General features: G+C 40.5%; 1 protein-coding gene across 1 annotated transcript; it reads right to left on the reverse strand.

The window, feature by feature from the left end:
- Nucleotides 1-53,816: 53,816 nt before the first annotated feature.
- On the reverse strand, nucleotides 53,817-107,336 carry LOC136873910 (general odorant-binding protein 19d). Its single transcript, XM_067147240.2, has 6 exons — nucleotides 107,241-107,336; nucleotides 102,731-102,815; nucleotides 91,824-91,876; nucleotides 78,070-78,226; nucleotides 69,622-69,698; nucleotides 53,817-54,237 (listed from the first exon to the last, which is right to left on the reverse strand). The coding sequence occupies exons 1-5, from the start codon at nucleotides 107,286-107,288 to the stop codon at nucleotides 69,622-69,624; spliced, it is 420 nt and encodes a 139-aa protein (XP_067003341.2). The 5' UTR covers nucleotides 107,289-107,336; the 3' UTR covers nucleotides 53,817-54,237.
- Nucleotides 107,337-144,179: the final 36,843 nt, after the last annotated feature.

The following is a 144,179-nucleotide window of genomic DNA, read 5'->3' on the forward strand; positions in this document are numbered from 1 at the left end:
CATCTTTTGAATGCCCTAAAGAGTGTCTTAGGATTGCGGCGGATACCCCCGCACCTGTTCCTTTTCTTAAGATTGAGTTAAATAACGAGCCTATAACAGCTCTCTTAGATTCAGGCAGTGTTTGTTCCATTATTTCGGCTGATTGGTATTCTAAATTGAAATCTGTTTGTAAACTCCCTGACTATGACTCATCTCCTGTTAAATATGTTTCGGCTAATTCATCTCCATTAGAAATTCTAGGTTCCTTACATGTCAAAATTCGGGTTTTTAAATTTACATGGAAGATCAAATTGTTTGTGGCCAAGCGTTTGTCTTGCCCCATCATATTGGGAGCGGACTTCATTTCTCACACTGGTCTTGTGCTCGATCTCCAGAGTAGGTCGTGCACATTCAAATTTGCGTCCAATTGTAGAATTCCCTTGTTAAAGTGTAATTCTGTATCATGTTCATCTATTTCGCCTACCCAGGATGAGATGTTGTTAGACCTTAGACATCTACCTGAGGAGCAGGCTGATAGTATTCGGAAACTGTGTCAGTCGTTTCCCGAGGTGTTCTCTGATACTCTTGGTGTTACTGACCTTATTGAATACAAAATTGAGGTCACGGATTCGATTCCTGTCCGTTTTCCACCGTATAGGCTATCTCCACCTAAAATGAAGGCTCTGAAAGAAATCATCGATCAGATGTTGAAGGATGGTATTATTAGGCCCTCTAAGTCAGCGTATTCTTCGCCTATTTTTCTAGTCCCGAAACCCCAAGGAGGCTTCAGGCCTGTCATTGATTACAGGGCTCTCAATCGGAAGGTGGTGTTGCAATCTGTGCCCCTTCCCGACCTTCATTCTTGTTTTTCATGGTTTCGTAAGGCCAAGTTCTTCACGATCTTGGATTTGAATCAGGCCTACAACCAAATTCCCCTTGCCGAAGAGTCTAAACATCTTACAGCGTTTGCCACGGACTGGAATTTATATGAATACAACCGCGTGCCTTTCATGCTCCCCACGGGGGCAGCTGTGCTCACTAGGCTACTAGATAGGGTCTTTCCCGACATCAAATTTGAGTACTTATATCACTACTTGGATGATGTCGTCGTATTTTCCGAAACCTTTGAAGAACATCTAGATCATTTGCGAGAAGTTCTCAATCGGCTTCGTAAGGCTGGGTTAACTGTTAAGTTGTCCAAGGTTGCCTTTGCTAAGCCCTCTATGTCATTCCTAGGGCATATTGTGTCACCTGATGGTGTAGCAGTCGATCATTCTAGAACACAGACCATCCGTGATTTTAAACCTCCCAAGGACATTAAAGGTATCGCCAGGTTCATTGGCATGGTGAATTTCTTCAGGAAGTTCATTCCTAATTTTGCTAATAGAGCGGCGCCCTTAAACCTTCTCCGTAGGAAAGGCATCAAATTCGAGTGGGGACCGTCTCAACAAGCCGCTTTTGAAGACCTTAAATTAGCTCTCTGTAATGCCCCTGTACTTGCTATGCCTGATTTCTCGAAGAAATTCATCGTCCAAACCGACGCGTCGTCGTCGGCGGTAGCTGCAGTCCTTCTTCAAGAGACTGAACTAGGGAGGCGACCCATCGCCTATGCGTCTAGGACATTGTCGGCTCAAGAAGCCAAGTACTCCATATATGAGCTTGAAGGTTTGGCAGTTTTATTTGCCTTAGAAAAGTTCCGTCTCTATCTGGAACATGTCAAATTCGACTTGGAGACAGATAATCAAGCCTTAAGCTGGGTCTTAGGTAGGCCGCGTCGTACTGGTCGTATAGCCCGTTGGGCCATCCGTATTTCTGCCTTCCAATTCGATGTACGACATATCAGAGGTACTGAAAATGTTGTTGCTGATGGACTCAGCCGTATGTTTCATAACGACGTAGAGACCCACGAACCGGTCGACAGTTCATCACCTTCTGAGTCCATACTATCTGGTGTTAATGCCATCTTAACAGATGCTCCCATGCTTTTTAGGGATATTGAGAAATACCAACGTGAAGATCCTACGCTGGCTCCGATAATGGAAACCCTTCCTTCTGGGGAACATGTCGTCCCTTATGTTCTGAGGAATGGTGTTTTATGTTGCCCATCGAGGCATGATAAGATGATGAAGGTTGTCGTGCCAGCGGTTCTTGTGCCTATGATCTTCAAGTATTATCATGAGACCCCATTAGGAGGGCATCTTGGAATCTTTAAAACCCGTTAAAAAATTCGTGAAATGTTCATTTGGAAAGGTATGGACGGTGAAATCCGTGAACTTGTAAAAGCTTGTAAATCTTGTTTGCTTAGTAAACCCACCATGTCCACCAAGGTAGGCCTTTTGTCTTCGCATCAAGCGTCGCGCCCCATGGAACGCCTGTATATCGATTATGTAGGACCCTTCCCCCAGTCAAAGGGTAATGCTAACAAGTTCATCTTTGTGTGCGTAGATGGCTTTACTAGATTTTCTTGGTTATTTCCGACTAAGCTGGCTACCGCTCAGTCCACCATTACTTGCCTAAATTCTATTTTTGCTTCTTTTGGTCCGTGCCAATACATTGTATCTGATAATGCTAAAGCTTTTACATCAAATCTGTTTCGTAAATTCTGTTTTGACTTGTCCATCTCTCATGTAACTACATCTGCTTATTACCCTCAACCATCTCTGGCTGAACGGGTTAACCGTAATCTCAGGTCCGCACTTATTGCCTATCATCATGAAGATCATTCTAGGTGGGACACGTCCCTGCATTGGTTAGCTTTTGCTTTGAATTCGGCGGTTCATGAATCACACAAATTTACTCCAGCTTCTTTGATGTTTAAGTTCGTTCCCAACACGCCGCTCTCTAACCTCTGGTCTCTGAATGACATTCTGCCCGAGACAATAGATCCGGACAACATTAAAGATCTTTGGAAGAAGGCTAAAGCCAATCTTAAAGTGTCTCATGAAAAGGTTAGGGAAAGGTATGATCGTGGACGGAGACCCACCACTTTGAAGGTAGGTGACCAGGTTATGGTCAAAAATTTTGTTCCCGCGGGCAAGCTTGCCCCCAGATTTCATGGGCCTTGTATCATTCTCGATTTTCTTACGCCGGTTACCTTATTGCTAAGTAATCCAGCCACCGAGAGGATATTTAGAGTTCACCTGTCCCAGGTGAAACCGGTGTAATTTCTGTGTTAACTTGCTTCATATTATTTTGAAAGGATATGAAGGTTATATTTTTTTGAGTTTCACTTTTAAGGCATTCTGCCCCTTCTGTAATATTTTGGTTTTAGATGTAAGCCTTGTGTAAAACCTGCCCCGACCCGTTAAACTGCCATCCTGTTCTTGCCACGGCCATTACCACGCTCCCGTCTCCTGCTCCACCTTACACTGTGGCTTCATAATAGTAAATGCCATGGATATCTACACGCCGCTGGCCCCTCAACCTCTCCACAAGCCTGTACCCTCAAAGAAGATGATAGTCCAACACAATTCTGCCGCCTAGCTTTAATGTTTCAGCGTCCCCGCAGCCGCGCAGCGCTGTGCAGCGACTGGGGAGGGGGATGGGCCCCCTCCTCTCCAGCGAGGACGACATGTGCACGGCGAGCCGGAGCTCTCCTCCCGGCCAAGGCTGATGTGCGGCGCACGACCTGCTACATGCCCGCAGCCTGTATCTGTTCACCGCGGGCGCGGCGTACTTCAACACCTCTGCTCCCCTCATAGTGCGGGCGAGCGGTATCTCAGGGTACTTGAGGGGTCCGAGCGGCCTCCGTTGGACGCAAGCTGCAACGGCAGGTCTGGCCATCCGACTCAATCTACATCAACTACATGGACAGTCACCATAAGCAATAACTACACTTGGGAATTCAACAACAATATTTGGTGGACATTGCAAAATTTTTCTTCACCTTTAAGTATTAAAAGTTTATCTTCAGAAATTCAAATTCTACAAACATAAAGACTTTCATTCACCTGCAACAACAACATTTTGAAACTGAATTAAGAAATCTTGTAAATGCTTCTGCTATCTATCTTCGTATCAACATCATTACTTGGACTTTGTTTCAAACTGATTTCATGTGTCACCCCTGGAGGAACTTTTGGGGGGGGAGGTCTGTACCGGGCGGTACACCTCTACACCGTTTATTTAAAAGTTGCGCCAGTTGAAACTCCTCTTCTGGAGGAAGGTTGAACTTTATCTATTCTATTAATTCTCTACTTTCTCAGAAGATGTCACCACGTGGAAAATTTTGAGTTTTTGAACTGTGTCACTTTTGATGTGTTTTTGTTTCGCTTGAAGTAAGAAGTGTGAACTTTCTCTTCTAGAGGACACTACTGAAGATCAACAATAGTGCAACCTAGTGCGGAGTCAAAGAACTATTTTGTTGAAGAAATTTTTATTTCAAATGTTTGTTCTTTGCTAAATTTCTTTCTGTTATTGTTTAAGTTGGCTGTATACCCCTCTCTTTCCTCTTGTTTTGCATGTAGCCAATCCCGAATTTCTTAAATTAATTTCTATCCAATCAGATGTATCTTCCCCCCAACTTGAATCGATTGCGGGGTCCTATCCAATAAAAACATTGTGGGCGGGTGTTTTCATTCCCCTAACGCCTAGAAACTTCCGCGAGAGTATATAAACTGCTGATTTTAGGGTCTCCGGGCCACTTCTGTTCCATCTTTCAGTGTATTAAGTACATAGCAGGAGGCGGGAAGCGCCTCTTTCTTCTTCAGCCGTTCAACACCAGGTAATGGCCTATTAATAACTTCTTTTCTTGCTAGGTCGGCAGTTTAACACTCGCGGCGGGTTCGAAGCATTTCCATCATATAACCTTTTCCTAAAATGTAATTACTCTTTTCATCTTTTTCTTGTAAAGCTACATATTGGGATAGAGAGTGCTAACCCTCTCGAGCTCCCACTCACATTTGTTTTGAGGTGAACTTATTTTCTCAAACTATTCTTCGTTTATGTAATGTAAAGTGTTCTTCTCTAAGTCACCTCTGTAGTATGGGATTAGCCCTTGCGTTAGCGGCCCAGAGCCAGATTAGGTTTTAAAAACAAAGTGTATTAGGAGTGCAAGATCGCCTCCTCTCAAATTGTTATTTTAGAGGTCATGTAATCAACCTTCTTTTCATGTAATAGACCTCCGTAGGTTGGGTATTTTACCACTGTGAATACGTCCTTAGAGGACAGCTTGAAGGTAGAGTTTGGTGTGGCCTTGTGATAGGCTTACAATTTTGAGAGCGGATCGCTCTTTGAAATTTGTTTCTGTATGCCTCGTGCAGGCTTTATGTGTAATGTTTGGAGCCAGTGCTCCTGGGCATGAATGGGGTTTTCTGCCCCTTGGCTAAATTTTTTTTTTTTTGGAGTAAGGCGGGGCTGATTGCCCAAGAGTTATGAAGTAAGGGCACTGAGCCCGAATCCAGTAATATTGTACCTACTTTTTTGCTACTCTGTACCTGTTATGATTGTTATCTCTTGTTTTTGAAAAGAAAATATAACCTAGTTAAATTTTAAATTAATTTTACATTGCACGTTAATTTCGTAGCTTGAAACCCATTCACACCCGCACCTTCTTTCACCTCTACCTACCACGGATATCTCCGTAACAATAATAATAATAATAATAATAATAATAATAATAATAATAATATGATTTTGGTTGCTTATTCCTCGTGGATTGAGGAATGAGGAGATGTAGTCTCAGAACTAATTAAATTGATTCGATCATTGTAAAAACTAGATATATTCCAAAATGATTTTTAGTAATAAAAATCTGCTTTAAGAAGTATGAAATAACTGTAGAAAATATTGACTAATTGTGAATAATAATATTAATGATAGTAATAATTGATACGGGGTTTTCGTGGGTCACAGGAGTGTAAGAAGAGTGAGGGGTGAATGTGTGGACAAGGAATTAACTAGGGCATAATTTAACACAACAAATTTTGAAATTTTAATTCTTTCCTTTTTTCTATGAATTTAAAATTGATAAATAGAAAACCCGAAAAAATAACAACAGTATAATGAGCTCGTCAGCTCCAACAATAACAATGACTTAAGGTGCAAAAATCAGGTATAAAATATGAGAGAATTAGAAATGCTAATTTACAAAGAAAAGAGCTCGATTGCTCTTGGCATGTACGAGATTTGCAAGAGCACGATTTGCTCATATCCTTTACACTACAGGGGAGTCCGCGCTCCATATTCCAGCCCCGCAGAGACATCAGTTCTTAATATAGCACTTACAATCTATCGGCTGTCCGTAATTAAAGTATATACCATACACATCGTTACCCTCATGTGGGCTCGTTTATTGCTCAACAGTTTTTAATACAGAGGCAATGAGTGCCCATACAGAATGGCCTTAATATAAAAGGAAAAGGTTGAACATGACTGACCATAAATAAAAGGCTAGGAGTCGAAACTGTTGCGCTCCTTCTGGGAAATATTTAAAAACCTCAGTAGGCTTATGACCCAATGATGCAGAGGCTAAACTTATTCTACCCCAGAGTGACTAAATGAGAAACCGAAAGCATGTTAAAAAATTTAGAGTTTTAGAAATTTTAGTCACCCCGTACCAAGTTGAATGGGAATCAACAGAGGGTTCTCACTCTTTGTTCCCTTACATTACGTATTTCCCAGTAGGGAATAGAACACAGTCCTCAGGCTGGCCGAAAATTCTAAATTTAAACCACCATATTTAGAAATTTATATGAAATAAAAGAGGTTGAAATTTCCCCTCGAGCTATCTATCTGGAGGAGCTATCACATGTTTATGAAAATTCTACCATTACCTTGCTTTCCTGGGCCTTCCGAACGCTAACCACGGCGCCTTCCTCCGTTAGGACACGCAGCTCTCAATTAACTGTAGCAAAGAAAACAATACGGCCCTCAAGCGCTCAGATTTTATAGTATTTTAGGAGAAGATTCCAGAACTCTCTACTGATAGGCTGGATTCCTGAACATACCCGCAATTTAAATTGGCTAGAGAAAATATTTACAAAATTCTGATAGGTTGATTCCTACTGAAGGAGGAACCAGCAGAATTGTTGACAACTTTGATACGTGAACAAAACAATCTTCCAAACCTAAGGTTTGGCAACTGTAAAAATAAAGTTTCCTTTAAGGTTTAATTATCGCTGATCCCGCCAGAGAGGACATTTAAAACGATGATAGGGACATCTAACGCTAGAAAAACAAACTATCTTGTACTACATCAGTTCAAGTTAGTTTACTTAGATGGCGTTATAGAAGGCGCGCAGTTTAACTGGCCGAAGAAGGTGTACCCCGGTACATATCTCCACCCCCTAAGATTTTACAACGGTATGAACAGCTTTGAAATCGTGAAACTTGCGATACATAAATGTTGAATAAAACATATATAAGTTCGGGTATATCTTGATAGAGACACTATTCTTGTATTTTTTTTGTTTGTTTTTTGTTTGTTTGTTTGTTTGTTTGTTTGTTTGTTTGATTATTTGTTGAAATAAAGGAGTCTCGATAGTGTTTCCGAAGTAGCCCTACTCCGGGCTGTCACGCTTAGGGTTGACGGCAAGAGCGGCCGCCACTCCTGATGTCAGGATGGAGTCACCTGGACCCCCAAGGTACCCTCAGATACCATCCTCCCGAAATATTAAGGACTTTACCCATGGTGATGGCAGCCAAGGACCAAATAGCACGGCCCAGTCCAAGTATACAGTGGGAGGTTGAGACCAGCCTTTCAGCATCTCCCAATGATGACAGTCCCAAAGGAGACAGTTTAGATGGAGTCTAGGCTGGAACGAGGCGGGCCCATACCACACCCCAGCATCTATCCCGGTATAACTGAATAGAATTTAATGAACATCGTTATATAAAATAGAGAAGTCATTCCCTATAGTCTAAGCTATAATTAATTTTACTAACGCTGAGTGAAATGGTAGTTTAGGGGAAGGCCTAACATTTGATTCTCGAATAACTATGTTATAAATGGTCCTATAGATATATACTACAAAACAAAAGTTATACAAAATACCATTTTCGACCATTTGTATCGTGTATACCGGCTATGGTAACAGAGCTATTATTGAATTTAAACTTTTGTAGCTTACTCCACAACAACGCCGAGCATCGCTAACATGGATATAATCACTGTCGAAAGAAACACATGCAACATACTCAACGATAAGGTCATTTTATTCACAAGCGATGTGACAGGTAGTTCATCATTGCAGGAGTATATGATTACAAATTCAGACCAAATGAAACATACATGTCACAATAAACGGTGTCCTGACAGTCGCAACAATACACAGTATCCCCCCCCCCCCTCTGGCGTCAATGCAGGCGTGTATTCGCACATGCAAACGATCATAAAGGTGTCAAATGGCATCCTGTGATACATTGTCCCAAGCATTTTTCACATTTTGATGCAATTCGGCAATGGTTCTTGCAGGCTCTTCATCGCTTCATCGTGTCCCATGCGTGTTCAATTGGCGAGAGATCCGGTGATCTTCCTGGCCAGGACAGTTGTTGTACACCACGCAGAGAACTTTGCTTCGCAGCAGTTGTATGTGGACGTGCATTGTACTGCTGAAAAAGCACATCACTTTCCTGTCGAAGAAATGGCAGTAACACGGGGACAAAAACCTGTGCAAATTAGTGGGCACTGGTTACGTTACCCTGCAGAAACACCATCTGTGACCGCGAGTTGTAAGTGATGGCCCCCACACCATGTAGCCTGGGGTGGGACCTGGGTGTCGTGGGCGAATGCACTCTGGAACAGGCTGTTCGCCAGGTCTACGCCGTACACGTGTACGTCTATCACTTGTATACAGACAGAACCTACTCTCGTTACTCAAGACAACAGAGCAGCATTTCCCACTCCAGTCGACACTTTTACGACACCAGAGTAGCTGTGCTTGGCGGTGTCGTGATGTCAGTGGTAGTCTGACCAGAGGCACGCGTGATCATAATCCTGCTGCAAGCAGACGGTTTCCAATGGTCCTTGGTGACACAGCAGGTGCAACATGTGACCGGATTTCCTTCCTGGATGATGTTCGTTCGGTCACAGCTGCTCGCACAATGCGTCTATCGTGACGTGCGTCTGTACTACGCGGACGTCCAAAGCATGGTCTACGGGTGTGGAAATGTTCCGCAGACCACTGCTGAAAACAGCGACACACCACCGTTGCATTGTGCCCAACATGTGCAGCAATCCGTCGGTACGTCCATCCAGCTTCCCACTGGCTCACAATGCGACCCTGTTCAAGTTGTTACAATTGTTCAACAGGAGCACGCACTCGTCGGTGGGGTATGATTTTACCCTAGAATGAATGTTGCAAACACTGTAGACCTCTAACCTCAGCACAATTACTGTCTGCAGAGTCAAAACAGAGTGCGCACGAACAAGCCTCCTGAGCGCCACATGATCGACGATGTTCGTGACAAATGAATCACTAATAAAACAACCACTCAGCATGCACATTATTATACACTGGTGACACTGAACACAGTCCTTGAGGATGATGAATGTTTTCTTTTTCCCGGCAGTGTAGTTTACTCAGGTTAACTGGCGATGATGCTGGGTTTTGTCGTGATTGTCTTATGGTAATAAACAGCATGTCATCAGCCCTTATCGACAAGGAAAACTGTGAAGAAGGCTGACTATCAAAATTAGAAAAAAATCGTTAAAGAACGATCGCTTGAAGAATAAAACAAGAAGGTGCCATGAAAGGAGAAAGGACTCCCTTTACATTGGATACCCTAATATCAGAAAGTCGGAAGAGAAGTAAATGTGAAGGCCTACAATATCAAAAGCCAATAACATTACATTTATTATTGTTTGTTGTGACGTGCTTTATCACTTCTGCTGCCGCCCGTCTCCGATAGATGGCATAATTGCTGCGTGCCGCATGAGCTAAGTTACTTACCCCAATAGAACAGCCTGTCTGAATACTGGCGGGAACTATTTGGGAAATTAAATAAATGTACTTTTTAGTATGCTATTCCTCATACATGTTCTGGTAACTAGTCGTACGTGACACACTGGTTCATCCTAGTATTCCAGCTATTTGATCTCTGCTATGAGACGCTGATAGGAATGGGTAGTGTGCATACTTAACGGAAAACGGCAGAGCAGTGTCTACACTGCCCACCGCTTTCTGTGGTCGGGTCATTCCAGCTCCAGAACTAGGCACTTTTAGAACGCCTTCGTAGCGCAGTTCCTGAAATGTTAGGAACTGTACCGTTTTCCATTTCATTTAGTGTTAGATTATTTCATTTCATATGACACATTTCTTTTAACAGCGACATTCCAGTCGGTTAATACTGTACTATCACAAGAATAATGACGTCATTGTAATGACATATGTCGAGTTCAACTTAATATACATGTCTGTTACACCATCACGTGAAAATGGATGGGTGAATTTTAATTAAACTTGATATTTCGGTTTACGATAAGGTCAAGTAGAATCTTATCTATAAGTTGTTTAAAAATCTCCCTCTTACGATTGGTTTTACACGAAAATACCTCCTGGAAACTCTTAATTAGAACTTTTGTTCTATACCTATACCTATACCACCAAGGTAAATACACTGACGGAAAAACAAAATTCGAGAGGCGTGTTTGCGTATCTGAAAGATGACGCCTATACAAATCTGTGCGCTAGTCGACGAAGAGTGCTGATAATAGTGCCATTGTGACCTTGCAAAGCAAGTTTGCTTTAAACACGCACTGTCTACTTCGTGAGCGTTAGTCATCATCCGGAGTTTACGTTGTGAGGTCACGTGCCTTTAAGGAGACGAAGAAGGCAGTATAATCAGCTTACTGAGTTTGGACGACGCCGTGTAATAAGGCTACGAAAAGATGGATGTTATTTCCGAGATAGTGTAGAAAAATTTGGCCCGGATGTATCCACAGTGTATCCACAATGGTCACGGATAGGCACTGTCTCAAAGAGACCGGTGTCCAGCCATGCACGGGCCACTACGGAGAGGGAAGACCGCCGTATTCGCCGCATGGCTGTGGTGGATCGTACTGCCATCAGACCTTGAGTTGGCACCAGAGTTACACAGCGAACTATAAGAGATCGATTACTTGAGGGACAGTTCTGAGCCCGAGGTCCTGTAGCGTTCATGCCAACTAACTCCGATTTACTACCACTTGCGACTTCAGCGGTGTTGAACTAGAGCTCATTGGAGGATGGAGTGGAGATCGGTTGTGTTCTCAGATGAGAGCCAGTTCTGTTTTAGTGCCAGTGGTGGTCGTAGTTTGGTAAGGTGAGCACTTGGAACCAAGGTGCCTGCGGCGTCGACACACAGCATCTACACCAGAATTTATGGCCTGGGGAGCTATTTCCTTTGACAGCAGGAGCACTCCCGTCGTTATTCAAAGAACCTTGACAGCGGATTTGTATGTCAGGCTAGTGTTTGAGCCGTTTATGCTACCATTCATTCGCGGTATTCAAGGGGTGTTTCCAACACTATAACGCTCGCCCTCATATTGCTGCTGTCACCAACGTGCTCTACAGAGTGTCGGCCAGTTGCTTTGGACTGCGAGATCACCAGACCTTTAACCCGATGAGAACGTATGGGATATTATGGGACGACAAATCCAGCGTCATCCACTAGCAGCATTAACCGTTGCTAATTTGACTGGCCAAGTGCAACAGGCGTGGAACTCCATCCCACAAAATGACAAACGGCACCCTTACGATATGCTTGCATTCAAAATCGTGACGACTACAGCTGTTATTAATGCACCACCATGTCACATGGCTACTTGTGACCTGGAAACGTTAATAAAATAAATATATTGCCTACACAATTGAGTGCAAGAATGCAAAAGGGACCTAATCCACACAGACATGGAGCTGAAATATTTTGAGTTTTGCGTTTGTCTTTATTGCATGGAATTGAGCACATTAACAGTCACAATTTTGGTTCATAAACAACTATTTACAGTCCAAAAATATAGGAAAATTGAAATAGTCCTCTAATATCCATTATCTATCTGGAAAATGTTAGCTCCAAATCGCCAAATCTGAAAAATTAAATTTTAAAAATCTTTTATTTTAACAACAGTCGAATTTTCATTAATTAGGGCCTACTTGTTTTGAAATGCAGTTGGGTTCAGATTTACTTCAACGCGAATTTCTTGTTACTTTTAAGGTTTACTAATAGCGACTCGGGTTTAAAACACACCGACGCTAGTCAGCCCATGATGTCAACACTAAAACATGTGACAGTAAGCACGTGTGCTATTGGCTACCACTAGCTGACGTAATGTTACCGCGTCGCTCAGCTCCCTCTCGCACTGCAAGATTGCTATTTCATATACAAAGCAGAATGTCTGTCTGTCTGTCTGTCTGTCTGTCTGTCTGTCTGTCTGTCTGTCTGTCTGTCTGTCTGTCTGTCTGTCTGTCTGTCTGTCTGTCTGTCTGTCTGTCTGTCTGTCCTTTTTAATTTATTTGTTTATTTATTTATATATTTATTTACAGGCCTTCGCCCATTAGAATGCTCAAATTCATACAACCAAGCAAGAACCGAATATTATTCATAATGGTATTAATAATTAGAATTGAATGGTAAACAAAATGGCAATGTGTGTCTGTACCAAATCCCTACCGTTCCACCAATCTGAACCAAATTTGGTATACTTACCTTTTAGGACCCTGAGAGTAACCCCAGATACAAGAAATGTTTATATCCCTCTCCATCCCCTAGATTTAGGCCCTTTGGCACATTAACATAGGCTATATAGGCGAAATATTCAATTTGTCGTACAAAGACAAAACAAAGCTGATTTTAAGCCTCAGGACGCGTAGAACAAAACTCGGTCAGGCCCTTTGGGCCCCTAAAACCATGTGTTAAGGGCCTAAAACCAGCCGTTTCGGAGATATTGGCATCACACTACCCCGCTCTAGGAACTGGATGAAGAAATGACCAGCAGTAACCATGGCAACGTCGGCTCACGGATTCTACAGTAGAATACAGGCCTGGTGTTCGAAGTAGGCTTGGCCAACGAGAAATTCTGCTACATATGTGACTGTCTCGATAAAACACTGTGGGGGGCGTGGTCGTGAGGGGGTGTCACATACAAAAATAATCGAAAATAGTGTTTCGGGTTCACTGAGATGAACAGTGACACTCCGCATGTCGTTTAAGTCCAAGTTTAGTCCCCATCTGCATTGGGGTGAGAAGGGATGAAAAAAGTCCAAAACGGCCCAGTTTATGGATTTATGTGTGTGCACCCCTCCGAGCGGGAGTCGAAAGGGGATGAAGTATAAAAGTAATAGGAAACGACCAATATTAGAATCCATAGTTTTTAGCATCGCTGAGATGAATGTTGGCACTCCAGATATCGTTAAGACCAAGTTCACCCGCATCGGCACGGGGTTGAGAAGGGGTGAAAAAGAAAGTATCCACAATAACCGAGATTATGGATGAATGTATTGAAACATATCATATTGCCCCAGGGACTTTTATTTGCATATTGCGCAACACTGTGGAGGCGTTAAATTTGAAAGACTTTGTTTGCAAGGTGGCAAGCAAACGGCTTTGTGCTGGGCCGCGCCCTGGAAGAGCGGCCGGAAGCAGGTTTGAATCGGCCTGTGGTTTGAAAGTTTGAACGAGGCCGTGGGAGTGTCGCAGCGTCACCTAGCGTGCGGCGAGTTTGAAAAGAGCCAATCGCGAGCTGTGAAAGCGAGTCATAAAGAATTGCGCGGGGTTGCTAACTTCGATCATCACAGTGCCGACCTATTAGAAATTAGGGTGAAATCTGATAAATAACCCCTCTCCACGGTTTCGATACGCCTGATGAGTAGTAAATGAATTTAGACTTCTTTATCTGTTCATTCATCGGCTAACTTCTATATATATATTTGTGTGGCTAGGTTATAACGGTTGTGGGCTTTGTCCTGAGAAAGCGGTTGAAACCTCGCGCTATAGCCAACAGGGCCACCCCCTCTTTTCGGAACGACGCGGGTGGGTCCATAAAACCAACAGTGGCTTGGGGAAGCGGGTCTGTCTTTCGTGAGGTGTCCGTGGTACAGAAGGTAGTCTCCACGCCAGTCGAGATCGCCATTTTCTTTGTCCGAAATCAAAGTGCTACAGTGACGTTATTTCTTCATGAATGATATATGAATATTATACACATAGAAGCGTGCCCAGACTACAGTAAAACGTATCACCCTGGTGTGAGTTACATTTAATAACTACGGGAGTCATAAGTCCGTATATGTGTATTTACCGCTACGCGTGTGACGCTTCGCTCTTACATCAAGTGCGGTAGGTACCACGTATGTGTGAACGCAGTAAATAAAAGGGACGATAGCTGTGCATACCGGGAAGATTGTCGTGAACTAATTAGCTGTATTACACGCCAACGTTTCGGGTCGGTTTCGCGATCGCGGAGAAAACGTGTTCGATCGTATCGCAATTGCTCTTGCATACGGACGGATCCGGGGCGCATTCCATGAGACTACGACTCTGATCAAGGAATTAATCTTTGTCCAATTATGTGTGCTAAGCAATATCTCCTTAAATAGTGTGCGCGTATGCAATTGAGCAAGTGTAGTGCTAACCTGTTTTCCATTCATTGTAGGAGTGTTATCTGCAAGGACAATCATGGAAGCTACATGTGTAATTCATATCTTTTGTAACGCCATCAAAGAGGATATGATGGCCGAGTAATCTCCTGACGCTGCAGTTGTGCAGATGGTGTGATTGCCGAAGACAACAAAGCTAAGTGGATATGTCAGATTTTTAAGCATGTGGGTAACATTTGAAGTCAATTCAGTTTCATCCAGTTTTTAGGGTAATATTAACGGTCAATGTCAATTTGCTAACGATGAGTAATTTTACTGTCAATAAATCAGTGGGAGATCCAGGGCGGCATGCTAGTGCCCTTATTTGTTGTAGTGATTCATGGTTAGTTTAGTTATGGGAAAAAGGGTTGTAAATAGGTAAAGTTAGGAGTGTGTGTGCATGCATTGTTTTTAATCCTTTCAGAGCATTCCTAGGTGTGTGTGTTAAGTGTTAGGAAGGTGGATAGTTTCATCATTGACGAGGCCAGGCCGCCTTCTCTTTGTGGAATAATTATCAGTAAAGACCAGTGTAGGCCTCTTATATTTGATCTGTGCGCGATTTCAGATATATGTTCGCTGCCACAGGAACGCCACGACGTCTTCGTTGGGTAGTTAGGTTCTTCTAATGAGCAGAGACGACAGTAGATCGGGGTGGAGATTATTGCGAGGGTTGAGAGGCTGAGATCGCCTGATATATGACGCGGAAGTCAGATATGGGTTTGAATGCCTGTAAACATGGCAAGGAAGGAATGTTGGCAGGGCAAGCTGCTTTAAACAAGGATGGGCTTGGATATGCCCGCAGAGTAAAGAGTCAGAGTCGAGAATCGAACTCCCGAGCCGCTGAGACGGAAGGCCATGTGTGACGTCTTCCTTAAGAGCGATTTTGCGGCATATGTATTGAAAGGTGAAGAAGAGATGTTTCTGTTGTCATAGAAGATTTTATAAACGGGAGAAATAATTAGTTTACGTAATAAAGCAGCCGTATTTAAGAGTATTTAAGAGAGAAACCTTCTTTTGTTGTGTGAGCAAGTCTGGCTGGGATAGCCGTGAAGGAAGCAATTACCTGCACCCCGCCAAGTGTAAGCTGCACCCCGTTTGCCTGGAGTCCTTTGCGAGGCAGCATGAATCACGTCCAGCTGGGTTCCGCTCCCATGAAAAGTGAAACTTTCCGCTAGTCCAAGGGGAATGTCCTGATCGCCCTGGCGGACAGGGGCGTGCCACTAATGACCTGGTGATGAGGAAGTGCTCTGACTGCATGTACATATTTTCTTTATATTGTAATTATGCTGTTATTTTACAGGAGTTGTGTTTGTATGCTTATATACCTTGTATCGAAGTGCCTTGTCGTATCTGTTGTCAGTGTGTTGTGTCTTGACGAATTAATCTTTGTCTCTTAAATTTAGCCCGGAGCTAATTTTCTCTGGTGGTATGCAGCTTCAGGCTGGTTGTTTGCGACAGATCGGATCTGTCAGTAGAATCTGTGTAGTATATAAGTTAGGATCCCTGGATTTTCCCTTATCAGGATTAATGATTTTGTATATGTAAATAGTTGGATTATGGAATGAAACTGACGTGATTTTCTCTTGTCAAAGCATAGCTTGTGGACGGTCGTAATCGAAATTCCCCTCGGGGAAATCGGCATATTCACTTGGCGGCGTTGTCGAGAATTAAAGATGTAATTCAGGCCAAAATTTAAGATTTTGTTCTTTTATAAATTATTTGTTCGGTATTTGGACCGATATTTTTTTTAGTAATGTAACATGTAGTTGTTCTTAATGTGCACGGCACATTATACTTTTATTATGACAGTTTGCGTCATGTTTTATTGTATTTTGTGGAATTTCGATAGAATGAATATTAATCATGTGCTCTAGTGAATAAATCCATTTTACCCCTTTATCTGTCTCTTATTCACAACAAATGCAACTGTTTCCCATTCATATACACCATTGGTGATTATTTTTATAGAAGTTAGATTTAATTCTCGCCCACAGACCGAACGTAACCACGAAGCTCTAACCGACTGAGTCTGGCATTGTGATATCGATGGATGGGAACGGTTCAGTATGTTCCAGCATAGCTTTCAAACAAACAAACCAAAAGTGACTCTGGGGGCAGGACTCCCCTAACTCTGTGACCCTGTGGATGCCGTTTAACTCATACTTCAGGCCCAGTCGGAGTGGAGGTTGAGAAGGGGTGAGAAAAGAATGTCCAAAATGACCGAGGTTATGGATGTATGTGTTACATTCCAGCATAGCTCTCAACTAAAACGGGTGCACACATGACTTACTATACTGTCTGAACCAAAATTACGTGGAGAAAGACACCCCTAGCACCTCTGGTGAAGCGGATGATACTAAAAAATAATCGAAAACGACGAATATTACTGACGAATCCATAGTTTTGGGGGTCGCTTAGATGAATACTGACACTTCGGTTACCCATAAAACTCGGTACGGACATGAGTTACTATCTCGAAAAGATACTGTAGGGATAAACCAACCCTGGGGGAAGTGTGACATGTAAAATAATCGAAAACAGCCTATATCAGTGTCGAATCCATAGTTTCCGGGGTCACTGAGATGACTAGTGACACTCCGGATGTCGATTTAGTCCAAGTTCAGCACCCATCGGCATGGTGATTCAGAAGGGGTGATAAGGAAAATATCCCAATTCGCCGAGATTAATGTTGTTTACACAGTTATCAGTGTCGCTAGGCTGATTGGTGACAGTCCCTGTGACAGTGTACATCATATTTATAATGCGACGCGTAAATATATTACGTTATAACTAATTTTTATTATTGTTTGAAAGGATCAACTACTTCCCAGGCAATCTGGGCTACCTCAAGGAAATACTTGAAGGCAAAACAAAATAGTTTCAAGCTAAAACGTAAAATTATACACATAACAATATTTCAATTTAAAGATTTACAAAAGAGTTCATAAAATATCAACCAACGTCGCAATTAAGAAAACTTAAAAGAACCACTTGAAATAAGTAATACAAATCTAAAAGTAAAAGGTGTGAAAGAGAAAATTACTTAAATTGTAGATGTACGTGTGTACAATATCCTCCAGAATAGCTCTCAACCAAACTTCGTACAAATACCAATTACTAACTCGAAAAGGTACTGGAGGAGTAAAACACCTTCTAGCTAACCTAAGGGAGGGAATGACGTACAAGAATAATCGAAAACGACCAACATTGGCGTCGAATCCATAGTTTCCGCGGTCGCTGAGTTGCATTGGGTCACTTTGGATGCCGTATAAGTATCAGTTCATCTGCGTAGGCATTGCGAAAAGTGGTGATAAAGAAAATGTCCAAACTTACCGATATTATTTTGATTAGAGAAAGAAAATAATCTATAAGACGTGAAATTATACACAACAATAACTTCTAAACTACAAAATAGTTCTTAATCAGTCAATATAATAACGAAATCTACAAAAATTCTCTTCACGCATAATTAACCGGTAATAAAACACCTAAATGAAACAATAAAATGCCCGGGCAGCGCCGGGTAATATAGCTAGTTATTCGTATATTCAGGAATACTAAGTATATAATAGAAATATCCAAACATGTTTAGTCTAAATTGCATTTCTCTAAGCTAATATCTTCCTTATGTTGTGATGTCATTCTTCACCAGTATATCAGTGACAGTCGTGTGAAAATTGAAGTCCAAAAACTAACTCTCTAGACTGTAAAGGGAATTGCAATGGAGATCGTTTGGGCAACATTTTAAAGGTTTGGTACATCTGTTGGAGTATTTTTTGAAAATTAACTGGATAGTTGGCTTCCTTTTATACCGGAAGGAAGAGATCAAACCAAGATCAGCAATAATGCAAACGATAATATGAAACTGCAAAGGACCACTGATATCAAGGAAGCGAGTACGTCACGACGAGCCGCTGATACATGCCCACTTGTGTGCATCAGAACCTCGGGAACAGTATAATATCTGGCACACTTATTCAAACTACCTTATTATATGCTGTTACCAATACATAATCAAGCCTCTCTGTTATTTGATAAATTTGTCACTATCCACTGGTAAATTTCCAGACAAATTCAAGGTAACCAAAGTTGTTCCGATACATAAAAAGGGTAGTGAAGAAGATGCTGGTAACTATAGGCCTGTCTGCCTCCCCCTCTGTATTTTCCAAAATATTGGAAAGAATTATGTACGATAGACTGTTATCATTCTTAGAGAAGCATAATATATTAGCTGGTTGCCAGAATGGCTTTCGTAAAAATAGATCAACTACCACAGCATTCATTAACTTTATTGAACGGATATATGACACACTAGATGGAAAGGGTGAATGTTTAGGTATTTTCTTGGACTTAACAAAAGCTTTAGATATAATTGACCACAGCTTGCTTTTAGAAAAGTTATACATGTATGGAGTTCGGGGAATGGCCTATGACTGGTTCAAATCATTTTTAGGGGATAGAAGACAGATTGTTGAAATATCATATACCGGTACTGATTTGAGCAAAAATGTAATTAAGAATGTGTATTCCTGTGCCAGAAGCATAGATCATGGTGTTCCACAGGGGTCAGTTTTAGGACCATTATTATTTTTAGTATTTATTAATGATATCGTCCAAATTGTCGATGATATTCAAGGAGTGCAATTAACTTTGTTTGCAGATGATATTGCTGTTTTTGTAGCTGATGAAAGTCCTGAAGGGTTAGAATTGAAGGCAGGCAATATAGTGAGTAATATCCTGAGCTGGCGTGAAGGTAATAAATTAATTTTAAGTAAACAGAAAACTTCTGTGATTAGATTTCACCATAAGATTAATTTAAATATGGAAATTAGTCCAATATCATTTGGAGAGACCATAATTGAGTACTCATCATCAACAAAGTTTCTTGGCTTGTGGATGGATGAATCATTAACCTGGGAAAAACATACAGAGTTTATAGGGAAAAAGCTTAGTAGAATTTATTTCATGATAATATCTTTGAAAAATAGTTTTAATTTAAAGGCTTGCCAAATTATGTATTTTGCTTATGTCCATCCCATACTAACCTATGGAATCATTTACTGGGGGAATTCACAATATAGCAAAGTCATCTTTAAGTTACAAAAGAAAATAATTAGAGGAATGGCCGGTGTCGGCAGGAGGACAAGCTGCAAGAAATACTTTAAACTTTATTTTATTTTACCATTGCCTAGCCTTTATATCTTCCATACACTTGTATATATGAAGGAGAATGCAAACAGCTACACCATAAACTCTGATGTACTGAACCCATAATTCCACGATGAGAAAATTATTATTTTTATTTTTTGCATTTTTCGACTTGCATTCGTTTAATAGTAAGAGACGCGGTCCCATGTGTATTGAAATGTCAGAGTTGGTTTGAAATTGTTAGTTCGCCTGATATGCTAGGGGATACGTAGTACGATCCATTCTGACGCCCGACAATAGATTTAGGACGTCACATGTTATCCTTGGAGTTACTGATGATGAGATGTCCTAGTTCACGCCCGACGATAGAATTTGGAAGGTATCATGTACATAGAGATTAGTGTTAGGATGTACAGATTTTAAGTGAGCCCGACGATAGGTCTGGGATGTCAGCTGTACATACTCAAGTCTCAGATTAGATGTTTCTTTTGTTTTCGCGAAGTGACTTGGGCGAAGGTAGCCTCTACAGTAAAATATGAAATATGAAGAGGGTTAGATCGACAATAATGAGGCCAACTAGTGCGTAGCTCCAACAGCTGAAGGGTGTTCCTTGAGATAACGGGGCCGCTATCGGTGAATGAGGGTTGCCCAAATATTGGATATCGACCTGATGGAGATTAAATATTTTTTCTGTAGTTCTCCATGCGTGTTGAGTTTTAATGACTTCGATATGTTACTTTATTTTACGGACTTAATTGTTTTGTCGTTCTGACGTCCGTTTCGTTTTGATAGTGTGCATATTGACACTCAGTGTATTAGTGTGAGACTTGAGTTGCGAATGCGGTTTCGATTCGTCAGCCAGTAATATTATTTTATTTTCAATCTTTGTCGTACTTTCATTTTATTCGTAGTTGAATTCGATTAAGTAATCATTTATAGGTAGTGTGTTGGGACAGACAATAAGTAGATGGATCTGTAAAGGTAGGCATTGTTTTTTTTAAGGAAAGAATTCCTTAAAGTTGTAATATTTTTTCAATGTGGACTGGTAATTTCATTAAGCGTAACATAACCATTTCTAACCTGAAAATCGGTTTGGTAATAATACTTTTCAAGTGATTTACCACTTTTTAATTAACTTCAGTGTTTGGCATTTCTTCTAAATGCGTGATGAATAAGTGTTTCCTGCATTTCGCAGTTTTGTTCCTTTAGAACGACGTAATGTAAGATCCTCGCGGATCATGTTGTTGTTGGTTCCTTCCGAACAGCTGTTTGGGTGATGCACATTTAGCATCGGGATTACCTTATCACTTAAGGGTGTCATGAATGACAAATACATGGTGGAATTTTGTTTCAATTGTGAATGATGCTGTTAACTTGTAGTGAACACCATGCTTTCCCATAATATTTCGCAACCTATCCAAAGCAACTGATAGTCAATTTGGTTCGATTAAGGGTCCATTCGGCGGGTGTTCCGTATCCGTAAAGGGTATTCGACTGGTGGATAACCTTAATTGAGAGGAAATCAGGCGTTCTACTTCTTGAAAGTCAGATTTTCCACTGATCGTATGGAATAATTCTCAGTTCTCGTTTGGAGTAATAGGTGCCCGATTTTCAGGTCTTTCCTTTTTCAGTTTTTCAGTTTCGCTGTCCACTAATGTACTAATTTCTCCGAAGCAACTCTTCGATATTGTGAGAAATCAATCAACGCTATGCAATGTGACTGCGTTGGAAACATTCAATAATAAATAATTTATAATTTTTTTCTCTCAAGGATTTATATTAAAATAACAATGTTGTCGTGTCATTTCGATTTTAATAAAAGTTAGTAAGCACATATTTGCTCCTCATTTCAAGTAGGTAGGCTCTCTTCTGAACCCCATCGTTTGGTTAAGATCGTGACCGAATTTATTCCCGCAACGACCCATGATTTAAGAGTTCTATATTGTTCTACTGTAGCAGCCGTGGCCGAACAACGATGGAATGGTAAGTTCAAGGGTTCAGTACATAGATATAATACTAGAAATAGACACAGTCTGCACATAGAACCACACAAAACTAAGCTATATGAATCAAGTTTGAGTTATGCAGGAGTACATTTATTTAATAAATTACCAGACTACATTAAGCAGATAAAACCATGTTCAAAATTTAAGAAAGAATTATTCAAATTTTCTTCTAACCATTGTTTTTATTCTATTGAAGAATACTTAGCTCTTGAAAATTAACTTATGTATCACTTTTTTTTTTTAAATCTGTGCCTCTTTACCACATTGTATATTTCTCTTTATTTATCTTGGCATGTATATTACTGTTTTATCCTTTGTTACTCTAAATATGATTATTGACGTGTCCCATATCACTGTATGATCAGTTGGACGAAATAAAATACAATACAATACAATACAATACAATACAATACAATACAATACAATACCTTTGCCCCCAGGAATTAACCTAGTACTCATTTTTGGTGTAGGCTGAGTGAACTTCAGGGCCATATGCACCTCCGAAAGTAGAAATTTCATTTCTTAAGTTTTTCGGCTTCCTCACGAGGAGTCGAACCCACGTCCTTCCGTATCCCTACTCGAAAATACCATAGATCAAAATGATCGAATATTTAATACTAGTTGTGCAATTGAGTAAAATTATATGTTTGTTCTGAAGAGAATAAAATCTTGGGGATTTAAAATCCTCCACGTTAGTTTTTTAGGTAACTTACTTTTAGGTTACAAGCCCCCAACCCCCTTGCTCTCAAAGTAAGGTCTAGCGACGTTATTGATGGCAGTACGAAATTGAGACTTATAGAGATGTATTGTGGAGGCGATCAAGGTTCCCGGCGAATTGTAGCGCAGAGGAAGGCGGGCTGGGTAGTTCAGACGGGTGAGGCGCTGGCCTTCTGACCCCAAATTGGCAGGTTCGATCCTGGTTCAGTCCGATTATATTTGAAGCTGTTGAAATACGTCTCCGAAAACCGTGAAAGTAGTTAGTGGGACGTAAAGCAAATATCATTCTTACTTCTTTCTTTCTTTCTTTCTGAATCCTTTTATCCTCCAGGGTTGGTTTTTCCATCGGACTCAGCGAGGGATCCCACCTCTACCGCCTCAAGGGCAGTGTCCTGGAGCATGAGACTTTGGGTCGGGGATACAGCTGAGGAGGAGGACCTGTACCTCACCCAGGCGGCTTCATCTGCTATGCTGAACAGGGGCCTTGTTGGATAGGGACGGAAAGATTGGAAGGGATAAGACAAAGAAGAGGGAAGGAGGCGGCCGTGGCCTTAAATTAGGTACCATCCCGGCATTTGCCTGGAGGAGAAGTGGGAAACTACGGGAAACCACTTCGAGGATGGCTGAGATGGGAATCGAACCCACCTCTACTCAGTTGACGTCCCGAAGCTGAGTAGACCTAGTTCCAGCCCTCGTACGACTTTTTAAATTTCGTGGCAGAGTCGGGAATCGAACGCGAGCCTCCGGGTGGCAGCTAATCACACTAACCACTACACCACAGAGATGGACATCATTATTATTTTGTATCTATATATTTTAAAAAATTATGAAAACTAAAGTCAGTCAGTCCGGCCATTCTATCCGGTCGATTTCCTTCATTCTTTTTTTTTTATTTACTGAAAGGTATTGATGCACAGATTTGTCATCATGTACTATAAATCACTTAACTTCTACCTTCCTCAAATTATTTGATTTTTTAATGTTTTGTCTCTTTTAAGCAATCATATCTTTGTTTCTAATTCAGGTACGGAGTTAGTTTTGGCCGAAGAACACTCTCAGTGGATCAAGCTCTTTCATTTCAGCTCTTAACTATTCAAATTGGTTGATTCTGAGGAAAGTTATGAGTGCACATTCAATTTGACGTCTTATTTCGACATTTTTTCTCACTGAAGCAATCATATCTTTCGTTTTAATTGAGGTACGCAGTTCGTTTTGGTCTAAAAACACATAGTGGATCAAGTGCTTTACTTGAGGTAATAACTATTTAAATTGGTAGATTCTGAGAAAAGTTATGAGTGCATTTGTCTCCATGATGAAGATCTTTGAAGGACTTTTTAACAGTTCGGTGCGTAGTGTTGTTCCAAGGAACGTTTAATTCAATTTCTTTGTGTGATGTGTTTTCAAGTGTTTTGTTGACATAATATTACATTCTATTACCACAGCAGATCATGTGCTTTATTTCATTAACTCGAAACTTTGCAAATACATCCGTGAGGATAGTAACGAACAAAACCCTACTTTGTACATTGCGGGCGGAGCCAGCGGGAAACTGCTAGTTATTATTAGTAAGAAGAAGAGGATAATTTCTTTTATCTGAAAAATTAAGCTTCAGTAACTTCAACGTCTTTACCTCACTTTCGCAGACCTGAAATTCCCTATCGAGGTCACACAAAGGAGGGGGAAAACAATTATGGCGTACAAAAAGTAAAAGTTGCAAAATCGTACTAAATCGGAGGAATAGAAAGTTTTCGAGGCGTGAAATCTGCGATTGGCCGAAATGGTTAAGATGTTTAGAAAAGCTGAATTAAGCCAAGATAAAATCTGTGCCAATAGTTTCTAGCAGCTGTGTGTTTCATTCTGACCCTGAAAACAGTACTTATAGCCATTCAACTTCTGCAAGGAGTTCGATGTTCTACTGTTGTGGTGACGAATCAAGGCAGGTTCTCAGCCAACCATCTGCGAGCATAGCCTAATTACATGATAAAAACAGTAGTATGGAAATTACCTCTCGTCCTCATCTTGCTGGCTCTCGCTAATCACTGCAACGTTCACACATAAAAAGAGCAAAAGGACTAGAACCGTAATTACTGCAAGGGGTACACAAAGTTCGATTGCTTCCTGAACACAGCTTTCTCTGTGAAACTAGTATGTCTGCAGAAAGTAGGCAAATATTCCTGTCTTCCTTTCTTTATTTATTTAGCTCACCTTCTTGGCCTCCAAGCACGTATTGAGTATATCGTTTCGAAAGTCGTTGGTTCGATTTTGCTGTCTATGCCAGATATTTAAAACAAGTTTGTCTGGTGTACTCAATATTGTGAGGTCAATGGATGAAGTGGATTGAAATCCGAATGGTCGATCATCCTCGGAGTGGTTTCCCCACTTCAGCTCTAGGAGAACGCCACTATCGTACCAAATTCAAGGCACACCCTGATTCCAATTCGAATTCTTTAGATCTTACGGGCACCTGACTGTAAGGAGGTTTGAAGATTTTTTTATCTTATAGCGGTTCGACAACATGAAAATATTTTTATATGTTTACTTTTATTTCGGAGGGGATTTAAACCCTCATAACCTACCCCTGAGTACCATATACTAGCAGTATACTAAAAGATCGTGTATGGAACGGAATGGTGGAATGAAGATTAATTCTGAAAAATATTCTAATATGCTGATATCGGCAGTTCTGTCAGTATTATTGTTGTGTAAGTCCTTGCAGCAGTATTTTGTTCAGTATGACGGCATTTATGGCGCAAGGCAAGAGCGCTGTTTGGCCATGTCTGGCCTATACCAAACATAGCTACCAGACAAATTCCCGGGGCAAGGCTGGCCGGGTATAAGCGGATCCTACTGAGCCAATATTATTGACAGTACGTATCAGTATCATATGAACTCGACACTGTCAGCATTTAAGTTCATTGCTTAAATGTTTCTTCATTGTGGAGACCGACAGCCTCGATGTCTGCTCCTAAAACAACCGCTATAATTGTTTATTGCGTATTCTTTAAAACGGATTAATATCAATAATAATGTTATTAGCTTTACGTCCCACTATCTACTTTTACGGTTTTCGGAGACGCTGAGGTGCCGGAATTTAGTTCCGAAGGAGTTCTTTTACGTGCCAATAAATCTACTTATCAAATGTAAGGCTTTTCAGGCGTTTGCTCTATTAACCAGCGTTTCGTCTTAGATCTGACACTAGACTCTTCAGAGTGGGATGTGTTAGATCCTACCCACTGACGCTGGGTGTATGCAGGTGAACTTATCAGAATCCTATATAAGAGGCACAGTCTGATAACTGCATACGGGAGATAAATCTCCACAATGGAATTATTGCCCGCCTAGCAATTCCGAATGGAAAATTTTAAATTCCCATGGAGGGAATTCGATATTTTTCACCAATAGAGCATATCAAAAACATATCAGATGTAAGGCTTTTCAGGCGTTTGCTCTATTAACCAGCGTTTCGTCTTAGGTCTGACACTAGACTCTTCAGAGTGGGATGTGTCAGACCTTACCCACTGACGCTGGGTGTATGCAGGTGAACTTATCAGAAGCCTGTATGAGAGGCACAGTCTGATAACTGCATACGGGAGATAAATCTCCACAAAGCAGTTACCCGCATCGTCAAAAAAGGAAAGGTGCGGTATCCAACTGATGAGCCCATGCCGCACTCTGGGTGAAACACTGGTAATTTTTGACGATTGAGTTACCTGAATTTTAATTTTAGCTATCTCAATCGGAAAGCATATTTTGGTCATGCTAGCCCAGGAGGGCAATATAGCAAGTGGAGATGCAATTCTCCCCTAGTACGTCGGCACTGCATTGTGCTTATCACATGTATGGCTTGCAGTGGTGTCACATCTCGTAGCCGTCCCCGGCCTGCCCCACCTCCCCAACCACCTAGTCCATATCTTCGATCTTATCCACCCCCACCTCCACCCGGTTATTTTTCACCATCACCACCTTCCTTTGACATCATTCGACTTCTCCTCACTTCTCTTGTTAACTTCTCCTCCTTCTATCATAGCTTTGCACTTCACCTATTTCCCTCCCACCTTGTCTAAACCTTCGCTACATAGCATCGCTGTCCTGTCTATTCATGTCTTGTATCCAATCTCAATCAAACCCAGTATAACTACCCCACTTCGCCACCTCCACTCTTTAACTACCTCACCTACTCCCATCTCCTTCCTCTAATACCCCTCCTCAACCCCGTCATCTCTCCTGGCCAGAGAGAGGGCGACACCCTCTAGGTGGCCCGCCCCACCCCTTCAGGGTGGGGAATGAAAGCATTGAAGCAAGCAAGCAGTGGTGTCGCTCCAGGATCTCAAATCTGGGTAAACCTCAAGTGAACTCCAAAACTCGTCGCAGAAGACACTCCTGTTATTTTTGATCGGCCGGGTGGCTACACATCTTTACTTTCCGCTCGCGCCGAGCCAACAAAGCATATAGGCCGACTCCTCGTTGGATGTCAGCCTCCCTACCACCAACCACCATGACGACCACCACCACGACCATCACCACTACCTTTACGACCGCTGCTCATACCTTATCCTCGCTTTCCATCACAACTGTTACGTCGTCCCATTTATCGCCGCTTCTATCCACCTCCCTCCCCGCGCTACCTCCTGTTGATCCACCTCGAATATTACGTATTCCTCCCCGTTACTTCACCCGCCCTTCTACGCTGTCTACATCTGCCTTGCCGACCACGACATCACCACCACCACCATTGTCCGTCGTAACAGCAGCAGCCGCTCATCAATTCCATCACCGTCAGACACATCAGCCACAAACGAAGTCTTCAGTTGCGTCGTCCGCGGCGTAAGCCCACTCATCCCGGCAACCGACATTCAAGACCAACTTCGCCTTCAAGCCATACCCGTGAAGAGGGCGTTCCGTATCTACAACTCCACCGGTCCGACGTATTTAATCAGACTTCAGCTTCGCAGCGCAGCAGCCGTCGCCCACCTGCTCTCCAGCGGAGCACTTCTCTACGGCCGTCGTCATCCCGTCGAACCCTCTCGCTCACCTCCCCGCCCTAGATATCACCACGCCACATCTCGTCGCCATACCCGGCCTGATCATCCTCCCTTCCAACGCTCTATCTATGTCCGTCCAACTCCTTCTTCTGCTAATATCTCCATCCCACCACCACCACCACCGACCCTTGAACATCTCCGACACCTCATAACTGTCCTCTATCACATCGCTTCAACACTTCACCACCTTACACTTCCACGAAACTTCCTTCTCGGCACTCCTGTATAAATCTCCATCCGTATTGCCATTCATACAAATTTTCACGCCGTTTTTCCCTCTTCTTCATTTGAAACATCTCACTGTTCTCTCCACATCTCCCGGCCCGAGAGATCGCGACACGATCTAGGGGGCCCGCCCCGCCCTTCGGGCGGGGAATGAAAGCTTTCCAGCAGCAGCAGCAGCAGTGGTGTCGCTACCGGCGTGCTAGCCAGCCAGTGTCTTGGAAAGGTGCGGTATCCAACTGATGAGCCCATGCCGCACTCTGGGCGAAACACTGGTGATTTTTGACGATTGAGTTTCCTGAATTTTAATTTTAGCTACTTCATAGTTTAAGCGCCATTCGTATAATTTCTTCCACTTACGGTACGTTACTTTTAATAGATTAGATCGAATAAATTACGTTCTCTACGTGTGTGGCATGTAGAGAAAACACGAAGAATATATATATTTCAAATAAGGGTTTTTTACTAAAGTGTACACAGTTTGGGGCGGTTAGCAGAATTACCTTCCCTGTGTAGCACAATCCAGCGCGTGTATATTAGGCCTACTTTAATTTTCTTGAAGGAACTGGCCAAGCGGCCAAACACGATAAACGGTATCCTGCCTGACTGCGTGGCTCAGACGACAGAGCGCTGGCTTTCTGAGTCCTAGTTGGCATATTTGGTATTTGAAAGTGCTCAGATACGTCAGTAGATTTACCGGCCCGTAAGGGAACTCCGGCGGGACAACTCTCCATCACTTCAGCTTTCTCCGAAAACCGTACTTAGTAGTTGATAGTTCGAAAAAAAAACCAATAGCACTATTTATTATTACATTGTATCCTACACATGCATTTCCCCAGCATTTTTAAAATAAATATAAAGTGAACAACGATGATACAAGGCGCTTGCTCTCCACCGCCACACCTACAATATTTAGAATTTCGTAGTCACCTCAACCCCTCTGCCAACGATACGGAGTAATATGGGGACTTTCAGTCCTACATCACCACTACTACTGAGCGATAGGCTACGTGGTTCGTGGCATATAGCTCTTAGCTTGCATTCGGGATATAGTAAATTCGAATCCCACTGCCGACAGCTCTGATGGCTGGTTTTCCGTGGTTCCCATTTTAACTTCAGGCAAATACGGGGGCTGCTGTGCCTTAATGAATGCCACTGTCACTTCCTTCGCAGTTCCAGACTTGTTCTATCCCATCGTAGCGATAAAACATGTCTGAGCGGGTGCAATATAAGGCAAATAAAAAAATCCGTGTTACCATAATCTTCTTCCAAAAATGTCGAAGTGAATTATTCAGGAAAGTTAACTTTTGTGATTTAAGATCATTAACATAAGAAGGAATGTTTTTTCAACAATGATTTCAAATTGTTTATCCTACAAATTCTAATTCTGATTTTAATTTTATTATTATTATTATTATTATTATTATTATTATTATTATTATTATTATTATTATTATTATTATTATTATTATTGTACCGGGCGGTACACCTCCACGCCGCTAATTCAAAAGGTGCGCCAGTTGAAACTCCTCTGCTGGAGGAAGTCTGAACTTTATTGACGGTATTAATTTTCTACCTTCTCAGAAGATGTCACTACCTGTAAATTTTGGAGTTTTAGAACTGTGTCATTTTTGATGTGTTTTTGTTTTGCTTGAAGTAAGAAGTGTGAACTTTCTCTTCTAGAGGACACTACTGAAGAACTACAATAGTGCACCCTAGTGCGAAGAAAAAGAACTGTTCCTTGGAGAAAATTTTATTTCAAAAGTTTGTTCTTTGTTAAATTTCTTTCAGTCATTGGTTAAGTTGGCAATATTCCCCCTTTCTTTCCCCTTGTTTTAAATCTAGCCAATCCCGAATTTCTGAAATTAATTTTCCACCAATAATGTGTTTCTTCTTCATCTTGTGTAGGGGTTTCTCTTTATTCTCCAATAAAGTGATTGTGGGCGGGTGTTCTCATTCCCCTAACGCCTAGAACCTTCCGCGAGAGTATATAAACTGCTGATTTTAGGGTCTCTGCGCCACTTCTGGTCCATCTTTCAGTGTTTAAAGTACATAGCAGGGGGCGGGAAGCGCCTCTTTCTCCGGCAGCGGTCAACTACCAGGTAATGGCCGATTAATTACTTCTCTCTTGCTTGCTCAGCAGTTTAACTCTCGGGGCGGGTCCGAAGTTTTTCCATCATGTAACCTTCCTTAAATGTATCTATTCTATCTTTAAAAGGCATATTGGGATAGAGAGTGCTTAACCCTCTCGAGCTCCCAATCATATTGTTTTGAGGTGAACTTACTTCTCACAACCGATTCTTCCTTGACGTAATGTAAATTGTTTCTTGTTAAGTCACCTCTTTAGTATGGGATTAGCCCTTGTATTAACGGCCTAGAGCCAGATTAGGTTTTAAAAACAAGTGTATTAGGAGTGCAGTTCGCCTCCTCTCAAATTGTTAGTTTAGAGGTCATGTAATTACCCCTTTTCATTTAATAGACCTCAGTAGGTTGGGTATTTTACCCCTGTGTCTATGTCCAGTGAGGACAACTTGAAGGTGGAGTTTGGTGTGGCCTTTGAGAGGCTTAAAGTTGAGAGCAAGGGGCTCTTTTTTGAAAATTGAGTGTTGTATGCCTCGTGGAGGCTTTTCAGTGTAATTTGGAGCAAGGGCTCCTAGGCATGAATGGGGTTTTCTGCCCCTCTGTTGAAACTTGTGTTTGGGGTAAAACTGAGCTGATTGCCCAAGCATTGTGAAGTCAGGGCGCGAAGCCCAAATCCTGTAAATATTGTAACTACCCTTTGGACTTGCTATTTTGTACCTGCCATGCTTGTTATTTCTTTGTTTTTGAAAAGAAAATATAACCTTGTTAAATTTTACATTTAACTTTAATTCAGTAGTTGGAGACCTATTCACACCCGCACCTTCTTTCACCTCTACATACCACGGAAATCTCCGTAACAATTATTATCGTGGTTTAGTGGATCGGCAGAGGTGAAAAAAGGTGCCGGGGTGAATGGGTCTAACTACAAGGCCGAGATATAAATTAAAATTGCGTTAAAGGTTATATTTTCGAAAATAGCAAAACTTAACAATTTTCACATAGAATTTCAAAATTTAACAAATAACAACTAGTCAACAAATAACCGACAATCAGGTACAAGACCAGGAAAGCCAAGATTTAGAGACAAGTTAACAATGTAGGCTTCAGCAACAATTTTTACAATTACTGAGCTCCCAGCTCACAACCACATATTTACCAAAGGGCAGAAATCCCCTCCATACATGGAGCACTTACTCCCAACTTTGAATATCAAGCCTCTCTGAGGCACTTTTACCACAAATAAAAGAGCTGACCCGCTCTCAATTTTCTGAGCCTATCAAAGGCCACAACAGACTTTAGCATTAATTGCCCTCAAGGCACAACTTACAAGGAAACGGGGGTATCTTGTACCCAACCTACTGGGCCTTAACAGAAAAGAATAGGTTAAGTAAATGGCCCGCAACACAAAGTAGAATGGAGGCGGGTACTTGTACTCCTACATGAAACCTTTTAAAACCTAAGAGGCACTAGGCCGATGAAACAGGGGCTATTCCCAATCTATGGAGGTGACTCGTATAAGAACATTTTAAGACATTACAGAAAGGAAGAAAACCAGTTACAAAACGTAGCCACCTCGAACTAATATGAAGGGGAGCTCAAGAGGGTAAAGCACTCTCTATCCCCGAATTGCAGTTACAGATTTTAATGAAGTTTTTTTACATCAAACGGCAAAGAAAAATTACATGTCGGAAAGATAGTTTACATTGCAAAGGGGATTCGGACCTTTCCCGGGGGTTAAACTGCTGAGCTAGCAAGAAATAAAGATGTTAAATGGCCATTACCTTATTGAAGAGCTGCTGCCTGATGAAAGAGGCGCTTCCCGCCTCCTGGCACATGTCCATACACTAGGTTAGAAGTTGATGAAGTGGCCCATAGACAAGAAAATCAGCAGTTTTTATACCCTCGGGGAAGATTCGAGACCTTTCATGAATAATTAAGACACACCCACAGGCGTTTATTGGCTACAGTACACAGTTACAGACAAAATCGAAGAAGAAAGACACGATTGGTCAAAAATTAATTACATAAATAATTGATTGGCTAACTTCAAAACTGGCGGAAAGAAAAGATTAATATTGCCAACCCACAAATGAAAGAACGAAATTTAGTAATAATAAAACTTATGAGTACAAAATATCTTCAAGAAAGTTCCCTCACTTTCCACCAGGGTGCATGATCATAGTTCTTTTAGTAGAGACATCTATGAGACAATGTCCAAACTTCTTGATCAATGGAAGACAAAATAAGTTGAAATCCGCACAGTACTGACAACTTCGTAATCACAAAATTTACGGTAGTGACATCTTCTGAGAAACTTATGAGTTGATCCAGTTTTTAAAGTTCAGAGTTTCTCCTGTAGAGGAGGATTTATGGGCGCAAAATTTAAAACTGCGGCGTAGGGGTGTACCGCCCGGTACTATTGTTATTATTATTATTATTATTATTATTATTATTATTATTATTATTATTATTAAGGGATACTTTATTACACCATTGTTCACTTCAAACATTGCACTGCACGGCTCTAGATTACTTATTTTTCGTGAATTATTATTAGTTTTACGTCATATTAACTACTTTTTCGTATAAGTTGAGGTGCCGGAATGTTGTCTCGCAGTTCTTTTACGTGCCAGTAAATCTACTGACACGAGGCTGAGGGATTTGAGCACCTTCAAATACCATCGTACTGAGTCAGGATCGAACCTGCCAAGTTGCTTAGTGTCCGGCTCTTGAGCTGAATGATCAGCGTGCTGGCTTTTAGTTCAGAGGTCCCCGGATTTGTCCGCGATGAAGATTTTAACCGGGTAGTCGACAGGTAATTCCTCCGAATCGAGGACTGGACAACCTTCTTCATCTACACACAACGAAACATACTACAAACCACCACAGAAACACGCAACAGTAAATACATCACTCCGCCTAGGGATGGCGTTGTCAGTAAGGGCATCCGTTCGTAAAATTAGGCTAAATCCATGCAAAATGCCAAAACAAGGTAACTGGGAAGATACCAGGATGTATTATTATTATTATTATTACTAAAGTTATATGAATTATTTCTCGTTGTTATAATACTTTATTCCAGGTTTTCTGTTCTATATTTTGATTCCCTGTAAGTAGGTATAAATTTGTTTAATGGCAATGCATTGTGATTTGTTTTGTAATTAGGCCTACTGGAAATGCGCTAATTCTCTTTCTGTATACAATATGTAAGTATGTAGCCTGTATCTTGTATTTTTAATGTCCTTTTAAACAGACATTATGCATCTTTGAGTGCTTCCCTAATAAAGAAAACTGTGAAACGGCATTTATTCCCGCAGCCTCTGTACTTACTCAATCACACGCCCATTCGATTTGATCACTTACAATATGGCGGACGTGGCTTTCAAGTAGATTCAAATATGGCGGTCTAATAGCCACTCTATAGTCCTCTTTCTAGCTCGTTGGAATAACACATTAACGTCCTGTTAATTGTGCGTTCTGTGGTGAAATGTATTATTGAATGAATTTCAATGCGCCATTATGATGAATGTACTGTGTATAAAACAAGTGCGCGGAGATATTATCAAGAAAAAATGGTACCACGAAACGTTTAAAATTGTGGCGATAGACAGCTGTTTATTGGTTTAAATAACTGATATATTGGATCGGTCATTGGAGCCATGAGGATATGAGTCAATTTAATTCGGCTGGTAGCCAAATTAAACAAACTATACATATATAAAATCAGAGTTTTGTCTGTACATTGCTCAAAATTTAAAAAGGGTGGTATTTCTGTATCGGTCGTGTCCATAGTAACAAGGAAATGGACTTTTTAATTTTCCGTAATTTCAGTCTCTCTCTGTGTGTGTGTGTGTGTGTGTGTGTGTGTGTGTGTGTGTGTGTGTGTGTGTGTGTGTGTTGTTACGTGCCAGTCCCGTGGTAGCTCCTTTCGGTACTTCCAGAGAGGCGCTGGCGACTCAGACGACCTGGAATCTCCCAACCGGCTTGTAGGATGGGCCGGCCTTTCCGTGTACCGTTCTCGACAGCCGGCTTACCTGTGAGTTCCTCGGTGATCCAACGGGAATTTTCTGCCTCTAGTGACATCGTGAAATTTCTGGATCAAATCACGCGAGCTATAAAAAGGGAGGCTAGCCGCAGACTATCAGTCAGTGTTAGAGTCAAGTGTTGGACTCGGAGTCAGAGTTGGACTCCGTGGGAAAGTCAGTATGACACTCAGTGAGTTGGGGTTCGGTGGCTGGGCTGAGGGTGACAGAGGTGTTAGCTGTCGCCAGTGTCCCACCGAGGTCTGAACGAGGAGCTGTTGTTGTGGTGTCAGAGAGACCAGTGAGTGTGTAACTGGAGACGATAGAACGTAAGTGTGTAGTGTGTGTTCGTGTAATTCTGTGGACTGAGGATCGCCGTGAGCCAGCGAGGAAGCTCGCTATCATGAGTGTGAGGATAAATGGACCTGCGTTAATGTTCGCTGTTGTGAGTATCGTCCTGCTGTTGAATACTGTTGAGCTGTTTAGTTGTTCACTGCATGGGACTGTGTGAAGTACTGGACTGTATGTGGAGTCGAACCAACGAACAGTTGTCGTGTGATGTATAGCCAGTGTTCAAATCCAGCTGTCTACGCACAGCGGCTGTAGGAGGTGACTGGACTTTGGGAAAGTGAAAGTAAGGATTAGCGTCCCAGGTAAATAAACGGGCTGGACCCTTGCCGAGCCATAAGGTAGAGAGATTTAAATTAGACTGGTAATTATTGTGACCATTCATAACTGGTTAGAATTGTTGTGTTTAAATATGTGTGTGCGCATTTATTAGGCCATCCTGAAGTAAATTAGAGTAATGAAACAGGTGGAGTTTTATTCGTAACAGTATGTATTCAACCCTATACCCTTCCAGCCTTTGAAATTTGGCACCGGCAAAAATGAATCCCAGGGTCGCTAAACGGGTCATACCCACAGAGATGTTTTCGAATCATATAGCTAACCTTAAATTATTCAGCAGGAAGGATAAGAGAGAAGATAAATTAAATAAAAATATCTGAATGAGAACCTTTGGTACAAACATAAATTTATTAAAATAAAAAAATAAACTTTGGCAAAGAAAAAATCCCTACACAAATAAAAGAATTCGGCTAACATTTCACTGTACATGGATACGTTACTCATAACCTGCGGTCAACTATAACCATATTATAGTTTAATTGATATGTAAAATTTGTTTAATTCACTCAATTATTCACTCCAAGCCACTAACTAGTGCCTTTATCGATTGGAATTCGTCGGCCTAAGTATCCAATCAATTTACTTCCATCATCAATTATTACTGTACCGGCTGGTACACCTCTAAGCCGCACATTTGAATTTTCCGCCTTAAAGTAGGCTACTCCTCTACTGGAGAAACACTGAACCTAAAACTGGACCTACTTAAACCTTTCCTCTGAAGATGTCACTGTGTAAATTTCGACGTGTTTTTGTTTACTATTTATCAAGAAGTTTGGACATTCTCTCATAGATGTCTCTACTAAAAAACTATGATCATGCACCCTGGTGCGAAGTGAGGGAATCTTCTTGAAGATACTTTGTACTCATACGTTTTCTTATTACTAAATTTCGTTCTTTCATTTGTGGGTTGGCAATGTTAATCTTTTCTTTCCGCCAGTTTTGAAGTTAGCCAATCAATTATTTCAGCCAACCCCGAATGTCTTCTTCGATTTTGTGTGTAACTGTGTACTGTAACCAATAAAAGCCTGTGGGTGTGTCTTAATTATTCATGAAAGATCTCGAATCTTCCCCGAGAGTATAAAAGCTCCTGATATTCTTGTCTCTCGGCAACATCATCAACATTTAACTTAGTGTATGGACGTGTAGCAGGAGGCGGGAAGCGCCTCTTTCTTCAGGCAGCAGTTCTTCAGTAAGGTAATGGCCGCTTAACATCTTTATTTCTTGCTAGCTCAGCAGTTTAACCCGCGGGGAAGGTCCGAAAACCTTTACCATGTAACCAATCTCTATAAACATGTAAATTTCTTCCAGGTTACGTAAAATCTTCATATATCTTTAACTGTAAATCGGAGATAGAGAGTGCTTTACCCTCTCGAGCTTCCCTTCATTTTGATTTGAGGTGACTACGTTTTCGTAACCGATTTTCTACTCTTCCTTAGCTGCCTCTGTGGATCAGCGGTAGAGTGTCGGCCTCCGGATCCCAAGATAGCGGGTTCAAACCCGGCAGAGGTGGTCGGATTTTTGAAGGGCGGAATAAAGTCCATTCGACACTCCATGTCGTACGATGTCGGCATGTAAAATATCTCTGGTGACACATTGGTGTTTACCCGACAAAATTCATTAAATCTCAGCCATAGACGCCCAAGAGAGTTTCGGTTTACTCGGTCTGCCATCTAGTGGTGGCCTAGAGTAAAACGGAACGTCAAAATTGACGAGCAGACAGCCAGATGGCGTCAAATTGAAATGTCTGCACACGGTAGCTGAGGCCATACGATTATTATTATTATTATTATTAATATTATTATTATTATCACCGTTTTTGTGGTAGGTAGAGGTGAAAGAAGGTGCGGGGGTGAACGGGTCTCCGGCTACGAAATTAAAGTTAATTTAAAACCTAACAAGGTTATATTTTCTTTGTAAAATCAAGAAAACACAAGAATGGCAGGTACAGAGTAGCAAAACCACTATTCGAGAATGTACAATTACAGAGTTACAGGATTTGGGCTCCGAGAGCCAGACACACAATACTTGAGCAATTAGCCCAATTTTACAATATACAGAAGTCAACAAAGGGGCAGAAGACCCCAATCATGCCCAGGAGCACTTGCTCCCAATTACACCGTAAAGCCTCCTCGAGGCGCGCAGAAAACACAATTTTATTTGGAAAGAGCAGCCTTCTCTTAAGTACGAGCCTATCCAAGGCCACACCAAACTCCACCTTCAGGTTGTCCTCTAAGGACTTAAACATAGGGGTAAAATACCCAACCTACTGAGACCTATAGAGTAAAGAAACATGAAATTTACGTGGTCTCAAAAATACCAACTTGAGAGGAGGCGGACTTGCACTCCTAATACACTTTACATAAAACCTACTTGGCACTAGGCCGTTACTGCAAGGGCTAGTCCCATACTAAAGAGGTGACTTAAGAAAGAAACAATTTACATTAAGTTAAGGAAGAAACGGTAGAGAAAAATAAGTTCACCTCAAAACAATATGAGTGGGAAATCGAGAGGGTTAAGCACTCTCTATCCCAATTTTGAGTTTAAAACGATAGAATAGAACAAAGTGTCTTTACATTTTATAGGAAAGTTACATGGCGAAAGGCTTCGGACCCGCCCCAAGAGTTAAACTGCTGAGCTAGCAAGAAAAGAAATTATTAAAAGGCCATTACCTTGTTGTTGAGCTGCTGCCCGAAGAAAGAGGCGCTTCCCGCCCCCTGCTATGTACTTAACACACTGAAAGATGTTACTGAAGTGGCCCGGAGACCCGAAAATCAGCAGTTTATATACCCTCGCGGAAAGTTCGAGGCGTTTCATGAATGAAAACACCCTCTCACAAGAATTTTATTGGCTAGGGTTAAGCAGCATATCAAATTTGAAGAAGATACACATTATTGGTCATAAATTAATTAAAGAAATTCGGGATTGGCTAAATACAAAACAAGGGGAAAGAAAGGGGTATACAGCCAACTTAAACAATAACAGAAAGAAATTTAACAAAGAACAAACTTTTGAAATAAAAATTTCTCCAAAAAACAGTTCTTTCTCTTCGCACTAGGGTGCACCATTGTAGTTCTTCAGTAGTGTCCTCTAGAAGAGAATGTTCACACTTCTTACTACAGAAAAAAAACAAAAATACGTCGAAAACGACCCAGTTCAGAAACTTCAAAATTTCCAGGTAGTGGCATCTTCTGAGAAACTTGAAAATTAATACAGTAGATAAAGTTCAGACTTCCTCCAGCAGAGAAGTTTCAACTGGCGCAAATTTTAAATTAGCGGCGTGGAGTACCGCCCGGTACAGACCTCCCCCCCCAAAAAAAAAGTTCCTCCAAGGGGTAACACAGAAGAACATAAACTTTGTTTGAAAACAAGGTCCAAGTTATGATGTTGATATGGAGATTAATTGCAGAAGCATTATAAAATTTACTAAATTTGGTTTGATCCAGTTGCAAAATTCTTGTAGTAACTGTTGAAGTAATGTCTTTATGTTTGTAGAAGTTGAATTCAGAAGGAAAATTTTGGGTTTTTAAGGTTGATGAAAAATTTACTAAGTCCACCAGATATTGCAGGAAATCCAAACAAAGGTAGTAATGTTGAACTGGAATGTCCATATAGCTGGATATGTACTTTAAACGTTGATCAGTTTGACGGCCAGACCAGCCGCCGCTGCTTGAGTTCAGAGGAGGCCGCCTGGACCCCTCAAGTACCCTGAGATACCGCTCGCCCGCACTATGAGAGGAGTAGTGGAGCTGAAGCACGCCGCGCCCGCGGCGAACATGCAGGTCGCGGGCCAGTTACAGTTGTGCGCCGCACATCAGCCTTGGCCGGGAGAAGGGCTCCGGCTCGCCGTGCACAGGTCGACCTCGCTGGAGTAGAGGGGGCCCTTCCTCTATCCCAGTAGTGGCACGGCGCCGCGCGGCTGCGGGGGCACTGAAACATAAAAGCTCGGCGGCAGAATTTTGGTGGACTATCATCTTCTTTGAGGGCACAGGCTTGTGGAGAGGTTGAGGGGCCAGCGGCGTGCAAATATTATTTTCTTATACAAGCCACTGTGTGTAGTGGAGCAGGAGACGGGAGCGTGGTAATGGCCGTGGCAACGACAGGATGGCAGTTTAACGCTTCGGGGAAGGTTTTACAAAAATGCTTACATATAAAACAAAATATAATAGAAGGGGCAGAAGGCCTTAAAAGTGAAAACCTTCAAAAAATATATATATATAACCTTCGTATTCCTTTCAAATTATATGAAGCAAGTTAGCACAAAATTTACACCGGTTTCACCTGGGACAGGTGAACCCTAAATATCCTCTCGGTGGCTGGATTACTTAATAACAACGTAACCGGCGTAAGGAAATCGAGAATTATGCACGGCCCATGAAATCTGGGGGCAAGCTTGCCCGCGGGAACAAAATTCTTGACCATCACCTGGTCGCCTACCTTCAAATGGGTGGGTCTCCGTCCACGATCATATCTTTCCCTAACCTTTTCATGAGACACCTTAAGATTGGCTTTAGCCTTCTTCCAAAGATCTTTAATGTTGTCCGGGTCTATTGTCTCCGGTAGAATGTCACTCAGAGACCAGAGGTTAGAGAGCGGCGTGTTGGGAACAAACTTGAACATCCAAGATGCTGGAGTAAATTTATGTGATTCATGAACCGCCGAATTCAAAGCAAAAGCTAACCAATGCAGGGACGTGTCCCACCTGGAATGATCTTCATGATGATAGGCAATAAGCGCGGACCTGAGATTACGATTAACCCGTTCAGCCAGAGATGGTTGAGGGTAATAAGCAGAAGTCGTCACATGAGAAATGGACAAGTCAAAACAGAATTTACGAAAAAGATTTGATGTGAAAGCCTTAGCATTATCAGACACAATATATTGACACGGACCAAAAGAAGCAAAGATAGAATTTAGGCAAGTGATGGTGGACTGAGCGGTGGCCAGCTTAGTCGGAAATAACCAGGAAAATCTTGTAAAACCATCTACACATACAAAGATGAACTTGTTGGCATTCCCCTTCGACTGGGGGAAGGGTCCTACATAATCAATATACAGACGTTCCATAGGGCGCGACGCTTGGTGAGAAGACAACAGGCTTACCTTGGTGGACATGGTGGGTTTACTAAGCAAGCAGGATTTACAAGCTTTTACTAGTTCACGGATTTTACCGTCCATACCCTTCCAGATGAACCTTTCATGAATTTTTCACGAGTTTTAAAGATTCCAAGATGCCCCCCTAATGGGGTATCATGATAGTACTTGAAGATCATAGGTACAAGAACAGCTGGAACGACTACCTTCATCATCTTATCATGCCTCGAAGGGCAACATAGAACACCATTCCTCAGTACATAAGGGACAACATGTTCCCCAGAAGAAAGGGTTTCCATTATCGGAGCCAGCGTCTGACCTTCACGTTGGTATTTCTCGATATCCCTAAAGAGCATGGGAGCATCTGTTAAAATGGCATTAACATCAAATAGTATGGACTCGGGAGGTGATGAACTGTCGACCGGTTCATGTGTCTCAACATCGTTGGAAAACATACGGCTGAGTCCATCAGCAACGACATTTTCGGTACCTCTGATATGCCTGACATCGAATTGGAAGGCAGAAATACGGATGGCCCAGCGGGCTATACGACCAGTACGACGCGGCCTACCTAAGACCCAACTTAAGGCTTGATTATCTGTCTCCAGGTCGAATTTGACATGTTCCAGATAGAGACGGAACTTTTCTAAGGTAAATAAGACTGCCAAACCTTCGAGCTCATAGATGGAATATTTGGCTTCTTGAGCCGACAAGGTCCTAGATGCATAGGCGATGGGTCGCCTCCCTAGTTCAGTCCCTTGAAGAAGGACTGCAGCTACCGCCGACGACGACGCATCGGTTTGGACGATGAATTTCTTTGAGAAATCAGGCATAGCAAGGACAGGGGCATTACAGAGAGCTAATTTAAGATCTTCAAAAGCGGCTTGTTGAGAAGGTCCCCACTCGAATTTGATGCCTTTCCTACGAAGAAGGTTCAAGGGCGCCGCTCTATTAGCGAAGTTAGGAATAAACTTCCTGAAGAAATTCACTATACCAATGAACCTGGCGATACCTTTGATGTCCTTAGGGGGTTTAAAATCACGGATGGCCTGTGTTCTAGAATGATCAACTGCAACACCATCAGGTGAGACAATATGCCCTAGGAATGACATGGAGGGCTTAGCAAAGGCAACCTTGGACAACTTAACAGTTACCCCAGCTTTACGAAGGCGATTGAGAACTTCTCGCAGATGATCTAGATGTTCTTCAAAGGTCTCCGAAAATACGACGACATAATCCAGGTAGTGATACAAGTACTCAAATTTGATATCGGAGAAGACCCTATCTAGCAGCCTAGTGAGTACAGCTGCTCCCGTAGGGAGCCCGAAAGGCACGCGGTTGTATTCATACAAATTCCAATCCGTGGCGAACGCTGTAAGATGTTTAGACTCTTCTGCAAGGGGAATTTGATTATAGGCCTGATTCAAATCCAAGATGGTGAAGAACTTGGCCTTACGGAACCATGAAAAACAAGAATGAAGGTCGGGAAGGGGCACAGATTGTAACACCACCTTCCGATTGAGAGCCCTATAATCAATGACAGGCCTGAAGCCCCCTTGGGGTTTCGAGACTAGGAAAATAGGTGAAGAATACGCCGATTTAGAGGGCCTAATAATACCATCCTTCAACATCTGATCGATGATTTCTTTCAGAGCCTTCATTTTCGGAGGAGATAGCCTATAAGGTGGAAAACGGACCGGAATCGAATCCGTGACCTCAATTTTGTATTCGATAAGGTCAGTAACACCAAGAGTATCAGAGAACACCTCTGGAAACGACTGACACAACTTCCGAATACTATCAGCCTGCTCCTCAGGTAGATGTCTAAGGTCTAACAACATCTCATCCTGGGTAGGCGAAATAGATGAACATGATGCAGAATTACATTTTAACAAGGGGATTTTACAATTGGAAGCAAATTTGAATGTGCACGACTTACTCTGAAGATCGAGCACAAGACCAGTGTGAGAAATGAAGTCAGCTCCCAATATGATGGGGCAAGACAAGTGCTTAGCCACAAACAATTTGATTTTCTATGTAAATTTAAAAATACGAATTTTGACCTGTAAGGAACCTAGAATTTCTAATGGGGATGAATTAGCCGAAACATATTGGATCGCAGACAAACAATAGTCAGGAAGCTTACAAACAGATTTCAATTTTGAATACCATTCAGCCGAAATAATCGAACACACACTGCCTGAATCTAATAGAGCTGTTACAGGTTCATTATTTAACTCAATCTTAAGAAAAGGAACAGGTGCGGGGGTATCCGCCGCAATCCTAAGACACTCTTTGGGGCATTCAAAAGATGAACTTGAGGACTGAATTTCCCTTGAATTTTCGACCTGTTTACCAGGGGCTGAGCCTCGGGAAGATGGATTAGTCGACTCAGCCGAAGCCACTAGTCACTTTTGATTGTTGTTGGAAGTTGCACCAGAAGTTGAGCAGGAGGGGGTGCTATTCGAATTTGGGCAATACTTGGCGATATGTGAGAAAGCCCCACATTTAAAACAGCCTTGAGATGACCCTGCTCCATTCCTTGTCCCACTAGACTTGATTGATGGGCACTTGTTCCGAAGATGGTCAGGCGACCCGCATGCATAACACTTACGGGGTGTGACTGGTCGGCGAGGTGGAGGCCGAGGATTACTAAAAGAAGGAGGGGGTTCTTTCGCGACACGCAAGGAATCGGCGTATCTAACTCCTTCCGCTGAGACGGCCAATGCTTCAAGTTCAGAGAAAGTTTGCGGGCACGCCGCGAAACACAAATATGACCTATAGGATGGTGAGATGCCTTCCACAATAGCTTGTACAATCTGATCCTCGGGGAAGTGAAGAGCAAACACCCTAGTATAGAACTTAATATCTTGGATGAAATCTGCCAAGTTTTCATCCAAGCGCTGTACACGATAATAGTACTTCTGAATCAGAGATGAACTCGCGCGAGCAGGAATAAAATTTGCAAGGAGGTGTGCATGAAAATCTTCAATAGATGACTGTTCAGCTATGGCTCTTACTATTTTGTCAGAGAGAATACCAATTGCATAGGGATAGATGATTTGCAAAATTTGACATGGAGAAAGAGAAAAAACAAGGGCGTGATCCTGAAATTCAACTAAAAAACCTTAAGAAAGAAATAACTTCACTGGTGGTATTAACAGAAAATTTAGAGATACCTCTGAGCAACATTGATAATGGATGAGGCAAGCTGCTGAACCCAGGTGACATAGTAGGTAAAGGTTTCAGTGACAAAGAAGTTAATTCAGAACGTACATTATTCAACGATGTACGGCGTTCAGACTCGTTGTCCAATGGGGCAGAGATAGTTTGAGCTCCAACGGTTTTCCTATTGACTTCTCCCTTAGGAGGCTCTTCCTCGCTACCTACATTCACCGTAGCGGGTTGATCAGTTTTGGGAGGAACTTCCCCAGTTAACAATTGAGTGACCTTACTAGATAATTCAGAAATATTTTCAAGCACCTTACTAGCTTCCTTCCTCTGAACGTCATTCAACTTCAGAGACAATAGATCGTTAACTCTATTTGAAAAATGAAATAGCCTGGCTTGCACACGCTTAATTTGATTAGGAGAAGGATCATTTTCTTCAAAAAATAAACTACAGATGCTAGCTCAGTAGTATTATCAGTGATCGTGGAAAGAGAGTCGTCAATTTCTTTCTCTCCCAAAGTGGGGATGGAAATGGGCAAATCAAGGGACTCTCTAAGCTTGTTTGTGTCTACCGCAACCGTGCCTCCGATTGCACATTTCTAATGGTCAATTCATAGATCAACTCCTCCTTGCGCAAATAGTTAAGATGGAGACCATCGCGAGGGCCGGGCATGATGACAGAACAATTTTGAACAAGGAAAAGGTAAAAATTCCAGCAAGTGAGAAAATAGTTAGAGTTGGAATCAAAGCAATATTTAACCGTAAAAAGGGGCTAAATTGAGACCCATTCAACCACGCTCTGCTACCACTTGTTACCGTTTTTTGTGGTAGGTAGAGGTGAAAGAAGGTGCGGGGGTGAACGGGTCTCCGGCTACGAAATTAAAGTTAATTTAAAACCTAACAAGGTTATATTTTCTTTGTAAAATCAAGAAAACACAAGAATGGCAGGTACAGAGTAGCAAAACCACTATTCGAGAATGTACAATTACAGAGTTACAGGATTTGGGCTCCGAGAGCCAGACACACAATACTTGAGCAATTAGCCCAATTTTACAATATACAGAAGTCAACAAAGGGGCAGAAGACCCCAATCATGCCCAGGAGCACTTGCTCCCAATTACACCGTAAAGCCTCCTCGAGGCGCGCAGAAAACACAATTTTATTTGGAAAGAGCAGCCTTCTCTTAAGTACGAGCCTATCCAAGGCCACACCAAACTCCACCTTCAGGTTGTCCTCTAAGGGCTTAAACATAGGGGTAAAATACCCAACCTACTGAGACCTATAGAGTAAAGAAACATGAAATTTACGTGGTCTCAAAAATACCAACTTGAGAGGAGGCGGACTTGCACTCCTAATACACTTTACATAAAACCTACTTGGCACTAGGCCGTTACTGCAAGGGCTAGTCCCATACTAAAGAGGTGACTTAAGAAAGAAACAATTTACATTAAGTTAAGGAAGAAACGGTAGAGAAAAATAAGTTCACCTCAAAACAATATGAGTGGGAAATCGAGAGGGTTAAGCACTCTCTATCCCAATTTTGAGTTTAAAACGATAGAATAGAACAAAGTGTCTTTACATTTTATAGGAAAGTTACATGGCGAAAGGCTTCGGACCCGCCCCGAGAGTTAAACTGCTGAGCTAGCAAGAAAAGAAATTATTAAAAGGCCATTACCTTGTTGTTGAGCTGCTGCCCGAAGAAAGAGGCGCTTCCCGCCCCCTGCTATGTACTTAACACACTGAAAGATGTTACTGAAGTGGCCCGGAGACCCGAAAATCAGCAGTTTATATACCCTCGCGGAAAGTTCGAGGCGTTTCATGAATGAAAACACCCTCCCACAAGAATTTTATTGGCTAGGGTTAAGCAGCATATCAAATTTGAAGAAGATACACATTATTGGTCATAAATTAATTAAAGAAATTCGGGATTGGCTAAACAAAACAAGGGGAAAGAAAGGGGTATACAGCCAACTTAAACAATATCAGAAAGAAATTTAACAAAGAACAAACTTTTGAAATAAAAATTTCTCCAAAAAACAGTTCTTTCTCTTCGCACTAGGGTGCACCATTGTAGTTCTTCAGTAGTGTCCTCTAGAAGAGAATGTTCACACTTCTTACTACAGAAAAAAAAACAAAAATACGTCGAAAACGACCCAGTTCAGAAACTTCAAAATTTCCAGGTAGTGGCATCTTCTGAGAAACTTGAAAATGAATACAGTAGATAAAGTTCAGACTTCCTCCAGCAGAGGAGTTTCAACTGGCGCAAATTTTAATTTAGCGGCGTGGAGGTGTACCGCCCGGTACAATTATTATTATTATTATTATTATTACTCTTCCTTAATGTGTTAAATGTATTCCCTCCATAGTTTGGGAATAGCCCCGGTTTCATCGGCCTAGTGCCTCTTAGGTTTTACGAAGTTTCATGTAGGTGTGCAAATTCACGCCTCCATTCAGTTTTGCATTTTGGGCCATTTACTTAACCTAGTAGGCTGGGTACAAGATACCCCCGTTTCATGTTGAGTAAGTTATGCCTTGATGGCAATTTAGGGTAAAGCCTGGTATTGCCATTAATAGGCTTGGAAAACTGAGAGCGGGTCAGCTCTTTTTTTTTAGTATTGGAAATGTGCCTGTAGGAAGCTTGACATTGCTAGATGGGAGCAAGTGCTCCATATTATTAGGGGATTTCTGCCCTGTGGTAAATATGTGTTTGTGAGCTGAGAGCTCAGAAATTGTAAAACTTGAGGCTTGAAGCCCAGATTGTTAAACTGTCTCTAAATCTTGGCTTTTCTTGGTCTTGTACCTGATTGTCGGTTATTTGTTGACTTGTTGTTATTTGTTAAACTTTGAAATTCTATGTGAAAATTGTTAAGTTTTGCTATTTTCGAAAATATAACCTTTAATGAAATTTTAATTCATATCTCGGCTTTGTAGTTAGACCCATCCACTCCGGCACCTTCTTTCACCTCTGCTGTTCCACAGAGCCCTCCGTAACAATTACCATGAAAAAACAATCTTGTTACTGAACTCCAAATTCATCCAACTACATCTCACTTAACTGAACTCTTCTTACATCTCATTATCATATACCGACATTAATTTAATCAATTTGTTTATATTATACATCTCGGCTTTTATTATATTTAATTATCACCATATTTCAAAAAAGAATATAGTTGACGATTATTACATTAATTATCTTCACCTGAGTGATCTTTGACATACAAAAATTCGAAATACATTCCTCTATACATGAACTCTTTACTCAGTATCCACTCTCCCTTCTATCCATGAATAATTGAAAAATATAAAGTACTTTCTGAATATAGATTATCGAACTTGACACTGAATCATTAAATCATTATACTCTCAAAATTATTAAATTGTTAAATTAAAAAATATTATTAAAATGATTAAATCATTACAAAAAGTTCAATCATTAAATCATGAAGCTGTTAGATAATATTAAATCATTCGAAATGTTACATCTGCTAAAAATATTAAATGTTAAAATTATTAACTCATTACATTTATTAAATCATTCTTTTATATCGGCTTCCTCCTCTCATCTGTATACACTTAATACGGAACGCGACCGGATCGATAACTACTCCTGATGTAAATAAATTTAACATTTTAATTACCACTACGATATTACTTCACATACACATAATCAGCTGTTTCACTAATACATAAATGCACATGACCTTGTAGCGAAGGGACCTAAACTAATTTGAATTTTATTTATTTATTTATTTATTTATTTATTTATTTATTTATTTATTTATTTATTTATTTATTTATTTATTTATTTATTTATTTATTTATTTATTTATTTCACACGCACCGCAATCTTTCTGTCAACACAGGCTAATATCTCTCCGGTCTAATTAACTCCATATGTTCTTCTCAAAAATCATCTTTCATATAACTGAGATCCCCTGAGGCTATAATATCTATTATTCATGAGCATACAACGCTTTCAATACAAAATATTCATCTCACACTTCACTTGTCTACTGGTGCAATTCTTACCAGAATTCGTCATAACATATCGAGAAACGCTTTACTTCATTTGCCGGCACTATATTCAAATATTTCGTTCCATAATATCACCGGATCGTTACCTGCTACTAGCGTTCGTATGTTAAAGGTCTTACATCCAAGCTAATCTCAACTAAATCACAAAAATGAATTATATGACAGAATATCTATTCCCTCACAGCACATTTTCATTTATTGGTCAAATGCATGTTACTTATTGATGAAACGGACTCTAAATATCCACTGTAATGTGCATGACTGGTCACTGGTTCATATATTCATGATATAAATGAACTCTTTCTCGACGATCAAAAGTTATCCATGAAGCATGCCACAAACAATCACTAGCCTATCCCAATGACTATAAACACATACTGAATGCCATCTATTTTAATTAACATACTTACACACACGAATATCATGTTAGGAGATCACGCGTTAGAGAAGATCATATCTCATCACACGTTTCTTATTGTTATAGAAGATCATCTCTCAAGACACGTTTCTTATCCTACACACATTCACTCCCCAGGGCATCAGTATTGAAATTTGCTCCCTATATCTAGCTAACTCTTCCTACATTGAAAAATAAAAAGTAAAAATCATTTCATGCAAGAAAAAATATTTACAAGTTTAACTACAGCTTATCATGCATATGTGAAAATAATATGAATCGGGAGGTACTTATCGATTCTGGCGTTGTTCCATGGTCAGCCGTACAGAATTTTTGACCCTCAGGTTGACCCCATTATTTGATTCACACCATCATAACAGTAGCGTTAACGTGTGCATAAATGCCTTCCTCAACATCCATTTTCTTCACTCTTGTTTGGTACAACATTGCACACGACATCACTCGCATTTTTACACTAAAATACACACAGAAAAATATTCATGAATTATACACAAGTACACATTACACTCTTGTCACAATTTAGTAAATACTCCGTCTCTGCAAACCTCGCGATTTCCGACACGTGAAACTGCAAAACGTCCCGCTACTTCATACTATTTCGGTCCTTTCTGCTTAACGAACAGGTTTATAACGCGAGACTATATATCTCAAAATTATTGGTTATTTATACTCCAAATTCTCTAATAAAAATAAATCCAGCGGATTCAGTTATGCGTTCTCAATATAGTATGTATTAGGCTGAGAAATGCTCAAATTCCCGTTCCACGGTGAACACCACACATCACCATCCGAGTCGTTCCGAACCAAAAAGCAGTGTGAGCCTCCTGGACAGCACGTGGGTTCCTATCGTGCGCTTGCCTCGTAGCGTCAAACTTACGGAATCCCCTGATCAGTTGCACAACATCCTGCCTTTAATATCCACATTTACGAATTACAATAATTTACTAGGATATATCGTCTTAATTTTCTGACTACGTAGAAGTCTAAATCTTCTTCTATGCAATCTCCCCGCGGACGTTTGCCAAAATTGGAAGGCTTTCATGTTGGCGTCCATATTTTTTTCCTACTCAGCCTCGAGCGCGCTGTGCTTTGATTCGCTGTTCAGAAGTCCTACCAACTTAATTTTGAATAGCTCTGTCGCGCTTTTTCTCTCTCTAGCGTGGAAGATTCCATTGCTTCTCTGTTGTGCAATCAAATGACCATGACACGTGTACTATCTGACCACTGACTTGAGCAAGCGGGATTGCAACATATATCCGGCTTCTCGTGTAACACCACTTCATTATTCCCGTAACTTTCTACCATTTTTAATATTCTAGGCCAACGATATGTCCCATTTGGGTTCATCATGTATGTATGTATGTATGTACTCGTATGTACACGCATCACGAGAAAACGGCTGAAAAGAATTTAATGAAAATCGGTATGCAAAGTCGGAGAATAAGTCGCTACAACCTAGGCTATAAATAATTGTATTCATGCTGAGAGAAATGGCAGTTTAGGGGAAGACCTAAAATATAGTTCTTAGATATTTCGGTTGTATTATTAGCGATCCTATCTATGAAAATCAGAATAAAAAGTCGATGAATAAGTCGCTACACTCTAGGCCAGGGATGGTGAACCTATGCCACGCGTGTCACTAGGTAACACGCGAACATGATTTCGGTGGCACGCCACATGAAATTTTTACATACATTGTTTACTACAGACTATACATATCTCGTGCATCGTATAGTCATAGTGTTCTACGTGTAACAAATAAATATAGAAAATCTGGCCCTCAGTCAGTCAGGCAGTGAGTGAAATTTGACTTGCCCTACACTGCATGGTGGGACGATTTAGGCACATAATACATATTTCACAGTAACTATAGTTACGCAAGATAAAGTGAACCTTTATGGTTGATGGGACGAAGGATTGTGACATCTGTGTATGTAAGCAAGCATTTTTGTATATTTCATAAGGTTGGAAGCACAAGCGGAAGCAAACATTTGAAAGTCCTCCAGAGCAGGAGGTTCATTATTCACGCTAAAATCACACGCAAGAATAGCACGTATTTGTATTCTTGTGCAAATAAGAAAAATCATACTGTTACTAGTAAGTCTTCTGCTCATACTCAAATACACTAAAAAGCATTTTGATATTTGGTATAGATTTATTTTAGAAAAATAAATATGTGACTAATTCGTCCCAGTATGCAGTCTGATCATGTGGTGGTATGATCACCTCATACATGGAATGACATATGCTGCTTACCTACTTTATTGCAATTTTTGTGTGTAAATGTCAACGAATATATTAATTCCATTTTGAATAATATTTTAGGTGAGAAACATGATAGAAAATGTAATTCTTGAGAGAGGAGATATTGCAGGCACGTGCATTGTCGGATGAAATTCCGGGAAGTTTTAGCCCTTTCACTCTGTCAAGTGGGGTTGTCAATCAACCCAAAGTGAGGACGGCCAAGTTTTGAAGTAGAAGGAGACCTCGTAAAGAAGAGGAAGAAGTCCTCAGCAGCAGTTTACCCTCCACAACCAGTCGGTCAAGGTCGTTTGGAATACTGGCCAATTCACATAGACACTCGACAATGGTGCAAATTTCTCCCGTGCAAGGGGAAAACCCTTATATTTTGCGAAAAGTTGATGTAGCATTGTGCATTACAAACAAAAAGAACTGTTTCAAGGACTTTCATCTCAAGTGAGCAACCTGAAAATGGGAAGTGAACCTTCAAAACAAATATGTCGACAGTGCATGGTGGGACTAATTAGGCACATGTTAGTTTTCATGCAACAAATCTCTCAAAATCATTTTAAGAATTTTTAAACTATTTTTCCCTTAATGTGGAATATATTATACATGTCTAGAATTAAAATAAAGAGAAAATAAAAAGTCATGCAGTGTAGGGATATAGAAAATCTGGCCCTCAGTCAGTCAGGCAGTGAGTGAATTTTGACTTGTGTGGTAGCCAGTAGCGGGTAAGTATTCTTTGTTCATAACTGTTTATTGAATGTCGTTTGTATACGGACCTCACAAACATGTTTTCGGTGCCGAAAGAAAACAGAAACTTAACAATGGTAGTGAACGGATTCTTCAAGAGTAGTGGACAAGGGAATTCGGAGTGATAGAAATAAGTATTAAAGCTTTGTGTTCCCTGTGTTCGAAAACAGTTGTACCCCGCACGTTTAACGTAAACAGCCATTTTGAGACGAATCATTGAAATGTTCGTTACATGCCAAATGAAGAAAGAAAGGAGCTCGTTTTACAAAAAAATCGAACAATACGCAAAACAAACTAGTTGTTTTGTATCATTTTTCAGGCCAAGGAATAATATTAATGCGGCTGTTTCTATCTTCTGACGGTGATTTCGTGAAAAAGACTTTCTTATTGACGTCCGACACATTATTTGAAAAATTTCCTAGCAAACTACAGATAATTAACAGAATTAAAACAAATATCAGCCAGCAGAAATACTGTCAAGCATAGAATAATAAGGATGGGTGAAGATATTTCGGAGCGATTTAAAGCTGATTCGGATGTCTCCCAGATGAATTCAGTATGCCTTGATGAAGGCATGTATGAGACCTAACCACAAGGATAGCTGTTTTTGTCCGATTTCCTTGTCGAAGTGTGGTGAGGAAGGAATTACTTACAGGGAAATATATAACGAACGAAGTGAAGCAAGAACTTGTATTAAAAATGTGGTTTGACTTAAAGAATATTGTATCTGGGATAACTGATACTGCCCCAAGTATGGTGGGTATTCATAATATGTTTACGAAATTTCTTAAAGAAAAATTTAAACACCCTATTTTACAGTTTCATGGTATGTTACACCAGGAAACCCTTTGTGCGAAAGAGGCATGCAGTCATGTGAAGGACTTCTCTCGAGGTAACCAAAATTGTGAACTTCATACCTGCACGTGCTCTAAATAATCGCCAGTCCTCGAAAATTTACACGAAGTCTAATCTCACTATGGCGTACATGAACAATAACGTTCGCTTGCTGAGTCTCGGTCAAGTAGTTTAGAGGCTTGTCGAGCTCTTGGACGAAATTCAGTTCTTCAAGATAGAAAAGCATGACGAATTCCCAGAATACACGGACCCTATTTGGCTGTGTGTTTGAATATTCATCCCTGATTTTACAGCAGTATACAGTGATATAAATAAGGAGCTGCAAGGAAAGGGGCACACTGCAGATAGATTGTTTGAGATCATAAAATCATTCTGGCGAACACATTTTTTATTTTGAAACAAAGACATTTAAGAACTTTCCTTCATTTAAAGTACAAATTGAATTAATATCAAATTTTTTAGATCAATTAACTTTTGAAGACACAAAAAGTATTTGTAAGAGGTATGTGGACGTTTCACAAAATTCAAAACAAATAATTTCCCAATTTTGACATTTGGAGAAAACATTGCGTATTTGTGTGGTTTCCCTTCCGATATCCTGATGTCTATTCGGCTTCTGAACTCCTTTCTATTGTTGATCACATTTGCTGTAAGTCTCATTTCGTCTGCATCTCTCTTGACCTGTTCATGAGTGACATTAAGGTAATTTTTATTGACCATTTAGAGATGGAGGTGCTTGTATTTCAAGAAAGCAGTACATGGGTGAACAAATTTGCACAACTTGGTGAAGCACTGGTGAAAATCGAATGTGCTGTGGATGGTGAATACTCTCTTCAGAAGCCAGAGAACTTATAGTCGAACAGTGGAACAGCCTCCCACAAGAGTTTACGGCCATGAAGAAATTTGCTACAGCGCTACTTACTATGTTTGGGTCATCGTATGCCTGCGAGCAGCTATTTTCTACAATGAACTTAGTGAAGTCAATAGTTACGAACAGTCTTGTTTCAGACCTAAGTATTTCTTGTAAATTGCTGAAGACAACATGTTACGAACCTAATATAAATGACATGGCTACTAAGATTCAGCAACAAGTTTCACGCTAAATGTGAGAACGATATTTAACTTAAAGTCCACTGGCAATATTAGTGTCTTTTATTGTAATATCTAATTATATTTATTGACGAATTATGTTACAATGGGAGCTTATTATTCTTAGAAATTGCGTATTAAAATGTATTTTTGATAAATTTTCAAAATACGACCGCGGAGCATGCAATCAGATGTATTTACAAGATATGATAAATAAATAAATAAATAAATAAATAAATAATACATTAATAACATATTAATAACATATTATGGAGCATAATTAGGAAAGGAAGTGGGGGTGGGGTTAGTCAGTCGTTAAAGGGAAATAACAAGTGGCACGGTAAACAGCTGAGAATAATAAACCAGACTTAAAGTGGCACACTAGTTGGAAAAGGTTCGCCACCCCTGCCCTAGGCCATAAATAATTTTAATCACGCTGAGTGAAATGGTAGTTAAGGGGAAGGCCTAATGATCATAGAGATATTCATGAATTAGTATTTTTGTTACTAAGTCCATATCAGCGCCGAGTCACGAGAAAATTGGTAAACAGAATGTAATGAAAATCGGTATGTAATGTCGGAGAATAAGGAACTACAGTCTACGCTATAAATTATTTTATAACACGCCCTAATATCACAGAGTCGAAAGAAAACTAAGTGTGAAGGACTACAATATAGAAAGCTCACAACTAAGCGCCCCTAACCACACGGCCGGCTCGGCCGCTTGTTACGAGTGTAACAGTCTGCCTGAATATTGGCGGGAAGTAGCTGGGGAGTTATATAACTTTCTTCTTTGCATGTCATTCCTCTGGTTTATACATTTTCTGATACTACTGATACATAACACACTGGTTCATCATAGCATTCGAGCTATTCATTCCTTACTCTGAGTCACTGAATGGAATGAGCAGTGTGCATATTTAATGGAATAATGACAGAAGAGTGTTCACTGTTGTCTGGAGCCTGGTCATCCAGCTCTGGAACTTTGGACTGTTAGATAGGTACCGTAGTACTGTTCGTTAAAAGTGAGAACATGTGTGGTTTTTCATTTGATAGAGTATTTTATGAAAAGTGAAAACCTACAACGTGTTTTCCAGTCTTTCACCGGATCGGTGATGTAATGAATGAACCATATACATAGGCTATTATTACAATGAGGTCGCCACTCGCAAAGTGATTTGTTAATAACTGGTAAATGTTATGAAAACATAATGGGGAGTGTTGCTGGAATGAAATATGACAGGGGAAAACGGAGTACCCGGAGAAAAACTTGTTCCGCCTCCGCTTTGTCCAGCACAAATCTCACATAGAGTGACCGAGATTTGAACCACGGTATCCAGTGGTGTTAGGCCCACCCGCTACCGTCTAAGCCATGGAGGCTCTTTTTATGTGATAATATTGCTTTTAATTATTGCATTCCTACTGACGTTTTTGTAATGGCCTATATTTATTTCAGTTAGGGAAACCACAAAAACAGTCTTTCTGAGAATCTCGTAGCGAAGCACGGGTACATCAGCTAGTATAATATAAACGCACTCTTTAATCGGTAGAAAGATACTGGCTCTTGGAGCAGTTAAAAAAAAGCACGCTTCATTTGGTTAAGCAGGCAATAGATGGTCAGTAACATGAGCAACCAGCTTCACGAGTCAGAATTGCCGATGAAATACAGGATAGTAGGGACACTATAGGAAACAAATGTAAGAATTTTAGGATCAACAATAAGATAATATTATTTATTTTCATACGATATACTATATTGTACAAAAAGGTAAATAATTTGGCCAGGATATTCAACTTTTCAATCAACAGAACAAGTTATCTCAAATATGCAGAAGTATTATATACTCCGCATTTCCTCTTTCTTTTAATAATGTGAAGACTGCGTGCATTACATTACATATCAGAGTATATAGCTCAGTTTATTTCTGAAGAACTTCCAACGCTCAAAGAGAGTAAGCCTTTTATCATGAATATTACAACGTTATTATTGTTGCCATCGTTTCCTGCTGCATAGCACGGTGTTATCGGTCAGTAGAGAGAGAGAGAGCTATTTCTTGAAACTTACTCCTTCCTTGCAGCAGTATCGTATCGGAGTATGTAATGCATTTAATTTGTTGAATCCCATCTGAAACAGAGAGACTAAGTTAGAGTATTTAAATAGTAGGTAATCAATCCTTCCTCAGGAAGTTGTCCTAACAGTTGTAATGTTTATTTGGGAGTTAAGTACAGTATGATCCTACGTACTTAACTGACTGAAGCATATAATAACTTGGGGTTTCCAGTCGGCCAAAATCTGATATATATTTCAATTTAATTGGGCCTGTGGCATATTTAAACAATATACTATCGTAGTCAATAAATTCGTGGACTGATGCCTAGATTGTAGTCAGTCATGCAACATGGTATACACTTATACAGCTTTACATCGAAACTGAATTTTGTCGCCTGTTGAAAACATTGCTGAAAGTTATTGAGAGGAAGGTCATGTACGGCTGCTCTTGGCGGAATGACATCTTCTCCCGTGCAGTTTTACTTTCAAACAGGGAAAGAGAAATCACACTGTGCTAGATCAGATGAGAATAGAGGGTGAGGCAAAACTGTGATTATGCCAGTTTGACATTACAATTTAGTGGCCATTTGCTTTAAGTCGCACCGACACAGATAGGTTTTATGGCGACGATGAGATAGGAAAGGCCTAGGAAGTGGAGGGTAGCGGCCGTGGCCTTAATTAAGGTACAGCCCCGGCATTTGCCCGGTGTGAAAATGGGAAACCACGGAAAACCATCTTCAGGGCTGCTGACGGGGCTCGAGCCCACTATCTCCCGTTTACTGGATACTGGCCGCACTTAAGCGACTGCAGCTATCGAGCTCGGTTACAATTTAGTATACACCGTAGCTGCACACAGCAATCTCAAACTTTGTCTACAAATTTTTTTTAAAAAAAGGACTACTTTATCTCAGGATCAACTCAATGGATTTGTTTCAGACTTTAAGGGTATGTTTATAAACATTCTCTGCTTACTTTAACGCGGGAATTTTAAAGCATAATTATTACTGAAATTGTATAACAAAAAGTATTAAAATATTATACATAAAATAATGATCATGAAAGAAAAATAATATTTTCATAGTGAAGAAATATATAGCAAAAATACCTGCCCTAAATTATGCAGTGTTGTCTGCCTATAAAGAGCTTCACATCATCTCTCAAAATAATCGTCTGATGGAAACATTGCTGGAAGTTTTGAGCGGGAAGATCATATGCGTCTGTTCATGTGGCAGTGATGATCTCTTTGGTGGTAGCTTTGCTGTATGTACCAAGAGTTTGTTTCCTTGTTTGCAGTAAGTAGTAGTGAAGTATCAATAGGCAATAGTCCCCAGCTTCAAATACTTTCAGAACAAACTTTGTAAGTACTGTTTTAATCTCGTCGAGGTAGGGCTTTACGGAACCCCTAACATCACTTGTAGAAAATTGTCCAACTTGAAATTTGCAGATGTCATAAAATCATTCAGAGCTTGGGTTTGTGTTGAGCGACCTGTATGAGTATGGTAAAAACGAATTTAGTTACGGATGAAAGAATGAAACACCATGCTAGTGACGAACAGTCTTTAAGAGCTGACAAAAGTGAACAGAAAAACAACTGAACGCATTAAGAATAAATCAATATGTGATAGGGGACAGACGATGTCCTTTCGGGACGAGGCTCGATAAGGAGATCAGGAGGAGAACATCGATTGTTCTTAAGAAATTCCGGTCACTTTGCTTCATTCTTAAGAATTATTATCCACTTACTATCAAGAGGTAAGCAACGAATTCTTGTGTTCTACAAGTTATTACATACAATTCAGATGGTCTGAAAGTAAAAACAGGCAAGAAGAAAAGTTCAACCGACGTCTAGCCTGTCGGTGAAGGATGGGCAGAAACTTACTGGGAGATGATCTTAGGGGCCATTCCATAACACTCTCACGATGTATAGGATTGGACTAAAGAATGAACAAAAAAAGAGAATGAACAAAAGCAGGTGCAGTGGAAGCAATGGCGCTCGACTGGACAGAAAAGATCAAAGGCAGTAACGGAGTGGTATCCGAAAGATCGACGTCGGACTTAAAAACAACTACACGAATATCTAAAAGAAACTATGAATCAGCCTACGATAATAGCGGTATTTGGGAGAGACGATGTCCTTTCGGATCAACACCATTGTTCAAGGTACAATGGGGAAAGAACAGGTTCCAGTACTGGATACATATCTAATTCTCCAACTAAAGCATAGTCTCTCGTGTCACAGCAAAGAGTGCAATGCGTTGTTGAATAATATAGGACATCAAAACAAGGGCCTGGAATTTCTTATGATTCAGATAATGAAATACATGTTTCGAAATATTCAAGATGTAATCAAACCTAAAGGCGAATGTTCTGATCAAAATCTGTATTTTGTTTAAAAATTGTTCGAAGTAACGATATTAAATAAGGCTTATATTTTTGTGAATTGTAGAAAAATGTAACTAGTGGCAAAAAACCTTTAAAGAACCAAAAACCTTTAAGTGCATAATTCATTGGCATCTCACTGTACTACTACTTATAGTAAACAAGCAAGGAAACAAGCCCATGGCTCGTACAGTCCATTAAGGGTTTGGCACGTCAAGACGACTGCTGCCCCGCCAGATGGCCAGCAGATATTCGATTGCCATGTCGTGAGCGTAATGACATCCTCAATTGCATTGTTTGGCTTTTGTGACCGGGACCACTGTCACTTACATGAGACAGCTCCTCAGTTGGTCTCACGAAGCTGATGAATCTTGGCCAAACCCTAATCCAGGGCTAGAGTCGAACCTGGGGCCTCCGCGTAAGAGGCAGAAATACAACATCTATTAAGGCTAAAAAGTGTTCATTTTTCTATCATTGAACGTATTGATATTTAGTAGCTTAAGAGATATCTTCCTTTTACCAAAACTGGATATAGCGGTTTGGCCACTTAGAACCACGGTTAAACACTTTTCAAACTTTCTGGGTTTCCAGTGGAGAACGTGATTCTTTGCTCTTAAGACAACTTTGCACCATTTTTGCTTTTAATTCTTTCTAGAAAATGGATTATCCTGTGTACCAGGTCCTCAACTTTTTCTTTCTCGAACCAGCATCTCAGTGGCACCATGCAGATCCTCCTTTACTACCGTTTAGTACAGTACATTTCCAAGTCATGGGAAGATGAAGAATGTTCTGTTGTTAGATGTTCGATGGAGATGACCGTTATAATATGAGACGACGTTTCTTCGAACAAAAGAAGAACTTTTCAAATTTAGGACATTTGACCTCAAACGATATTCGCCCTCTAAATTTTGACGAAGGCCGAGGATCTTTCTGACGGAATTTCCTCTTTTACTTAGTTCTTCTTTATTTTACTAGGTGAGTGGGTACCAATCTCTAGGCGTATACATGACTTCAAGGCGTATTAGTGTGGTTTAGTATAACACAATTAACACAGTTATAATCACATTGTTTCCTCATTGCGTGAACGCGTGATCGTTGATCCTGAAGGAAGAGTCTACGATCTGTCTACTTATCCTTCCTCCTAGTGCATAGGTGTTTTCAAGACCATCCAACCCCTGGTCAAAATCTACAACATGGAGGTCTTCATTATAGAGACGAACCCAAGACTCCACGTCATCGAAGTCGCCGTGATGAGTGTTTAAGTCCATATGGATGTGCCCATCCCGAAGAACAATGATCACAATCGATAAGTACATTTCAAAAATTCTTATGTTTGAAAGTCGTTATTTCCCACCTGTAAACACGTGAAGTTTGCACGTTAATTAGGTAAAATGTAAATGATTATCGCAAGCGATTTCAAAGGGATTATACTTTCTTAGTTTAATATTGTAGGGATTTCTTTACTGGTGTGGAAACTAGCATTTTGTTTACCCCCTCGGGAATATTAATGCATGATAAATATAAGATCTTAGTATTGATTTTTTGTGTGTGGAGTATTATAATGAATGGGAGTAATATTCATTTTAAAAAATTCAATTTTTATCATGGGATGAGTCGTTATGTATCATCAGAAGGTTCTTAGACTACTTTATACTTCACACGTAAGACAGGGTATTTTAGAAGCTAAGGGCACAACACCGGGTGCAAATATGATTTTTAGATCGCGAATATAATATGTACATTTTTAAAATGTCCCGAAGAATAGATTCTTTTGCAAATATGTGTGTGTTTGGAATGTCGAAGTGAGAACTGCAACCTCATTAAGATGTACACATAACAGAGGAAAATCACAAACAACAAAATGAAAACAAAACACAATTACTTACCGTGAGGGCAGTAGCACAAAATACGAAGCGTGGAGGACAAAGGCATGAAGAAAAAAGGCCAGGATCTTTACATTAATGTTTGACAGGTTACCGGGTCAATATTATTAGCTACTAAATCAGAAGCAAGATTAAATTCAAATAAAGAAATTTTACTTAATAAATTAAATATGAAAATTTAAAAAATGTATAAGTACAGTTAAATATATATTTTCTTTTAAAAAATCAAAACGCAATTCAAACTAAAAGGAGAAACACTTTTTATAATGAATTTTAAATTAAGATAAAATGAAGCTGATATCAACATAGGCTTCCTCAAATAATCAAATATTAAAAACACAAAACAGATATTAAATTCAATTGTCACCAACGTTTACTTAACGTATAGAAAGATTGAAATATTTAAAAAACGGAAAACCTTGGTTGCAACCATAATATTTGAACGATAAATTCTAGATAATTACTACACGGAAATTCATTGAAAAACTAGTTGGATGATAATCAGTATGCGGGCCCGCGACTATTAATACTGCTTAAAATTGAAATTTGCTACACTACCAAAACAAATAATAAGTCACACACACGGACACAAGTACAAGGAAATTAGTGGCTCCAACCGCAAATAAAATTTACACAAATTAACCAAACAGGATTAAGTAATAATAAAATAATAGTGGAAAGCAATCCCAACTAAATGAATTATATCGAGGGAAAAATATAATTAACGTTCCCACTTAATAACAGGACACAGAAGCACACAACAGAAGCAACCATTTACCGACGCCAAGCCATCATCCTATAATAGCCATCAAAACCCCAAAATTTAAAACGTGTCCATCAGATAAGATTAGACGAGAAGACCCATTCGTAATAATAACAAAGGCAAGGAACCCCAAACAATGAGTAGTATGTGACAAGAAAAAGTTAAGAGATTAACAAATATTAAGTTAAATATCGACCAGCAAATTTCAATTTTTCATAGACTTGACGTTATTAGAAATAATAATACTGTAATTATTATTTATCCAGTAGATGATAGTACGCAATTACATTAGCTTTTGTTAAACAGTTAGCCTACAGCTTAGATAATTTAGAATGAAGGGGCTTTGAATTACGGTAGGATACGTAAATGAGGTGACATTAAAGTCCCGAACAATGCAAATAACGATCACATCCAATTCATTAGCCGTGAAGGTAATAGCAACACAGTTAGAAGGCAAATACGAACAACGAAAAATTAGGGAGGAAAATCAACACAAAATAAAATAACAGAATAATAATAATAATAATAATAATAATAATAATAATAATAATCCCAAAGAATGAGTAGGCAAACAAGGTACGAACAACAACACAGTAAGTTTAAACAACTCACACAAAATACAACCTTATAGACGCATAACTAGCGATTCCAAAGTCCCACATAATTTAGTTACATGCCTTTTTGTTTTTGTTCTTTGTTTTTCTACGGATTCAGTCCAAAGCCGATACAAGATTTTGAATACAAAGGTTTATACGGTGCCGAAAGGGTGCGTTTATGATGTTGGTCAAATCCACGATAAAATCACTCACTTTTAATCCATGGCCGTACGAGATCACTTGAATTACTAATAATTTCCAGTACTTACTTGGAGAGAGGTACCCAATACTAAGACTTACAACACATTTAGAACTTGCCATGCCGGTAAACGGTTAACACACACACACACGAAGTTTTCTTACAGAAATGAAATAATTAGGTTTGAATACGCTGAGAAGTATTCAAAAGAGTAAGGGGCATAGCCCTAACATCCTCGGACTCATCCACCAGAGTCACACTCCATTACTAACGCTCTCTCTCTACGCCAAAATGTCTTCTTACCAGCTCTACCTAACACACCCATGTTGATCAGAGGAACTCAACACTGTCCTCTCTCACTCACACAACGCGAAAGTCAGCAGCTCCCAGCATTAAAAGTTCGCACCACGCAAAGGCACAGCACTCGGTCAATAATCGAGCGAATCAGATTAATCCAGCAAATACGTAATGATAGGAGATATAGTTTTTGAATTAAATGTGCATGGTAAATTCAACAATTAGACGACAGTTCCAGACAATGGGCGATAATGTTAGATAACGTCTCGATACATAAGTAGACATGCCAAATAAATAAATAAATACTCATAGATGTTTTCCTGTTACAGTTCCATTATGCCAGATAAATATTTGTTGAATTTTTACGTTATAAGAACGATGGTCAGATAATATTTCACCATTTGATAGTTTGAAGCGAAATGAAAATGTGAATGTTCAGAGATAATTTATGTAAAGTGTGAGGGATTATGCCACACTAATGACAATGAAATGAGGTTTAATAAAACCATATGGAAATAAAGTATGTTAAAGTTGTACTCTAAGAGGCTGCATTAAGCCGAATTTAATGTCGAGGCTGCTGAGGGAAGAGAGATATCCTTCCTTAAGAGAGTTGAAAAGGGGCAGTATGGATTAACCTTATGTTTAGTGAAAGTGCCAGCTGAATACGCCTCGAAGATTTACGGTCGTGTGTCTGAGGGGAACGATCGCACCGCAAGGCTTTACAAATCTTGGGACGTTGACTGACTGTTTATTTCTGGTAAAATACGACATAACACTCACGCACAAAATAATAAATTATCACCGTTGTAATAGAGTTAACATATTAGGTATGTTTAGTCATCAGCCCGAAGGCTGGTTGGATCCTCAACAGATCCGCCATCAGCTGTCATAGATGGCCTAGGCATCACTGAAGAGGCGTACTAGGGATATGAGGAGTGAGGTAGTTTCCCGTTGCTTTCCTCACCGAGCCAGAAGTTGCTATTCCATATCATTCTGCCAAGCCCACTGAAATGCATACACCAATCGACCCTATGAGCGATAGTTTCACACCATTCATAGCAGGGACTGGCTGCATAAGGAATGGCATTACTAGCATCACTCATACCTCAGTCACTTTCATATTGTCAAAGCCAAGTATACGACAGAGACAGATCAATGAAAGTAACAAAATTACTCTAGCCTATACCAGAAGACATAGCGCACTGTAAACACTAGGTCTTGCCAGCAAAGGCAGGGAGATGGAAGAATTTCTCCCAACCTTTCTTTTCTTTATTTAATCAGATTTAGGAATTTAAGCATGCACCCAATCATAATAAGACTATAGGTTCGACCCCATACGAGGGCAACGAACACCGTCACCGTCATATTGATGATGGAGGGACCACACCTTCAATATAGCTGTTTATATATCAAAAGTATTATGTGTGTTTATTTTTCAGATAAGTGTGTTATTGTACGTGATATCATGATATTGCTGTCAATGTGTTGTCCATAGGCACAGCGTTGTCTTTGTATTGTCTTATTTTATGGCATTATTCATATCCCGGCGTAATATGCTCGTGTGATTATTTATATCATTGTAAATAATATTCGAATAAGGTTAATTAGTAGGAATTATAATATGACTTTCAAATATTATGGGATGTGCTTATCATAATTAAAGCATTGCTTCAACCACGTGGTCATATAATTACATGATCACAGATGATCATGATACAACGAACTTTAACTCATGAATACGAAGTCATGATAATTACACAACGTGTAATTACAAATGTGCCTTTTATTGTGTATAATTAATTAATCAGTTAATCAATGAATGCTTTTAACAATGTGTGTGAACAGTTCAAATGATTATGAGGGGAATGCCTCTCAAGTATTATGGGATTATATGGTGCAGAATGCAAATTCTGAAAAGACAGATGAACGTTAATTTCACCGATTTAAATCCATCATATATTTGATTAATGTTAAATTTCATGGCACATTCTATATTGGTATTTTATGTGTGTGCTCTTTTCTCAGTTCAATAAAATTTATATTTGTAAAAGCTTAGGACATAATTCTTCTAATTTAGTAGTGACGTTGTATTCCTCTTACATTTGAAACCCCTACTTATAAATATTTCACATAATGCCCATTGATAAGGACGTTCCATCGGCCCATTTGCTCTAAAGTCTAGTCGCATTTACTATGAAGTAGGGGTGGTGGGACTTCGACACTAGGGTTGTTCTTCGAAGATCTTATATGTACATTCGATTCAGCTAATGCAATTACATGTTATTATTATTATTATTATTATTATTATTATTATTATTATTGTACCGGGCGGTACACCTCTACTCTGTTTATTTAAAAGTTGCGCCAGTTGAAACTCCTCTTCTGGAGGAAGGTTGAACTTTATCTATTCTATTAATTCTCTACTTTCTCAGAAGATGTCACCACGTGGAAAATTTTGAGTTTTTGAACTGTGTCACTTTTGATGTGTTTTTGTTTCGCTTGAAGTAAGAAGTGTGAACTTTCTCTTCTAGAGGACACTACTGAAGAATTACAATAGTGCAACCTAGTGCGAAATCAAAGAACTATTTTGTTGGAGAAATTTTTATTTCAAAAGTTTGTTTCTTGTTAAATTTCTTTCTGTTATTGTTTAAGTTGGCTGTATACCCCTCTTTTTCCCCTAGTTTGGATCTAGCCAATCCCGAATTTCTTTAATTAATTTTCCACCAATAATGTGTTTCTTTTTCCTCTATGTAGGGGTTTCTTTTCCCGAACCAATAAAGATTTTGTGGGAGGGTGTTTTCTTTCCCCTAACGCCTAGAATCTTCCGCGAGAGGATATAAACTGCTGATTTTGGGGTCTCCGGGCCACTTCTGTTCCATCTTTCAGTGTATTAAGTACATAGCAGGAGGCGGGAAGCGCCTCTTTCCTCGGCAGCGATCTACTACCAGGTAATGGCCTATTAATATCTTCTTTTCTTGCTAGGTCGGCAGTTTAACTCTCGCGGCGGGTTCGAAGCGTTTTCCATCATGTAACCTTTTCCTAAAATGTAACTACTCTTTTCTTCTTTTTCTTGTAAAGTTACATATTGGGATAGAGAGTGCTAACCCTCTCGAGCTCCCACTCACATTTGTTTTGAGGTGAACTTATTTTCTCAAACTTTTCTTCGTTTATGTAATGTAAAGTGTTCTTCTCTAAGTCACCTCTGTAGTATGGGATTAGCCCTTGCGTTAGTGGCCCAGAGCCAGATTAGGTTTTAAAAGCAAAGTGTATTAGGAGTGCAAGTTCGCCTCCTCTCAAGTTGTATTTTAGAGGTCATGTATTAATCTTTTCTCACCTAATAGACCTCAGTAGGTTGGGTATTTTACCCCTGTGTATATGTCCTTTGAGGACAACTTGAAAGTTGAGTTTGGTGTAGCTTGGAAGAGGCTTAACTTTAAGAGCGAGTGGCTCTTTTCTAAAACTGAGAGTTGTATGCCTCGAGGAGGCTTTGCTGTGTAATTTGGAGCAAGGGCTCCAGGGTTTGAGTGGGGTCTTCTGCCCCTTTTGTTGAAATTGGTATATCGTAAAGTTGAGCTAGTTGCTCAAGAATTGTGTTTTCAGGGCTCGAAGCCCAAATTCTTTAATCCCTGTAATTGTACATTTCAAATTGTATTTCGGCTACTAAGTACCTGTTCTATTTGTTGTTACCTAATTTTGAAAAGAAAATATAACCTTGTTAAATTTTAAAATTTAATTTCTCTTTAGTAGCTTGAGACCTATTCACCACCCAGCACCTTCTTTCATGCTTAACTACCGCTAAAACACGGTAACAAGTGGTAGCAGAGCGTGGTTGAATGGGTCTCAATTTAGCCCCTTTTGACGGCTAAACATTGCTTTGATTCGAACTCTAACAATTTTCTCAGTTGCTGGAATTTTTTGAGTTTTTCAAAATTGTTCTGTCATCATGCCCGGCCCTCGCGATGTTCTCCTCCTTAACTACTTGCGCAAAGAGGAGTTGATATATGAGTTAACTATCAGAAACGTTCAATCTGGAGGCACGGTTGCAATAGACACTAACAAGCTTAGAGAGTCCCTTGATTTGCCCATTTCCATCCCCAATTTGGGAGAGAAAGAAATTGACGACTCTCTTTCCACGATTGTCGAGAATATTACTGGGCTAGCATCGGTAGTCAGCTTTTTTGATGAAAACGATCCATCTCCTAATCAAATTAAGCGTGTGCAAGGCAGGCTGTATCACTTTGCAAATAGAGTTAATGATCTATTGTCTCTAAAGGTGAATGACGTTCAGAGGAAGCAAGCTAATACGCTCCTTGAAACTATTTCTGAATTGTCTAATAAGGTCACTCAATTGCTAACCGGCGAAGCTCCTCCCAAAACTGATCAACCCGCCACGGTGAATGTAGGTAACGAGGAAGAGCCTCCTCAGGGAGAAGTCAATAGGATAACCGTTGCTGCTCAAACTATCTCTGCCCCATCGAACAACGAATCTGAACGCCGTGCGTCATTGAGTAACATCCGCTCTGAATTAACTTCCTTGCCCTTGAAACCTTTAACGACTATGTCACCTGGGTTCAGCAGCTTGCCTCATCCATTGGCAATGTTGCTTAGAGGTATCTCTAAGTTTTCCGTCAACACCACCAGTGACGTAATTTCATTTTTAAGATTTCTAGTGGAATTTCAGGATCATGCCCTTGTGTTTTCTCTTTCCCCATGTCAAATTTTGCAAATTATCTATCCTTATGCTATTGGTGTTCTATCTGACAAAATAGTTAGAGCCATTGCCGAGCAATCTTCTATTGAGGATTTCCACGCCCATTTGCTAGCTAACTTCATCCCGGCTAGGGCCAGGTCCTCCCTTATTCAGAAATACTATTATCGGGTACAGCGCTTGGATGAAAACCTGGCAGACTTCATCCAAGATATTAAGTTTTATACTAGGGTGTTTGCTCTCCACTTCCCTGAGGATCAGATCGTGCAAGCTATTGTTGAAGGGATTTCACCACCCTACAGGTCATATTTGTGTTTCGCGGCGTGCCCGCAAACCTTCTCTGAACTGGAAGCATTAGCCGTCTCTGCGGAAGGAGTTAGGTATGCCGATTCCTTGCGTGTGGCGAAAGAACCCCCGCCTTCCTTTAGTAACACTCGGCCTCCACCTCGCCGACCAGTCAATCCCCGTAAATGTTATGCTTGTGGGTCGCCTGACCATCTGCGGAATAAGTGTCCTCTGATCAAGTCAAGTGGGACAAGGAATGAAGTAGGGTCATCACAAGGCTGTTTTAAGTGTGGGGCCTTCTCACATATCGCCAAGAATTGCCCAAACTCAAATAGCACCCCCTCCTGCTCCTCTCTACACAGTGGCGTAATGAATGCCATGAATATCTGCACGCCGCTGGCCCCTCACTCTCTCTACAAGCCTGTACCCTCAAAGAAAATAATTGTCCAACACAATTCTGCCGCCTAGCTTTAATGTTTCAGCGCCCCCGCAGCCGCGCAGCGCCGTGCAGCGACTGGGGAGGGGGATGGGCCCCCTCCTCTCCAGCGAGGACGACATGTGCACGGCGAGCCGGAGCTCACCTCCCGGCCAAGGCTGATGTGCGGCGCACGACCTGCTACATGCCCGCAGCCTGTATCTGTTCACCGCGGGCGCGGCGTACTTCAACACCTCTGCTCCCCTCATAGTGCGGGCGAGCGGTATCTCAGGGTACTTGAGGGGTCCGAGCGGCCTCCGTTGGACGCAAGCTGCAACGGCCGGTCTGGCCATCCGACTCAATCTACATCAACTACATGGACAGTCACCATAAGCAATAATTACATTTGGGAATTTAACAACAATATTTGGCGGACATTGCAAAATTTTTCTTCACCTTTAAGTAGTAAAAGTTTATCTTCAGAAATACAAATTCTACAAACATAAAAACTTTACTGCACCGGCAACAACAAAATTTTGAAATTGCAACCAACCAAATTACTAAAATCTTATAAATGCTTCCGCAATTAATCTTAATATCAACATCAAAACTTGGACCTTATTTTGGAAACAAAGCTTATGTTCTTCTGTGTTACCCCTTGGAGGAACTTTTGGGGGGGGAGGTCTGTACCGGGCGGTACACCTCTACTCTGTTTATTTAAAAGTTGCGCCAGTTGAAACTCCTCTTCTGGAGGAAGGTTGAACTTTATCTATTCTACTAATTCTCTACTTTCTCAGAAGATGTCACCACGTGGAAAATTTTGAGTTTTTGAACTGTGTCACTTTTGATGTGTTTTTGTTTCGCTTGAAGTAAGAAGTGTGAACTTTCTCTTCTAGAGGACACTACTGAAGAATTACAATAGTGCAACCTAGTGCGAAATCAAAGAACTATTTTGTTGGAGAAATTTTTATTTCAAAAGTTTGTTTCTTGTTAAATTTCTTTCTGTTATTGTTTAAGTTGGCTGTATACCCCTCTTTTTCCCCTAGTTTGGATCTAGCCAATCCCGAATTTCTTTAATTAATTTTCCACCAATAATGTGTTTCTTTTTCCTCTATGTAGGGGTTTCTTTTCCCGAACCAATAAAGATTTTGTGGGAGGGTGTTTTCTTTCCCCTAACGCCTAGAATCTTCCGCGAGAGGATATAAACTGCTGATTTTGGGGTCTCCGGGCCACTTCTGTTCCATCTTTCAGTGTATTAAGTACATAGCAGGAGGCGGGAAGCGCCTCTTTCCTCGGCAGCGATCTACTACCAGGTAATGGCCTATTAATATCTTCTTTTCTTGCTAGGTCGGCAGTTTAACTCTCGCGGCGGGTTCGAAGCGTTTTCCATCATGTAACCTTTTCCTAAAATGTAACTACTCTTTTCTTCTTTTTCTTGTAAAGTTACATATTGGGATAGAGAGTGCTAACCCTCTCGAGCTCCCACTCACATTTGTTTTGAGGTGAACTTATTTTCTCAAACTTTTCTTCGTTTATGTAATGTAAAGTGTTCTTCTCTAAGTCACCTCTGTAGTATGGGATTAGCCCTTGCGTTAGTGGCCCAGAGCCAGATTAGGTTTTAAAAGCAAAGTGTATTAGGAGTGCAAGTTCGCCTCCTCTCAAGTTGTATTTTAGAGGTCATGTATTAATCTTTTCTCACCTAATAGACCTCAGTAGGTTGGGTATTTTACCCCTGTGTATATGTCCTTTGAGGACAACTTGAAAGTTGAGTTTGGTGTAGCTTGGAAGAGGCTTAACTTTAAGAGCGAGTGGCTCTTTTCTAAAACTGAGAGTTGTATGCCTCGAGGAGGCTTTGCTGTGTAATTTGGAGCAAGGGCTCCAGGGTTTGAGTGGGGTCTTCTGCCCCTTTTGTTGAAATTGGTATATCGTAAAGTTGAGCTAGTTGCTCAAGAATTGTGTTTTCAGGGCTCGAAGCCCAAATTCTTTAATCCCTGTAATTGTACATTTCAAATTGTATTTCGGCTACTAAGTACCTGTTCTATTTGTTGTTACCTAATTTTGAAAAGAAAATATAACCTTGTTAAATTTTAAAATTTAATTTCTCTTTAGTAGCTTGAGACCTATTCACCACCCAGCACCTTCTTTCATGCTTAACTACCGCTAAAACACGGTAACAATTATTATTATTATTATTATTATTATTATTATTATTATTATTATTATTATTATTATTATTATTATTATTATTATTATTATTATTATTATTATTATGCACTGAAGTCCTGGACAGGTGCAGAATGTATGTATGTATGTATGTATGTATGTATGTATGTATGTATGTATGTATGTATGTATGTATGTATGTATGTATGTATGTATGTATGTATGTATGTATGTATGTATGTATGTTGTTGCATTATTACTCAATTCGGACATTATAGATTATCTGTCCTTTATATCTGGGTATGCCTTTGCTGGCAAGATGTAGTGTTTACAGTGCACTTTGTCTTCTGGTATGGGCTAGAATAAAATTTCTACTTTCATTGACCTGTCTCAGTCTTATACTTGGCTTTGACAATATGAAAGGTATGAGTGACGCTAGTAATACCATTCCTTATGCAGCCAGTCCCTGCTATGAATGGTGTGAAAATGTCGCTCATAGGGTTGGTTGGTGCATGCATTTAAGTGGGCTTGGCAGACTAATGTACAATAGCAACTTCTGGCTCAGTGAGAAAAGCAACGGGAAACTACCTCACTCCTTATTTCCCTAGTACGCCTCTTCAGTGACACCTAGGCCATCTATGACAGCTAATGGTGAACCTGTTGAGGATCCAACCAGCCTTCGGGCTGAATACCCAACATACATATATCTGGGTGTGCAGAATCTGCTCCACAACTGTGTTGTATGATGTCTGCATCAATTCGCGAAATTGTAATTACTTATTGGACCAAGAATTGGATTTGAAAATGCATTGTACTAGAATTTTATGGAGTGGTGTTAGGGAAGGTCACCATACTCAGGAGAACGGGTATCGACGCCGATATGCATGCCTTGTAAGCACACCAGTTCCCTTTCAGGGCAATTTATCCACTCCGTTGTTGAAGTAAGTAATTTTTAGAGTATATCATGCCACAATAATTGAATTTTCATCGGTAACACATATGAACGAAAAACAATAAACTATGAATGAACATAATTATTTATTTTTTACAATTTGATTTTCGTCACACCGACACAGATACGTCTCACAGCGACGATGGAGTACGAAAGGGTTAAGAGGGGGAAGTAAGCGACCGCGGCCTAAATGAAAGTACAGCCCTAGGTGTGGAAATAGGAAACCACGGAAAACCAGCTTAGGGGCAGCCAACAGTGCGTTTTGAACCCACTATCTCTCGAATTCAAGCTGATAGCCATAATCCGTCATCCGTCCTGTGAACGGGGGCATACAGTGCATTTATTGTGTAGAATATAGGATGTCTGTAGGGCTGGTTACCATGGGTCATCTTGCTGAGTCTGATATTGCTGTTACTTACTTACAGTAAGCTACTTACTTTTATCTTTTCTATCCGACCTCCATCTCTGACGGTATGGTTTGCGGGGCCTTAAGAGTTTTTCAGTTTCGTGTCCTTCGTAGCTCTCCCCATCAATTTGTCGATACTTTCATTCTCGGAATGGTCGAACCTGCTGCTATTTTTTACGATAGTTTTAAAGGTATTGTTTTTATGTTTTACCTCTCTTTAAAGCAATAATCACCGTCGCCAGTCAGCCACACATGACATTCATACACATTCCGAAAATACTTTTATATATGAAAAGTATTTGTATTTAATATTTCAATTAAAATGCATGAAAGATGCCTGATTTGTTTTTTAAAATTCACTCTGCCTAGGAGAAAGTTTCAGAACCATGTACACTAACATCTACAAAACTTACTTATTGTTGTGTCCTGAAGCACTCTTGAATGGTCTGAGCGAAAAGGCACGGGTCCATTTGGTCCACAACAGCTTGACCTGAGGGAAAGAGGAATATTACAATATTATCACTGAGTGAATATCTATGCCTAGAGATGAGTCTGAAAACAGCATGAAATACATCCCAATTCACTTCATTCCAAATAACGTAGAAAATGAAGAAAAGTAATGGATTTGCAAAAAAATAAGAAAACATGAAATTATTATTATTATTATTATTATTATTATTATTATTATTATTATTATTATTATTATTATTATTGTTATTATTATTATCATTATTATTATTATTAGATGCATAGTAGCCAGATATCATTGTCCTCGGCTTTTTACCAAGCAGGCCGCGGTACGAATTAGGGCTGAAGATGGGACCTGAGTATTTGTGCACCCAGGTATCCGGGTACAGGTTATATTCGAAAATTCGGATACCCGTTTACCCGTTACACCCAGCATCAGTAGAACTGAGTAGTTCAGTTGCGTGTTTTTCTGGCGGTGCGTCAGATTCCCTTTCCCCTTCCCTCCTCCCTTCGAGATTGGATACTACTTAGACACTCTCCAATGGTAGAGCACGACAAGGTAAAATATATTTGGAATATCCAGTATCGTCTGCTCGTTCAGAGAAAATGTTCTCGACTGCAAGGATTATAGTCATTGACAATGAAACGTTAATTTAATAATTTTTCACATAGAAACGGAATTTTTTTTAAAGGCCCAAATTGAGGGTCCCATTTTTGTTATTTGAAAAATATTTGTATTCCATTTAAAATAAATTTGGATTCTTTTCAGTCTGTTCACAATAATCAACTCAACATTTTGACAAATTCGTCTACCGCTTGGAATGCTTTCTTAAGTATTAGCCCCGTTATATTTTATTTTAATTTATAGAAAAAGACAACGTATGCTCGTCAGGTTTAAGTGAACGACTAAACAATTAATATAATTGTACCGGCAGGTACACCTCAACGCCGTGCAATCAAAATTAGCGCATAAATTAACTCCTCCATCGAACTAAAACGGAAACTACTACAACAGGAACTTAGAACTGTAATCAGAAGATGTCTCCATTGAAATATTAAGTAATTTTGTTATTGTGCATTTTCCTAAACTGACTGAATTTCTGCTTGTTTTGTTTTGATATACATCAAGAAGTTTGAATATTTTTCCACAGATGACACTACCAAAAAGCTATGATCATGCACCCTGGTGCAAGGTGTATAAACTTATAACTTAAAGAAGTTTTGTATTCCTAGGTTTTCCACAACTGATGTATGTTCATTGATTTTTGGGTTGGCAACCCTCCCTTTGTCTTTCCGCCAGTTTTGAATCTGGCCAATCAAAAATTTCTGTAATTAATTTTTCAACCTATCACAGGCTTCTTGTTCGATTCTGAGTGTAACTTTGAGATTAACTAATTAACTTGAGAGGGTGTGGCCGCTTTTGTCTTGAATGATCTCGAACCTTCCTGGGGGTTTATAAACTGCGGCTTTTCACGTTTCTTGGCCAACTGAACGTCGTCTACCTGAGTGTGTGTGTTTAAGCAGGAGGCGGGCGGCCTCTTTCATCGGCAGCAGAACATCTATAAGGTAATGGCCACATAAGCTACATCTTTCTTGTTGTAGCTACCTCCGTAGCTTAATCCGAGGGAAAAGGTCCGAATCTTTAGTTATGTAACCTACTTTTCTAAAATGTAACTTTCTTCCGGCTAATGTAAAAATTCATAGAGCTTTAACTGTAAACCGGGGATAGAGAGTGAAGTACCCTTTCGAGCTCCCCTTCATCTTGGTTTGAGATGACTACGTTTTGTAACTGTTTTTCTTCCTTTCCGTAATCCATTAATTGAACCTTTATTCGTGTCACCTGAGTAGCTTGGGATTAGCCCCTGTATCTCTGGGCCAAGAGCCCCGTTAGGATTTTATTCTTCATTATCTGGGAGTGCAGTGTACGCCTCCTTTCAGTTTGTGTTTCGGGCCGTTTACTTAACCTGTTATTTTTCGCAAAGGCCCACAGGTTGGGTACGAGATACCCCTGTTTCAATTTGTAAGTTGGGCCATGGAAGGCCAGGGAGTGTTAGAATAGTATGTAATGTTGCCTTAAGCGGGCGGTTAAAATTGGATGAATGTTGGAGAGCCTGTTAGATCTTTTTTCCAAGTTTTGATTATTGTAAAGAGTGCCTCTGGTAGGCCAGATATTGTATTTAGGGAGCAAGTGCTCTTGATTTAGGGGATTTCTGCCCCTGACTTAATGGTTCCTAATTTTTAACTTAAGTGGTGTAAACTGGATTCGGTATCTCTGGAATTGTAAAACTGCGGGCTTGAGCCCATAATTTGTAAAGTTCACTAACCTTGAATTTTCCTAGTCTTGTTTTAAGATTGCTTTTGTACCTGACATATTGTTATTTGTTGAGTTGTTGTCTTTTTGAAGATATATAACCTTCCGTTCAAGTTTTAAATTAATTTTAATAATAGTAATGCTATTTGCTTTACGTCCCACTAACTACTCTTTTACGGTTTTCGGAGATGCCGAGGTGCGAGAATTTAGTCCCTCAGGAGTTCTTTTACGTGCCAGTAAATCTAGACACGATGCTGACATGTTAGAGCACCTTCAAATACCACCGGACTGAGCCAGGATCGAACCTGCCAAGTTGGGGTCAGATGGCCAGCGCCTCAACCGTCTGAGTCACTCAGCCCGGCTAAATTAATTTTAATATTGTAGTTAGACCCATTCACCCCGGCACCTTCTTTAACCTCTTTCTGCTCCACGGGAACCCCGTAATAATAATAATAATAATAATAATAATAATAATAATAATAATAATAATAATTGTACCGGGCGGTACACCTCTACACCGTTTATTTAAAAGTTGCGCCAGTTGAAACTCCTCTTCTGGAGGAAGGTTGAACTTTATCTACTCTATTAATTCTCTACTTTCTCAGAAGATGTCACCACGTGGAAAATTTTGAGTTTTTGAACTGTGTCACTTTTGATGTGTTTTTGTTTCGCTTGAAGTAAGAAGTGTGAACTTTCTCTTCTAGAGGACACTACTGAAGATCAACAATAGCGCACCCTAGTGCGGAGTCAAAGAACTATTTTGTTGGAGAAATTTTTATTTCAAAAGTTTGTTTCTTGTTAAATTTCTTTCTGTTATTGTTTAAGTTGGCTGTATACCCCTCTTTTTCCCCTTGTTTTAGATTTATCCAATCCCGAATTTCTTTTAGTAATTTCTGACCAATCTGGTGTATCTTCCCCCAACTTGTATCTGTTGCGGGGTCCTATCCAATAAAAACATTGTGGGCGGGTGTTTTCATTCCCCTAACGCCTAGAAACTTCCGCGAGAGTATATAAACTGCTGATTTTAGGGTCTCCGGGCCACTTCTGTTCCATCTTTCTGTGTATTAAGTACATAGCAGGAGGCGGGAAGCGCCTCTTTCCTCGGCGGCGGTCAACAATAAGGTAATGGCCGATTAATAAATTCTTTCTTTTCTTGCTCAGCAGTTTAACTTTCGGGGCGGGTTCTAAGCGTTCAACCATGTAACCTTTTCCTAAAATGTAAAAACAACTGGTATCTATTCTATTTTAAAACGACATATCGGGATAGAGAGTGCTTAACCCTCTCGAGCTCCCACTCACATCGTCTTGAGGTGAACTTATTCTCTCAACCAATTTTTCCGTAATGTAATGTAAATTGCTATTAAGTCACCTCTGTAGTAGGGGATTAGCCCTTGTAATAACGGCCTAGTGCCAAAGTAGGTTTTAAAATCAAAGTGTATTAGGAGTGCAAGTTCGCCTCCTCTCAAACTGTTTTAGAGGTCATTCAATTAACCTGCTTTTCATTTAATAGACCTCAGTAGATTGGGTATTTTACCCCTGTGTTTATGTCCGTTGAGGACAACTTGAAGGTGGAGTTTGGTGTGGCCTAGGAGAGGCTTAAATTAAAGAGCGTGTGGCTCTTTTGGAAACGGAGTGTTGTATGCCTCGAGGAGGCTTTACTGTGTAATTTGGAGCAAGTGCTCCAGGGTTTGATTGGGGTCTTCTGCCCCTTTGTTAAAATTTGTATATCGGAAAGTTGGGCTAGTTGCTCAAAAATTGTGAACTCAGGGCTCGAAGCCCAAACTCTGTAATCCCTGTAATTGTACATTTCAAATTGTGTTTCGGCTACTAAGTACCTGTTCTTTGTTATTACTTAATATTGAAAAGGAAATATAACCTTGTTAACTTTTACATTAACTTTGATTCCGTAGTTTGAGACCCATTCACGCCCGCACCTTCTTACACCTCTACCTACCACCAAAACTCGGTAACAATAATAATAATAATAATAATAATAATAATAATAATAATGTAGCGTGGAGGTGAGTAGCAGGTAAACAGAATAGAATACTCCCATCCGCTAGTTCCGGATCGCCTGAAACTGTGGAGAGAGAATCGTTTATTGCAATTCATTAATTACGATACATGCATTACATTATCCTCTTACAATAATTTGACTATTACTACACTAAATTTTATTTATTTTCCCGACCGAGCTGAGTGGCTCGGACGGTTGAGGCGCTGGCCTTCTGACGCCAACGTGGCAGGTTCGATCCTGGCTCAGTCCGGTGGTATTTGAAGGTGCTCTAACATGTCAGTCTCGTGTCGGTAGATTTACTGGCACGTAAAACGAACTCTTGCAAGACTAGATTCCGGCAGCTTGGCGTCTCCGAAAACCGTTAAAGTAGTTAGTGGGATGTAAAGGAAAAAACATTGTAATTATTTATTTTGTGCTAGATGTCAACAATGTTATGTAGTCTAGGACAACGTGTATCTCCCCCTTCCTAAGCTTATTTATTGCTTATTTTTGTGCCACAAGTCTTAAGTTGATAAGGTTATCCTACAGTTACAACATACTTTATGACTGAATTGAATGAGAGAATGACTCCATGAATTGGCGAATGGTAAATTGCACGGTTGAATTGTAGTCATGAATGAATGAATAACACTCTTTTCACCTGGTCTCGGATAGCCACTAACTGGGGAGAGAGTATTGATTGATTGATTGATTGATTGATTGATTGATTGATTGATTGATTGATTGATTGATTGATTGATTGATTGATTGATTGATTGATTGATTGATTGATTGATTGATTGAACGACTTGATGAACAGAATTTAGCAGGTAAATAAATACGCAACTGATAGTGTTCACTCTATCTTAACTATCTCTAATGGCTATATAATTACCAAACCAAACCAAACCCCATGGCACTACAGCCCTTGAAGGGCCTTGGCCTACCAAGCGACCGCTGCTCAGCCCGAAGGCCTGCAGATTACGAGGTGTCGTGTGGTCAGCACGACGAATCCTCTCGGTCGTTATTCTTGGCTTTCGAGACCGGGGTCGCTATCTCACCGTCAGATAGCTCCTCAATTCTAATCACGTAGGCTGCGTGGACCTCGAACCAGTCCTCAGGTCCAGGTAAAAATCCCTGGCCGGGAATCGAACCCGGGGCCTCCGGGTAAGAGGCAGGCACGCTACCCCTACACCACGGGGCCGGCACCTATATAATTACAAAGGCACATAATTACTCTAGTTAGTACTATCTCCCTGTATTCTCAAAGTTGCACATTAAAATGGCTGACGTCACAATATTTTGAATAATGAACTTATCTAGAAGACTCAAAAAATAGTCATAACTAAAATGCAATTATTTCAGCTTATTAATGTCGGGGGAGGAACTAATACCTGTTCTTGGGAGATTTTCCCATATCTAGTGATTGGAGGATGGTTGTTAAATCCTGATTTTGTACCTTCCATATACTTTGTCTTTTCATATGAAATTTGCAGACCAGCTCTTGTCGCTATTTCATGAAGTTTTTCTGGCAAGAGAGCCCTTTTTCATAGAATATTTTAGATACTAGAAGTTGTTGCCATTTACAATACATTCAAAGCAGCGCATTGCTTCAGGAGCTACGGGAAAAGAAGAAATTAATTCTTTAGAATTCTACACCACAGAGGCTATGCCATCCAATGACTGGAAATGCGCGAATTGCATACAAAACATAACACTACAAACACAAGAGAAACACGAAAAAGGGAATACATCCCTTCACACAGGGTTGGTGTCAGGAAAAGCTCGGCCTCTATAAGTCTTTAGAGAGCCCTAGTTCGGGTGATGACGAAACAGCACGCTAGATTTTAAGAGTAGTAGTATTCATTTAGCTGCATTAGTTTCTATCGATAGCATAACTATTATTTTAAAGATACTATTATTCGTCGCCGAAAACCTATCTGATTTAGTATGACATGAAATCACTCCCAAAGAAAGAAAACTTTCTGGCTTTGTGAGGAAAGCAATTGTAAATTACCTTACCCCTCAACTTATCTACCACGTTTCATTATAGAGCCAGAATCGATATTTTTGGGTTTCCTTATAACCACTCTTCGAAGCTGCTATTTTTGGATCCGACCAGCTTCCGTACAGATAATGTAACATAGAGTGAGAAATTACTGTATTCAAATTGTAGGTGAGTTAATCCTCTTATGTGCTGATAGAGTGTATCCCTTATTCCTCTTGCAACTGATCACTCCTCGTCTTCACGACCGCATTAATACACCTATGAAATCATATCAGAACAATCAGAACAGTGCTGATTGGCGAAAAGTGCGTCTTGCTTGATTTATTGGTACGCTGAAGAACTCGCTGTTAAGGTTAAACTCTGATGCTCGTGTCGCATAAGAAGTATAATAAAAGGGTTTTTTTTTTCTATTTAAAAATTTACTTTACATTGCACCGATACAGATAAGTCTTTCGGCGACGATAGGGTAGGAAAGGCCTATGAGTGGGAAAGAAGAGTCCGTAGCCTTAATTAGGTACAGCCCCAACCTTTCCCTGGTGGGAAAAGGATAAAATTTTATCTATTGGATGGGGAAATAAGCTCATTCCGAAGAACCATGAATATTCGCCTGATGAAGCTGCCGAGGCAAAGAGTTGCCGGAATTACTACAAAGAAGGGTAAAACAGCAGTCAGCTCTTCATCCCGTTGCGCCATGATTTCTTTCTAACACATAATCCACGTCTTGTCACCAGTCATCAACCGTTTGAACAAAGGATCATGTTGATTGCGTCTCAATAGAAAATCGTAAATAGACTCGCACTGAACCAAATTCTGTTCCCTCAATTCATGTGGTACCTAAACATAGCAGCACCATGGTCGATACCTGTAGTCGCTTAAGTGTGGCCAGTATCCAGTATTCAGGAGATAGTGGGTTCGAACCCCACTGTCGGCAGCCCTGAAGATGGTTTTCCGTGGTTTCCCATTTTCACACTAGGCAAATGCTGCGGCTTTACCTTAATTAAGGCCACGGACGTTTTCTTCCCTCTCCTAGCCCTTTTCTATCCCATCGTCTCCATAACACCTGTCTGTGTGGGTGTGACGTAAAGCAACTTGTAAAATATATATATCGCAGAGAAGATCGTTACTAAGCATATTCAGATGGTTCCTTATACTGCGGGATGATATACTCAGTTCTTGTGCTAATCCTTCGTTGTTATCCTAGGATTGTTTTCATCTAACTCCTGCAGACTGTCCATGTCAGTACTGATGGGTCAGCTAGTAAGGGATATGTCTTAATATTTCTCGACCGAAACCTTGAAATCCATTTCCAGCATGTCCGATCAATCACAGCATTTTCGCCATGAAGAGCACAAATCTTTCTTTAGATTTGTACAGCGGTTTTGCTCTTGCGATCATAAAATATAATAATGTGCTTAAAATGCTCCTTTAAACGTTCCATGTTGACAAATAGTAAACTAACCAGAGTTCAATAGATGCTTGCGATACCACAGTTATAATAAAATAATGGCGTATGGCCTCCGGAGAGGCCTGGTGCGGGTCTTTTTCTCGTAGACGGCCTATTAGGCGACCTGCATGTCTGTGAAGATGAGGGCCCTACTTAGGATGATTTCTAATGCTGAATACGCCACACACACCCAGCCCCCAAGCCATTGGAATTAACAATTAAGGTTAAAATCCTCGGCCCCTCCAGGAATCGAATCCGAGACCCTCTCAACCGAAGGCCAGTACGCTGACATTTCAGCCAACTAGTCGGACACCACAGTTATAAACCGAATGAACATCTGATTATATTGTTGTACCCTTGGTTGTGGTGATTTCGGCAACTTCTCGGCCTCAGCGGTATAGCGGGTGTATAGCTTTGTCAGGCGAATATTCGCTGTTGAGCGAAAAGAACTTATTTCCCCACCCAATATATTATATTCTTCTTCCTAGCAGTAATAGTAGTAGTAATAGTAGTAGTAGTGTCAAGGTGTATTATGATATATGAAATATCCCAACATTTACTCCCTCATTCACAGTATAATGGTTGTTCACTCAGATGAATGTGCCTTGAGGTATACTGAATAGAAGATGCAAACCTGCATCTGTACACTGCTTGACGTTTTCCTCAGCGTGTTCCAGCTTCGCAGGATTCTCAGCGTGGACCTCTTTGTATATGGCTACCAGATCCTCCTGGCTAGCTAGCACCAGCTTGTCCATCAAACTCAGGTGATGGTACACACAGTATTGAAGACACTGAAAACAATAGGAATCGTCAGTTAAGTATAACTCTATACTTATATTTCTTGTTCATTTCATGTAAATTTGTCAGTAATTACAGCATTCTAAAATACAAGAATGACTTATTGATGTTTGTGTACCTAATTTTGAAAATATTTGCATTATTCCAATACACCAGAATGGCACAATTTGTTTGTATATTGTACCTAATTTTGACAATGCTTACAGCATCCAAACATATGAGAATAACAAATATCTCTCTGTATACGAATATATTCAAATATGACACAAAATTATGTTTGCATACGGAAATCGTATATATATATATATACTGTATATTTAAAACGCCATGGTTCACTCAATGACATAAATGTTTACCCACTTCCGCATGAGCTAGGAACATGAAATTTGGCAGTTGGATAGCTATTAGCCTGGAATCTACAGAAAAAGTCCAAAAAGTTCAAATTTGTACTTTTTATCCCCTCCTCCCAAACAAAATTGCGGACGCCATGTTGTAGTGCCCTAGAAAATTAAACTTTCGCGTATAACCGATGGAGAAATTGCACGAAGTTCAAATATTCAATATTTTACCCCCTAAGAATATCGAAATATTAAGCCGAATTTAATGACAGTGCATACTTCCGTTTCGAGCTATTTTGTGGCTAAACAGTAATTTCTATCAAGAAACCGACTGCGCTTTCATGTGTTAAATGAAGAGACCTCGTATCTCGACCCCTTCTACTTTAGACTGAGCTTCATTTTCCCGGTTTTGGTCAATTTTGTTCATTTTCCACATATTATTTTTTCTGATTCACACACTCATAAGGCAGGTAGATGCACTAAATTCAGCAGGCTCCTTGGCACGATCATTGCCCATATTTAGACGCACTTTCATTATTCTAGCTGCCTTGAATATATGGGAAAAGGGAAGGAATATGCGGAAACAAAACTCAAATTTCAGTCTTATTTATGATTCTTAAGTAATCTATGGTGAAGCCGATGGAGATACGGCAAAATCTGAAATAAGAAAAATTGTAGATCGTTTCATCGTCGATACGCCTGCCAAGTTTCAAGACTGTAGCTGTCTTATAAGTTGGCAAAATAACTTTTCAGCTTGTGAAAAGCGGACGAAATTTGACGTGTATCGAAACGTTCACTTCTCTATGGTATAAATAGCCGAGATTCAACAAAATACCTTAAGACAAAAATGTAGTCGACTGAAAGATTCGTCTGATGGTGCAATCCGTTTCTCGATACGACGTACCGTTTGGCCGCAATAAATTTCCACATTCCCCGGCTCTATCTTATCCCTATTATACAAAGCCAGAAGGCTCACTCATTCACACACTGACATTAAGTTTAACCACTTCCAGATGAGTTAGGAATTTGAAATTCGGCAGTCTGATAGCTATTAGGCTGTAACCCAAGGTACAATTTACAAAAAGTTCAATGTTTTCGTATTTAGCCCCCCCTCCAAACAAAATGGCGGACTCAAATTTCGGGTGTGCTAGAAAACTGAAATTTTGCAAAATTGTAGTTGTTACACTGTAACCAACGGAGAAATTATAAAATGTTCCAATGTTAAACATTTTACCTCACAAAAATACCGAAATGTTCAGGCAATTTTCATGCCGGTGCAGACCTTCTTTTCAAGATATTTTGTGCCTAAACTGTAATTCCTATCAAGAAACGGATAGCACTTTTGGTCCCTGGAATGAAGAGATCTACAATTTTGCCCCTATGACTTTTTGTAGTATCTCGAGTCCTTCTAAATTAGATCGAACTTAATTTTCCGACTTTAGCAAACTAAATGATGGACGATACCTTCCAGTCTGCCAGAAAATTAAAATTTGGCACATTTATAGCTCTTGACCTGGAACCGATGGAGAAATTCCAAAAAGTTCCTATGTTAGAATTTTTACATCCAAAAATTATCGAAAATTGGTTCGACTTTCATGACGGTGCAGACCATCGTTTCGAGGTTTTTGTTTTGGTTAAACGGTAAGTCGTAACGCCAAATGGACAAGACATTCGGAACCCATCATGAATAAATCTACAACTTCGGTTCCGTGACTTTTAGTTGTATCTTGATCCCTTATGCGTTAGATAGAGCTGCATTTTCAGATTTTACGTCCACTTTGTACATTTTCCATAATTAATTTTACTTTTTTGCACACCTACAAGACCGATAGAATCATGAAATTGGGCAGACTCATTGGAACGTCCACGGGTCATATGTGAGAAAAATGCATGATTCCTAGCACCGCGCAAGAATGGAAACACGAAAGGAATATGTGGATACTGTACTCCTAATCTAAGATTCTAAACCAATCCACGGTGCACCCGATGCAGATACGACAAAACATCAAAGAATGAAAATTTAGAACGTTTCAACCACGATGCACCTACTAAGATTCAAGACTATAGTTGCCCATTAGGTTAGGAAAATAATTTCTCATCTTGTAAGAATCGTACGTAATTAACACCAGGTCGAAACCTTTACCTCTATCTTTGCTATAAATCGTGAATAAACTGTTTGAGAAAATATTATACGACCAAACATATACGCGAATAAATGGACCGTCTGGTGGCGCCATCCTTTTTTCGTAACGAGGTACCGGTTCGTCACAGTAATTTTCCAAACGACAACTTCTAATGTAGAGGAATTGGGGGTTTGGGGGCGGAGCGAATGCGAACATATATATATAAATATGTATGTTTGGTATGTTTGTATGTATATACGTAAATGACACATCTCCTAAATTTCTTGAGCAATATCAACCAAACGTTGTACACTTATAACTTACTATCTGGAGACGAGCGCTGTGAGATAAGCTATCCCTAGCACCTTTAGGAGAGGGGGTCATGGGGGTTTGTATAAAATTAATAGAAGATACTGTCTAATACATAAGATGGCGGCACAATCTGCCAGACGAGCTAGAAATGTGAAATTTCGCAAAATTATAGCTTTAAGCCTGTAACTGATGGAAAAAATACGAGATGTTTAATTTTTTTCTTTTTACCTCCGAAAGATATCGAAATCGAAATATAGAAGCAATCTTAATGACGTTTCAGACCTTACCTTCTAGATATTTGGTGACTAAACGGTAAGTTGTATCACAAAATAGATGGCACAGTCGTGTTCAATTTGGAGTGATCTACAACTTTGGTCCTGTGACATTTTGTCGTATCTCTATCCCTTATACGGTAACTTTAGCTCTAATTCCGGATTGTACTTATATTTTGTACTTTTTACACGAATAATTGATGGTTTGAATCACTTATAGGGGTGATATGATCATCAAATTCTACACGAACATTGGTCCACCCAGTAGCTATATGTGAGCCAAATTTTATATTTGTAGCTGTCAGATAAGTATCCGAAAAGTAATGCGCTGTGAGAAAACCTTACCCATATTTCACCCTATTCAGCGTTTCTAACTCAATCTTACCCATAAATAGATCATATACGAGAAAATATCATAGGACCAGCCATTTAGACCGCTAAATGTGGCGACTTACGTATAATCCTGTTCAAGATATGATGTACCGTTTGCAGCAGCTAATTTTTTGTTCTGCTAGTTGCTTTACGTCACACAGACACAGATAGGTCTTATGGCGACGATGGGACAGGAAATGCTAAGGAATGGGAAGAAAGCGTCCGTGGCCTTAATTAAGTACAGCCCCAGCATTTGCCTGGTGTGAAAATGGGAAACCACAGAAAACCATCTTTAGGGCTGCCGACGGTGGGGTTCGAACCCACTATCTCCCGGATGGGAGCTCACAGCGTCTATAAGAAGGGAAGGGCATCTGTCCGTAAGACTGGGCCTAAGATGGTGGCGGTGAAGTTAGGCCCTTCCAAAAATGGTGTATGTGAGGAGAGAAGGTTATCTGGCCGTAAAACTAGGCCCAAGATAGTGACTGTAGTGAGGCCCCTCCTAGATATCGTCTGTGAGGAGAGAAGGGCGTCTGACCGTAAAACTGAGCCCAAGATGGCGACTGTGTAGTTAAGCCCTCCAAAATGGCGACGAGAAGGGCATCTGTCCGTAAAACTGAACGCTGTCTAGTTAGGCCCCTCCAAAATGGCGACGAAAAAGGCATCTGTCCGTAAAACTGGGCCCTGTATAGTTAGGCCCCTCCAATATGGCGGCGAGAAGGGTATCCGACCGCAAAACTGGGCCCTGTGTAGTTAAACCCCTCCAAAATGGCGACGGGAAAAGCATCTGACCGTATAACATCGCCCTGTGTAGTTAGGCCTCTCCAAGATGGCGTCGGGAAGGGCATGTGGCCATAAAACTAGGTTAGGCTATATGTGCCCCCTCTGGTGGGAGGATCAAAATGGCGACGGGAATAGCATCTGACCTAAAACTGGACCAAAGGTGGCGACGTTGTAGTTAGGCCCCTCCAAAATGGCGCCGGGAAGGGCATCTGACCGTAAAATTAGGCTCTCTGTAATTAGGCCCATTCGTGAGGTTATGCATGCTCTCTTATGCGAATCTCTATTGCACTACTACACAAGATGGCGTCAGCAAAATCCGCGAATCCCCATTGTCCTACTACTCAAGATGGCGTCGAGAAGGGCAACTGACCGTAAAAATGAGGTTAAGCTTGCTCTCTAAAGCGAATCTTCATTGCTTTACTACTCAAAATAGCGTCTGGAAGTGCATCTGGCCGTAAAAGTGAGGTTAGGCCCCTCCAAGATGGCGACTGTTGGCGCCGGGAAGGGCATCTGACCGTAAAAGTGAGGTTAGGCCCCTCCAAGGTGGCGGCTGTGAGGTTAGGCTTGCTCTCTCATGAAAAATCTGCGTCAGGAAGGGCATCTGGCCGCAACAGTGAGGTTAGGCCCCTCCAAGATAGTGTCTGAGAGGTTAGGCTTGCTCTCTTATGCAAAATTTGCGAATGGACATTGCACTACTACTCAACTAGGGGTCAATGACCTTGGGTCAGAACCCGCATATGTACACTACTAGGGGCCAATGACCTCTAGGAAAATGTTGATTCAGCACCCATTGTTTTAGAATCCCCCTTGCTACACTACCATAGATCACTATCAGCATTGCAATGTTTCGCGAGTATTATATTGTTCCTTGGCGATAGTTATATCCTACAAAATTAAATGGTGAAAAAAAAAAACTATCTGGAGATTCACTAGGTGCATCCCGGTCACACGGTCCAATCCCGTATACGAGACTAATTTTACGCCATGTTCAATTTGGGGTTAAGTGAGGATAGTTGTATTGTGACGTTAGAGATAAAATTTTCCAATCGTCGCAAGACGAACTGAAGTGAAAGCTTTTGCAAAGTACAGTTTCATTAATCAAGAATGAAATCGGAAGTTCGTAGGCAATTAAATACTGCCCTAGTTCTAGCCATAAATGATGCCATCGAAGTTCCACCAATAACTTGAGGAGTAGAGGGAGGTGAAAGCTTCCACTATTCAAAACTTTGAGCTAAGTGGGATAGAGTGGTTAGTTCTGTGCCCAACTGCTTTTCACGTCAGGTACTCACTTTTGGTGCAGGCTTATATGCCTCTCCGGAAGTCGAAAACTCAGGTATATTTTTCTCGACTACCTAATGAGGAATGGAACTCGTGTCTTTCCGAGTGAATCGAGCACCTTTCTTTATTTAAAATTTGTTTTACGTCGCACCGACACAGACAGGCCTTTTGGCGACGATGGTATAGGAAAAGGCTAGGAGTAGGAAGGAATCATTCTTGGCCATGAATAAGGTCCAGACCCAGCATTTGCCTGGTTTGAAAATGGGAAACCACGTAAAACCATCTGTATGGGTTGCCGACCTACGTAAATGAAACCGTGCAGCCAATCGCTCGGTCATGCTGCTACCTCGTGGGAGAGACAGTCCCTTAACAGCTTGTCTTCCCATGTTCAGAGTACAATGCGCCAACATTCTCCCTCATTATTAAGTCTAGAACTGTTATTTTCAAGGTTGTCTTAGATAGAGCACTGTACATCAGATCAAATTTAGATTCTAAATCCTTAGTACACACAACTAAAAGTTGTGCTAGCATTTAATCAAAATGCAGACCCTGCTCATACAATATATCAGGACTAATTCCTGCTTAACAAGCGAAATCTAAAACACTTCTGTCCAACACATCATTAGTTTTGAAGACCTTCTGATCAGTCTTGACATCGTTAACATGTTGAAATTACTCACATTTGCTGAACAACAACAAGAGGACGCCAACAAGCTATCCCTCCACGATATCCAGTAGAACGGTTGAACCAATATGGTTCAGTAGTTCGGCGACTTACGGGGACTATAACCTTTCCGAGTGGTGGTATAATCGTCTACAAATTGTTGTGCGACGCCGTCATCTAACTGTAAGTCCTTAGCCTATTAGTTCCTAAGAAAATTACGTAAGGAATACGCAAACACTAAAACAATACTAAACCAACTACAACTTCGTCAAACAGTAAGGAAATTGCGATACTGCTATCAAGAAAATATGGAATCCCACAGTTTATACATTGCTTCACAAATCACAACAATATAGAGTGTGTAAGAGCCATTGGACATAATATAACATCTTATTGAATTTGGAACAAGCGTGTTTGCAAATTTTTTACTCGGGAATCCATATTTATTGGGGACATCAGTTTTATGAACTGTGTTTGCTGATCAGAAATATCCGGTCGATATTAAAATAGTCGTGCAATAACTAGAACTACTTCCCCACCAGGCGAAACATTTAGTTTATATCACCTAAACCTCAGTCAGTACATCTACGTTGAACTGAAGAAGATAGTAGTTTTTAAAACCTGCAGTATTTTGAGGAAAGTGATGAATAATGATTTGAAGGATCCATAACGGGAGAAAATCAGAGGACCTATAATATTTCTCTCGGCTTAGATATTAATCCCGCCTCATGTAACTAAACACCAAGGAAACATGAGAATACCTGGTTAGTAATAATAATAATAATCATCATCATCATCATCTACATACATAAAATCGTAAGATTCACGTGCCTGTACATTCATTATATGAGCAAGATTTCCTTTCAATTATTTGTTTCATACATGATACTGATCATCTAAAGGACTTTTACCTTTGATGTCGGCCTGTCTAATCATCTATCTGTGTCCCTAAGACTGGAAAAATGCTGGACATATTTGAACCAAACTACATATGTGGAATCTACTCATGGAGGATTGTCTCATCGCGTGCATGTGACGTCAAGGTCATCAAATGCAGTTAGGATTTATAAGAAGATTATTCGCAAATATCTTCGTTAATGTCTATCAAAAGAATGTATTTATAATAAAAGTTTTAAAATATATTATTTCCATTAGTTTATCCCTTATATATATATATCGCCGGCCCCGTGGTGTAAGGGTGGCGTGCCTGCCTCTTACCCGGAGGCCCCGGGTTCGATTCCCGGCCAGGTCGGGGATTTTTATCTGGACCTGAGGGCTGGTTCGAGGTCCACTCAGCCTACGTGATTAGAATTGAGGAGCTATCTGACGGTGAGATAGCGGCCCCGGTCTCGAAAGCCAAGAATAACGGCCGAGAGGGTTCGTCGTGCTGACCATACGACACCTCTGCAGGCCTTAGGGCTGAGCAGCGGTCGCTTGGTAGGCCAAGGCCCTTCAAGGGCTGTAGTGCCATGGGGGGGGGGCTTATATATATTTATCGTACGGCGAATAATAACGGAGATGCTTACGACAAATTGGAAAACTTAAAAAGCAATTTTACTCTTTTCGACAGAGTAGATAATAAGGGAAGTAACATGAGCGATGGGTTTCATGAGTCTTCAGCCAAAGTGTCACGCCAGTTGTCAGACAAGCAATAATATGCAACCTGAAAAGCAGGGAGAATTTCGTGCAAATCTGCGCACAAGTTCGGACCAGGAACTCTACCGTACAGTAAATTCGGAAATCGTTCTCATTCTGTCCCGACTTTTACGGAAATAATATCGGTTAACATGTCGTATTAAAAGTGAAAATAGAGTCATGCAACCTCACGAAGGACACATGTAATCCAATGCAAAATCTCGTGCGAAGAAAGGGTGCAAATGCTCGTTAGAAATATTTGTGCCAAATTACAGCTCTTTAGCTTCATGGGAAGTGTGAGAATTGAATGTTGTAATAGGGGATTTCAACCTATTTCACCTCATAGTCAAAAAATCAAAATATAACACCCCTTCACTCCTTAAATAGCTTATAAGAAACGCTTGTGCCAAACTTCAGCCTTTGTGGAAAGTGTGCAATTTAGTGATAATGGTTTTTAGGGCATTTACCCCAAATTCAAACCCCTTTACCGCAGAAGATCAGATAAAGCATTTTTATTTACTCAATTAGCTTATAAGGAACCCCTGTGCCAAATTATACCCCTCCAGCATTGTGGGGATTGTGCGATGCAGTGGTATTAGGGTATACACCACAATTTTACACCGTTTATCACAGAACGTCGGAATAAAATATTAATTAGCTTATAAGAAACACTTGTACCAAATTTCAGCTCTCTACCTTTATGGGAAGTGTGCGATTTAGTGATAAACTTATTATGTTTAGGGCAGTTAAGCCCGGTTTCATCCAGTTGATCACAAAACATCGTATTGAAACAACTTCGCTTTTCCTAATTGACTTATAAGGATCTTTATGCCAAATTTCTGCCCTCTAGCTTCGAGGGAAATGTGAGAATTAACGTTATTGTAATTAGCAAACTTACCGCATGTCACCACTTTAATTACAAAACGTCGCACTTTTCTTAATTAGCTTGTGAAAAACATTTGTGTCAAACTGCAGCCCTCATTTCACCCCCTTAATCACAAAAATTGGAATAAAACATCGTTACTTCACTGAAATTGTTTATAACAAACACTTGTGCTCAAGTTCATCCCTGTACCTTCGTGGGAAGTGAGTGATTTAGGATTTTGTGTTTATAATATTTACCCCAATTTCGCTCGTTTACCATAAATCGGAATAAAATGTTTCTACTTCCTTAATAATAATAATAATAATAATAATAATAATAATAATAATAATAATAATAATAATAATAATTGTACCGGGTGGTACACCTCCACGTCGCTAATTCAGACTTTGCGCCAGTTGAAACTCCCCTTCTGGAGGAAGTCTGAACTTTATCTAATGTGTTAATTTTCAAGTTTCTCAGAAGATGTCACTACTTGGAAATTTTGAAGTTTCTGAACTGTGTCGTTTTCGAGGTATTTTTGTTTTGCCTGTAGTAAGAAGTGTGAACATTCTCTTCTAGAGGACACTACTGAAGAACTACAATGGTGCACCCTAGTGCGAAGTGGAAGAACTGTTTTTTGGAGAAATTTTTATTTCAAAAGTTTGTTCCTTGTTAAATTTCTTTCTGTTATTGTTTAAGTTGGCTGTATAACCCTTTCATTCCCCTTGTTTTGAATTTAGCCAATCCCGAATCTCCTTAATTAATTTATGACCAATCAGGTGCATCTTCTCCAAATTGGATATGTTGCTTAACCCTAGCCAATAAAAGTCTTGTGGGCGGGTGTTTTCATTCCTGAAACGCCTCGAACTTTCCACGAGAGTATATAAACTGCTGATTTTCGGGTCTCTGCGCCACTTCTGTAACATCTTTCAGTGTGTAAAGTACGTTGCAGGTGGCGGGAAGCGCCTCTTTCTTCGGGTAGCAGTTCATCCACAAGGTAATGGCCGTGTAATAACTTCTTTTCTTGCTAGCTCAGCAGTTTAACTCTCGGGGCAGGTCCGAAGCCTTTTACCATGTAACTTTCCTCTGAAATGTAAAGACACTTAGTTTCAATTCTATCTTTTTAAACTAAAAATTTGGGATAGAGAGTGCTTAACCCTCTCGAGCTCCCACTCATGTTGCTTTGAGGTGAACTTATTTTCTCAACCGTTTCTTCCAGTCTAGCGTAATGTAAATTGTCTGCTTATATAAGTCACCTCTTTAGTATGGGATTAGCCCTTGCATTAGCGGCCTAGTGCCAGATTAGCTTTTAAACAAAATGTATTAGGAGTGCAAGAACGCCTCCTCTCAAGTTGGTATTTTTGAGGCCATGTAATTTTCATGTTTTTTTTTACTTAATAGGCCTCAGTAGGTTGGGTATTTTTACCCCTGTGTTTATGTCCTTACAGGACAACTTGAAGGTGGAGTTTGGTGTGGCCTTTGATAGGCTTAAACTTTGAGAGCGGATCGCTCTTTTGAAATTTGTTTCTGCGTGCCTCTAGGAGGCTTTACTGTGTAATTGGGAGCCAGTGCTCCTGGGCATGATTGGGGTTTTCTGCCCCTCTGTTGTATCTTGTTTTTGGGGTAAAGTTGGGCTAATTGCTCAAGAATTGTGAGTTCGGGGCTCGAAGCCCAAATCCTGTTAGTACTGTAATTGTACGTTTGTTGCCTTGCTACTCTGTACCTGCCATTCTTGTTATTTCTTAATTTTGAAAAGAGAATATAACCTTGTTAAATTTTACCTTAACTTTAATTTCGTAGTTTGAGACCCGTTCACCCCCGCACCTTCTTTCACCTCTGCTGTTCCACAGATACCTCGGAACAATAATAATAATAATTTCGTGTGGCTATTTCTAGCCGAGTGCAGCCCTTGTAAGGCAGACCCTCCGATGAGGGTGGATGGCATCTGCCATGTGTAAGTAACTGCGTGTTATTGTGGTGGAGGATAGTGTTATGTTGCAGGGATGTTGGGGACAGCACAAACACCCAGCCCCCGGGCTATTAGAGTTAACCAATGAAGGTTAAAATCCCCGACCCGGCCGGAAATCGAGCCCGGAATCCTTTGAACCGAAGGCCAGTACGCTGACCATTCAGCCAAAGAGTCGGAATCTACTTTCCTAAGTAGCGTATATGCGTATGTACCGAATTATATCCCTCCAGCGTTGTGGAAAGTGTTCGATTTTGTGATATTGTGTTTAGAGCATTTACCCTAATGTTACCCCATTTTTAAGAAAATATCGGAATAAAACGTCTTGTACTTATTCCTAACTACCTTATAAGGAAAAACTACGCCACATTTCAGCCCTCTAGTTTCCCTCGAAGTGTGAGTGCTAGTGATCCAGGGCTTTCACGTTTATAAAGATTGGGCTGCAGTGAAAATTCATGGTAGAATGGGTTTGTGATTCAAATTACTTGCAGGCGATAGATAAGGCTGTAATATTTCACCTTGGTTGTTTATAATCAACATGGATAATTTGCTGGAAGGTATAAAATGGCAGGAAGGGAGCAGGCTTCACAAATAGTAGAAGTCCTCTCAGTTTTAATTACTGCGTTGATGGGTTGAAAGTTCCCTTTGGGGATCATTGTAAGTACCTAGGTGTAAATACAAGGAAAGATCTTCATTGGGGTAATCACATAAATGGGTTTCTAAATAAAGAGTACAGATCTCTGCACATGGTTATGAGGGTGTTTAGGGGTTGTAGTAAGGATGTAAAGGAGAGGGCATATAAATCTCTGGTAAGACGCCAACTAGAGTATGGTTCCAGTGTATGGCACCCTCACTAGGATTACTTGATTCAAGAACTGGAAAAAAAACAAAGAAATGCACCTCGATTTGTTCTGGGTGATTTCCGACAAAACAGTAGCGTTACAAAAATGTTACAAAGTTTGCGCTGGGAAGACTTGGGAGAAAGGAGGCGAGCTGCTCGACTAAGTGGTATGTCTTTAAAAGTAAGGAAGATCACAATGTGAAGATAAAGTTGAAATTCAAGAGGACAAACTGGGGCAAATATTCGTTTATAGGAAGCGGAGTTAGGGATTGGAATAACTTACCAAGGGAGATGTTCAATAAATTTCCAATTTCTTTGCAATCATTTAAGAAAAGACTAGAAAAACAACAAATAAGGAATCTGCCACCTGGGGGACTGCCCTAAATGCAGATCAATATTGATTGATTGATTGATTGATTGATTGATTGATTGATTGATTGATTGATTGATTGATTGATTGATTGATTGATTGATTGATTGATTGATTGATTGATTGATTGATTGATTGATTGATTGATTGATTGATTGATTGATTGATTGATTGATTGATTGATTGATTGATTGATTGATTGATTGATTGATTGATTGATTGATTGATTGATTGATTGATTGATTGATTGATTGATTGATTGATTGATTGATTGATTGATTGATTGATTGATTGATTGATTGATTGATTGATTGATTGATTGATTGATTGATTGCGTGGAACTGTACTGTAATTAGCAGTTTGGCCTATGCTGATGAGTGATACTCAATGTCAGACTTTGCTAAAAGACTGCAATCTAATATCTGGAACACGAAAAGAGGTACAGTGAGCATGATAAAAATAATAAGCATTTCCATGAATAAGATTATGTCAGCAGGGATGTAACCTAAGGAGGATGGTACGTCAGGTCGTGAATACAAAACTGGAAGAGGCAGATCGTTTCAAGTATTTAGAATGTGTATTCTCCCAGGATGGTAGCGTAGTAAATGAAATTGAATCAAAGTGCAGCAGAGCTAAAGCTGTGAGCTCGCACTTGCCGTCAACAGTTTTCTATAAGAAAGAAATCAGCTCCCGGACGGAACTACTGTACATTCGAACCGGGCAGTTTTCAGACCGATTTTGCCGTACGACAGTGAAAGATATCTTATTCATAAATTAAAATTAGCGGACAGTGAATGTAATGAGAATGATTGCTGGTACAATCAGGTGGGAAAAATTGCAGGAGGGTACTCGGAATGAAGAAATAAAGGTTAAGTTAGGAATGACTCAGTGGATGAAACTGTACGCATAAACCGGCTTTCGTGGGGGGTCATGTGAGACGAATGGAGGAGCGTAGGTTACCAAGGAAGATAATGAGTCTGGTCGTGGAGGTAAGAGAGGTATAGGGAGACCAAGGTGGCAGTAGTTAGACTCAGTTTTTAACGATTTATAGATAAAAGGCATGGAACCAAATGAGGCCACAGAACTAGTTACAAGTACAGAGTTGTGGAGGCGTTTAACTAATTCACAGGTGCTTGTAGACTGAACGCTGAAAGGTTTAACCGTCTATAATGATGTATGCATGTAATAAACTACTGTATCTTGCGTAAGGTTTGAGGATTCTAACATTGTAAAAAAAAAAAAAAAAATGATATGTATGGCTTTTAGTGCCGGGATATCCCAGGACGGGTTCGGCTCGCCAGGTGCAGGTCTTTCTATGCGACTCCCGTAGGCGACCTGCGCGTCGTGATGAGGATGAAATGATGATGAAGACAACACATACACCCAGACCCCGTGCCATTGGAATTAACCAATTAAGGTTAAACTCCCCGACCCGACCGGGAATCGAACCCGGGACCCTCTGAACCGAAGGCCAGTACGCTGACCGTTCAGCCAACGAGTCGGACTGTAAAAAAAAAACCAGTGTCATACTTACGCACTAAATGAAGCATGCTTGTGGAAAGTGTGATAGCGCCAAAGGTAGACGAAAATTCAACAAGTCTTTAGAGTGAGGAGAGCCAAAGTATATTTATCATCTTCAATATCATCATCTCCTCCTGGAAAACTGAGTTGAGAAGTTGGCAAACCTACTTGCCTTCTTTCCCATGGTGAGAAAAAAATACAATGCTTAAATATAGAGAACTACAGTAGATATGTTTTCATTCTCATTGCTTACCGCTAGAGTTTCAGTCGATAGCTTCTCGTGCTTGCTCACGGTGTTCACATCATCTGAAACAACAAAAGGCAGAAATAATCATCGTTCTTAATTAAAGATGAAATAATTCGTCGAATTATTTGTCCGGCTCCTTAGCAGAATAGTCAGCGTAGTAGCCTTAAATTCACTGAGATCCTAAGTTCAATTAGCGGTCGTACCGAGAATTGTAGTCGCGTTTTGTTTAGTTGCTCTAACTCGACGGCTGGTTGTTTGTGAACATCCTAATACATAATATATCACCATTTACTTACAATGGACCTACACTACGAAATACCACAGAAACCAGCAATAGCGCTGGTGTCAAGGAAAGTGAGTTGGCTGCATACCAATAAGAGTAGGTTAACCAGCAGAACATGCTCCCTTCTTACGTCTCCGCAAACTCTTTAAAAACCACTCGTGCTTAGTTTAATTCACACTGATTGCGAATAATTTCCTCTTTTGAAAGCTCGCATCGGACGAGCGTAAATGAACTTGGCCTATCTACGTTACAAATGTGACGTTGTATCTGTTCAAGGTTATATATATATGAAACATTCTCTTCGTTTACGTACTGGATATCATTGTTACTTTCAAGTCAATGACAATGGAGTATTAGAGAGAAATTCAAACATGAATACGTCCTAATCTACTAAGGAACGTTCGCGAAATGCGTGACAAATATTTGTACAGTGATGAACATCCACTGTTAACTGTACTAATTTTAACTGCCCATAGCAACAATTGTGGGGGAGGTTCGTGTAAATCCGCAGCAATAAATGGTGGTGATGATTATTGTTTTAAAAGGAAGTACAACTGAGCAAGAGGTCCGACCCTTCGAAGAATGAAGATATCGGCAATCGAAAGGAAAGGGTCACGAAGGGTGTGGAAAGAGTCCCTAGGCCTTGCAAACCTAATACGCAAGAGAACAAGAGTTGACAAGGGGGGTGGGGTCAGATACGAAATATGAAAGTGAGGAGCCTCACACAAATAAGTGAAAGTAACGTCAGACTCACCTAGAGGACCCATGGTCGTCAACCCACGCTCCAAAGATTAAAGAACCTGCGTCACCTTATACGACAGGCTGGGGATGCCGTGGGTATGTTCCAACACCCCCAAGCACAGTGAAAAGTAACTGAAATATAACTTCACTGTAGCTCTACCCCAGCGCGAGGAAAAGGTATGATCATCTTATTGTACATTCTCTAAACATCTTTCACTCTGATAGTAAGATTGAAAATTATGGAGAGCGGGCGTTACCCTCTAGTTGGCCCAACTTCTCCCTCAGGGGAGGATTGAAAATTAAAATTGTGCAGTGGATACTTTTGGGGTGGCATCAAGAAACTTCTGTGTGGGAAACAGGTTTGTTTATGGTGAGTACGTCCACAATATGTATTACTAATTTCAAGTAGTATCGTTTCTAGTACTACTGGCAATTAATTCACGGACTACTGTGCAATTATTCGTACCATGCTTCGGAATTACCTGAACTACTACGGATTTAGCCAAAGTATTACAATTACAATTCATGCTTAATCAGTCCAGGTCTGTCACCTTTTCAACTGATTATTAAAAAGGAAAATGTTTTAGTTTAAAAACTACACTTTGCACCATAATGGGAGTATACTTTCCACCAGACATCCATGACAGAATCATAATAGAGGAATGTAGCACAGCCTTCAATAACATAAACAAGAATGAGCCCTGCATAATGACTGGTGATTTGAACTGTATGATAAATTATCAGAACATTAAGACAAAAATCGTCCTAGGTTCCCTAGAAACAGAGGGTTTTACCCTTCTTAATGATTCAGAGAAGGAAACATACTTCTCATATAACTGGAGCAGTACAGTACAATCAATCTTGTCTTATCAAACATGAAGGGACTCAACCTCAAGAAACAAATCGTTCTTGAAAACATAATTGTCAGGAAGCACTTACCAGTGGAGACGACCTTCATCATAGACAGAGGTTATAACTAGGTCCTACACTCACAACAAGAAACGAATTCGAGGATGATTAATATCACCCACCCAGTTGAGGAATTAGCAAAAACACCGGATCTCTTAGAGAGGATACGTTTGGGAAATCTGAACGAAGCAGAGCGTATCATAGAACATATGCTGGAAAACTCAAAGGTAAGAGAACGATAAAACAAACGTAGAGCTAAACCACGATTCAATGCTGCTTGCTACGAGACAAGAAGGAATGCATTAGATGCTCTACATAAACAGAAACAAACGTGCAAACATATTCAACACTAAGGGGACTTTACAAGAAGGTGTTTAAAGGTCATGGAAGATTTCCAGCGTTTAATGAAATTAAATTGATAGAAAGAGCGGTACAAAATCCCTACAGGGTTCTGTAACCAAGGCAGCCAAAATTTCCAAGGCACATGGCAATGGAAACGTGGACATCACATTTCGGTAAGGTACTACAGGCCAAGGACTCCATACCATCCAAGAAGGACGACAATAACAATATTACCAGTACTCGGTTGTTCACAGAAGACGAGGTAGAGGAGGCAATCCGAGAAAGTAAAGACCACAAGGCTTGTGGTTCAGATATCCCATTTAATGAACGCTTGAAACAGAGCATTACAGAGCTCAAAGCAGCTAGGACATCCGTCATGAATCAATGCCTTATAAGAGGATCCATTCCGGACAGATGGAAATACGCCACACTAAAGGTAAATCATCAGGATCCATATGCTGCATTGCATTAGAATGCATTCCATTTAAAAAACTGGCTAAGCTCCTTGCAAAAGAAAACTAACAGAACTTGTGGATCATGTGATACCAGAAGAGCAATTTGGGTTTCGAAGGGGCAGATCTACTCTACAGGCTTTTCAGTGATTAAAAAATGACATACTGGAAACAACAGGGACAGAGAAAGGGAAACTACATGTTGCTTTCATCGACTTCTCAAAGGCGTTTGACTCGGGTCAACAAAGCATTACTGATAGGAAAACTGGAGAATCTTATTGGAAGTGATAACGCCCTATTTGTTCTGATACGAAATATAGTTGCAGAGAACTACGTACAATTGACGACAATTTGATAAGGTCTTTTCCGATAGAACAAACAACAGGACTGTTTTAGGAGGATCCGTTGAGCCCAATCCTGTTCGACATAGCGGCCATGGACGCAGTCAGGAAAGTAAGTGCGGAGAATGTAAAAATGTATGTCTATGCGGATGATATGGCAATTGCACCTTCGTCAAGTGAAGAACTACAAGCAGCTTTTGATAGACTAAGTAATGAGCAGGTAGAAATTATTTACAGCTGAACGCATGTAAAACAGTAGTTTTGACATTCAGACGAAGAGGGAAAATTGCGTAGAAAGACACAATTTATTATAAGAGTGAGAGATTATCGACGCCCGCTTCCTTTAAGTAACCGTGAATGACTCTACAGGTCACGGGTACCACTTTCATTCTACATATAAAAGACAAGGTCTCTGCTGCGGTAATAGCCAGGAATAAAATAAAGCATCTGAGGAGTAGGCCCTATTTCTGTGGATACGGCGATGAAGCTCTTTAATAGTAAGTTACGGACTACAGCTAATATGGGACCATCTTACCACTAGTAATTTAAGATAATTAGAGAAGACCAAAGCTATTTATTTAAAGAAATTTCTAACCCTATCAAAATTTACTCCTTCTCGACTGATATACGAACTAGTAAGAGACAGATGCTTCATAGAGCACCTACGAGAGTGGACGCTACTATATTCTACACCTGCCTACGGCAATTTTCTGCAAGAACTTTATTCAAAGAAGAAGGAAATATGGAGCACGTTTTATACCACGGATGCCATGGTGACTCAAGAGTGGAAACAACCAAATTATGAGCTACGACATGTCATCACACGATTTGCGGTACATGGCTTTCATCACGGAATATGTGACAATCCGAGACAACATGATCCGCAGGAGAATTGTGTGTGTCGACTGTGCAAGAATCGTTGTGATCGCTATCACCTTCAGGAATGTGGAAAAAGATTGGTATCTTTGACCAAATTTTGTAGTGATTAACACAGAGAACTACATACCGGTATTGTATTCTAAGTGAATATTTATTTATATATGTATCCATTTCATGGTCATTGGCTGCATTAAATTATATTAATTACAATTACAATTGCCGGCCCCGCGGTGTAGGGGCAGCGTGGCTGCCTCTTACCCAGAGATCCCGAGTTCGATTCCCGACCAGGTCAGGGATTTTTACCTGCATCTGAGGGCTGTTTTGAGGTCCACTCAGCCTACGTGATTACAATTGAGGAGCTATCTGACGGTTAGATGGCGGCCCTGGTCTAGAAAGCCAAGAATAACGGTCGAGAGGATCCGTCGTGCTGACCACACGACACCTCGTAATCTGCAGGCCTTCGGGCTGAGCAGCGGTCGCTTGGTAGGCCATGGCTCTTCGGGGCTGTTGTGCCATGGGGTTTGGTTTGATCTGGTTTGGTTTGGAACAATTAAAATTAAGCAGAATAATTTTTAAAATGTAGCATTAGGAACAGTTGCTCCAGTCTCTAAATATTACTTTGATCACCCTGCGTCATACTTCAAATTTTTCCTCAATAATACAGATTTAGCCCAAACTCCCCTACATGTTTATTGGTCTTGATAACGAAATCGTGTATACACAGTAAGAAGCAATGAGCGATTCATTTCTACTGTACAGCTGAGAGTTGAGCAACTCGAAACTTCAGTCTTCAGAAAACATCGCTAGGACCAGGTTTTGTAGATTCTGGAGTAAGATTAGATCGATCGCTAATTCTATATGTAAACTAACGGATAACATTGATGGCTGGTGCACATAAATTATGGAGTAGGGAAAGGAGACTATCAGAATGACAGGGAACACTAAATAGAGGTTAATACTTACCTTTCCCCTTTCCCAGACTTTGGGCAGGTGGATTGATTACGAAATTTGGTATGGTTTAACTTGCTTCATTATTAATTAGTTTTCTTATTACTTGTTCTCACATTATTATTATTATTATTATTATTATTATTATTATTATTATTATCTTTTATCCACTTGAATTCGTCTTTTCAATTACATATACCTTTGTTTTATTTGCTTAAACCTTTTTGGCAGGAAAAATTAAATGCTTGCCTTTAAAAATCTGGACAGAATAAAAAGACATCCTTCTTGCTGTGAAATATCCTCTTCCATCATTTTCTTCGCGTTCATATATATATTACGTTAAATGAAATATCATGGCTGCGATTTCGATCACTTCGAGTGACGACGGTTCCATCCTATAAGGTAAATACTGTACTTCTGCTTCACATAATTTCACTGAACACACCCATAAACTTTCCCCATTTTAAAAATGTATTTATTTATGTAAAATAGTGTCAGTAACAATGTAATTTTCTCTTTTCCCCAAGTTCCATTACAAATTAATTCGCAGCAGTCATACTCCCCATGCTGCCCCACTTGCGTAACGGTGGCCAAGACTTGCACCCCAAGGGCGCAACCATGTCTGACCAGCGCTCTGGCAATCCCCCACCACTAGGTATATCCAAGATCAATGTGAATGGCTACCTAACAAGTGCAATCAAAGTTTTTTTTTTGTTATTTTTTTTTTGCTAGGGGCTTTACGTCGCACTGACACAGATAGGTCTTATGGCGACGATGGGATAGGAAAGGCCTAGGAGTTGGAAGGAAGCGGCCGTGGCCTTAATTAAGGCACAGACCCAGCATTTGCCTGGCGTGAAAATGGGAAACCACGGAAAACCATTTTCAGGGCTGCCGATAGTGGGATTCGAACCTACTATCTCCCGGATGCAAGCTCACAGCCGCGCGCCTCTACGCGCACGACCAACTCGCCCGGTCAATCAGAGTTGGGAGAGGTGTTCGGCAGGGTTGTCCCTTATCTATGGTAATGTCTGTTATCTCGTTAGAAGCTTTTCTTAGTAATTTAAAGCGCACATTTCGCCAGGAACATTAGATATATTTGCTTATGCTGATGATGTCACCCTGATTTTTGACCACAACACAGATTTCCAACAGCTAATCACGCAACTAGAGACTTACGGTCACTATTCTGGAGCATTTCTTAACTTTCAGAAGACCAAAACCATGCTGATAGGTAGTAGAAGCAGAAATTACAGAGATCTTCTCCCCTGGCCAAATGTAACAGAGGAAATTAAGATGCTAGGAGTGACATTTTTCAATAGCGTGCAGAAGATGATTCAGAAGAACTGGTCCCATGCCCTCACCACAGTGACAGACGTTCTACAACAAGCTAAATATAAATTACAACTCCTGCAGCACAGAACACAGTATGTAAACATATATGCGTTCAGCAAAATCTGGTATATAAGCCAAATCTTGCCTATGCCACGAATGATAGGCATTCAGTTAGCTTCAACAATAGGATGCTACATATGGCAGGGAGCAATATTCAGGATCAGTAAAGCTACATTTTCACTAGCTAGATCTGAAGGAGGACTCGCTCTTGTTGACGTGCATACAAAAACCATACAAAAACGAAACTTGCAATTGATGCAATCACTTGGACGCCCCACATCAAAAATATTCCTAAAGCAAAGGTGCAACCCCAGCGAAAGTAGTAATCCACCGGCAGTGTATGATATCAATCACCACGCGCCACATGTACGATATTTAAGATGTGAACTGAGTTATCTTCCCCGGGACCTCCTTACATCTACAGAAATAACAACGAAGAAGTTGTACACCCATATGCTTCGACAACAATATCAAGCCCCTAACATCATGAAGACGGTGCTGATTGTCAACTGGTATCGTGTTTGGAGGAATGCATCGAATCGTGCGGTTCCCGAAACACCTCGGGGCACCTGGTACAGGGTAATACATGATAAAATACCCACAAATGGTAAACTACACCGTATCCATATGAAAGAAAGCGATTTGTGCACGTTATGTAGGAACTGTAGTGACACCATACATCATAGACTTGCTCAGTGTGAAATCATCCAAAAGGTGTGGAGAAAATTTAGGGGGCTATTACAAACCGTGATAGATTGGTCAGACATCTACATTGCATCTGACTGGCTAATCCGCCCAACCTTCAGTTTACGGCCATCTGAACTGAACAGTGCAGTAGTGCTGCTACTAGGGTGTTATGTGCACAGCGTGTTACACACTAAAAGTCTTGGAAGTGAAGAAGATATCTCGGATATGAGTGTCTGAATAAGGAAAGTTCTTACTTGTCCGAAGAAGAGGAAGTGTCTCGGGAAATATGACAGTAAACTAGCTGGCCTATGTTAACCAGTGCAAGAGTGGTTCTACAAAGTGAGCGCTCCAGTATACAGTGTGAGCGTGAAAAAAGGAATGGAAGAAAGGAACAGTGAATCTATTGAATGTGCTTAATTTATTTGAAATGAATGTGGAACTCTAAAAACAAAATGTTTTGATATTTTTCTGGTTGTATAAGTTATTGTTCAATTACTAATTTGTTGTTTGTCAGTTTAAAAGGATAAATATACTTTTAAGTTAAAGAAACTGAAAAAGTGTCATTATTATATTTAGTTCACGAACTTCAAGTAACAGGAAGTTGCAAAGATGGTTTTTGACTGTGTTCTTCTCTCTCTATTTTCTGCGTTCATTTTGTTAAACAATTGGAAACTATTATCTATGTATTAGTTGTTGTTTATAAATAAATCAGTTTAAAAAACACTACGATATTCCGTACAAGTATGAGAGAGACGGATGTATGCTGACATTCGCGATAGGCAAAGGTAAGCCGAAACTGTATTTGTGGTGAAATCGAATTGACGAATCTAAATCCATATTCACAGCCTTCGTGATGAAATATAACGACAAGAATAATGTTATGTATTTTATAAAAACATTTTATATACAGGCACATGTATTCACTGTCTTCAGCAAAACAATCAACACTGTGGCCTGAAATGTGCCGTGTGTTTGTTTACGACTTAATTGTGTACTCACTCAAAAAAAAACTCATGGTATTGTATGTTCCTTGCATTTAGTACTTTATCATACTTAATTGTAATTACTTTCAAAATACATTTCACCTCTCGTGTTGATACAAACCTTGTTAGTAACCACAATAAACAATAAAACGCAATAAACAATAAACAGTATACCTACAATAGCAATTGCACACCACATTTAACAGGGTTGCAAGGCACCCAATATCACGCTCTACAGCGGCACAGCGACTACATTGGGGTGGTCTGTTTGCCCGACGACCATTACTATACGCGAACTTTTTCTTGAGTCCGATTTTTACGGGGTGAGGAGTAAGGAGGGAGTTTTGCCGGTTCGGGATATACTGCCAACTGGATGGAAATGAAATCTAAATTGAATCGATAATATGATCGAGCGATATGAATTTTCTAAATATTTATTATCTTACGTCAACAATTGTGTCACACATACATTATTTAATATTATATAACATTTCTCAATGCGAATCTTGTTACTAGCATGAATTATATAGTTTGGCATTGCTGTGTAAACAACAACAGTACTAGTTCGTAAAGTGTACGCCAGATGTCGCACAGCGATGAATAAGCGATTCATAGTTTGTGTTTCAAAGGTTGCCGATATGGATGTCGAAGATAACCGAGGTCTACCGATTCAGCACTAGAGAGCTCAAGAAAAGGTTCGCGTATAGTACGTTGTGTCCCGCTAACACCCGCACGTCGGCGGCACCGTTTGCGATGATGCCAAGAGTATCAGGACTGGACCGACGAGGAGTGGGGTCGCGTGTTTTTCTCAGATGAGAGCAGATCCAGTGTGGGTAATGATTCTAGTCGTACCCTCATCTGGCGAGAGGTGGGAAAACGTAATGCACCCAGGAACATTGTCGAACATGATCGTTTTGGTGGTCCAAATGTTATGGTGTGGGAGGCATAATGTTGTGTGGGCGTACGACATCCAAATCTTTGAACGGGATACACTCACCGGTCACGTTATTGTGACTGAGTACTCCTTCCGCATGTTCGTCTTTTCAGGGGGTGCATTCGGCCCTGATTTCATTTTTATGGGTGACCATGCACGACCGCATCGAACAGTGCAGGAGGAAGAGCTCTTGGAACGAGAGGATATTTGGCGAATGGACTGGACTGACCTGCCCGTTTCCCCGACTTCAATCTCATCGAGCACGTGTGGGAAATTTTGGGCAGATGACCACCCAGCAGTTGTCAGCCGCCTAGTGGAGGAATGGAACGCCCTACCACAAGAACTCCTTACCAATCTTGTGGCCTGCACGGGAACACGTTGCAGAGCATGCATCGCTATCCGTGGTGATCACATGCCCTTCTAAGAACCATGTCCCTTCTGTTGTGATGTCCAGGAGACTATCATGAGTCGCAGTGACTTACGTGTAATTTATTGTCTCTGTATTAAAGTGTTATTTATGTTTGTCTCATCGCATATTCCTTTCAGTTGCCTATCATACCATACTGTAGCAGATCTTCCTATGTATTATGGTTCAAGTTTCATCGAGCTATGTTACTTCGCAGTGACACAAAATGTGAACGTTATTTTCGTCCTTAAGTTTAGCACAGCAGTGGAGTTTGAATCCTCCGTGGCTCAGGCGGCAGCGCACCGGCCTTTCACCACTGGATTCCGTGGTTCAATCCCCGGTCACTCCATGTGAGATTTGTGCTGGACAAAGCGAAGACAGGTCAGATTTTTCTTCGGGTACACCTGTTTTCCCTGTCATCTTTCATTCCAGCAGTACTCTCCAGTATCATTTCATTTGTCAGTCATTAATCACTGCCCCAGAGGAGTGCGACGGGCTTCGACAGCTGGCAGAACTCCTATCCTCGCCGCTAGGTGGGGGCTTCATTCATTCTATTTCTGACTCAGCTCCATGATTGGAAACAGGCTGTGGATATTGTAATAGTAGTTTGAATTCGGGACATTATGATAAATTCGGATAGATTCAAAATTATGGATAGGAGGCTGACAGATCTGTAGTTCAGCGAGAACGTACGATAAGTCTGGGGTTTTGGTACCAAAATTACCTTCGCAGTTTTCCAGCAGGCTGGAAAATTTAGGAAGTGAAGTATTGTTTTAAAAACTGTTTCGTCAGAAAATTAATAGTCTTCCGGGATAATTTCTTAAGGAACGCCGCTGAAATCCCGTCCAGGCCTGGTATTTTCCCGGTTTTAAGGTGCTTGAAATGTGAAGTGACTTCAGCGGATGAAGTCCACATGGGGGTGGGTTTCGTCTGTTTGCAGCACATTTTCCTCTACATTGTTTATGAAGTCCTACTTCCAAGGTTCGACATTAGTAGAGCACGTTGTTACATTCATGACATGCGCCACCAACTCTTTCAATAACGTCAAGCTACAGATGGATAAATCGTATAGTGTAGGGGGGCAACGCGTCCGCCTGTCACCCGGCGGCCCCGGGTTCGATTCCCGGCCGGGTCAGGGGTTTTTAATTGTAATGATTAAAATCCGTGGCTGGGGACTGGGTGTTTGTGTTTGTGACGTCCTTAATCTTCCTTTCCTCACACACAACATGCCACACTACCGCCATTCCAATTACACGCAGGTTCATACAATATGGTGCCAGTAGGGGCAAAAGATCCACGTGGGTCGACGCCCCGAGCAAATAGCACTTTATGAAATAAAAAAGAAGTCTACACACGAGGGTTTGCACCAGAAGTTCAACATTTTCGTCTAGACATGAACCCGTTACCACACTCCGTCAGGGTATAAGGATAGGGGGTAACCATAAATCAAATCAGCGTTTCCAAAAGACAAAACATAGTCAGTATAGAGAACCAATAAAATTATTATTATTATTATTATTATTATTATTATTATTATTATTATTATTATTATTATTATTATTATTATTATTATTATTATTATTATTACTATTATTAAACAAACGTGTAATTCTTACCGCTGCTTGCTCCGACAGATTCCGCGCACATCTCTGCATGAGGTCTCACCAGTTTCTCATAGATCTCCGTGTACTGACCCGACACCTGCAATGTCGTGAAAACAGTATTTTAATTCATTGTTATAACTAGGTGTATCCGTTGTTGATGAGTTAAATTTTGTACAAATTTGGCTAAAATGCTATCCAATTTCTCCCCTGCATTGTGATTATACTTTAATTGTGGTCTTGTCAGAGACGTACATGCCCTCTCCTTTACATCATTACTACAACCCCTAAATATTCTCATAACTATATGAAGAGATCTCTAAACTTAAATTACAACCTCGTTAATGTGATTAACCCAATGAAGAGCTCTCCTTATATTAACACCTAAGTACTTAAACTGATCTCTCTTAGATACTTATACCTCACAACACAGTACAGTGGCAGCATAAGTAACTTATAGAGTACATCTTGTTGTTTGTTTGTTTGTTTGTTTGTTTGTTTGTTTGTTTGTTTGTTTGTTTGTTTGTTTGTTTGTTTGTTGGGTATTCAGCCCGAAGGCTGGTTGGATCCTCAACAGGTTCACCATTAGCTGTCATAGATGGCCTAGGTGTCACTGAAGAGGCGTACTAGGGAAATGAGGAGTGAGGTAGTTTCCCGTTGCTTTCCTCACCGAGCCAGAAGTTGCTATTGCACATCAGTCTGCCAAGCCCACTGAAATGCCTGCACCAGCCGACCCTATGAGCGACATTTTCACACCATTCATAGTAGGGACTGGCTGCATAAGGAATGGCATTACTAGCATCACTCATACCTCAGCCACTTTCATATTGTCAAAGCCAAGGAAGAGACTGAGACAGGTCAATGAAAGTAACAATTTTATTCTAGCCCATACCAGAAGACATAGCGCACTGTAAACACTACATCTTGCCAGCAAAGGCATGAGTACATCTTAACTTAATGTTATTGTAGGTTAGTTTTAGGAGCTTAGTACATGGTAGACTATCAAGAGAATTCTAATTTTCAATTTCTCCGTTGTCTGGTAGAGTGAAATGGAATTCGGCCAGCCTAAATCATGTGTGGATTTTTTTCGTGTTAATATAATTACTAGGACTAGGATTTGCGTAGGGACCCCAGGACTTGAAATAAGGTACCATCACAGCATTTTCCAGAAGAACGTGGAATATCATGGGACTGGGAGAAAACCACAGTGTATCGACATCGTCAAATACAATTACTTGTACTATTGAATGTGAAAAATTTCATAAACTGTTTTCTTCAGATAGGTCTATATCAATACTCGCCTTTGTTAAGATTTTTGACAACTATATTTAGAATCCCCCTCTAAACTACCACTTCGTCTTCTTCTTCTTCAATATCCTTATCAGATTTCATCAGAACAATTTAGTATTTATTCTTCTATAACTCAGAATAATGTGGAAGTGCTGATTCCACTCCAAGCACGGAGGTTCTTTGACCAGGATAACTTTCGATTTTCTTTTTTGATAATTTGCTTTACGTCGCACCGACACAGAGAGGTCTTACGGCGACGATTGGCTAGGAAAGGGGTAGGAGTTGGAAGAAAGAGACTGTGACCTTAATTAAGGTACAACCCCAGCATGGGAAACACAGAAAAAACACCTTCATTGCTGTCGACAGTGGGGGTACGAACCCATTATCTCTCGAATGCAAGCTGGCAGTTACTTCACTCAAACCACGCAGCATAATGTGATAATGTTCTTTATCCGTACCCTCTTCTTCCTTCAATTTTACCTCGTAGGATAATCTGAAGTTGTTGATGCTTGTTGTTTCCCCTTCCCTACTTAGGAATATTATAATGATTTGTAGGCTAGTGTACCATCCACTAAAATACTAAATGCCATGTCAATCACTCCGGTATACCTGGTGTGATACTTCCAAAAACAGACAAACATGAAACGGAAGATGAAGTTAATCACTATACACTTCGAGATAAAAACAAGCATTCTGTATTTGTTGATATGAGATATTTTGCTATGTATGTCCTAATTATTGCACTATCGATATTTCAAAATCCCGAAGGGGTTTATGAATAACTCGTAATTGTGTACAACACACACAGTAAACCCCATGCCCGAGGCTGAACCAACAGTTAACCGCAGCCCTGTATTTCTATCTCTTACCAGGTCAATTGCAGCTACAAAAGCCTGAATAGTCCTGTTAAATTAATCTGCTAGGTCGATTATTTTATTGGAACCGAAATCCTCGTGTAATATGTCCTTGTTTTCTTCAATGAAAATGTAGGGTAAAGTTAAGCATAAAAATAATATTAATTATAAAAGACCAAACCCCACAGTGCAACAGCCCCGAAGGACCATGGCGTACCAAGCGACCGCAACTCAGCCCGAAGGCCTGCAGATAACGAGGTGTCGTGTAGTCGGCGCGACGAATCTTCTCGGCCGTTATTCTTGACTTTCTAGACTGGGGCACTATTTCACCATCAAGTGGCAACTCAGTTGTAATCACGCAGGCTGAGTGGATCTCTAACCATCCCTCAGATCCAGGTAAAAAAACTCCCTGACCTGGCCGGGAAAAGAACCCGGGGCCTGCGGTCAAGAGGCAGGCACGCTACCCCTGCATTGTAATGCTCAATTGGGTATCATCAAAGCCAGGGAAACAACTTATTTAGGTCAAGTTCTACGAGGTAGAAAGTACGGGCTTCTACACCTCACATTACAAGGAAAGGCAGAAGACAAGCGAAGAGCTGGTAGACCACCGATGTCATGGCTCCAAAACATCAAAGACTGGACTTGCATCAAAAACACCAACAACTCTTGTTAGCTAAAGAAAGAGGCGCTTTCTCCAGAGTGATAGCCAACGTCTGGGGGACCGGATATGGCACTCGAAGAAGAAGAAGAAGAAGAAGAAGAAGAAGAAGAAGAAGAAGAAGAAGAAGATTTAATCATTATGATCAACAACATAATAAGAATGCGCATGGGGAGAGGTAAGGCCGGAAAGCAAAAGACCGCAGACAAAGGCGACTGCTGGTGAACTCTATTGAATAGTGAAGAAAACATGAGATCACGGTACCCAGCTATAAGTTTAGGGGGCAAGTTGACTGGTCGCCTAGCGACGTGGATGATACAGCTCGAGCATGCACAAACCGTACCGTACCACTCCGTATCATTCCGTACTAGTCGGTGCGTCCGCCTATATAAGTTTAGAATGTTGTCTGTCTGTTAGGTCATCAGCTCAGAGGCTGGTTGGATCCTCAAATAGTACCACCAAAGGTTATGCGGTTATAAGGAAACTGCAAAAACCAATGGCAGCACCAAAATGAGGCGTACTAGGCAAGACGAGGAGTGAGGTAGTTCGTCATTGCTTTCCTCACTGGGTCAGAAAGTGCTATTGCAGCACGAGTAGACAAGACGAGGAGTGAGGTAGTTTGCCATTGCTTTCCTCACTGGGTCAGAAAGTGCTATTGCAGCACGACTGACCCCATGAGCAACACCTTTCATAACACTCAGATGCACTAGTCGTGCTCTGAATGCCATTACTCCGCACCACCAATACCCCCAGCAGCTTCCATATTGTCACAGCCATGGATGAGACTGCGACTTCGGTGAATTTATTTTTTTTTTTATTTTTTTTTTTACAATTTGCTTTACGTCGCACCGACACAGGTAGGTCTTATGGCGACGATGGGGTAGGAAAGGCCTAGGAGTGGGAAGGAAGCGGCCGTGGCCTTAATTAAGGTACAGCCCCAGCATTTGCCTGGTGTGAACATGGGAAACCACGGAAAACCATCTTCAGGGATGCCGACAGTGGGGTTCGAACCTACTATCTCCCGAATACTGGACACTGGCCGCACTTAAGCGACTGCAGCTATCGAGCTCGGTCGACTTCGGTGAAAGCTACACTTTACTCTGGCCTGTGCCAAGAGATGGATACAAAAGTACTGTATCCATCAAGAAATGGCAGCAGGCAAGTTTAGAATGTTATAATTTGTTAAATTACAGGTACATATTAATCCTGCTGGAATTCCCTTTTTTAATTATACCAAACGCGATAAAATTTCAAAACATTCGATAAATTTCAAAAATTCGTACACAATATAACTCCTGCCCCAATTGTCCTTAGTCTACAGCTGTGGTGCCGTTATGTCAACCATGATATTGTATATTCAATTATACGCATGCCATGAGTCAGATGTGCACTCAAAAGTCAATTTGAAGCAAATTAATAAATTCAAACTTTTTCGACGAGTTAGAAATCGCACATTCCTATGAACACAATCTATAGACTATAGTCGCTTAAGAACCAGTACTACGTAAGGACAACATTATTTTACATCAGAAGGAAAGAAACATAAATATACGAATATGGTCCAGAAGGTTCAAATAATGAAATATCTCAAATAATTTGTAAGAAAAGGGAAAAAAATAATTTCTGTATACTCTTAAATGACACAAGACTGGACCGAGAATCGATCCCGCAGTCTTGAGCTGCACACAGGGATGTGAAGAAGTGGCTTTGTCGATTCACTTACCAAAGTCAGGGTCGTTATGGTTAACAATACTGTCAGCAGGTAGTTCATCGTTACGACTATGAATTTCCTCCGAAAGTTTGCTGTTTTATACTGTCCCAAGACTCTCAAACAAAGAGATAAGAAATGAGGTTATCATGGGCATATCAACACTTAAAACGAAAAGAACTATCTCAGAACATCGCTGCTTATGAGGAGCAACGTCTTAGATAAGATACAAGTTTCCTGGAAAGTTTCACATTTGCACCTAAAATATTCAACTTTAGGACTTGCTGGCGAGACCTAGTGCTTACAGTGGTAAGATCAAATTTGTTACTTTCATTGACCTGTCTCAGTCTCATCCATGGCTTTGACGACATGAAAGTGACTGAGATATGAGCGATAATAATAATTCCATTTCTTATGCAGACAGTTCCTGTTATGAATGATGAGAAAAAGTAACTTATAGGATCGGTTTTTGCGTGCATTTCGGCGGGCTTGGCAGACTAATATGTAATAATAACTTGTGGCTCAATGAATAAAGCGACGGGAAAGTACGTCAACTCGTCGTTTCCCTAGTATGTTCCTTCAATGAGGCCTGGGCCATTGAGCCGTTGAGGATCAAACCAGCCTTCGGCCTGAATACTCGACATGCATAGCCAACCATCCGACATTTGCTGGACATGTCCCACTTTTTCATGTGCCCGCACGCCGAGAGAATTTAACATTTGTTTTCAAATGTCCGGTATTAAATTTTTTTAAACTAACTTGTATACTCATCGTCCACGAGCTAGTTTTCTTATATTTGCAGTTAATACCAGCTAGCGAAGGCGAATGGCTGCAAAAGGGAAAGAGCACTTTTCGGCAGTGAAACGTCATTTATAAGGGACTAGAACATTGTAGGCCATCAAATTTTGTATATTCCGGCGCGGCGATGTTAATTTTCGAGGCCAAGGCTTTCAACCCTAATTTTCATGATTACTTTCAACGTCGTTCTTCCAGTGATTGTTCCTTCGCGTTTTTCTTCTCATTTCGCTAGTGATCTTCAGTATGCTCCTACCGACAGGGCTAAGGAGCACGCATTTTTGAAGCGTATAAAGACGGTCATGACGCCAAACATCACTGTTGCTAATTAGTTCGCAACCAGGACGACTGAACAACACTTCCACGTCAGTGTTACTCGACGTTCATGAACTTGCCAACAACTAACTAACAATGCTTTCATTCCCCACCCTGAAGGGGTGGGGCGGGCCACCAAGAAGGTAACGCCCTCTCTCTGGCCAAGAGATGCGGGCGGGTTGGAGAGATGTGACGGAAGAAGGAGGTGGGTAAAGGATGTGAATATGTAGGAGATGGGAGGGGAATTGTGCCTATGCCTAAGTATGAATGGATAAGTTAAGGAGATGAGGTTAAGGGTGTGTAGGTTATCTGGAGCTTTATTGACAGATTTACAAACGGTAAGTACAACGATGTGATTACAAATACTTGTGTTATCAAGATACAAGGTATGCGTGAGGGAAGATGTGAAATGCAAGGAAGGAAGTGGAGTTTAGAAGGAAGTGCCGGGGTAGATGTGTAAAGTAAGAAGATGGAGGGAAGCGGTTAAATGGTTAAGAGAAGCAGTGAGAAGACGGAGGAGGTCAAATGTTGGAAGGGTTGCCAACAAATATCTGAATTCGTTAATATATCCATTACTACCGTAGTATCAGTTATAAACTATTGACAGATTTTCTGTAGTTTTGTTATGCATGTTTTTTTTTTTTTTTGCTATTTGCTTTACGTCGCACCGATACAGATAGGTCCTATGGCGACGTTGGAGCAGGAAAGGCCTAGGAATGGGAAGGAAGCGGCCGTGGCCTTAATTAAGGTACAGCCCCAGCATGTCCGACTCGTTGGCTGAATGGTCAGCGTACTGGCCTTCGGTTCAGAGGGTCCCGGGTTCGATTCCCGGCGTGGTCGGGGATTTTAACCTTCATTGGTTAATTCCAATGGCCCGGGGGGTGGGCGTTTGTGCTGTCCCCAAAATCCCTGCAACTCAGACACCACACATAACACTATTCTCCACCACAATAACACGCAGTTACCTACATATGGCAGATGGCGCCCACCCTCATCGGAGGGTCTGCCTTACAAGGGCTGCACTCGGCTAGAAATAGCTACACGAAATTAATCAAAGCCGCAGCATTTGCCTGGTGTGAAAATAAGAAACCATGGAAAACCATCTTCAGGGCTGCCGACAGTGGGGTTCGAATCCACTATCTCCCGGATGCGAGTTCACAGCTGCGCGCCCCTAACCGCATGGCCAACCTGCCCGGTTGCATGTATTTTAGACAGAACTAATATTCCAGAGGTATTTAGAAGTTCGTGACCGACAAAAATCAGGGGTGCGCTTCATGTTATATAAAGAACGATGGCGCAATCGAATTGGCGGAGAAAATGAGGTTACCTTGGTTACTTCCGGGCGCGCGATTCAAATTCACGAAGTCGCTGTATTTGCTGCGCCATAGCGCATACCGCTGCCCGCTGCTCTGCTTCATAGAAGGGAGGGGAAGTCCCGCGCAAATGCACAAGTTTCTTCGTTCGACTAGCACAGATCTGTCCTTGTCTCTTGCAGGCAGTTTGTTTGTTAAGCAGCCGTAATTACACACACAGCACAAGAACACACATTATTATACGAGAACCTTTTCGTGATACCTGAGCTCCCTAGTGCTGAATCGGTAGACCTCGGTTATCTTCGAGATTCGTATTGGCAACCTTTGAAACACAAACTATGAATCCCTAATGCATCTCCGTGAAACATCTGGCGTACACTTTACTTACTACTGTGTAGAGATGAGAAGAATGCAAGAATGAGGAATGTGGCCTGCAAGCACGAACTTCCTGTTCTGTCCAGACAGATCGGCTCTTATCTGCTACACGAAAACATTGACTCACACTTTGCAGTTTGTTGGATTACAACTGTCAAGAGAGAAGAGCTGCCAGTAGAAGATCATATAAAGTCGCCTGGGTAGTAGCGGAGTTGCTATGGTAACCATTGCGTCACTGGCTCTGCTGGTGAAAACCCCTTCGCCCCGTGCCTCACCGGACATGTGCATTCTTCTGATCTCCCAACAATAGTACTGTTGTTGTTTACACAGCAAAGCCAAACTATAGAATTCATGCTAGGAACAAGATTCATATCGAGAAATGTTATAGTTATATAATGTGTGTGTGACACACTTGTTGGCTTAAGATATAGTAAATATATATCGATCGATCATATTATCAATTCAATCAGATTTCATTTCCATTCAGTTGGCAGTATAACCGGATCCGGCAGAGCTCCCTCCTTACTCCTCACCCCCCGTAAAACTTGGGATCAAGAAAAGGTTCGCGTAAAGTAATAACACGCACGACGTACGACACACGATGCACCCGATTATAATATTATTCTTCTATCGTCTGCATCGCTGCCGCCACACGGTTGTGCATTCATTTACACACAGCATAGCGAAAGGAACTAAATATGTCCAATAGTTTGAATATAGTAATTTTTCAATATCCTCCCCCCCCCCCCGGGCTTCTACTTCGATCTTCACGTAAAAAGAAAAGTCTATGGGAGTTGAATGGGCCGAGCGTGGAGGCGATTTAACTGGCCCATCACGGCTTACCCACCTTCCTGGATAATTATCATTCAAGTGTTGTGTGACACAGCCAAATTCGCTGCCGAATACCCAGAGGAACATCTTGAGAATAATCCAGGCAGTGATTATACCAAAAAACGGTAGCATTCTTCAGCGTTCAGGCAAGGAGGAAGGACATGAGGCCCAAGTAAATAGTCACCAATAATGCCGGCCCAAATACTGACACTAAACCGATGCTAAAATGTACGCACTACTGTCAATTGGGGGTTTTCTTCCGTCATACTTCACGCAGTCGCCTGCCAATGGACAGGGAGTTTGAATGATGAGTTTGGCGGCGATTAGGGTTTCGGACGCCATACATCAGTGTGGCTTGTTCCATTGCCATTTGCTGTGCCATCGGCATTTCTTCGTTGGTGTATCGAATTGGAGCCGTTCTCGCCCATTTATAAAACAAACTACTTCTTCTTCTTCTTCTTTATCTGTTTACTCTCCAGGGTCGGTTTCTTCCTCGGACTCAGCGAGGGATCCCACCTCTACCGCCTTAAGGGCAGTGTCCTGGAGCTTCAGACTCTGGTTCGGGGGATACAACTGGGCAGAACGACCAGTACCTCGCCCAGGAGACCTCACCTGCTGTGCTGAACAGGGGCCTTGTGGGGGATGGGAAGACTGGAAGAGACAGGCGAGGAAGGAAGCGGCCTTGACCTTATGTTAGGTACCATCCCGGCATTTGCCTGGAGGAGAAGTGGGAAACCACGGAAAACTACTTCCAGGATGGCTGAGGTGGGAATTGAACCCACCTCTACTCAGCTGACCTCCCGAGGCTGAGTGGACCCCGTTCCAGCCCTCGTACCACTTTACAAATTTCGTGGCAGAGCCGGGGATCGAACCCGGGCCTCCGGGGGTGGCAGCTAATCACACTAACCACTACACAACAGAGGCGGACATAACACAAACTTACTAGCCAATATTGACAGAACAGCCTACTGGGGCTGGGAAGGTACTTATCTTAACGAACGGGAAACTTGTGCATTCGCGCGGAGCATTGTCACCTCACTTCCCCTCCCTTCCCTCAAGCACAGCAGTAGGCAGCGCTATGCATTCTGGCACAGCAAATACGGTGAGTTTGTCCATTTGAAACGTGCGCCGGGAAGTAACAAAGCAACCTTATTTTCTCGAAAGGAAAAACAATTCTCCTCCAACCTGATTGTACACTCATGCACAGAAATGGTATCCCGATATAAACAAAGCATGGCATCCCCCCCACCTCCTCGCTTAATGCACTTCTGCAGGCAGACAGCCCGCTACAAGACTGTTGTGACTGAAATGGGTACAGTAGCGGATGTATAGTAATACACATACTGCGCCGTCAGCACTACCCGTTCACTCCCTTCCTCTCCTCTCTGTACAGGAGTGGCCTTCAACACTTCTCCTTCAATCCCTCCCCTTCTTTTCAGTACTGGAGTGGGGCAGTGTTGTTTGTTTACGTCGAGACACAATGTACGTGCTGCGTGTACCATCTTGTTCTTTACATAACACGAAGAGCACCCCTGATTTTTTTTTTTTTTTTTTCTGTCGGTATAATGCAGATACACCGTCGTGGTTATAGCCTACTGCAGTTACCATAAACCATTGTTAACAGTAACTTCCGAGTTTGAAAAATAAGCCTATGTATACACGCCTCATACAAATTAGAATATTGTGGGATTAGGCACGTTACGTGGTAATAGGGTGTGTGAAGTCCTGTTGTAAGTGCTAGAGAGCAGTGTAAACACACAAGTAATTCAAATACTTGTTTATAATACAGCAGATGTCGCTACGGTCTGTGTTGAGACTGGGTTGAACTATGCCATTTAAAATGAAGGGTGGTAGTTGTGTATACGGTGCAGTAGGAGCTTCAGCTAGTGTTCACGTTTCTTGTACAATGCGTATTTCCTAGTTTCCGAGCTAGAATTGTGGCATTTATTCAGAGTGGGCATACACGAACAGCAGTAACATGCATCGTAGGGTTTGCCCAAAGGGCAGTGTCAAAAACGTGGGAAAGGTACCGCGAGGCCAATGATGTGACTATAAGACCGAAGAGAAGGTCGATCGAGGGTGACAAGGCCACGACAGAATCGTGATATCCGCGTAACAACGCAAAGGACTTCTTGAGGGTAACACAATCGGCTGCATAGTGCCCAATTAAGTTCGTTTCGATCGATTAGACGTGTTCCACCAAAGAATCGTCAACAGAGGCGGACATAACACAAACTTACTAGCCAATATTGACAGAACAGCCTACTGGGGCTGGGAAGGTACTTATCTTAACGAACGGGAAACTTGTGCATTCGCGCGGAGCATTGTCACCTCACTTCCCCTCCCTTCCCTCAAGCACAGCAGTAGGCAGCGCTATGCATTCTGGCACAGCAAATACGGTGAGTTTGTCCATTTGAAACGTGCGCCGGGAAGTAACAAACCGGAGTACCCGGAGAAAAACGTATCCCGCCTTCGCTTTGTCCAGCACAAATCTCATATAGAGTGACCCAGCGGTGAGAGGCCGACGTGCTGCCGTCTGAGCCACGGAGGCTGGGACACGTTAATTGGGGATGCGATGAATGTCGTAATCTCATGTTTGCAGATGAAATACGGATATCACTTACAGATACATGACAAACGGTGTGGAGACGTAAAGGACGCAGTAGAGAGTACCAGCGTGTTCAAGAGGTGCCTGCATTCTGAGATGGTGGTGTAGGCCTAATGTTTTGGACTGGGAAATTCTTCGACCATTTGTACAAACCTTAAACGATGAAAATGGTGCTGAATTCATGTTCGTTGACGACAACGCCCGCCCTCATCGAGGTGCATCAGTGAGGAATTACGTGAGAGAGGCAGGTATCATACCATATGAATTGGCCAGCTGGACTGCACTGAGCATGCATGGGACACTTTGAAATGAAAACCTACAACCTGTTTTCCAGTCAATGACCGGGTCAGGGAGGAATGAATGAAGCCCCCATCTTGGGGCGAGGATATGAATTGTGCCGGCTGCCGAAGCCTGTCGCACTCTTCTTGGGGCAATGATTAATGACTGACAGATGAAATGAAATGATAGAGGAGAGTGTTGCTGGAATGAAAGATGACAGGGAAAAACCGGAGTACCCGGAGAAAAACGTATCCCGCCTTCGCTTTGTCCAGCACAAATCTCATATGGAGTGACCCAGCGGTGAGAGGCCGACGTGCTGCCGTCTGAGCCACGGAGGCTGGGACACGTTAAAAACAGGCTATTTTTGATTGAGCCTTAACCGACACTCCCAGACTGCTTTAAAGCTGTCCAGATTGAATGGGACCTTCATCCTCAAGATGGTGTCAATGTCCTGGTAGCAAGGATACCTCAGCGTGTCAGTTCTGTACAATCCGAGAGGAGGCCATGCACGGTACAAAGGTAGATGAAAAAGGGACAACCTTCACTAAAATTCCCACACAGATTGTAACCTTTTTAATCATTACTGCTTATATGCATTCATTGTTGGAAGAAAAACATTTTAGTTTTTAAAAGTTTGCATTTCCCTGTTGTGTGTCTCTGTGATACAATAAGCAACATTCTGTACCTCCATTAGGTCTATTGCATTGCATCCTTGATATTCCGAACTTCTTTTGCGGTGTATATATTACATGTTCCGTTTATCTATTTGTGTATGTCAAACAATGTTAGGGCACATAACGTCCGTTTCCATGGCTAAATGGTTAGCGTACTGGCCTTTGGTCACAGAGGCTATTTGCTTTACGTCGCACCGACACAGATAGGTCTTATGGCGACGATGGGATGGGAAATGCCTAGGAAGTGGAAGGATGCGGCCGTGGCCTTAATTAAGATACAGCCCGGCATTTGCCTGGTGTGAAAATGGGAAACCACGGAAAACCATCTTCAGGGCTGCCGACAGTGGGACTCGAACCCACGATCTCCCGATTACTGGATACTGGCCGCACTCAAGCGACTGCAGCTATCGAGCTCGGTGGTCACAGAGGTCCCAGGTTCGATTTCCGGTAGGCTCTGGAATTTTAACCATCATTGGTTCATTTGGCTGGCACGGGGGCTGAGTGTATGTGTCGTCTTCATCACCATGGCATCCTTATCATGACGCGTAGGTCGCCTACGGGCGTCAGACAAAAAAACCGCTCCTAGCGAGCCGAAATTGTCCTCGGACACTCCCGGCACTAAAAGCCATACGCCATTTCATTTCAAGGCACGTAACGGATTATTATAATAAAATAGTAACCTAATTATAAACATTGTAAATAGTTCTGTAATATTAATAAAATGATAACGTTTCTAGTGCATAGTAGATGATATTAGGGATAAGAGAAAGTTCTTCTAAAAAGGAGTAGGTAAAATCGAATAATAAAGTGTTATAAGAACTGTTCATTTATGGGGCCGATGACCTTCGATGTTAGGCCCCTTTAAACAACAAGCATCATGTTCATTTATGTGTTTGTGTCGTTCCATTGTTACGAAAAAGGTATTTTACCCTTGAAGTGTTCATGAAAGCTGTTAAAAAATATTTTATCTAAAGACTTACATTTGAAAATGTTCGCATAGCAAACCCTAATCATGCTTATACCTACCATAACTATAGCTCGCGCCTCACTGGAAAACAGAAGCATAAGAGACTGATAGTAATGTTCAGTTTCGACGTTGTCCTCCTAGCGGGAAGGAAGGAAAGAAAGGTAAAGCCTACAATGAATATGTAGGACCAGTTAGAGGCTAGTCACTAGGTCTTCAAAGCGGCATAACCTCGAAGAAGTAAGGCACGAAAATGATGAGGGAGAAGAGTCTGGCACAAGCAAGTAGAACAATGCCTGACCTAGCGCGAGTTCTTCAATCACGTCTCTCAGAAGGTGGCAGCCCGAGGATATGTAGGGTTCGAATCTAGGTCTATCAACGTGGAAGATTTCTCTCTTATCGAGTGAGTTCGCCATGCGGTAAGGGGCACGCAACTGCGAGCTTGCATTCGGGAGATAGTGGGTTCGAACCCCACTGTCGGTAGCCCTGAAGATGGTTTTCCGTGGTTTCCCAGTTTCACACCAGCCACATTCTGGGGCTCTACCTTAATTAAGGGCACGGCCGCTTCTTTCCCACTCCTAGTCCTTTCTTATCCCATCGACGCCATAAGACCTATCTGTGTCGGTGCGACGTAAAGCTACTTATATTCATCAGTAAAGTATACTCGCATTTTACTGAATTACGTTCTTATGTTAAGATTTGAAAATATACTGTCTTTCTTTCTAGCCTCCGTGAGCTCTCAATTCGCCAAACTTTGCCGCTCAGATATGCGTTGTTCTGCTTGGAGAAGTAATATAGACCGCTACGGTGGTGGTGGTGGTAGTGAGTAAGGGGAAGTAATGCTTGACAACTATCCTCTCCTAATTCCAGTCAGAAGAGATAAAGGAAGAGTTTCGATCCTTCGAAGAATGAAGGTATCGACATAAGGAAGAGGAGGGTCATGAAGCACGTGAAAATGAACTCCTTAGGTCTCGCAAACGTAATACCGTCGGGGTCTGAAGAGAACAAGAATTAACCAAGGGAATTCGGGCTGTGACGATGAGATCTAGAAGGTAATTCCAGACTCATTAAGGGGCCCGCGATCGTCAACCTACACTCTCTAGTGATCCCTGATTTTTCCACTTTTAGTCACCTCTTCCGACAGGCGGGTGTTACCGTGGATTTATTCTACGTTATCATCCAGAGCAGGAATAGATCATTAATAACAACAGTGAATAAATAATGTAAAATCCACTATTAGGTCATATTTAATACATTGTTCAATTTACTTTTTTAGTTACATACATTTAAGAAACGTCTTCAATTGCCAGTAACACACTGCGTAAATTTAGCACGGATGATTTTCTTTGAATCAATACAATCGATGTCAATATTAAGTATCAATGACACGAATAGATGGTACTCGATTTGAACCATTTCGTCTTGAACCGCAGTGTACAATACGTTGACACTTACAAGGTTATTCGTCTTGAACCGCAGTGTACAATACGTTGACACTTACAAGGTTAAATGCATGCTTGTTACTCATAGAGTACAGCAAGCAATGTTTCGTAATGCAGTGTTTTTACTGATTAATTATTTCATGTTACTGTTTCTATGCACTGATAAATTCAGTATCATCTACTTCACTAGATTAGCACTCTTCAATGAGGAGAGTTGATAATTTAAAACAGCGCTGATATGAAAGCTATTTGTGCTTCTACACTACCGGTAAACAAACAGAACTCTTCACAGTAATATCTCGTGTTATCATTAATGCTAAATTGTATTTATATTGTGGTTCGTAATGTGGGTTCCTGTAGTCACGTTCTGGTTCATGAACCATAGGCAACGACTGAGTGATCTAGTAAGTGGTCCTCCTAGTCGGCATGCCAAATACTATGGGCTAGGAGTGGGCATCAAGAACATGCTGAAATCAGAGCAGATTATAAACGTAAAATGAAGGTGTGTTACATTGGTCCCAAACAATAAATGATGAAGATAGGGAATTGTGTGTAGGTAAAATACCGAACAAAAAGAGAATAGAGTCGAAGAAAAATCGTGGAAAGGCTAGGTCAGACGGAAGGGAAACCGTTCTTGAATGTAATAAAGAAACTGAGGGGAATAGGAAATGAATATCGTTTTGGGTGTATTAGATGATCACATTGAAGATCCTAGGAAATTATTGGACAGAGAGAATATTTTTTTTCATTTCATCTCAATGTCAACTGAAATCTGTTGGAATCACGAACAATCAAATTGATGGGGAGGTGAACAATATTGACAATAAAATTACACTCCAAGAAGGAGAGAGGATGGATTTCGGCTCCATGGCTGAAGGGTCAGCAAACTGACCTTAGGTTAACTCTCAAGAACAAACGTGAAATTTCAGAACACAATCACACGCGCCGACTGCATTACACCCTAGAATTTTTCTCTCTATAAAATAAAATATGTTACATGAATTTGATGTTTTAGAATACGGTACTCTATGTAAAAATAACTTGTTGACTATAACTATGTCGTATGATTCAAAACGTTTCTACAATCACATTTATAAACTAAAATATGCACAATTGGCGAAATCGTTAGCTCTTCAACATGTCAGCGAAAAATTACAAGGATACCGTACTGAAATGGTTTCGAAACTTCATATAGGGCCAATGTAAGAAGATAAGTGAAGAAGATTACAGCATATAGAGGTTAATTAAAGAATATTCAAAGATAAAGTGCATTTAAATGTACACACAGTGTGGTCATTTCAAAACATGAAGAATTGTTTGACACCAATTTTGAATTATAAATACCCATTATAATTGGCTATACATATGAATTTTATTGCATATGTTTATTCACAGATAGGCCGAATTCATTTGATGCCCGAGAGGTGGGAAAATTCTTACTCACGAATGGGTCCTCACAGTACACAAGACCGTGTTCGAAATATCAGCTTGTTGCTCCGGCAGCACGATGTTTTAGTTTTTCTGTTCTTCTTGCTTTGAAAATCCAAAGAAGTTTGAATACTTGTCCCTTCAGTTTACTTATGTTCCTTTTGCGGCAGGTTTTTGAGACCATCGTTCCGGTGCAAGTTAATTTTTATGACCATTCATTAATTCCCTGGCAAGAAGAACATCCATAAACCAATTGTTACAAAAATTTCTGGTGGGAAGTAGACGACCAATAGTTCAATTCTGCAAGTCTAGAATCAACAACCGTCTGCAGTCCGAAGATCTTCATATCGTAGTTCCCTGGCTTACATTAATATACTGTCTGAACCGGCATTTGCCATGAAGAAGTTCCAAATACACTAAGAGTGGAAATTTTGAATATGTACGAAAAAATTGGTTATTAATCCATAAGAAACAAATTAGTCACGAAAATTAGCCTACTGAATCTGTTACATGAACACACGCGCGGGGTACAAGCTTCCTCACTCAAATTTTTACGACGTACAATCTATTACAGTGAAATGGAAAATGGCTGATTTTTCGGAGATATTTGCTTAATGAGGAGACGGGAAGGCGCCTAAAAGCTGGGAACAATAAAAATACGTTTCCTCTGTAAACAGAAATTTGACTGTCTGGGATGGATTAACCCCAAAGCGTGTGGTTTAGGGTTAAGAGGGTCCCAGATTCGATTCCCGACAGGGACCGTAATTTTAACTGCGTTTGGTTAATTCTTCTAGTTCGGGAACTGGGTATTTGTGTTTGTCTTAATACGCTTCTCTTCATCTATATACAACACAATACACTATCACACTGCCAACCATCACAGAAACAAGCAATAGGATAGCTAAACACATTCCTCAGCATGGAGTTGGTGTCAGGAAGAGCATCTGTCTGTAAAAGTGGGCCAAATCCACGTCAAATGCCGATCCCAATAAATTGCTAAAACGGCCAACAAAATAGTAGTAATAATAATAAGAAGAAGATAAATGAAGGACAATATAATAGAGCAGCAGGATTAGATACTAGACCGAAATTTTGAAGTATATTGGGAAAGCAGGGATGAATGTATTCATGGAATAATAAGACTAGAATGAAATTTGAAGGTAATTTCTGATTGGACGGACACCTGTCTATAAAAAAGGAACAAGAAGGATTGCAACAACTATAGAAATGTTTCGTTGATCAGAACACCAGATAATGGTGATTTTTTTTTATGAGGTAGTGCAATTTTGCTATCTTTTAAGATTAATCTGATGCGAAAAAAGGAAGAGATCCGAAACTTCGATGGTACCAACGAAAGAAAGAAAAGGACCACGAAAAGCGTGAAAATGAAAAACTCCCTAGGCTTTACGAACTTAATACCATCGGCGCTCCCTGGCTGAAACCCCGTGCACTCCCAATTTAGTCTTCTGTTACGAAGGCAGGGGATGCCATGGACGTATTCTACCGCCCGCACTCATAGACAATTCGAATAATAATAATAATAATAATAATAATAATAATAATAATAATAATAATAATAATAATAATAATAATAATTGTACCAGAAGGTACACCTCTACTCCGCTCATTCAAAATAACCGCCTTTAAGAACTCCTATATCGATCAAAAGGTGAAGCTGAAACTACATGAACTTGGAACTTTAATCAGAAGATGTCACCACTGAAATATTAAGTAATTGTTTTGGTGTAAAGTTTCCTAAACTAACTGAATTTCTCCTTGTTTTGTTTTGCAATGCATCAATAAGTTTGAACATTTTTCTACAGATGCTCTACTCAAAAACTATGATCATGCACTCTGGTGCAAAGTGAAAGAACTTATAATTTAAAGAAGTTTTATATTCCTGGGTTTTCCATAACTGATCTATGTTCATTTATTTTTGGATTGGCAACACTTCCTTTTCTTTCCGCCAGTTTTGAATTTAGCAAATCAGGAATTTCTGTAATTAATTTTCAACCTATCACAGGCTTCTTGTTCTATTCTGAGTGTAACTTTGAGAGTAATCAATTAAATTTAGAGGGTGGGGCTGGTTTAGTCTTGAATAATCTTGAACCTTCCCTGAGGGTTTATAAACTGCGGCTTTTCACGTTTCTTGGTCAATTGATCGACGTCTATCTGTGTGTATGTGTGTGTGTGTGTGTGTGTGTGTGTGTGTGTGTGTGTGTGTGTGTTTAAGCAGGAGGCGGCCGGCCTCCTTCGTCGGCAGCAGAACATCCATAAGGTAATGGCCACACCGCAGCTTAAACCGAGGGGAAAGGTCCGAATCTTTAACTACGTAACCTACTAAATTTTCTTTTGGCTAATGTAAAACTTCATAAAGCTTTGACTGTAAATCGGGGATAGAGAGTGAGCCACCCTCTCGAACTCCCCTTCATCTTGGTTTGAGGTGACTACGTTTGTAACTGTTGTTCTTCCTTTCCGTAATGCATTAATTCAGCCTTTATTCGTGTCACCTCAGTAGCTTGGGATTAGCCCCTTTGGGGCAAGAGCCCCGTTAGGATTTTATTCTTTATTATCTAGGAGTGCAAGTGTACGCCTACATTCATTTTGTGTTTGGGCCAGTTATCTAACCTGTTCTTTTTCCATGAAGGCCCAGTAGGTTGGGTTATGAATACCCCTGTAAAAGTAATGTCAATTGTAGAACGTGCCTAGTGAGGCCAGAGGTTGTATATCTTGATGTAATGTTGCCTTGTGTAGGCTTGGAAAACAGAGAGCCTGTTAGCTCTTTTTCAAAGTTTTTGTAAGAGTAACGAATGCCTTGAAGGCTAGATGTTGTAATTTTGGGAGCAAGTGCTCTTTGAATTCAATCAATCAATCAATCAATCAATCAATCAATCAATCAATCAATCAATCAATCAATCAATCAATCAGTCAATCAATCAATCAATCAATCAATCACTACTGATCTGCATTTAGGGCCATCGCCCAGGTGACAGATTCTCTATCTGTTGTTTTCCTAGCCTTTTCTTAAATGATCGCAAAGAAATTGGAAAATTATTGAACATTTCCCTCGGTAAGTTATTCCAATCCCTAACTCCCCTTCCTATAAAAGAATATTTGCCCCAATTTGTCCTCTTGAATTTCAACTTTATCTTCATATTGTGATCTTTCCTTCTTTTAAAGACACCACTCAAACTTATTCGTCTACTGATGTCCTCCCACGCCATCTCTCCACTGACAGCTCGGAACATACCACTTAATCGAGCAGCTCGTCTCCTTTCTCCCAAGTCTTCCCAGCCCAAACTGTGCAACATTTTTGTACCGCTACTCTTTTGTCGGAAATTACCCAGAACAAATCGAGCTGCTTTTCTTTGGATTTTTTCCAGTTCTTGAATCAAGTAATCCTGGTGAGGGTCCCATACACTAGAACCATACTCTAGTTATATGCCCTCTCCTTTACATCCTTACTACAACCCCTAAATACCCTCATACCCATGTGCAGAGATCTGTACCCTTTATTAACAATCATATTTATGTGATTACCCAATGAAGGTCTTTTCTTATATTAACACCTAGGTACTTACAATGATCCCCAAAAGGAACTTTCACCCCATCAACGCAGTAATGGGAATTAGGGAATTTCTGCCCTTGACAAAATTTGTTTTCATTTTGAATTGTAAATTTGAACTGGGAGCTCAGGAATTGTAAAACGAGGGACTTGAAGCCCAGAATCTGAAAAAAATCACTAAATTTTGGATTTTCCTTGCCTTGTTTCAAGATTCTCATTGTACATGATGTTTCCTTGTTATGAAAAATTGTTAAGTTTGAAGTCCTAAAAGAAATATAACCTTTGTTAATTTTTTAAATCAATTCTTGATATCGTAGTTTGACCCATTCAAGCCCGCACCTTCTTTAACCTCTTTCTGCTCCACGGGTAACCCCGTAACAATAATAATAATAATAATAATAATAATAATAATAATAATAATAATAATAATAATAATAATAATGCGGGGCTGAGTGGCTCAGACAGTTGAGAGGCTGGCCTTCTGACCCCTACTTGGCAGGTTCGATCCTGGTTCAGTCCGGTGGAATTCGAAGGTGCTCAAATAAGTCAGCTTCGTGTTGATAGATTTACTGGCACGTAAAAGAGCTCTTGCGGGACAAAATTCTGGCACCTCGGCGTCTCCGAAAACCATAAAAAGTAGTTAGTGGGATGTAAAGCCAATAGCATTAATAATAATAATAATAATAATAATAATAATAATAATAATAATAATAATAATAATAATTGTACCAGGAGGTACACCTTAACTCCGCTCATTCAAAATAACCGCCTTTATAAACCTCATCCATCGATCAAAAGGCGAAACTGTCACTATATGAAGTTGAAACTTTAATCAGAAGATGTCACCACTGAAAAATTAAGTAATTTTGTTATTGTGAAGTTTCCTAAACTGACTGAATTTTTCCTTGTTTTGTTTGCTATACATCAAGAAGTTTGAACGTCTTTCCACAGATGACACTACCAAAAACTCTGATCATGCACTCTAGTGCAAGGTGAAAGAAATTATAACTTAAAGAAGTTTTGTATTTCTAGGTTGTCCATAACTGAATCTATGTTCATTTATTTTTGGGTTGGCAACACTTCTTTTTCTTTCCGCCAGTTTTGAATCTGGCCAAAGAAAAATTTCTGTAATTAATTTTCAACCTATCACAGGCTTCTTGTTCGATTTTGAGTGTAACTTTTGAACTTAACCAATAAAATTCAGAGGGTGTGTACGAATTAGCCCAGAATCCTCTCGAACCTTCCCTGGGAGTATATAAACTGCGGCTTTTCATGTTTCCTTGTCAATTGATCATCGTCTTTCTGTGTGTGCGTTAAAGCAGGAGGGGGGCCGCCTCTTTCTTCGGTCAGCAGAACATCTATAAGGTAATGGCCACGTAAAATCTATCTTTCTTGCTACCTCCGCAGCTTTATTCGAGCGGAAGGTCCGAGTCTTTAACTATGTAACCTATTTTTCCAAAATGTAAATTTTCTTTCGGCTAATGTAAAACTTCATAAAGTCTTTAACTGTAAATCGGGGATAGAGCGTGAGTTACCCTCTCGAGCTCCCCTTCATCTTGGTTTGGGGTGACAACGTTTTCGTAACTGTGTTCTCCTGTAATGTTAAAGTAATTTCCATGCGAGCCACCTCAGTAGTTTGTAAATAGCCCCTGTTTCATCGGCCGAGAGCCCTATAGGTTTTAATATTTCATTATCTGGAGCGCAGTGTTCGCCTCCATTTAGTTTGTGTTCGGGTCGTTTATTTATCCTGTTCTTTTGCCGCAAAGGCCCTGTAGGTTGGATACGAGATATTTCTGTGTAATTATATTTCAATTTGTAAATAATGCCTTGAGAGGCCAGAGATTGTAAGATTTTCATGTAATGTTGCCTTGAGTAGACTGGGAAAACTGAGAGCCTGTTAGCTCTTTTTCAAAGTTTTGTAACAGTAAAGTGTGCCTTTGGGAGGGTAGATATTGTGATTTAGGGAGCAAATGCTCTTGAATTAAGGGATTTCTGCCCTTAACTAAATAATACCACTTCCAATTGTAAATTTGTAACCTAGAGGATTGTAGCCCAGAATAGGGAAGATGCATAATTTTCAAAAAAAGTTCTTTTTGAAAAGTACAGCAATGAAATAGTACGTAAACGTATTACATTGTGGTAAGTTGCCGTGTTTTCTAACATTAATAAAAATTAAAAGTGTCTTTCCGCAAGGAGAGTGAAACGGCCTCTGACATAAGCGGCGCGCTGTGACGTCACGATCCAGTACCGCATGCAGCTCTGCCAGCCATTGTGCACCAGCCGTTACTAAAAGCCGCGATTCGTGATCGCGAATAACTTCAAAATGACAGAAGAAAGGTTCAAAACAGCACAGTCAGACTATCTACCATGTGTAGATGTCATCATTCTTGAAAAATCGTGACTTTTGTAGCCGCAGAAATACGCGGATAAAAAGCAAGCTTGTAAGTGGCATCTTTTATATACCGGTACGTGCAATGTACTGTAACTCATAGTATTAGGATAACAACGAACCTATATAGAAATCACATCACTTTCAACATTTCCTTCTAGACTGATTCCCGTATTAAAGAATAACATTACATTTTCGGGCTTTCAGCATTAGTAAAGTAAGAAATCGGATTTCAGCGCTAACATAAACATATAGGTACCATTATAGTACTAGTCCGTCTCTGTGGTGTAGTGGTTAATGTGATTAGTTGCCACCCCCGGAGGCCCGATTTCGATTCCCGGCTCTGCCATGAAAGTTGAAAACAAATAGTACGAGTGCTGGAACGGTCTACTCAGCCTCGGGAGTTCAACTGAGTAGAGGGGTTTCGAATCCCACCTCAGCCATCCTCGAAGTGGTTTTTCGTATTTTCCCTTCTCCTTCAGGCACCTAAGGCCACGGCCGTTTCCTTCCCTCTTCCTTGTCTATCCCTTCCGATCTTCCCATCCTCCAACAAGGCCCCTGTTGAGCATAGCAGGTGAGGCCGCCTTAGTGAGGTAATGGCCCTCCTCACCAGTTGTATCACCATACCCAAAGTCTCGTGTTCCAGGACACTGCCCTTGAAGCGGTAGAGGTGAAATCCCTCGCTGAGTCCGAGGGAGAAACCAACCCTGAAGGATAAACTGATTAAGAAAGAAAGAAGGAAAGAAAGAAAGAAAGATCATAGTACTATAGGTCTATAATCTACCATTCCCGAAAAAATATATATATTTATGGTTGGGGCAGCCGGCCTACCCACGTCCGGGGCCCATGAAAGAGAAACATTAAGTATCTTGGAGAAGGGAAAAAGTTAAACATGATAAAGATAAAGATACATATGACTTCATCTAGTTTTCACAAGTCGGGTTGAGTGGTTCAGACGGTTGAGGTGCTGGCCTTCTGACCCCAACTTGGCAGGTTCGATCCTGGTTTAGTCCTGTGGTAGTTGAAGGTGCTCAAATACGTCAGCCTCGTGTCGGTAGATATACTGGCACGTAAAAGAACTTCTGCAGGACTAAATTCCTGCACAACGGCGTCTCCGAAAACCGTTGAAGTAGTTAGCGGGGCGTAAAGCCAATAACATTAATTACATTTGGCTTTTAACAAGCCGAGCATATCATGCAAGAAAGTGTCTTGGTGACATTTTAGTCGTTCAATACAGGAATGTCTTTGGGTGCTGTGACTTTTTTTTTTTTGCTATTTGCTTTACGTCGCACCGTCACAGATAGGTCTTATGGCGACGATGGGACAGGAAAGGCCTAGGAATGGGAAGGAAGCGGCCGTGGCCTTAATTAAGGTACAGCCCCAGCATTTGCCTGGTGTGAAAATGGGAAACCACGGAAAACCATCTTCAGGGCTGCCGACAGTGGGGTTTGAACCCACTATCTCCCGGATGCTAGCTCACAGCTGCGCGCTCCTAACCGCACGGCCAACTCGCCCGGTATTTTTACCCTTCGGCTTATTGACTTGGCTTGTATAACCTAAAACTTAGGCTAAGTTGGGTAATATTTTAAACACCAACATCACTATTTTCACCTGTGTGCAATTATGTTATTTATTTCATTAATATTATGATAATTATTATAATTGAGCACTATTAACTTATAAGACGCCAAGAGACAAGCATTGGTTTAGTGTAGAGATATAAATTTGTTAAATTCACGTTGTTTTCTTTCATGATGTACACGCCTATTTTTTGTTATATTATAGAGTATTTAGCTATAGCCTAAATTTCTTTACAAATCTAAGCCCTTCAATAAAGACATAAATAACTGTCGCATGCCAAGATAAGTTAGTATAATTAGAGCTGTATGGTTCATAACACCTTTGTTTTATTACCTTGACATGGATCACCCAAAACATAGGTTAGGTTTGGAGATTACTTTAATAATCAGTGTTACGAGGAAACCCGTGGAATGCAGAGGTGAAAGAAGGTGCGGGCTGGAATGGGTCTATCCACAATATGAAACTAAACTTAAAATTTTACTGAAGGTTATATTTTCAATAGATAACACGATTTAATAAATTTTCACTAGGTGAAATAACAATGAAAGATCAGGTACAAGGTATAATTTTACAAACAAGAGCACGAAAGCACAAGTTTTGGGGTCTTTACAAGTTCTGGGCTTCGAGCCCCAATTTTTACAGTCCTTGAGCTACTTGCCCAAATTTACCAAGGCACATTTTTGTCCAAAGGGCAGAAAACCCCTTCATTCAAGGAGCATTTGCTCTAAAACCCATATCAGGCCTCCTAGAGGCACTTTTACCACATATAAAAGAGCTGGCCCGCTCTCAATTTTTCACGCCTATTAACAGGCCATACCAGATTTAACACGTAATTGCCCTCAAGGCACAACTTACATCAAATGAAGCGGGGGTATCTCGTACCCAACCTACTGGGTCTTAGCAGAAAAAGAATAGGTTAAGTAAAAGGCCCAAAATACAAAATGAATGGAGGCGTGTACTTGCACTTCTAAATGAAACTTCTTAAAACCTAAGCGGCACAAGGCCGATGGAACAGAGGCTATTCCCAAACTATGCAGGTGACTCGTATAAGGAAAATTTAAGACATTACAGAAAGAAAAAACCAATTACAAAACGTAGTCACCTCAAACCAAAATGAAGGGGACCTCGAGAGAGTAAATCACTCCCTATCCCCGAATTATAGTTAAAGATATATGAAGTTTTACAAAAGAGACGGAAAATGACATTTTTGAAGATAGGTTACATAGTAAAGTTTTCGGACCTTCCCCGCGGGTTAAACTGCTGAGCTAGCAAGAAATAAAGATGTTAAGCGGCCATTACCTTACTGAAGAACTGCTGCCTGAAGAAAGAGGCGCTTCCCGCCTCCTGCTACACGTCCATACACTAAGTTAAATGTTGATGATGTGGCCGAGAGACAAGAAAATCAGCAGTTTTTATACCCTTGGGGAACGTTCGAGACCTTTCATGAATAATGAATGAATGAACAATAACTCAATTTTATTGGTCAGTGTAGATGGTACACTCAAAATCGAAGAAGAAAGACACGATTGATCAAAAATTAATTACAGAAATACTGGATTGGCTGAATTCAAAACTGGCGGAAAGAAAAGATTAATATTGCCAACCCACAAATGAATGAACGAAATTTAGTAAAGAGAAAACTTATGAATCCAAAATTTCTTCAAAAAAGTTCCTTCACTTCGCACCAGCATGCATGATCATAGGATTTTTACTTTTCTTTATTTTTTTTTATTTTTTTTTTTTTTGTAGAGACATCTATAAGAGAATGTCCCTACTTCTTGATCAATGGAAAACAAAACAAGTTGAAATCCGCACAGTATTGACAACTTCGTAATCACAAAATTTATGGTAGTGACATCTTCTGAGAAACTTAGGAGTTGATCCAGTTTTTAAAGTTCTGAGTTTCTCCTGTAGAGGAGGACTTTAAGGCGGAAAATTCAAATGTGCGGCGTAGAGGTGTACCAGCCGGTACAGTCAGCATTAATTAATGCACTGTTTATTACTTTCATATTCCAAGATGTAATTGAAGCATTTAATTAAAGTATCATACATTAAAATATAAAGGTTTATCACTAGAACAGCTGACATGGAAAAGTGATTGAAAATTCAAACAAATTCAACTTAGGTTAAAACCACCTTCAAAAAAATAAACTGTAGTCTTTTCCGATATATCACCAGCATTTCTTCGGCTCGCCAAATTCCATTTCTCCCTAGTTTTAGTGTCTTTAGAACATTTATAAACAAATTGTTTGGGATGGTATGCGATGTGCTATTGCACATCGGAACTATACATCATTTATAGGTTTTCTGCCTCACTGTCTGCGCAAGAGTCATTTTAAGTCTAAATATACCACTCATATTATTATCGAATGTATAGACCTCGAATTTAACTATACCAGACACTAACATAATGTAGAAATACGCAAACTGTATCCTGCTTCTCACAGCACACTACGTATTATTTCGTCTGCTAATTCAGTCAACCTGTACAATGACGTCAGACCAATGAGATCGCGTACTTGCGTCACGTGATATTTTTGTACATTAATTTAGATTTTTATCATATTTGGAGTTATTATTTGTACATTCTGATCACGTTTTTGAATTCTGCATGAAATTTTGAATTAGATTAGCATATTTTTAATTTAAATCCTGGATCATGCATGTTCCCTATTGTCAAGGTCTCAATCTTGAATTTTCCAATTCATGAAATTGTCATTGTACCTGATGTTTCATTGTTATGAAAAATTGTTAAGTTTGAAGTTCTAAAAGAAATATAACCTTCAGTTCAAGTTTTTAATTAATTTTGATATTGTAGATAGACCCATTCACCCCGGCACCTTCTTTAACCTCTTTCTGCTCCACGGGTATCCCCGTAACAACAACAACAACAACAACAACAATAATAATAATAATAATAATAATAATAATAATAATAATAATAATAATAATGGTTTTACGTCCGTCTAATTACTTCCACGGTTTTCCGAGGTGCCGAGGTGCCGGAATTTTGTTTCGCAGGAATTTTGTGTGCCAGTGAAACTACCGATACGAGGCTGGCGTAATTGAGCACCTTGATATAGGCTACCACCGGACTGAGCCGGGATCAAATCATTCCGGTGAGCTCAGACGACCAGCATTCTATCATCTGAGCTACTCAGTCCGGCATAATTCCGAATACCTGGCAAGGTGTTCGTTCGCTCAGACGACCAGCACCCTATCATCTGAGCTACTCAGCCCGGCATAATTCCGAATACCTGGCAAGGTGTTCGTTCGCTAGTATTTTAGAAAATAGGTTGTGCAGCGAAAATTCGATGGACACCAATACGGTTTCAGACCACACAGCGGCTGAAGGACTAAAATTTCAGAATACGTTAAGTAATTGAAAAAAATCCTACGAAAAAGAAAAATATTTATGCTTAAGTTTAGTAACTCTAGAGAAAGCATATGCCAGAGACTCAAAGCTAAATATGTTGACCATATTGAAGGATTGTGGGATCTGTGGTAAGTTATTACATGTAATCAAAGGTATGTCGACAGTTGGACCACTGTGAGAACTGCTGGTAGAATGAGTTCTTGGTTCAAAGTAGTTACTGGGGTTATGCAACGCTGTTATCCTTCACTGTTGTTGCTCATAATGGAGGTGTATCTAAATTATAGGCCAACCGAAAACAGTCAGGGATGCTCTTCGTGTTGGATGGTGCAACTGAATTGACGGATAACATGTTTCCTTTACAGAAAAAGAGGTTACTTTCTTTAGCTTCGGGCGCGCGATTCAGATTGATGAACTCGTCGTATTTGCGGTACCAGAGCGTAAAGAGCTGCCCGCTGCTGTGATTCAGGGAAAGGAGGGGAAGCGGTGTGTACGATAGACTGATAGAGAGATAATGCTCCTCGCGAATGAAAAAGTTTCTTCGTTCGACTCGTGCAGGCAATATTCAGTTTGTTTATTAAGGAGCCGTAATTGCACACAAAGTACAAGAACACACAGTAATTAAGATACACTTTTCAATCAAGGAATGCATCCGATCATTCACGAAGGAGAACATTGCGACTCAGCCAAGGGCACTAGTCACTTCCTAGCACTTGTATTCGAGGAAGCAGCACCAGAAGTCGAACAAGATGGTGTGCTGTTGCTGGAAGGGCAATTCTTAGCCAGATGGGACAGTGACCCGCACTTAAAGCAATCTTTCCGCTCGATTTGACCAAGAGACACTTGTTCAGTTGATCCACAAGCATAACACTTGCGAGTGGGAAAGGTTGTTAGAAGACAGAGGGGGTTCCTTGGCGATTCGTAACGAATCGGCGTACCTTACTCCTTCGGTTGACACAGCCATTGTCTCTAATTCTGAGAAGGTTTGTGGTCGAGGTGCAAAACATAGGTAAGACCTATAGGGTGAAGAAATTCCTTCTACTATAGTTTGGACAATCTGTTCTTCTGGAAAATGAAGAGCGAAAACCCTGGTGTAAAACTTATATCTAGAATAAAGTCGGCGAGGTTCTCGTCCAACTTCTGTACTCTAAAATAGTACTTCTGGATTAAAGATGACATGACTCTAGCCGGAATGAAGTTAGCCAGTAGGTGGGCGTGGAAGTCTTCTATAGATGATCGATCAGTTATTGTTTTAACAATTTTGTCCGAGAGGACGCCTACAGAATAAGGGTAAATAATTTGAGGTATTTGGGAATGAGAGAGAGCAAACACTAAAGCATGATTTTGGAATTCGACTAAAAATCTTAAGAAAGAAATGCCTTCATTAGTTGAATTTACTGAAAATCTGGAAATGCCTTTAAGCAACATGACCAATGGTTGAGGCAAACTACTGAAACCGGGCGACATAATAGGTGACGGCATAGGTGGCTGAGTAGGTTCCAACACATCATTAGTCATGAAGAACGGTGGGAGTTGTCTTGGATGACAAGACTCGGTTTCCGATAGGGCAGATATTCGTTGAGTAGCAAGAGATTTCCTACTCTCATTCCCTCTACTAGATTCTTCCTCAGTAGACAGGTTTACCATGGGAGCCTGGTCGCTTTAAGGAGTAGCGGTCCCGGACAACAATTGACCAACTCTATTCGACATATCAGAGAGGTGTTCCAATAGATTATTGACTTTTTTAGCATGATCCTCCTTCAATTTTAGAGACAGTAGGTGCCTAGCCATATTGTAGAAGTGAAATAGCCTAGCCTGAACTTTCTTAAGTTGATTAGGAGATGGATCACTTACCTCTTCTATAGGACAAAATTTTGAAAATTTCCATGCTCTGCTACCACTTGTTACCGTGTTTTTGTGGATCACAGAGAGGTTACATTTGAAAAGCGAAACACTGGAAAAAGTGCCGTTTTTCGTTTTTTAAGATGGCGGAAGAAGCAGAGGGGTAGGGGTGACGCAAACTTGGGTTTTTCACTCTCTAACTATCCCAAACAACATATTGTAAAAAATCAGAACTACCTGATTTATTGCGGGGTTGAACCCCTCTATCGACTGGACTATAAATATTTATATTTATATTTATATTTATATTTATATTTATATATCACAACCTGATATACCCGTGCTTCGCTACGGGATTCTCAGAAAGACTGTTTTTGTGGTTTTCCTGAGTGAAGTCAACATAGGTCATTACAAAATCGTCAGTAAGAATGTAGCGATTAAAAGCAATGTTATCATGTAAAATATTCGATCAAATGAAAAACTGCATTTTTCACTTTTAACGAACAGTGCTACGGTGCCGATCTAACAGTCCAAAGTTCCAGAGCTGGAATGACCAGGCAGCAGACAGCCGTGAACACTCCTCTGCCATTATTTCGTAAAATATGCACACTGCTCATTCCAATCAATGCCTCAGAGTAGGGATTGAATAGCTGGAATGCTATGATGAACTAGTGTGTTACGTACCAGTAGTATCAGAAAATGTATGTGTGACGGCCGACACTTAATTAACACTGTGACGTCACGATTATTCAAAGGTTAGGTTGGGGTTACACTTAGAGATGACACGATAATGGGTTAAGAGATTAACAGAGATACACAGTACAATTAGGTCAATTATAAATATACGGTGACGACCAATTAGAGACTCAGACAGTATCCGGGCACGGCTACACTTAGGCTAATTGTACACACGCAGTGACGAACGGGTTAGGACAGTTGATAAAGCTTGAACGAGTTTGGTACGAAGATATGAAATCACTTTTGACATCACCAGAAACACAGAGCAAGTTCTTAGTTAATATACCTTTCAGCGTAGAGGGATGCCAACACAAACAATCAGTATGCACACATTAGAAACACTGTACCAAGGTAACTGGTAACGTAGTAGGTAACAGTCAGTTCAATAACGGTAAGGAACTCAGTACACAGCGATTACCAAATAGTGCACCCAGAAAATCCAAGTAATTAACCACACAGAGTCACCACACAGAGTCACCACACAGAAACAGTTAATGCAACGAGTAAATACAAGTTTTAACAGGACAACTTACCTCAAAGGTGAGGATGTAGAAGGTGCTTTTGGATCGTTGCAACTGTGACAAATAGTATTACAGTATCGTAGTAATTTAGCAATTAGTGCACTCTCATAAACACGAAAGGAGAAGCCGAGGTTTTTGGGATATAAAAATTTAATTTACACACAAAATGAGAAATTACACCAGGTTGAACTAAACGAAGATAAAAAAAAGAGATCGCGAAATTAAAGTTTGAAAGGGTGGAGAAATAATAAATTACATGAATACACAATCACAAGGAGAGAAATGAATCCGATCCTTAGCACGATGTTAATCTGGAAAGACCTGCATAAATGAACAGGACACCGAAATCAGGAAAACTCCCAAACGCAAAACATGTGAAAACTCACAAACACAAGGTACAGCACAGGCACAATATCAAATGGGTTAACTCGAGAAATAACAGAATTCAGTATGAAGAAATAATTTCATCTCCGACACCACCAGGCCAGTGAAGTCCAGTAAAGGGGAAACTAGGTAATACAATTACCAACACTTCAGGAGCATAACAGAATAACTGCTCGCTAATATTTCTCGTAGGTTAGATCATATGCCCAAAATCAGAAGGGCATCACAAGTGCGGAGGAGTAATTACAATAAAATTCCACACAGACTCACCCAGAGCCTTACAGGAAACGGAGAAGTTACTCCCAAATTCAATACTTCACCTATAAAATCACCTGAGAGATCACACGGATCTCGCAATAAGAAATCAGTTACCGGACAGAAAAAAGGTAAATCAATAATAATAATAATAATAATAATTCCCCAAAATTCCAAATCAAGTTCACAAGAATCAACAGCAAACGTAGCCGTGTCAGTCTCCAGCAAAACACGTCAGTCATCGCATCCAATGGAACAATGTCAATAAAATCAATGACAATAAATGTCACCAAGACGACCGCGAATTAAAATTTAAAAATAGACGGTCAACGAGTAACAAAACACCGTTGAAAGGATTGGTATTCATTTTTCTCAGCTCCTTTAAGTAATAACAATTTACCACCCAGGGTGGTTGGTGATAAAGGTTTATGCTTACAGATCAGTTAGGCATAATTAGCTTGCCCAGTTTGGAATGGGTATAACCCTATACAGAATTACTTTCTTTCAATAGAACAACTTTGATACCTTGCGTAAAGGGAGGTTTAAACTAACATAACTGACCATTGAAAAAATTAACACAAGAACCAGAAGAAAATGAGTTCCGGTTTTAGGAAAGAGGTCAGTTATGGGCTAGCGAGAATGACGGGTCGGAAAGAGAATCAGAACAGAATAATATAACGCAAGTTGAATTTACGAAAACAAATATAAGAATAGTTGAAAATGGTCACAACCTACCAAAATTACACCCCAAAAGGGGTGGAAAACCAGGGAAAACCCTGGATTAATATAAACCCTTGGCACGTCTGCCTCGTACAAGGACAGGAAACAAAAAGCAAAATGGCTTCCTCAACACTAGTCAAGGCCCCGCCGTTATCGCTAGTAATAGGGAGCGATGGGGGAAGGAGGAACATAGCCACAGAGAGAGCAGCATTATACAGAGGTACACAGACAAAGATATGTATACCTCTGCTAACAATTTGAAAAGGACATGTTTGGAGATTAAACATAAAGTATTAACCTTACATATGAACCAGAGGAATTGCATGCTAAAGAAGAAACTTATCTAACTCCCCAGCTACTTCCCGCCAATATTCAGGAAGGCTGTTACACTCAGTACGACCGGACGGGTTGGCCGTGTGAGTAGGGGCGCGCAGATGTGAGCTTGCATACGGGTGATGGTAGATTCGAAACCCACTGTCGGCAGCCCTGAAGATGGTATTCCGTGGCTTCCCATTTTCTCAGCAGGCAAATGCTGGGGCTGTACCATAATTAAGGCCAAGGCCACTTCCTTCACACTCCTAGCCCTTTCATATCCCATCGTCCCCATAATTCCTATCCGTTTCGGTACGACGCAAAGCAAATTATAAATGTTATGAGCTTTCTACATTGTAGCCTTTCCTATTTAGTTTTCTTTCGACTCTGGGATATTAGGGCGTCTTGTAAAATTATTTATAGCGTCGACTGGTTCCCTATTCCCCGATTTTGCATATCGATTTTCATTAAACTCTGTTTACCTATTTTCTCGTGACTCGGCGCTGATATGGACTTCGTGCCGTGATAAAAATACAAATTCATGAATGCATTTGTGATCATAGCCGGTAAAAATGTATAAGACATAAATGATCGGAAATTTAATACTATATAACCTTAATTCTGTACTATTTATCGATACGACCACTAATAACATAAATATTTCAGAATTAAATTGCAGGCCTTCCCCTAAACTACCATTTCACTCAGAGTGAATAAAATAATTTATGGCCTAGATTATAGCGACTTATTCCCCGATTTTGCATACCGATTTTCATGAAGATAGGACCACTAATAACAAATATACATACATACATACATACATACATACATACATACATACATACATACATACATTATCATTATAGACTGTTATGCCTTTCAGCGTTCAGTCTGCAAGCCTCTGTGAATTTACTAAACGTCGCCACAATCCTCGATTTACAACTAGTGTTGTGGCCTCATTTAGTTCTATACCTCTTATATTTAAATCGTTAGAAACCGAGTCTAACCATCGTCGTCTTGGTCTCCCTCTACTTCTCTTACCCTCCATAGCAGAGTCCATTATTCTCCTAGGTAACCTATCCTCCTACATTCGCCTCACATGACCCCACCACCGAAGCCGGTTTATGCGTACAGCTTCATCCATAGAGTTCATTCCTAAATTAGCTTTTATCTCCTCATTCCGAGTACCCTCCTGCCAATGTTCCCACCTGTTTGTACCAACAATCATTCTTGCTACTTTCATGTCTGTTACTTCTAACTTATGAATAATATATCCTGAGTCCACCCAGCTTTCGCTCCCGTAAAGCAAAGTTGGTCTGAAAACAGACCGATGTAAAGATAGTTCCGTCTGGGAGCTGACTTCCTTCTTACAGAATACTGCTGATCGCAACTGCGAGCTAACTGCATTAGCTTTACTACACCTTGATTCAATCTCACTTACTATATTACCATCCTGGGAGAACACACAACCTAAATACTTGAAATTATCGACCTGTTCTAGCTTTGTATCACCAATCTGACATTCAATTCTCTTGAATTTCTTATCTACTGACATCAATTCAGTCTTCGAGAGGCTAATTTTCATACCATAGTCATTGCACCTATTTTCAAGTTCCAAGATATTAGACTGCAGGCTTTCGGCTCAGTCTGCCATTAAGACCAAGTCGTCAGCATAGGCCAAACTGCTTACTACATTTCCACCTAAGTGAATCCCTCCCTGCCATTTTATACCTTTCAGCAGACGATCCATGTAAACTACGAACAGCAAAGGTGAAAGGTTACAGCCTTGTCTAACCCCTGTAAGTACCCTGAACCAAGAACTCATTCTACCACCAATTCCTACTGAAGCTGAATTGTCAACATAAATGCCGTTGATTGATTTTAATAATCTACCTTTAATTCCATAGACCCCCAGTACAGTGAACATCTTTTCCCCCGGTACCCTGTCATATGCTTTCTCTAGATCTACGAAACATAAACACAACTGTCTATTCCTCTCGTAGCATTTTTCAGTTACCTGGCGCATACTGAAAATCTGATCCTGACAGCCTCTCTGTGGTCCGAAACCACACTGGTTTTCATCCAACTTCCTCTCAACGACCGATCGCACCCTCCCTTCCAAGATGCCAGTGAATACTTTGTCTGGTATACTAATCAATGAGATACCTCGACAGTTGTTGCAATCCTTCCTGTTCCCTTGCTTGTAGATAGGTGCAATTACTGCTTTTGCCAATCTGAAGGTACCCTACCAACACTCCACGCTAATTTTATTACTCTATGAAGCCATTTCATCTCTGCCTTCCCACTATACTTCACTATTTCAGGTCTAATTTCATCTATTCCTGCTGCCTTATGACTATGGAGTTTATTTACCATCCTTTCCACTTCCTCAAGCATAATTTCACCAACATCATTTTCCTCCTCCCCATGAGCTTGGCTGTTTGCAACACCACCAGGATGATTTCCTTTTACATTGAGAAGATGTTCAAAATATTCCCTCCACCTCTCCAGTGATTCCCTGAGATCTATTATGAGTTCACCTGAATTACTCAAAAAACTGTTCATTTCCTTTTTCCCTCCCTTCCTAAGATTCTTTATTACTGTCCAGAAAGGTTTCTCTGCTGCTTGACCTGGCCTTTCCAGGTTATTACCAAAATCTTCCCATGACTTCTTTTTGGATTCAACAACTATTTGTTTCACTCTGTTTGTTTCATCTACGTACAAATCTCTGTCCGCCTCGGCCCTTGTTTGGAGCCATTTCTGATAAGCCTTCTTTTTACGTTTACAGGCTGCTCTCACTTCATCATTCCACCAAGATGTTCGCCTTTTCCCATCTTTACACACAGTTGTTCCTAGGCATTTCCTTGCTGTTTCTACTACAGCATCCCTGTATGCCACCCATTCACTTTCTATATCCTGAACCTGCTTACTGTCTACTGTCGGAAACTTCTCACTAATCATATCCATGTACTTCTGTCTAATTTCCTCGTCCTGGAGATTTTCAACCCTTATTCGTTTGCAGACATATTTCACTTTCTCTACCCTAGGCCTAGAGATACTTGGTTCACTACAGATCAGATAGTGGTCTGTATCATCGAAAAATCCGCGAAAAACTCGTACATTCCTAACAGATTTCCTGAATTCAAAGTCTGTTAAGATATAGTCTATTATGGATCTGGTACCCCTAGCCTCCCATGTGTAGCGGTAAATAGCCTTATGCTTGAAGAATGTATTCGTAACAGCTAAACCCATACTAGCACAGAAGTCCAGCAGACGCTTCCCATCCCCATTAGCTTCCATATCTTCCCCACATTTACCAATCACCCTTTCGTATCCTTCAGTTCTATTCCCAACTTTCGCATTGAAATCGCCCATTAGCACTATTCTATCCTTGCTGTTGACCCTGACCACTATGTCACTCAATGCTTCATAAAACTTGTCAACTTCATACTCATCTTCACCCTCACATGGTGAATACACGGACACAATTCTTGTCCTAATTCCTCCAACTGACAAATCTACCCACATCCTTCGCTCATTTACGTGCCTAACAGAAACTATGTTGCGTGCAATGGTATTCCTGATAAAAAAAACCCTATCCCAGACTCTGCCCTTCCCTTTCTAACACCCGTCAAGTACACTTTATAATCTCCTATCACTTCCTCGTTATCTCCCCTTACCCGAATATCACTTACTCCTAGCACATCCAGATGCATCCTCTTTGCTGACTCATCCAGTTCTACCTTCTTTCTTCCATAAGCCCCTTAAATATTGATAGCTCCCCATCGAATTCCATTTCGTTCGCCAAGTTGTTTCCAAGGAGTCTTTCGCCTGTCAAATGTGAGTAGGACTCCATTACTCCCATAGGTCCGAGGCTTGCTTAAAGTGTTCTGAGCTCGGTAAATTCATGAAGCAGGATGCTACCCTACTTGCACATAGTCCAAGATAAAGAAGACAGTGGAGAAGGAAGATCGCCGTGGACGGAAGTGACGCGTAACCATTTTAGACCTAATGTTAAGCACATGGGAGAAACTACGTACAAATTAAAACCGGGAAAAAAATATTTGCAGTGCCAAAATAGATTTCAGTCATTGCAACAAGTTCCAGAAGAAGACACATCAAGTTTTACAAATAATTTTAAATCCAGTGGAGGTAACCTACTGAAGAAGAAAACCAACCGGAAGTCAAGATCGCCAAAAATTCATCGCTACGCAGACAGTCAAGGCAAGGCCGCACTAGATACACAGGCCATAAGGCTCCCCCTCCACTTCCGGCGCTACGTCACACGAATAGCCATCAGCTTCATTTTTCGCCAGTGAGTTGTAGGCTGATATGAACCTCGCAGCAGTAAGGCTATCAATGGTGTTGAATGACTTAAACGTGTGTGAACATTGTGAATTATGCCCACGTCGTGTTTTGTACCTGGTTGTAGAAGCAACAATAGTTCAAAAGAGCCCAATATTTCAGTGTTTAAATTTCCTACTGACTTGGTTCGGAAACAAAAGTGGATCTTAGCCATCCATCGAACAGAATTTGTCCCTTCACCAAGCTCAGTTGTGTGTATAAAACACTTCGACGAACGTTTCGTAATTAGGGAGGATTCTGTTAAAAGACCCGATGGGTCTATTTTAACAGTAAAACGTAAACATTTAAAACTCTCAAACGACGCTATTCCTACTAAGTTTGAAAATGTGCCTGCCTATCTGTCTAAAAATCTTCCAAGACCGAGGAAAACTCCTATTCAAAGACAAGAAGAAATTGGTAAACAGGAAGAAGAAAGAAAGAAAGTTGAGGAAGATGATGACAGGATCAAGGACTTCGATGACGTTAAAGGTAATTTCACTACTAGATGCAAATTAGATTTTGACAAAGTTTTTGTCAATTTCGACAGCCAAAATCTATGTATTTTCAAAATTTACATGACTGAGGAAAATATTCCGAAAATTGGTACTTCTTTATCATTAAACGAGACTCTTGATTTTAAAGCCATAAAACATGGTATTTTCATGAATGATAACACTGACATACGTGCATTAGCTAACTGGGACAAGGTATTAAAATGGTCAAATTTGGAAAGTATCTGTAACTTCCTGTCTAGTCTTGCTTGTGATTCAAAAGTGACTGTTCACGACAAAATAGAAACTGTGAACAAAATTGTTCCGAGGTATCTGTGGAACAGCAGAGGTGAAAGAAGGTGCTGGGTGGAACAGGTCTCAACTACGAAATTAAAGTTAATTTAAAATTTCACAAAGGTTATATTTTCTTTTCAAGATCAAGAAATAACAAGTATAACAGGTACTCAGTAGCATATCAACAAATTAAGAATGTACAATTGCAATTTGTTAATGGATTTGGGCTTCGAGCCCCCAGACACGCAATCCTTGAGCAATGAGCCCAACTTTACCTATGTACAAAGTTTAACAAAGGGGCAGGAAACCCCAATCATGCCAAGGGGCAGAAAACCCCAATCATGCCAAGGAGCACTTGCCCCCAATTACCCAGTTAAGCCTGCGCGAGGCACACAGAAAATACATTTTTAAGAAAGAGCAACCCGCTCTCAAAGTTCAAGCCTATTCAAAGGCCACACCAAACTCCACCTTCAAGCTGCCCTCTGGGCACACAAGAACAGGGGTAATGATACCCAACCTACTGAGGCCTATTCAGTAAAAAAAAAAAAGGTTAATTACATGGCCAAAATTCTAACTTGACTGGAGGCGTAACTAGCACTCCTAATACACTTTTACCTATTTGGCACTAGGCCGTATACACAAGGGCTAATCCCATACTAAAGAGGTAACTTGTATAAGAAGACTTTATTACATTAAAAAAAGAAGAAACGGTTGTGAAAACAAAGTCACCTCAAGACAATGGGAGTGGGAGCTCGAGAGGGTTAGCACTCTCTATCCCAATTTATAGTTAAAGAGCCGAAGTTTTACCAAGTGTCTATTACATTTTAACGATAGGTTACATGAGAAAAGTTTTCGAACCTGCCCCGAGGGTTAAACTGCTGAGCTAGCGAAAAATGAAGTTATTAAACGGCCATTACCTTACGGATGAACCGCTGCCCGAAGAAAGAGGCGCTTCCCGCCCCCTGCTACATAATCACACTAGGAGAGATGTTACTGAAGTGGCCCCGAGACCCGAAAATCAGCAGTTTATAAACCCTCGCGGAAAATTCGAGACGTTTCATGAATGATTACAACCCGCCCACAAAATTTTATTGGTCGGCTAAAAATTACAAGTCAAAACTGAAGAAGACATCTAGGATTGGTGGAAAATTAATTACAGAAATTACTCATTGGTCAAATTCAAACTGGCGGAAAGAGAAGGGTTATACTGCCAACCCAAACAATGACTGAAAGAAATTTAACAAAGAACAAACTTATGAATACCAAATTTCTTCAAAAAAGAGTTCCTTCACTTCGCACTAGGGTGAACAATGTAGTTCTTACGTAGTGCCATCTAGAAGAGAATGTTCACACTTCGTACTACAGAGCAAACAAATACAAATCGAAACAGGCATAGTTCAGAACACTTCAAAATTTACCGTAGAGACATCTTCTGAGAAACCTTAGAATTAATATGGTTGTTAAAGTTCAGGCTTTCTCCAGTAGAGGAGTTTCAACTGGCGCAATGTTTGAATTAGCGGCGTGGAGGTGTACCGCCCGGTACAAAAATAATCGATGAAATTGAAAGTGAAGTTGATAACTGTATCATTACTGATAAATTAGAATTTTGCAAGGAACCGTTAAATTTAGCCTTTGCAAAGAAAGTGTCTTAATCCTGTATACTAATAACATGGTTCGCTTTAATATTTTTCGCATTTTCTGGAGCGTATAAGAAGATAAGACAGTCAACGTTCCTTACAATGCCTCACCTTGCGTATTTGCAGTCTTTTACCTCAAAACTAGGCAAGGGAAATTCGGGTATAGATGATTCACATTGGAATTACTTGAAAAAGAAAGTAAAATTGTTAAATGAACATGAACGATTTTGTACCTTGTTGTTGGATGAAGTCTATGTAAAACCTGAGCTTAAATATAAAGGAGGAAAGGTAGAGGGAATTGCTTTTAGTAGTAAAAGTGGAGAAAATAACGCAACATTAGCTACAACTGTACAAACCTTTATGCTGTCATCCATTCTTAAAAGAAATAAAGACGTTGTTGGTTTGTTTCCATGTAAGAACCTAACGTCACATTTCTTAGAAGAACTAAGTTTGCAAGTCCTTAAAGTATTAACAGATATAGGTTATAAGGTAGTATGCACAATTTCTGATAATAACAGTGTTAATAGAAAAATGTTTGAAAAGCTGTGCAAAAGCAATTTACAAACCACTTTTCAAAATCCATTTGACGAAACACAAAAGATTTTTGTAATGTTCGATACTGTTCATTTATTTAAAAGCTTAAGAAATAACTGGCTTAATCAAGCCGATAACTTACACACTTTCGTGTTTCCTGACTTTGAAACCCTGAGTCAGACAAAAAATGTTTTGCTAGTGTTGGTCACCTTAAACAGCTCCACAGAGGAGAAGATAATGATGTAGTTAAGATTGCTCCTGCCCTGAACCAAAAAGTGTTGTACCCAACTTCTTTAGAGAGACAAAATGTAAAACCTGGTTCTAAGCTCTTTGATGAGAAAAATGTCGCCGCTTTAAAACACTTTGATAAAATAAACAATGGAGATGGTTTTAAAAGCACAGCTATATTCTTAGAAATATTCAGTGGTGGAAGATTGTTAATGTTAAGCATACTTTCAAAGGCGACAGATTTAACGACCCTCATTGTAACGCAATATTTTCAATTCATGACGACAATGTTCTATTTCTGCGCAAGTTTTTAACATGGTTAATTAGATGGGATTATCTGTCTGTTCAAGGGGAGATTACACAAAAAAACAGAGAGTCATCATGGAAAACTTACTAATGAAACTCAAACAGCCTTAGTTCACACTACAAAAACTATTTTAGAGTTAATAAATTTCTTGAAAACAAGTTTAGGATTCAAGTATGTATTGTTGGGGAAATTTCAAAGTGACGAATTGGAAGCAAGATTTGGGCAGTACAGGGAAATGAGTGGTGCCTGCTACCCTATTTCAGTGAAGCAAATCCTTGAGTCAGAACGAAAATTGAAAGCCCTGACGGTAATAAATGCATACTCTACTAAACATTACTGATATTTCATTAAGTATGTGGATTGCAAGAGCTCACATTGTAAAAGCTTCAAACCAACAGACATTTCACATTTTGAAAATGTGGTAGTTGAGTTAAATGATGTTATTGTATCTGAAAACATTTTGTTAGGTCTAGTTTATATTGGTGGATATATTTGTAAAATAATTATGAAAAAGTGTACATGTATAAATAGTCAAGATGTTTTAGTGTTAAATAATGATAATGTAACGTCAGATGTGTTAAAGCCAGAGGACAATTTTTATTTCAATATAATTGACAAGGAAGCTTTGAAATATCCATCAGATTCTATTGTTAACATTTTGATCACACAGTTTAAATTATTTAGTGTACTTACAAGAGATAAATTTGAATCGAGGTTTTTACATGGTGATTCTCAAAGAAACATTCTGATTTTTCTTGTCAACAAAGTTCTGGAAAACGAAAACGTCATGTTTGAAACATGCAGTGATTGTAGAAGTAGTTTTAAAGATTACGTTGACAAATGTATATACATCTTTTATAATATATTATTGAATAACTATAGAAAAGTTATCGCAGACAAACTCGTGGCTAAGAAGAAGAAATCCTCAAGTAAGGATAGCCATAAATCGGCAAAGAAACGGAAAATTGATAAACTGAAACCTTAAGAATTGTTAGATAAGTTTTAAGTTGAAGCCTAATTTCTAAGAAATGTTCCAGACTATTGTTGTGAATTACTGTCATGTATTTGCATAGTTACATTAAAACTATTTTTATACGTATTATGGGTTTTAATCTTTTGCATGAAACCGTGTTCCGTTACAAATGACAGATGTCAGCTTAATTTTACGTAAACAAATGTACATAAACTCTTCCGCTATTTTTCCCCCCGCATAAAACTCATGCAGTACACAAGCCTAAATAAAACCACAATTGAAGGCGTGTTCAGTTATATCGTTAAGGTTCAATAAATTAATAATATCATGGAGACAGTGAGAGCGGGGCGTATACAACCATGCTGAACGCCAGCCACACGCGTGACGTCACGGTCCGAGCCTTGTGGCCTGTCTATCTAGTGCGGCCTTGGTCAAGGGCGGGGTATGGCAGAAGGCATCAAGGATAGGCTGCATAATCCAGAAACTGAGGTTTTAGGACTAATAAAACCAGGTGCCAAAACTGAAGACGTCCTTTCAAGTTGTGATCCTGTGTTAGAGAAGGACAACTACGTAGTGATTGTGAGTGGTACAAATGACATTGCTGCAAATGAAGGTGAGGAACTAATTACGACCCTCAGAGGTAAGATTTCGAAACTACCTGATTCAAAAGTAATTGTAGTTAACGTGCCACCCAGGTATGACCTTATAGAAGACTCGTGTGTGAACAAAGCTGTGCATGATGTAAATATAAAAATCAAGAGATTAAGTAAGAGTTTTAGAAATGTCTATGTAGTAGATACTTTAGGTTTTGGCAGGCAAATGTTCACTAGGCATGGGTTACATCTGAATGGTAATGGAAAAGCAACTCTCTGTAGACAAATTGCTACAATTATCAACAGAGATTTGCAAACTAATCTGTACTTAAGAAAACCCATACCACTAAATTGGCATATACAGGGAACCTTGCCAGAAAACCCAGATCCTTAAATCAAGATCTACGTACAAAGATCTGTGTTCGAGGGACGTTCTCAACTCATGAGTCAAATGTTACCCAATTACAACAGTCAAGTTTTAGGGAGGAAGGGGGTCTGAGATTGCTCTTGGTAAACAGTCAGAGTGTAGTAAATAAACAAATAAAATTCAGTACATTGATGGAATCTTATGAGACTGATGTGGTGATAGGAGTAGAATCATGGTTGAGAGAAGGGGTGGGTAATAGAGAAGTATTTCCAGGAGGGTATACAGTCTATCGTAGAGACCGAGGAGATAAAAAATGTGGGGGGTTGTTTATTCTGGTGAAGGAAACTTATTGTTCACATGAATGGCTTACCGATGAAAGGGATGAAATATTAGGGATAAAATTAGTTTGTGATAATATGAAGGAGGTGGGAATTATAGGAACATACAGGCCTGGAAGAGAGGAAAGAGACATGGAAATATTT

This window comes from Anabrus simplex, chromosome 5 (assembly GCF_040414725.1).
Source record: "Anabrus simplex isolate iqAnaSimp1 chromosome 5, ASM4041472v1, whole genome shotgun sequence".
Taxonomy (NCBI): domain Eukaryota; kingdom Metazoa; phylum Arthropoda; class Insecta; order Orthoptera; family Tettigoniidae; genus Anabrus; species Anabrus simplex.

Bases quoted from the DNA above. Each gene is read 5' to 3' on its own strand.
- LOC136873910 (XM_067147240.2), bottom strand. From the start codon at position 107,288: ATGAACTACCTGCTGACAGTATTGTTAACCATAACGACCCTGACTTTG. The intron at 91,877-102,730 runs GTAAGAATTACA...TTGTTGTTTCAG, and splicing joins ATCTGTCGGAGCAAGCAGCG to ATGATGTGAACACCGTGAGC. The intron at 69,699-78,069 runs GTTTGCATCTTC...TCTTTCCCTCAG, and splicing joins CAAGCAGTGTACAGATGCAG to GTCAAGCTGTTGTGGACCAA.